General features: G+C 41.9%; 1 protein-coding gene across 1 annotated transcript; it reads right to left on the minus strand.

Moving 5' to 3' along the window:
• Positions 1 to 37,022: 37,022 nt before the first annotated feature.
• Positions 37,023 to 119,054, minus strand: hpgd (15-hydroxyprostaglandin dehydrogenase). Its single transcript, XM_060926568.1, has 7 exons — positions 118,918 to 119,054; positions 118,712 to 118,835; positions 112,689 to 112,795; positions 100,741 to 100,837; positions 51,111 to 51,187; positions 40,788 to 40,951; positions 37,023 to 37,722 (listed from the first exon to the last, which is right to left on the minus strand). The coding sequence occupies exons 1-7, from the start codon at positions 119,008 to 119,010 to the stop codon at positions 37,599 to 37,601; spliced, it is 786 nt and encodes a 261-aa protein (XP_060782551.1). The 5' UTR covers positions 119,011 to 119,054; the 3' UTR covers positions 37,023 to 37,598.
• Between the last annotated feature and the right edge of the window lie 25,125 nt (positions 119,055 to 144,179).

The following is a 144,179-nucleotide window of genomic DNA, read 5'->3' on the forward strand; positions in this document are numbered from 1 at the left end:
TGTTTCCTGCTTTATGGGTTGGTGGTGTGTGCGAGCAGTCCAGCTTCAAGGTTCAACATGGTGTGGCCAGTTCCTGCGAATGTCTCCAACCAGGATCAGAATGGTCCTTTTTCTGGAAATACAGAGAGCAGGGAGTCAGGCTCATTTAAGCAGGTGCCAGGAGGACTTGCGGGGAAAAGATGGAACATGATTCTAAGGGGTTAGGAAGGTTTCAAAATGGTGACAGCATGCAATTCAAATCAGGAAGTATGGCATGAGCAGGAAGACGTGATGATAAAACCTGTCCCTCTGCCTTGACCAGAAGTCTGGAAAAAGTGAAAGGTTTAGAGATTGCAGTGGGTGTGGACATGACTATGTACTCTTGGTTAATCCCTTGTGAAGGGAGAAACTCGAAGCGTAGGCTGGAATGAAGTCAGCTTTTTGCACAGCCTAAATGTCAGTTCCAGATCATTTCACAAACAAAGTATTCCACAGCTGTAGATATGGACAGATGGATTAGATGGGTGAGGCCACATTTGCATATCAAATGCTGTCTGTTGTGTTAAGAGGTGAGGACTAGAATATTATAAGATGATGGAAAAGATGCCAAACCTTCTCAAAGAAAGCTATGGTGGGGCATGGAGAATATCCAGAAACAAGAATCTAATCTGGAGAAAATATCAGGCTAGAGTATGGCTGACTCTCATTGAGCTAAACTAATATTAAAGGAAAAACAATGACCACAACACTAAACTGCAAAGCAGCTTAAGAATCAAATCTCATCTCTAGCCGCTTTATCCTTCTACAGGGTCGCAGGCAAGCTGGAGCCTATCCCAGCTGACTACAGGCGAAAGGCAGGGTACACCCTGGACAAGTCGCCAGGTCATCACAGGGCTGACACATAGACACAGACAACCATTCACACTCACATTCACACCTACGCTCAATTTAGAGTCACCAGTTAACCTAACCTGCATGTCTTTGGGGGAAACCGGAGCACCCGGAGGAAACCCACGTGGACACAGGGAGAACATGCAAACTCCGCACAGAAAGGCCCTCGCCGGCCACAGGGCTCGAACCTGGACCTTCTTACTGTGAGGCGACAGCGCTAACCACTACACCACCGTGCCACCCAAGAATCAAATCAAGCAGGAAATAAATATCCTTACAGAGTCTTTTGTATTGTCTACAACATGAGCATCAAACTCAAGATTGCTTACACTTGACTGATGCCAAATTCAACACAAAAGTACTTTAATAATCAGCAAAACAGTTCTGTCTTCTTAATGTTAAGGAATACTGCAGTAATATTTTTCACAATTGTAACATTAGTCATGTTTTAATGACTGATAGTGTCATGATGTGACCTTCACTGACATGTTCCCGGCACTCAAACCACAGTTCTCTGGTCACCAGTAATGTGTTACAGTGGATTTTCCCCTCCGTGTTGGTTTCTGCTTTCGGCTCAGTACACAATAATGTGACTGTTTTTCTCATCTTGGTGTTATCTTACACTAATTATACATTACACTCTGGTCAGACTGATGACTCTATATGTACACTATGTGAGTGATGAATAATTTCCTCCTAGCTAGTTCACCCTGATGAGAACAAGATGTTAGCCAGCTAATAGGATTACTTGTAAGGATGTGATTCAAACCCATCATTTAAAACACCTCATTAGTCGTGTCTTTACTAGTATTCGACAAAACTAGCCATACATTTCAGGCTTCAGAAAAAATACTGTCTGTGTTTAAGACTAGAGATGTATCTGACCAGATACTCAGTGCTAGTATCATGGGAAACTGTGGCCTAATGGTTAGAGACACAGCTTTGGGACCAAAAGGTTGCTGGTTTGATTCCCTGGACCAGTAGGAATGGCTGAAGTGCCCTTGAGCAAGGCACCTAATTCCCAGGCTGCTCTGGGTATGTTGCTTTGGATAAATACCTGTAATGTAATCAGCAAAAAATGGTGCACTGGATATCGGAGAAAACATTTGGAAAAGGAATTCTTTTTAGAACTGGAAATGTATATAATATATACACCAATCAGCCATAACATTATCTGATTAGAGTGGCAGCTGTCAAGGGTTGGGATATATTAGGCAGCAAGAGAACAGTCTCTTCTTGAAGTCAATGTGTTGGAAGCAGGAAAAATGGGCAAGCGTAAGGATCTGAGTGACTTTGACAAGGGCCAAATTGTGGCTAGATGACTTGGAGATGCTCAGACCCAAACTGTGGGTCTTGTAGGGTGTTCCTGGTATGCAGTGGTTAGTACCTACCAAAAGTGGTCCAAGGAAGGACAACCAGTGAAGCAGTAACAGGGACATAGGTGCCCAAGGCTTGCTGATGCACACGGGGAGCAAAGGCTAGCCCATCTGGTCTAACCCCACAGGAGAGCTACTTTTGCACAAACCGCTGAAAAAGTTAATGCTGGATATGATAGAAAGGAGTCAGCTCACACAGTGCATCACAGCTTGCTGTGTATGGGTCTGCATAGCTGCAAACCGGTCAGAGTGCCCATGCTGACCCCTGCCCACCACTGAAAGCAGCTACAATGGGTACATGAGCATCAGAACTGGACCATGGAGCAATGGAAAAATGTAGGCTGGTCTGACGGATCACATTTTCTTTTACATCATGTGGATGGCCGGGTGCATGTGAGTTACTTTCCTGGGGAAGAGACAGCACCAGGATGCACTGTGGGAAGAAGGCAAGCTGGCAGAGGCAGTGTGATGCTCTGGGCAATGCCCTGCTGGGAAACCTTGAGTCCTGGCATTCATGTGGATGTTATGTTATGTCAACATAACATCCACATGAATGCCAGGACTCAAGGTTTCCCAGCAGGGCATTGCCCAGAGCATCACACTGCCTCTGCCAGCTTGCCTTCTTCTCACAGTGCACCACCAACTTAAACATTGCTGCAGCACAAGTTCACCCCTTCATGGCAATGGTATTCCCTAATGGCACTGGCCACTTTCAGTAGGATAATGCTCCCTCACACACTGCAAAAATTCTTCAGGAACAAGACAAAGAGTTCAAGGTGTTTGACTCGGCCTCCAAATTCCCCAGACCTCAATCCGATTGAGTATCTGTGGAATGTGCTGGACAAACAAGTCTGATCCATGGAGGCCCCACCTCACAACTTACAGGACATAAAGGATCTGCTGCTAACATTTTGGTGCCAGATACCACAGCACACCTTCAGAGGGCTTGTGGGGTCCATGTTTCGATGGGTCAGAGCTGTTTTGGTGGCACAAGGAAGACTTGCACAATATTAGGCAGGCTTTAATGATATGAAGAAGAAGAAGAAGAGAAGTCTGTCACATGCACACAGTGAAATTCATCCTCTGCATTTAACCCATCTGAAGCAGTGAACACACGTGCACACACACCCAGAGCAGTGGGTAGCCATACTACAGTGCCCAGGGAGCAGTTGGGAATTAGGTACCTTACTCAAGGGCACTTCAGCCCAAGGCTGCCCCATGTTAATCTGACCACATGTCTTTGAACTGTGGGGGAAGCCGGAGCACCCAGAGGAAACCCACGCAGACATGGGGAGAACATGCAAATTCCACACAGAAAGGCCCCCATCAGCCACTGGGCTCGAACCCAGAACCTTCTTGCTGTGAGGCGACAGTGCTAACCACTACGTCACCATGCTGCTTGATATGGCTGATCAGTGTATATTATACTTTAAACAGTTGCTGCATCTTGACCTCCAACTGTTACAAAGTGCTGACACTGGACACTTAAAGGTTAAAAAGGTTAAATAAACATCTCCTTACAGAAAACTTCACCATATCAAGAATTACGCACATTTTCAACCCATTTACATGCATCATACAAGTTCCTGTGTAAGAATATAGAAATGATAATGTATAAGACCAAGTCCATTAATACTGTATAAGCCTGTCATTTGCAGCTGCATTACACTACTTTCAGAGCTGCTGTTCGAGAACATTAATCAACACTTTCTGTGTTGTGAGTTTAGAGTTTAAAGTGCACTTTACTGAGTGAATCTACAGCTGGACTGCAGATAGCAGATTAGGTGAAAGCAGTCGCTTATCTTTTAACAGAGGCATATGAGAGCCGGCAGCAGAACCTGCACATACTTATCATCTGTTCTCGCTCGGACACACCCACCCCACTACAACCTCGGCGTCCAAGTAAAAGCATGAAAGTTTTCTCTTCACATGTGTTTTCTGTAGATGAATGTACACAAATCTAGCTGTACTAGTCTGAAAGGTTTCAGCAAGTCATGTCGTCAGTTTATTTGTATAGCGCTTTTAACAACAGACATTGTCACAAAGCAGCTTTACAGAAACATGAAGACTTTAAACATTTATTTATCTCTGATGAGCAAGCTTGTGGCAAAGGTGGCAAGGAAAAACTTCCTCAGACAACATGAGGAAGAAACCTTGAGAGGAACCAGACTCAAAAGGGAACCCATCCTCATCTGGGTGATAACAGATAGCATGATTATAAATAACTTGCTTCTATAACTGTGTCCATATGTAGGAGTCACAATGTACAAATGTGTAACCAGTAAGTGCATGCATGAAGTATATTTTGTTGACATTATCATCTGTTCTGGGCGGCACGGTGGTGTAGTGGTTAGCGCTGTCGCTTCACAGCAAGAAGGTCCTGGGTTCGAGCCCCGGGGCCGGCGAGGGCCTTTCTGTGTGGAGTTTGCATGTTCTCCCCGTGTCCGCGTGGGTTTCCTCCAGGTGCTCCGGTTTCCCCCACAGTCCAAAGACATGCAGGTTAGGTTAACTGGTGACTCTAAATTGACCGTAGGTGTGAATGGTTGTCTGTGTCTATGTGTCAGCCCTGTGATGACCTGGCGACTTGTCCAGGGTGTACCCCGCCTTTCGCCCGTAGTCAGCTGGGATAGGCTCCAGCTTGCCTGCGACCCTGTAGAACAGGATAAAGCGGCTAGAGATAATGAGATGAGATGAGATCATCTGTTCTTTGATGGAGACTTGAGTGCAAAACTGTTCATGACAATTGCAGTCCTAAAGTTTTCATGGTGATTGTAGACGTAAATCATTGTACCAAAACTGTAAGTGTCCAGAGCCATCTTGCAAATGTATCTTTTGAGTGTCCATATGGGGCCATCCTCCACAGGAGGAATGTGATGAGACTCTAGCGACTCCAGCCAGAAGTAGGGCATCAGGATGGATCAGGTGGGTCTGAAGAGCAGGAAAGGTCAGCATCACTGGTGTCTCAGGATTGACATGTAACTTGATAGAGAGACAGACTGGGGGGACACATGTTGTTAGGTATGCCTGTTTACACCTAATGGTTAAGAACAGTATACAGTGCTGAGCATAAATGAGTACACCCCCTTTGAAAAGTAACATTTTAAACAATATCTCAATGAACACAAACAATTTCCAAAATGTTGACAAGACAAAGTTTAATATAACATCTGTTTAACTTATAACATGAAAGTAAGGTTAATAATATAACTTAGATTACACATTTTTCAGTTTTACTCAAATTAGGTGGTGCAAAAATGAGTACACCCCAAAACAAAAACTACTACATCTAGTACTTTGTATGGCCTCCATGATTTTTAATGACAGCACCAAGTCTTCTAGGCATGGAATGAACAAGTTGGCGACATTTTGCAACATCAATCTTTTTCCATTCTTCAACAACGACCTCTTTTAGTGACTGGATGCTGGATGGAGAGTGATGCTCAACTTGTCTCTTCAGAATTCCCCAAAGAAAATAATTTCTTTACACCACAAAGGTGAAGGCTACAAGAAGATCAGCAAAGCTTTACTTATCAGTCAGAATACTGAAGCAAAAGTGGTCCAAAAATTTAAGAAAGATGGAACTGCAACCATCTCACAGAGACGTCCAGGTCGTCCATGGAAGTTAGCACCTTGACAGGAGCGTTTTCTGATGAGAAAGTTGAAGAAAATTGGCATGCAAGTTCACTGCAGTTATCTAAAGAAGTAGAAAGCCAAACTGGGGTGACTATTTCCCGTGACACAATACGGCATACACTGCAGAGGAATGGCATGCATGGATGCCGTCCACGAAAGAAGCCTCTCCTAAAGCCCAGGCACAAAAAAGCCTGCCTAGAGTTTGCCAGGGCCCATGCTGACAAAGATGAAGACTACTGGGACTCTATACTCTGGAGTGATGAGACCAACATAAATGTTTTTGGAACTGATGGCTTCAAAACTGTATAGCATCGCAAAGGTGAGGAATACAAAGAAAAATGCCTGGTGCGTACAGTGAAACATGGTGGTGGCAGTGTCCTTATGTGGGGCTGCATGAGTGCTGCTGGTGTTGGGGAGCTGCATTTCATTGATGGCATCATGAATTCACAGACGTATTGCTCTATACTGAAAGAGAAGATGCTACCATCACTCCGTGCCCTTGGTCATCATGCACTTTTCCAACATGACTAAACACACATCTAAGGCCACTGTTGGATTTCTGAAGAAGAACAGGGTGAAAGTGATTCAGTGGCCAAGTACGTCTCCTGATCTGAACCCAATCGAACACCTATAGGGAATTCTGAAGAGACAAGTTGAGCATCACTCTCCATCCAGCATCCAGTCACTAAAAGAGGTCGTTGTTGAAGAATGAAAAAAGATTGATGTTGCAAAATGTCGCCAACTTGTTCATTCCATGCCTAGAAGACTTGGTGCTATCATTAAAAATCATGGAGGCCATACAAAGTACTAGATGCAGTAGTTTTTGTTGTGGGGTGCACTCATTTTTGCACCACCCTAATTTGAGTAAAACTGAAAAAAATGTGTAATCTAAGTTATATTATTAACCTTACTTTCACGTTATAAGTTAAACAGACATTATATTAAACTTTGTCTTAACATTTTGGAAATTATTTGTGTTCATTGAGATATTGTTTAAAATGTTACTTTTCAAAGGGGGTGCACTCATTTACGCTCAGCACTGTACATTGTGCACTGAGTGAAAGCAGGGACTCCGGCAAGACTGTACCAACATAACTAAAAGGGAGAGCCAGAAGGTAACACAGGTATGAGGGAGCCCTGGGACATAAAGCAACCAGCCACTCCACCATCAACAAACCTGAGTGAACATGTGGGGGGGTTGACAGCATCCAAACATCCCAGTTTACCAAAACACTCTATGCCTGAGGACCCTCCAGAGCTACCCCTTTACCTAATAAAAACCTATTAACAACAGGCTTTACTAAACAGATATGTTTTCCGCCTAGACTTCAACGCTGAGACTGTGTCTGATTCCCGAACATTACTTGGAAGGCTGTTCCATAACTGTGGGGCTTTGTAAGAAAAGGCTCCGCCCCCTGATGTAGCCTTCATGATACGAGGTGCCAGCAGGTAGCCTGCACCTTTTGATCTAAGTAGGTGTGGTGGGTCATAAAGTACCAGAAGTTCGCTCAGGTACTGTGGTGTGAGACCATTCAGTGCTTTATATGTCAATTGTAATATTTTATAATCAATGCAAAATTTGATTGGGACCCAATGCAGTGTGGGTAAGACAGGGGTGATGTGGTCATATCTTCTAGTTCTAGTGAGGACTCTTGCTGCTGCATTTTGGGCTTGCTGGAGCTTGTTTTTTCATCTACTGGAACATCGAGACAGTAAAGCATTACAATAATCCACCCTAGAGGTTTCAAAAGCATGAACTAGTTTTTCTGCATCATGTAGTGACATAAGAAATATTATCTTAGCAATATTTCTGAGATGAAAGAAAGCTATCCTCGTAATGTTATCGATATGCATTTCAAACGAAAGACTGGAGTACTGCTGCATGTGAAGAAACAGAAAGGCCATCCAGAGTTACTGTGTAATCAGAAAACCTACTTCTAGCTGCAAGGGGTCAGGAAAAATACTTGTCTTGTCAGAGTTAAGTAGAAGGAAGTTAATAAGCATCCAGTGTCTGTCATTTACACATTCCTCAATTTTATGAAGCTGGTGTTTCTCATCTGGCTTTGCAGAAACATACAACTGTATGTCATCAACATAACAGTGGAAGCTAATACCATGCTTATGAATGATATCACCCAGAGGTAACTTATATAAAGAAAAAAAGTATTGGGCTTAAGACAGAACCTTGTGAAACACCATACTTTACCTTAGTATGCATAGAAAGCACAGAGCTCACACCTAGTGTGCCATGTGAACCCTCTCATTACAGGTTTTCACACATAACAGAAGCAAATTCCACAGTCATGTCTTTATGCAATCAGATCTACACATTGTCTAAACCTGTATTGCAGAATGTTCCATGTTTCCATTCTTTTAGTAGTTTCCTGTTTGTCTGCATACCTGAGATGAACTGGGAGTGAACTGGGAAGGCACATCACATGACCAGAAGAAGTGCTTCAGCTTTATATAGACACTGAAAGTTGGATTTTGCAAAAAATGTTGTTTAAATTGATCCCGCTTTAAGAAAGCATAAGTATTAAAATGAGTAATGTGTGCCCTGAATGTGTGCCCTGAAAGATAAAGGAGGACTTGGATTACCAGATGTGAAAATGTATGACCTTTCTTTTGAAATGTCACAGCTTGCAAAACACTGGAGAAAGACTGACTCAGACCTGGACTGGGTCAGATTTGAACAGAGACTGGCCTCTCCATGTAATCCCTTGGACATTCTCTCACAACGCTCTGGACCGATACAGGAGCCAAACCCAGTGATTGAACACTCGCGATATGTTTGGTGTAAAATCCATAAACTACTCAAAATGTCACACTACAGACAATCTTATGCATCATTGTGGAATAACCCAGATATTCGCATTGGAAAGAAAATGGTGTTTTGGAAACAGTGGCTTCTTAAAGTATAACAACAGTGAAAGATTTATATATGGACGGACAATTTACAACCCCGTTTCCAAAAAAGTTGGGACAAAGTACAAATTGTGAATAAAAATGGAATGCAATGATGTGGAAGTTTCAAAATTCCATATTTTATTCAGAATAGAACATAGATGACATATCAAATGTTTAAACTGAGAAAATGTATCATTTAAAGAGAAAAATTAGGTGATTTTAAATTTCATGACAACAACACATCTCAAAAAAGTTGGGACAAGGCCATGTTTCCCACTGTGAGACATCCCCTTTTCTCTTTACAACAGTCTGTAAACGTCTGGGGACTGAGGAGACAAGTTGCTCAAGTTTAGGGATAGGAATGTTAACCCATTCTTGTCTAATGTAGGATTCTAGTTGCTCAACTGTCTTAGGTCTTTTTTGTCGTATCTTCCGTTTTATGATGCGCCAAATGTTTTCTATGGGTGAAAGATCTGGACTGCAGGCTGGCCAGTTCAGTACCCGGACCCTTCTTCTACGTAGCCATGATGCTGTAATTGATGCAGGATGTGGTTTGGCATTGTCATGTTGGAAAATGCAAGGTCTTCCCTGAAAGAGACGTTGTCTGGATGGGAGCATATGTTGCTCTAGAACCTGGATATACCTTTCAGCACTGATGGTGTCTTTCCAGATGTGTAAGCTGCCCATGCCACACGCACTAATGCAACCCCATACCATCAGAGATGCAGGCTTCTGAACTGAGCGCTGATAACAACTTGGGTCGTCCTTCTCCTCTTTAGTCCGAATGACACGGCGTCCCTGATTTCCATAAAGAACTTCAAATTTTGATTCGTCTGACCACAGAACAGTTTTCCACTTTGCCACAGTCCATTTTAAATGAGCCTTGGCCCAGAGAAGACGTCTGTGCTTCTGGATCATGTTTAGATATGGCTTCTTCTTTGAACTATAGAATTTTAGCTGGCAACGGTGGATGGCACGGTGAATTGTGTTCACAGATAATGTTCTCTGGAAATATTCCTGAGCCCATTTTGTGATTTCCAATACAGAAGCATGCCTGTATGTGATGCAGTGCCGTCTAAGGGCCCAAAGATCACGGGCACCCAGTATGGTTTTCCGGCCTTGACCCTTACGCACAGAGATTCTTCCAGATTCTCTGAATCTTTTGATGATATTATGCACTGTAGATGATGATATGTTCAAACTCTTTGCAATTTTACACTGTCGAACTCCTTTCTGATATTGCTCCACTATTTGTCGGCGCAGAATTAGGGGGATTGGTGATCCTCTTCCCATCTTTACCTCTGAGAGCCGCTGCCACTCCAAGATGCTCTTTTTATACCCAGTCATGTTAGGCAGCTGGGCCATAGAAGGTTCACGCTGCACGCTGCATGCTACACGCTACACGTTCACGTGAAGAACCGGACCCTGGGCCATTAAACTTCATGCTTGGATGTTCACGTGTTGCGTCTGTTCTACTTTGACCGAGTAACCAACAATATGGACTCTTCGGATGACGACGATTGCCTCATTCTGCTTTTACTGAGACAGAGGAAGAGAAAAAGGAACAGAATTTGGAGCCGAGAACACTTCCTTCTGAGAGAAACCCGTGGTGAATTTCACCGAACATTCTATAATCTGCTTGACAATCCCGATGAAGAACTATTTTTCAATTATACCATTCAATTATATTTTTTCTGAAGTTTTCCCCTGAAAGCATAGAGTTATCTCCCTAGACCCGTTCTGATTGGCTGGCGCGGCGGTGACCGCATGCATTGACTGGAATTTCCATCTTCACGCCTAGAAAAAAGTGTGCATGTTCATTTCTCGCTTCACGCGTGAAGTGTGCAGCGTGCAGCGTGCAACGTGAACGCCGTTCTATGGCCCAGAGCAAGTCATGCTACGTTTGTCCACTTTTCTTTACACGCGTGTAGCGTGCAGCATGCAGCGTGCAGCGTGAACCTTCTATGGCCCAGCTGCCTTAATGACCTATTGCCAATTGACCTAACGAGTTGCAGTTTGGTCCTCCAGCTGTTCCTTTTTTGTACCTTTAACTTTTCCAGCCTCTTATTGCCCCTGTCCCAACTTTTTTGAGATGTGTTGCTGTCATGAAATTTCAAATGAGCCAATATTTAGCATGAAATTTCAAAATGTCTCACTTTCGACATTTGATATGTTGTCTATGTTCTATTGTGAATACAATATCAGTTTTTGAGATTTGTAAATTATTGCATTCTGTTTTTATTTACAATTTGTACTTTGTCCCAACTTTTTTGGAATCGGGGTTGTATGTCATACTCCGACTTGGTGGGAAAATACAATATTGAAGGGAAAGGAAATTTTTGGAAATGCTTGCAAATCAGGCATTGTGTTGGAGACAAATTTAATTTCAATGAGAACCCTGTGCTTACTTACCTACAGCTACCACGTATAGCCCATACTGCCTCTGTGTGTTATAACTTAATGACTAATGTAACTGCAGATAATTGTAGTAGTTTGAAATTAATATGGCAGAGGGACTTAGGGATTAACTTTGATGAAGGTGAATGGTTGAAGATTCTTTCAAATGTGGGTAAAAACATCAGGGAAGCAAGAGGAAAATTTATTCACTATAAAGTAGTACATAGGTACTACCACACACCTTCTAGACTTCATACGATGGGTATTGCTGAAAATAGCTTATGTTGGAAGTGCAAGAAAAAGGATGGTACATATCTCCATATGCTTTGGGAGTGTTCTTATGTTCACCCATTTTGGTGCAAAATCCTAGGAATATTAGAAGAATGGTTGGGTTTCCCATTGCCTGCTGGACCCAGACTAATGCCGCTTTTCCACTACAAACGCGGCTGAGTTGGGCTGAGCCGTGCCGTGCTGAGTTGGGCTGAGCCGAGCTGAGTGGGGCTGTTGGAGTTGCATTTCGACTACAACTGCGCTGAACCGTGCTGGCTGGAAGTGGGCGGACACATTGGGTGGAGTTAGCGAAAGTGGGTGGACGTCACGTGATGTCGTTAAGCAGCACAAACAGTGACATCAGTGAGCTTTTAAGCGGTAGTTTCACGACCCGAATAGTAAACAATAAACATGGACATTGAGTCATTAGTGTTGCTGGTCTTGGTTCTGTGGCTTGTTGTCACCGACAACGCCAACAGATACTGGCAAGAGCATATAGATGAGGCAAGGCGCATAAGGCTTCAGAAATTCTCGTAATTCGTAATTCTTCTTCTTCCGGGTTTACGGTGTTTACAGATCCCAGCGTGCTCGCGGGGCGTGTGTGGGCAGGTGAGGACACTCCTCCTCACCAATCAGTGCACAGGGGAGTGTCTGCTCACGCCCCCAGCCTCACTCGGCTCACTTTGGCTCGCTTCAGCCCCACTCCAAAACCGTGCGAGTTTTAGGGGCTAAGCAGGGCTGAAGCGAGCTGAGTCGTGCTGTTTTTTGGTAGTCGAAACGCGAGCCGTGTCGGGCTGAAGTGAGCTGAAGCGAGCTGAAGTGAGCTGAAAAAGGGTAGTGGAAAAGGGCCATTTGCTTACTTGGAGACAAGTCAGTGGTACCAAGTATAACAAAACATGCATTCACTGTTGTAAAACTCTGCTGTATTACGGCGGCAAGAATTATTCTACGTAATTGGAAGTGTGTTAGAACTTTAGATTTAAAAGACTGGGTCAATGGAGTAATTGAAGCAGCTTCTTATGAGAGTATGCTGGAAAGGCTGAATGATGATAAACGAATGATTTGGGACGATTTCTGGGTACACATGAAAAGGATATAAGATGCATCTAATGACAGCTGTTGTATTTCCATGTATTGTTACTGTTATTTTCTTAAACATATTTTCTGCTGGAGATGTCAAGGTGGCGTATAGGGAAACTATGTATAATAGGACATTGTGATGTACTGTGTGGACCTTTTTGTGTGTGTTTAAGGTTTGAACAATAAAAAGTTGAATTACAAAAAAAAAAGAAAGAAAGCATAAGTATATTTTACCAAAATAACATGGAATATTTTATCTACGCTACTTTCTACACTGGGGCAGCACGGTGGTGTAGTGGTTAGCGCTGTTGCCTCACAGCAAGAAGATCCAGGTTCGAGCCCCGTGGCCGGCGAGGGCCTTTCTGTGCGGAGTTTGCATGTTGTCTGCGTGGGTTTCCTACGGGTGCTCCGGTTTCCCCCACAGTCCAAAGACATGCAGGTTAGGTTAACTGGTGACTCTAAATTGACCGTAGGTGTGAATGTGAGTGTGAATGGTTGTCTGTGTCTATGTGTCAGCCCTGTGATGACCTGGCGACTTGTCCAGGGTGTACCCCGCCTTTCGCCCATAGTCAGCTGGGATAGGCTCCAGCTTGCCTGCGACCCTGTAGAACAGGATAAAGCGGCTACAGATAATGAGATGAGATGAGATGAAACCATTTATCATGGCACACATTTAGTTTGTTGAGTGCAGAGTGTTTAGTCATTCTTCCTCCGCTGTTAGTGATAGCTTTATTTGTGATAAGTGTATATTAGTGAGCTCTCTGACGGAGAAGATTGCAGCATTAGAGGTGCACATCCAGACTTTAGAGAGGGTTAGTGAAAAGGAGAGCAATGTAGTTTCTACAGGGGAAAGTCTGGATGCCCAAGTGGAGTTAGCAATCTCCCCACTCCGGCATTAGGGCCCTCAAAGCGGGGTGAATGGGTGACAATTCGGCAGCATAATTGCAGAGCCAAAGCTACCACTTTGGATAAATGACAAAATTGAAAATATCAGACAAAAAATTCAAACAACTAATTTAAGGCCAGACAATTTAAGTAATGCTGTAGTCAACAATATAACTATCAGATCAGCAATTAAAATGTTTTACTCCCTTGAGAGAAATTGAACTGACTTCATTAATTTCCACATCAAAATTTTCAGCTTGTGTACTAGATTCCTTACCTACATGACTCTTCAAACAGATAATACCAAAAGCAATTGGACTGCTTCTAAAAATAATCAATCCTTCCCTTAGAATTGGCTGTGTACCCAAATCCTTTAAACTGGCAGTTATCAAACCCCTGATTAAAAAAACCTGACCGTGACCCCTGTCAGCTGTCCAATTACAGGCCAAAATCGAACCTCTCTTTTATCTCCAAGATCCTAGAAAAAAGTTGTGGCACAGCAGTTATGATCATATTTACAAGGGAATAACATCCATGAAATGTATCAGTCAGGATTTAGACCTAATCAGGGCACAGAGACAGCTCTGGTTAAAGTAGTAAATGACCTACTGTTGGCGTCTGATCAGGGCGGTGTCTCGCTGCTTGTATTGCTTGATCTTAGTGCAGCTTTAGACACCATTGATCATTCCATTCTCCTGGATAGAATAGAAAATGTTGTGGGAGTGAAGGGAACAGTCTATTCCTGGCTCAGGTCTTATTTAGCTGATCATTATCAGTTCTCATCTCATCTCATTATCTTTAGCTGCTTTATCCTGTTCTACAGGGTCGCAGGCAAGCTGGACCCTATCCCAGCTGACTACGGGTGAAAGGCAGGGTACACCCTGGACAAGTCGCCAGGTCATCACAGGGCTGACACATAGACACAGACAACCATTCACACTCACACCTACGGTCAATTTAGAGTCACCAGTTAACCTAACCTGCATGTCTTTGGACTATGGGGGAAACCGGAGCACCCGGAGGAAACCCACGCGGACACGGGGAGAACATGCAAACTCCGCACAGAAAGGCCCTCGCCGGCCACGGGGCTTGAACCCAGGGCCTTCTTGCTGTGAGGCGACAGCGCTAACCACTACACCACCGTGCCGCCAGCTCATATGTTTAAAGTCTTTAATTTTCTGTAAAGCTGCTTCGCGACAATATTTGTTGTTAAAAGCGCAATACAAATAAACTGTCTTGATACCTAGTGTGCCATGCGAACCCTCTCATTACAGGTTTTTACACCATAACAGAAGCAAATTCTACAGCCATGTCTTTATGCAATCATGTATCAAATCTACGCTTTGTTTCAACCTGTATTGCAGAACGTTCTCAAGTTTCCATTCTTTTACTACATTCCTGTTCTGCTGCATACCTGAGATGAACTGGGAACGGACTGACCAGAAAAAGTTCTTCGGCTTTATATAGACACTGAAAACTGGGTTTTGCAAAAAATGTTCTAAGAATTGATCCTGCTTTAAGAAAGCATAAGTATATTTTACCAAAATAACATGGAATACTTTTATCTATGCTACTTTCTACATTTGCCCTGTGATGACCTGGCGACTTGTCCAGGGTGTACCCCGCCTTTCGCCTGTAGTCAGCTGGGATAGGCTCCAGCTTGCCTGCGACCCTGTAGAAGGATAAAGCGGCTAGAGATAATGAGATGAGATGAGACTTTCTACATTTGTTTTGCAAAGATCATGTGTTCACCATGTTGTAAAGCACAAACTAGCCAAGTTAAGTCTGTGCTGTAATGCTACGTTCAACTTTCCTCGTAAGTCAGAGCTTGGAATTGCATCATTTTCGATTTTGGTGTTTTCAAGGTACAAAGTGGAGAAAAAAATGAGAATGCTCCATGTTTGTCATTTGTTAGCAACAAACTAGCTAACTAGCTGTAATGAGTGATGCATATTTCGTTCCTCGAAAGCGTGAACAGTGCAGTCAGTGTTATAGATTTAAAAAGTGAATACGTTGATTGATCTAAAGCTAATACTTGTGTATATACAGTATAACTCATTTAAAAGGTACTCTGTTTACCGAGCGGCCATGTTGATTTCAAATTACTTACTAAACTCGGGGTTGAGGAGGTGTTTTCTTTGCTTTTTTTCAGGTCAGTGGTCAGTAATTATGAGGTAATGAAACACAGCATTTCTCAGGACAACTGTATCATAGGCCTGCATTGCATTCTGGGACTTTGAGTCCAACATGTTCACTATTTCTACTCTGATCTTCTTATTAATATGACATTGATTGTCACTGGAAAATGATGCCTGAATAAAGGTTTTGATTTCTTTTGCTTTTTAGGAGCTAACAGCACAAACTTGACTGTTATGTTTAAGGTTGTAGATTTTTAGCTCATCCAACTGACAGGCGATGAGCTTATGCCATCATGTGTTGTCTGTCATCCGTCCATCGACTGTCGTCCATTCAGCGTCACCCACATTTCACGAAAATCGCTGCTTCTCTCTCAATACTTCACTGATTATTATTCTTTTTGGCAGGAAGGTAGGTCTGCGTGGGGTGCATATAGATAGCTTCTACCCAAATCTGCAGAATTGCAATTAATAATGAAGATATGGAGTAATTAATTGATCCCTAACGAGCAGTTTCCACACAAATCGCTTCTTCTCCCTGAATTCTTCACCGATTTTGAGTCTTTCTAGCATGAAGGTAGGGGTACCTAGGGTGCATAGAACTTCTACCCAGATTTGCTTAATTACAGTGATTAATGAAGTTATGGACTGATTAAGCCTTAATGAGCAGTTCAACAAAAATCGCTTCTTCTCAGTCAGTTCGTCGCCGTTTTGGATTCTTTCTTTCAAATAGGTCGGTATTCCTAGGGTGGATATCGCTTCTATGTATAGCTTGTATATAGTGTAATATTGATTGCGCAAGGTGGCCCAGTTTAGATCGTTCCTTCTGTACTAGACGGGGCCGGAGTGAGCTACGCCGTCACTGACAGTCTCGTTATCCTTCCTGTTAAACATCATCGTAAATGCTCCAGCAATAACAATGTCCCATTGTGACGTCTGTGTAGGACAGCTTCTCAAGGAGAAAATGAAAATATTACACCAGGCAGATAAATTAGCACCATCATCACTGTACATCATAAATATTTCAGTGGTGGTTTCATGATGGTTTTCTTTTAAACCAAAAGAAAAAATGCACTATTCTGGAAAAGTTTATTAACATTTCTACAACCTTAATCTTACCTGTGAACGTTCCTAGGACTGAAACTGTTAGGTTGACTTATAACGAAACCTAAAAATTCTTTTTGCTAGCTGTTCCTAATTTTATATTGTAGGCTAATCCCAAAAATAAAGGCACATGTGGCCTAAAATTGATCATTTACCACCCAGGAAGGATGTTTACAAGTAAAACCAGCTGTACTGCCTGAACCCAGTCAGTCAGCATGTTTATGGCTTTTTGTTTGCATCTCCAGCACATTAAGTATAATTATAAGGTCTTTAACTGCACTGAATCATCTGTGTGTATGTGTTCAGGCGGCTGAACTTTTAAACACAGGTGTGGGGTGAAAAACTTACAGGGCCCACGTGCATGTGTGAATCGGAGAGTTTAATCTCACATCATTTATGAAAGTGTGATTATCCACAGTTTACAATAGATGACTCTAATGTGCTAAATCCATGCCAGATTTTTGGATCATTTTCATCCCTGAGTAAAGGACGTGAAGGATCATATATATATATATATATATATATGTTTATCTTTGGGCGGCATGGTGGTGTAGTGGTTAGCGCTGTCGCCTCACAGCAAGAAGGTCCTGGGTTTGAGCCCCGGGGCCGGCGAGGGCCTTTCTGTGTGGAGTTTGCATGTTGTCCGTGTGGGTTTGCTCCGGTTTCCCCCACAGTCCAAAGACATGCAGGTTAGGTTAACTGGTGACTCTAAATTGACCGTAGGTGTGAATGGGTGTCTGTGTGTCAGCCCTGTGATGACCTGGCGACTTGTCCAGGGTGTACCCCGCCTTTTGCCCGTGGTCAGCTGGGATAGGCTCCAGCTTGCCTGCGACCCTGTAGAAGGATAAAGCGGCTAGAGATAATGAGATGAGATGTTTATCTTTCACATATTTGTGCTGCGTGTACTGTTTCACAAAGAGGAATTCATTCCTTTATCTTGCTGAACACCATGAAATATTCTTTTTTCCTTCCTGTTTTCTTATCTTACCAGGATATACAGTAAATGTTCTGTGTCATATACAGTTGTAATCAGAAGTTTGCATACAGTGACATGAATGTCATCTTGGATATGAATGTCATGGCAATATTTGGGCTTTCAGTAATTTCTTTGAACTGTTCTTTTTCTGTGGCAGAATGATTGTACAGCATACATCTTTAATTTAAAAAAAACACTAGAATTTTATGCACAAGTTTTAATTTTCTTTGGGTTTTCTGAAATCAACACAGGGTCAAAATTATACATACAGGGTCAAAAATTAATATATGCTCACTTAGATTATTAATTCAGAGGTGCTGAAATTTCCAAAATGTCTCTTATCTTGCCAAGGCCGAGGTCTCTTAACTTCCTGTTAGTGATCATGATTGACTACAGCTGGTAGCTTCTCTGTGCCTTCATAAAAAGGGTTTGTTTACAGCACTCATTGGATTGACCAACACACAGTAAAATGGGAAAGTCCAAGGAGCTCAGTGCAGATCTGAGAAAGAGGATTGCAGATATACACAACTTTGGAATGTCTCTTGGAGCCATTTCTAAACAACTGAAAATTCCAAGATCAGTTCAAACAATCGTATCCAAGTTATTGTGAGGTGTAGTCACTTTGCCAAGCCACTTTGCTTCAAGAAAACCCAAACTGTCACCCTCAGCTGAAAGGAAATTGATTTGGATGGTCAGGAACAACCTGGGAACCACCATGGCTCAGCCCTGCCATGAACTGGAAACTGATGGATCACTGTCTACAGTTCAGATCACCATGGACTAAGAGGCTGCTATCCAAGAAATAACCCCCTGCTCCAGAATTGACACCTTCAAGCTTAACTAAAGTTTGAAGCTGACCATACGGACAAAGAAAAAGCCTTGTGGAGCATAGCTGTATAGTCAGATGAGACAAAGATTGAGTTGTTTGGCCACAATGACCACCATGTACAGAGGAACACTGTACCAGCTGGTGGTGGTGGTAGGATCATCATGCTCTGGTGCTCTTTTGCTGCCAGTGGAACTGGTTCATTGCACAAAGTGGATGGAATAATGAAGAAGGAGCACTACCTCAGAATTCTTCAGCATAAACCATCAAACTTGAACACGACTTGGGACTCGGGAGTTACAACAGGACAATGAACCCAAACACGCATCAGAGCTGGTTGTGGAGGATAAAGCAGGCTAATATTAAGCTTAAAACAAGTCCTGACTTCAGTCCTGTTGAAAATATATGGACCGTGCTTATAAGTTGAGTCCATACCAAGAAAAAAACAAAACAAATTTAATTGAACTCTACCAATTCTACCATATAGAGTCATGAAATATCCAACCAGAATTCTGCCAGAAGCTTGTTCATGGTAAACAAAAATGTTTGGTTGAGGTGAATCTTGCAAAGAGACATTTTAGCCAAATATTAGGTGTGCTGTATGTATATTTTTGACCCTGTGTTGATTTCAGAAAACCCAAAGAAAATTAAAACTTGTGCACCAAATTCTAGTGTTTTTTTAAAGATGTACGCTGTACAATCATTCTGCCACAGAAAAAGAACAGTTCAAAGAAATTATTGAAAGCCCAAATATTGCCATGACATTCATATCCAAGATGACATTCATGTCCCTGTATGTAAACTTCTGACCACAACTGTATGTTTAAAGCCTATAAAGTCACCATCAACCTTGATTCAGTGGTTGTTCTACATTCTGAACCGAGTATCTCAGTAGAAAGACCCAGTTGGTCTTAAACACAACACGGCAAAGTACTATGGCATCATAAAATATAACAGCCAATCAGGTTCTGATATGCAAATGAGGGCACTACAGAAGTTTGCCAGAGGAAAAGTGACACAAATCTGGACTTCTGTGATTTTTTTCCCCCTGTGGCTTTAACCATTTCTTAAGTATTTATATCAATCACAGTGCTACTGGATTCTCATTGGCCAAAATTGATTGTGTTGATTACTTTTCTATAACAGCAGCTCATTCTAATCCATTGTTTCTATAGTAACAGCTCATTCATAGGGACTTTACATTAACATGTGTAATCAAACTTTTCTGTAAGATGTTTAATAGTTATGGAAGGATAACTTGAGAACAGAGGAGTTTATGCTTTGAGGTTTCTCTGAAACAAGCCCTTTTTTTTGTCTTATCTTCAAGAGAATGAAGTGAGGCCAATGAGGGACTGGACATTTATAGCGCCTATAATAAGTCAGACAAAAAAAGATCTGTACTTGTGCTTTATCAATGATTCAAAAGTGTTCGATAAAGTAAAGTGTGAGAATCTTTAAAACATCTTAAATTACCTTGATATTGATGGAAAAGATTTGAGAATTTTCAGAAATCTGTATTGGAAACAAGAAGCAGCAATCAGAATTGATAGAGAGTACAGTGAATTTAAACCAATTCAAAGAGGAGTTTGATAAGGTTGTGTCTTGACTCCTGATCTGTTCAGTATCGACAGTGAAATGATCCGACATGATATGGAAAATCAAAAAGGAGTAAAAATGGGAGGTCAGATTATAAACAACCAAAGATATGCGGATGACACCGTACTGATTGCTGATTCAGAACAAAATCTGCAAGACATCCTGAACATTGTGACAGCCAGCAGTGAAGCAAACGGTCTATCACTTAATGCCAGCAAACCAGAATGCATGGTGGTCACTAAGAAGCCTCAATCCTCCAAAGCTCCAGAGTGTAACATCCAATCTAAAAATGACAGAATCAAACAAGTAAACCAATTCAAATATCTTGGAGTCACCATAACATCAGATGGAAAATGTGGAAAGGAAATAAAGAAGAGAATCACTGGATCAAAAGGCACTTTCAACAAGATGAGTCCTATTTTTAAAAACAGAAACCTCATGCTACATACAAAACTTCAGATTCTCAAACCATGTGTGTGGTCAGTATTACTCTATGGTTGTGAAAGCTGGACACGAACTAACAACTTGACAAAGAAACTAGAAGCTGTTGAGATGTGGTTCCTGAGAAGAATTCTGTGAATATTATGGACAGAAAAGAAATAAAATGTGGATGTATTGAGGATGGCACAAATCCAAAGAACACTTATCAAGACAGTTAGGGAGTAACGATTGAAATTCTTCAGCCATGTCATTAGGAAAGAAAAACTGATGCTGTGTGGCAAAATTGAGGATAAGAAAAGCCAAGGAAGATGGCGAAGAACATTCACCAACAGTCAGAGAGAATACACAACCAACCACCTCAAGAACACAGAGTTCATACACTTAGCTGACAACACAGAGGACTGGAGGGCCATGATCATCAATGTCTGCTCTGGACCTGACACATGAAGAAGAAGTGAGAACAGGAACTAACCATTTTTAGAGATGTTCCACAGCATTACTTTTGAATAATAGATAGATTTAGGCACTGCCTAAAAGCAGAGCTGCCATCTTTTTCTGGATTATAGAATTTTCTTATATCATAGCCAGCTTCTTTTGTTTTATTTTTCTACCGTTATAGTTACCATACTGTTTCCTTATGTTGCACAAAATGTCGGGTGACAACAGTGACAAGTTACTCACTACTATACTGTCCCGACTACTACTCTACTTCATGAGTTGTTGGGTTTCTTGTGGTGGCAGGCACGTGCACACAGGACCGAAACCACCAGAAAACAGCTCGATGGGTTACTCACTACTCAGCTGTTGGGTTTCCTGGGGTGGCAGGCACACCCACACAGGACCGAAACCATCAGAAAACAACTCAATGGGTTACTCACTACTCAGCTATTGGGTTTCCTGGGGTAGCAGGCACACCCACACAGGACCGAAACCATCAGAAAAAACTCAATGGGTGTAGCAGCGGGGGCGTGGTCGAGCGTCAGTCTGTGAATGGAAGGCGGAGTCAGGGAAGGTGAGTGGTCGTATCGCTACACCTGTTGTCAATTAACATGTGTTTGTGTGTCTTTTACAGTGATGGCGCCCTATAAAAGGAGTGAGAGGAATAGAGGAGGGGAGATCGGGGACCAGAACACGATAGTAGTCTGAGTGTGTGTGTGTGTGTGTGTGTGTGTGTGTGTGTGTGTATATGAGTGTGTCCCCAATGGACAGAGTTGTGCTGAAAAGCAAAATAAAGAAAACTCACAAGCAAATAACAGCCTGCCATACTTCTGTGCTCCACCCACATCCAGGCCATTTCTACAGTGGTGCCGAAACCCAGGAGTGCAGAAGGGAACAGCCCCATGGAGTCCTCACCGTTTAAAGATCTTATCCCTCTGCTGATGGGCGAGGCGCAGCTTGCCGCGCTGCAGCTCCCCGCCAACAGCCGGCTTGTGCACGCGGACCTCCGAAGAGCCATCCTCCAGCGTGTCAGCCACTCCCCAGAGCAACAGTGGCAGCACTTCTGCTTGCTGCGCTTGGAGGAGGTTGGCCGACCATTCGCGTTCGGGCAACAACTCCGGGACGCCTGCCGGCGGTGGTTGAGGGCAGATTTCCACGACGCCGAGGGAATTATTGACCTGGTGACACTGGAACAGTTCATCACGCGACTTCCGGAAGGAACGGCAGAGTGGGTCCAGTGGCATCGCTTGGTGTCGCTGGATCAAGCTATCGAGCTGGCAGAGGACCACATGGCGGTAGTTCCGATGGCAGGAAGATGTGCTTCTCCTTCTCCTCTTTCCTCTCTCTTTCCCTCTGCTTCCCGTCCTCACCCCATTCCCCCACCGCAGAGGCAGGGGCCAGCTACCCCCCAGCCGGCCCGGCGCACCCATGGTGTCCTCTCGTTTTCCCTTTCCTTGTCTGTGTCTTCTCCCCCCCAGGTGAGTGATATCCGTAACACCAGTGCCGAGGGAGAGGCTGGGCCGGTGTGCTGGTGCTGTGGGGAGCTGGGACATCTCCAAAATCAGTGCTCTGCGATGGAGGTGGGTGCGGTGGTCCGGGTCCCCAGTGCACCAGAAACCGCCCTCGATTGGGCCGGAGCATATCATATACTGGTAAGTGTCCAAGGGGATACGTACGAGGCTTTGGTAGATTCCGGCTGTAACCAGACCTCAATCCACCTAATCCTGGTAGTGGGGCAGCATAGCTAACCTATTGTGCATTTTGTGATACAAGCACCAAATTTGGCACAAATGTACATTGACATATGGCGAACATTTTCAGATATTGAGCCACTTGGAATTCTCTCTTCATGTCTGCCATATTGGAATTCAAAATGGCCGCCATTTGAAATCTACATTTGCGCTTATCTGACCTAAACTTCACTTTCCTGTTGTTTCCATTCTGTGGACTGTTACATGAAGAATAGATATTTTTATATTCCAATTAAATTTAAGGTAATACTAGCACTGTGTTTGCCATCCAGACTGGTCCTATTGCAAGAGGATAGTGATGACCACATCAGTGGATTTTATACTTTCCCTCATTAAATAATATTTGGTGCAGGTGATGACCTAATCAATACCTCATTAAGTAAAATGAGATGTGTTGGAATCCCAGCACAGACACTGGAATGAAATGGCTGCCGTACACAGAGATGCTGATTTAAGAAAATATTTAAGTGGTCTCTTATTTCTTTTTTTTTCCAGAGCTGTATGTCATGTCTCTACACAAAATAGCCCATATTATTGAGAAATGGATTGATCAGTATAGTTTGCAAAATTATTTACAAATAAAAAAATTAATTTGTCAACTATTCACCCTCCATTGGTGTAAAACCCCTAAATTAGTTATGGTTAAATCAGCTGAAAGTTTCCAGAAAATATGAGGTGATTTCCATTCTAAAGACAGTGATTTGATTGTAGAAAGCTCCAGGGAGCACCCACAGAGCAATATTAAATCCATCATTTTAAAAAAAGGAAAGAATTTGGTACAATCATGAGGAAGTCATCCACCAAAAGTCAGTGACTGAGTAAGTAACCAAGAGGCAGAGGACGGAATAGATACTCATTCTTGTTCATCAGCATTATCTAGTTGTTCCAGTTAAACTTTCAGGAACACACACCTTCTCCTGCTTGACAATGCAGTCACCTTCACCCTTCCATCCATCCATCCATTATCTGTAGCCACTTATCCTCTCCAACAGGGTCACAGGCAAGCTGGAGCCTATCCCAGCTGACTACGGGCGAAAGGCGGGGTACACCCTGGACAAGTTGCCAGGTCATCACAGGGCTGACACATAGACACAGACAACCATTCACACCTACAGTCAATTTAGAGTCACCAGTTAGCCTAACCTGCATGCCTTTGGACTGTGGGGGAAACTGGAGCACCCGGAGGAAACCCATGTAGACATGAGGAGAACATGCAAACTCCACACAGAAAGGCCCTCGTCGGCCGCTGGGCTCGAACCCAGGACCTTCTTGCTGTGAGGTGACAGTGCTAACCACTACACCACCGTGCGGCCCGTCACCTTCACCTACTTTAGGATAATTAGCCTATTGCTTAACTGTTGGAACTCCTTCGGGTTCCATATCAAACCTAGAACAACACAGAATCTAATCAACAACTCAAACTTGTCAAAACAATTTTTACTTCACAGACTTTGAGTAAAATGTTGTCTTGTCAAAAATACATGATGATGAATATTCATCTCTCATGAATTAAGTGGAGTACTGTAATAAAGTATGTCATTTTGAAAAATGGATACCAGCAAATATTGTCATGTACTATAAAAATATTTGACACAGAGGTAATCGCACATGTAGAATTCAAGTGGCGGCCATTTTGAAATCCAATATGTTGGCTAATTTATAAAGATACACAATGCAGATTGTAACCATTGGATTCCTTTCCTCCCAAAACATACATTTGGACACCAGAATTGAGTCAATAGCAGCATTAGACCCAAAGATAATCGAAAATGTAGATTTCAAACAACGGCCATTTTGAAATCCAATATGGCGGCTCATTGGTACAAAATATGCGATGCAGATTGTTACCATTGGATTCCTTGCCCCCCAAAACATACATTTAGACACCAGAATCGAGTCAATAGCAGCATTAGACCCAAAGATAATCGAAAATGTAGATTTCAAATGGTGGCCATTTTGAATTCCAATATGGCGGACATGAAGGGAGAATTCCGAGTGGCTCAATATCTGAAAATGTTCGCCATATATCAATGTACATTTGTGCCAAATTTGATGCTTGTATCACAAAATGCACAATCCTTTTGAATATTCGAGCTAAACCGCCCCACTATGGTGCAAGGTGAGGCATTGGGGAGAGCACCAGTGGTGAAGGTGTTGTGTGTGCACAGGGATGTTCACAACTACCCTTTAGTGTCCATCTACATTCTATTTCGGGGAGAAAAGCATAGTGTGAAGGCAGCGGTTAACCATCGTCTCACCCACTCACTGATTTTGGGGACTGATTGGCCAAGATTTAAGGAGTTAATGACCCACATAGTAAGTAGTGGGTCCTGCAGTAATCTGTCTGGGGAAGACCCCAGACTAGCATTGGTGGGAGAAGCTGTCACAGAGCCATCTACGTCAGCACCGTGTCAGGGCGATACGCGGAGTGAGGAGCACCCCGCCCCTCCTCCCTCTTTCGGGGATTCCCTTGGGGATTTCCCATTAGATCAGTCGTGAGATGGGACTCTGCGGCATGCATTTGACCAAGTAAGAGTAATCGATGGTCAAATTCTCCAGGCAAATGTGACGCTGGCCTTCCCCTATTTTTCTATTATTAAGGATAGGTTACACTGAGTGACGCAGGACACTCAAACTGGCGAAAAGATAATAGTTATTAATCCCAAAGAGCCGTTGGGAACTCATATTCCAGGCCACTTACTTTAATCCCATGGCCGGACACTTAGGGCAGGATAAAACACTTGCCCGAATAATGGCCCGGTTCTATTGGCCAGGGATTTGTGGGGATGTCTGTTGGTAGTGTGTGGCGTGCTGTGAATGCCAATTAGTAAATCCCGTGGCCACTCCAAAAGTGCCTTTGCGCCCTCTCCCTTTAATTGAGACCCCTTTTGAAAGAATTGGGATGGATCTCGTCGGGCCATTAGATCGGTCAGCATGGGGATATCGCTTTATTTTAGTTCTGGTGGACTATGTAATGCGATATCCGGAAGCAGTGCCTCTCCGCAATATCTCAGCATACAGTATTGCGGAAGCGCTCTTCCGCTTTATCTCCCGGGTCAGGATTCCAAAAGAAATCCTGACAGACCAAGGCACTACATTTATGTCACACACACTGTATGAACTGTATGGGTTACTGGGGATTAAGTCTATCCACACAAGTGTCTATCACCCACAAACTGATGGCTTAGTGGAACGTTTTAATCGAACTCTCAAAAACATAATTCGGAAGTTCGTACACGAAGATGCACATAATTGGGATAAGTGGCTCGAGCCCCTGTTATTTGCAGTACGAGAGGTCCTGCAAGCCTCTACAGGTTTTTCACCATTTGAATTATTATATGGGCGTAAGCCGTGTGGCATTTTGGATGTGCTACGTGAAAATTGGGAGGAGAGACCTACATCTACTGTAGTAAGAACGAAATTCAATATGTTCTTGACCTGCGCGCCAAACTCCACACTCTCATGCACTTAACCCAGGATAATTTGTGGCAGGCGCAAGAACGTCAAATCCGACTGTACGACAGGGGCACGCTCCTTAGAGAGTTCACACCGGGAGACAAAGTGCTCGTATTATTGCCCACGTCGAGCTCAAAATTAATCGCCAAGTGGCAAGGGCCCTTCGAGGTCACACGGCGAGTCAGGGATGTCAACTATGAGGTGAGGCGAATGGACAGGGGTGGGGCATTGCAAATTTACCACCTCAATCTGTTAAAATGTTGGAATGAGAAGGTCCCCGTGGTGTTGATGTCAGTAATCCTGGAGAAGGCGTAGCTGGGGCCGGAGGTTCAAAAAAGAAAATTGACATCGCCAACCACTCCGGTCCCTTGTGGAGACCACATCTCCCTGGCCCAACTCACGGAGGTAGCCCAGTTGCAGAAGGAATTTTCCGACATGTTTTCGCCCCTGCCCAGCCGCACCCACCTCATAGAACACCACATTGAGACGCCCCTGGAGGTGGTAGTGCGCAGCCGACCTTACCGCCTGCCTGAACACAAGAAAAAGGTGGTCCGGGATGAACTTAAGGCCATGCTCGAAATGGGCATAATCGAGGAGTCCCACAGTGACTGGAGCAGCCCAGTGGTCCTGGTCCCCAAGACCGATGGGTCGGTCTGGTTCTGTGTGGACTATAGAAAAGTCGAAGCAGTGTCTAAATTTGACGATTACCCAATGCCTCGCATCGACGAGCTGCTCGATTGATTAGGCACTGCTGGTTTTTATTCGACACTGGATTTAACGAAGGGATACTGGCAGATCCCCTTGACTCCTCTATCCCAAGAGAAAACAGCCTTTTCCACGCCGTTTGGCTTACACCAACTCGTCACACTTCCTTTTGGGTTATTGGGGCTCCTGCGACATTCCAGCGGCTTATGGACAGGGTTCTCTGCCCCCACACCACCTACGCAGCTGTATATCTCCATGATATTATCATCTATAGCAGGGGTTTTCAAAGTGTGGGAGAGTCAGCCCCCCCCCCCCCCCCAGAGAGCAAATAAACAACAGCGCCCCCTTACAATTTTTGTTGTTGCTATACTTAATGTTCCATTCGTATTTTAAAAAATGGTTGTTGTATACATTTTTATTTTTTTCTTTTACACATTTAAAACATCTGTGCTTTTTTAAAACATCTTTTTCTTACACATTTTAAACATCTGTGCTTTTTTAAAAACATCGTTTTACACATTTTAAACATCTGTGCTTTTTAAAACTTTTTTTTTACACATTTTAAACATCTGTGCTTTTTTAAAACCTCTTTTTTACACATTTTAAACATGCGGTTTTTAAAACCTCTTCTGTACAGATTTTAAACATCTGTGCTTTTTAAAACCTCTTTTTTACACATTTTAAACATCTGTGCTTTTTAAAACCTCTTCTGTACAGATTTTAAACATCTGTGCTTTTTAAAACTGCTTTTTTACACATTTAAAACATCTGTGCTTTTTTAAAAACATCTTTTTTTACACATTTTAAACATCTCATAGCATCGTTAGCTAGCACCTCTTGGCAGACAACACACTGTGGCAGTGGAGCATCTTCAGATCCAGTCCATGAAAATCCAAACTTTAAATAATTGTGGTCATACTTCCTTCTATTTTTGCTTGGCCCAGACTCTGTCTCCTCACTCACTGTAGCTTTAGGTACTAAAAATCGATCCATTTTGTCTCTGGCAAAGGCTAGCTGAAGTTCGCTAAATGTCTGCAATAGTAACTTATTCTGGTTTACTTTTCCTCACTTTGCGCCCCCCCTGAAGAACTCTGGTGCCCCCTAGGGGAGGTGAACCCCACACTTTGAAAAGCCCTGATCTATAGCAATGACTGACCACTGCACCTCGAACACCTTAGGGCCATCCTAAAGTCGCTGAGGCATGCGGGTCTCACAGCTAACCCAAAGAAGTGTGCAATTGGGTGGGTGGAAGTACAGTATCTGGGTTTCCACTTGGGCCATGGGCAGGTGTATCCCCAAATTAATAAGACTGCAGTGCTAGGTACTCTTTCTCTATCATGCTGTACCTGCCTTCCCACACTGACAGCTTGTGGCTAAAGTACAGCACAAGATGTTCCTCCCCCTCCACCTTCTGGGACACAACAGCCCCCAGCCCTCTGTCCGATGCGTCCGTCTGTAAAATAAAGGGGAGAGAAAAGTCAGGGGAGTGTAACAGTGGCCCCCCACACAGTGCAGCCTTTACCCTAGAGAAAGCCTGTTGGCATTGCTCCGTCCACTGGACCGGATCTGGTGCTCTCTTTTTAGTGAGAGCAGTCAGCGGGCTGGTGACGTCCGAATAATCAGGTATGAACCTACAATAGTAGCCAGGAAGCCCCAGGAACTGTCTCACCCCCTTTTTGGTCTTGGACCTTGGGCAGGCCACAATTGCTGCAGTCATTAATTTGGGGATGCACCTGCCCATGACCCAAGTGGAAACCCAGATACCGTACTTCCACCCACCCAATTGCACACTTCTTTGGGTTAGCTGTGAGACCCGCACGCCTCAGCGACTTTATGACGGCCCTCAGGTGTTCGAAGTGCCACGGCCAGTCATTGCTATAGATGATAATATCATCGAGATACACAGCTGCGTAGGTGATGTGGGGGTGGAGAACCCTGTCCATGAGCCACTGGAACGTCGCGGGAGCCCCATATAACCCAAAAGGAAGTGTGATGAATTGGTGTAAGCCAAACGGCGTGGAAAAGGCCGTCTTCTCTCGGGATAGAGGAGTCAAGGGGATCTGCCAGTATCCCTTCGTTAAATCCAGTGTCGAATAAAAACCAGCAGTGCTTAATCGATCGAGCAGCTCGTCAATGCGAGGCATTGGGTAAGCGTCAAATTTAGACACCGCGTTGACTTTTCTATAGTCCACACAGAACCAGACCGACCCATCGGTCTTGGGGACTGGGACCACTGGGCTGCTCCAGTCACTGTGGGACTCCTTGATTATGCCCATTTCGAGCATGGCCTTGAGTTCATCCCGGACCACCTTTTTCTTCTGTTCGGGCAGGTGATAAGGGCGGCTGCGCACTACCACCCCCGGGGGCGTCTCAATGTGGTGTTCTATGAGGTGGGTGCGGCTGGGCAGGGGCGAAAACATGTCAGAAAATTCCTTCTGCAACTGGGCTACCTCCGTGAGTTGGACCAGGGAGAGGTGGTCTCCACAAGTGGTTGGCGATGTCAATTTTCTTTTTTGAACCTCCGGCCCCAGTTCCGCCTTCTCCGGGATTACTGACACCAATGCCACGGGGACCTTCTCATTCCAACGTTTTAACAAATTGAGGTGGTAAATTTGCAATGCCTCAACCCTGTCTGTTCGCCTCACCTCATAGTCAACGTCCCCGACTCGCCGTGTGACCTTGAAGGTCCCTTGCCACTTGGCGATTAATTTGGAGCTTGACGTGGGCAATAATACGAGTACTTTGTCTCCCAGTGTGAACTCTCTAAGGCGCACGCCCCTTTCGTACAGTTGGATTTGACGTTCTTGCACCTGCCGCAAATTATCCTGGGTTAAGTGCATTAGTGTGTGGAGTTTGGCGCACAGGTCAAGAACATATTGAATTTTGTTCTTACTAGATGAAGGTCTCTCCTCCCAATTTTCACATAGCACATCCAAAATGCCACGCGGCTTATGCCCATATAATAATTCAAATGGTGAAAAACCTGTAGAGGCTTGCAGGACCTCTCATACTGCAAATAACAGGGGCTTGAGCCACTTATCCCAATTATGTGCATCTTCGTTTACGAACTTCCGAATTATGTTTTTGAGAGTTCGATTAAAACGTTCCACTAAGCCATCAGTTTGTGGGTGATAGACACTTGTGCGGATAGACTTAATCCCCAGTAACCCATACAGTTTGCACAGTCACACACCAGGAAACAACTGGATGTTTTTTTTATGTATCCACACTCTATGCCTATGGGGCTCCACTCGCATGGGCCAAAGGAGGTCCACTAATATGAAGATTTAAAATGTAATTCCAGATAGGAGTGTGGTTCAGTTAAAGGTTAAACTGATTTCCATGGTGAGTAAATACTGATAGGGCTAGTTTTGGTGTGGGGATGTTCTAAAGCAGCCTGCAAAGCAGGTCATCTAGAGTGACGAATCTGCACGACTTGCAGTTGCTGCTCTCTAATAGCTCCAATACAGCTAGTCAGCCATTTGACACAGAACACGACACATGCTTTCGTCTAAATCGAGGAACAGGGGCACTGTGCCCTCTTACTCTCGGTGTGCGCCCTCTTACCGAAATGCCGATTGAACCCCAAGTCACACTTAGGCCATGCACTTACAGTATATGCTACTGCACAACATGCAATCTTTCTCAAAATGATCTTTTCCCTGTAAAAACATCTCAGCAACATCACGTGACAATGTGTATGATCATCAAATACGTTATAATTACTCCAAAAATATTCCAATCATAGTAGATACACCGTCAGACGGTGCAAAAAACGATCCGAATTGGCATTTTCCAGACCGAGGCGCCATGTTGTTTAGTTGTTTACTTGTCGCAGCTGCTCTCGCGAGATTTGACATAGGTTACATACAATGTCAGCTGACTTGTAGAGTGAGATTTCTCGAGACTGAATGACCTTTCACCCACTGGTGAAAGGTCATTCTTTTTACAGAAGAAGTTCGCGAGTTGTTTTTGTTGACACTTGGGCATTTAAAGATGTCATCCTGCGGCAGAAAACAGAAGAAAGCCAAAGACTGTCTGGGGCAGAAGAAGATGACATTTTTTTCTGTCACAAAGTGGATAAATATGTTTCCGATCGCGAGATTGCGACAATAGAGGGATCGGTCCGTGCCGCCGGTTCCAGGGCCTCATTGAAGGACGCGCCAACCGAGCACTGTGACATTGGAATGAAGACCAGATGTCTTGCTCTGATGAAGGCACCGAGTGTTCAGTGGAAAAGCAAAATGAGAAAAAGGCCGAGTTCCAGGAAAAGTTCAAGTATGTATTTTTTTTTTTTTTAGTGCGCTTACATTTTTTGCATGGTTTCAAATTTTATGTGATTTGGGTTGGATTCCAACTTTACAATGTTTACTTTTTTAGTTTCCTTTTGAGAAAATAATTTTGCTCTGGAATTTTTTTTTTTTTGTTTTGTACAACTAACTCTACCTTATTTCTAGTATAAGAAAACAACAGATTTCTCTGATGAATGTTTAATACTTTGTAAGTTTGATTCATTTGAATTAGAATTATAAATCTCAATTTGAATCATGAGGAATTAGTATTATGTGTAATTTGAATTATGAGGTATTAGAATTTGAATTAAGTGTTGTTTGTGACAAAGTTTTATTTTCTTTTTCAATGATGACAAATAAACAATTTGTTACAATTTCCCTCTCAGATAGCCTCAGAATGCCCCATTGTAGCCTCAATTTTTCAAAGGCTTCACTTCTGCACCATCCCCCCCCCCTCCCCCCCGTTTGGTCACGTCGCTCTCTCGCCATGGTGAGCTCCCGCATACTAAATTTTTCTAGAAAAACCCCTGCGACACATTGGGAGTTTGTCATTTTCATCTTCGGCACTGTGTCCATCTTCGAAAATCATTGCGCTCGCGAGATCATTTGCTCTCTGACATCATTTCTGTGGATTGAGTGGGACAGAAACCACCCCTCCCCCACCTAGTGTTTTCCTCTGCTCTACACCAAAATCATAGGGGACATACTTTCTTATTTTCAACACAGAATGGCAAATTTCACCGAAAAGTGAGGAAAAAATATCAAGTTTTCAAGGTCTTTGGTTGAAATTTTTACCCTCGTGGGCCAAGTTGCAACAGGAGCCAAACCATGCAGGCAATATTAAAGCTAAGCTAACGGAGCATGTGCAGTGCGCAGGCAGCCTTTTGCCACCACTTTACCATCAGCTGACCTGTCACTAGTGTATTGCTGTTTTCTTTCCTTGTCCAGACCGTTTGAATTGATCAGTATAACTGGTTTCATAAGCCATGCTCGGCATTAATCACTGTTTGCCATCACTTCATTTTCATGCATTTAACTGTGCTGTGGAGAGAGCGGGGAAAGGCCTAGCATTAACTGTGCTGTGGGGAGAGCGGGGAAAGGCCGAGCGCCATTTTTGGATCCCAAATGTTTGTCATGTCTTGTTCAAAATGCTCATTGTCATTTACATCTCTCATCTGTGTTCACTTTGTCTAATATCAAGAAATGCAAATGTACACACGGGCTGTGGAAAACACTCATTTATTGGGTAAAACTTTGTGATGACATTTCCGTATTCACTTTACTCACCGGCATTCAAACTCCGGCACTTCCAGGTTTATGTGGGGAAACCGAGGGACTGTACCACTTGGGTCAGATAGAGGGGTTTCGTCGGTGGATGGTAGGTTTTTGACAGGGGTGGGATTTATAGCAAAATGTTTTGAAAACAAAAGGTACACGATTAATGAAAACACTGACTGGATTCAGGTCAACTTGTCAAATCCCGAAGGATTTCGCAGTGATTTCAAAGTCAACATCACTATTTAGAATTAAATTCCTACAATCATGATTGGCTAGTGTTACTGTGATTGACAGAGGAGACAGAGAATGCCCCTCCCACTAAGAGTGGACAAACAATTTTGCTTCCTTGGTGCAGCCAAGATGATGGGATACCCTGTGAAGCTTTCTGGTTCAAGCTAAAAACAAAAGCATTTGTTTCTGTAATTTGTGTTTCCATAGCATTTGTTATGTCAGTTAATTATGAAAGCATTTGTTCAGTATGAATGCATGCTTATTCGTGGATCTTTTAGTAAAGTTTTCCCATGTTAGGTGACATTGTTGGGAATCAGCTGATGAAAAACACAGACTATACAGCATCTGGAAGGTTGTTGGTTAAAATTCCTTTGGTTTTTGTCCAGCCCTTTAAACAAGCCCCTTAATCATGTTGATGGTGTTCTGCCTTAAGGCCCCGTCACACTTATTCGGAATTAGCAGGAATCAAGCAGAACCAGCCCGAATGAAAATTTTTTTAAAATTCGTGCCACATTCGGGTGGGAATTTCAAACTGACCAACATTCTTACAGCTTTGTAAGAATGCCGTTCAAATACTTAGAATGTGCTTTGAACCCGCCTCGAATGATTCTTGCACATTCCGGTTTGTATTAGCTTTCGAATGCAGTTCAAATGTAGTTGGAACACAGTAGGAATACCTAGAATGTTGTTAGAATGCAGTGAAAATATTAAGAATGCATTTCGAATGCCGTATGAGCGCTGTTCAATTGCTGCCCGAATACCACCCGAAGTCTGGTCGGAACGTGCCTCGAATGCTGTATGAATTCACCTCAAATGCAGTCAGAATGCTCCCGGAATAGCCGCCGAATATGTTTCGAACTTCTAAGAATTCAAAGAGAATGCAGCTCGAATACTTCGAATACACTTTGAATATCCCGGAATATACAAAGAATTTGCATTCCGACGGCATTCCGGCTCATTCGAGGCACATTTGTGACATTCTGGCAGGATTTGAAGTGGCTTGCCATTTAGATTTTTCCCTCGAATGCGATCAGAATGTTTTGAATGCTGTTGGAATGCCGTAAGAATATTTAGAATGCAGTCAGTATACACTTCGAATGCCGTTCGATATTTCTCCTCTTCGAATGCACCTTGAATGTTTTGAGCATGAGCAAAAGATTCGGGCTGGCCACAAGAATGGGCCTGAATGTTTGGAATGCACTCAGAATGCAGTCAGAATTTTTAGAATGCACTTCGAATATCCCGGAATATACGAAGAATTTTCATTCCGACTGCATTCCGGCTCATTCCGCCTCTAGTGTGACTACCCTATAAGTATGGAGCTCCACTATAATGAGATAAAAATGTGTGATATGTTCTTAAATAAATAAAGATGCTGAGTTTGAGCACAATGTAGTATCAGAAGAGAAACACTTTGGGACATGCTGTTATTGGAAAATAACATTCACACCACTGTTGTATTCATGTGTAACAGTATCTTTACAAGGGTGCATAGAGTGAGGTTCAAAAATCTGTTTACTAGTGAAAATGCTTGCATGTTGCGTTCTTTTAATTTAATGCACATTTTATTGCAGATTATATGATTAGCAAAAGAACTTAACTGAAAAGTAAAAATCTTACATAGTGTCTTACAGAAGTATTCATCCCCCTTGGTGTTTGTCCTGTCTTGTTGCATTACAAGCTGGAATTAAAATTGATTTTTGGGGGGTTAGCACCATTTGATTTACACTATTTGATTTACACTTTAAAAGTGAAATTTGTTATTTTATTGTAACACAAACAATAATTAAGATTGAAAAAAACAAAAAACAAAAAAGAAATCCAGAGTGTATTCACTCCCCAAAAGTCAATACTTTATAGAGCCACCTTTTGCTGTAATTCCAGCTGCAAGTCTCTTGGAATATGTCTCTATTAGCTTAGCACATCTAGCCACTGGGATTTTTGCCCATTCCTTAAGGCAAAACTGCTCCAACTCCTTCAAGTTAGATGGGTTGCGTTGGTGTACAGCGATCTTCAAGTTATGCCACAGATTTTCAGTTGGATTGAGGTCTGGGCTTTGATTAGGCCATTCCAAGACATTTAAATGTTTCCCTTTAAACCACTCAAGTGTAGCTTTAGCAGTATGTTTAGGGTCATTGTCCTGCTGGAATGTGAACCTTTGTCCCAGTCTCAAACCTCTGACCGACTCAAACAGTTTTTCCTTCAGAATTGCCCTGTATTTAGTGCCATCCATCTTTCCTTCAGTCCTGACCAGCTTTTCTGTCCCTGCAGATGAAAAACATCCCCACAGCATGATGCTGCCACCACCATGCTTCACTGTAGGAATGGTGTTCTCAGGGTGTTAGGTTTGTGCCATACATGGTCTTTTCCATGATGGCCAAAAAGATCAATTTTAGTCTCATTTGACCAGAGAATCTTCTTCCATGTGTTTGGGGAGTCTTCCACATGCTATTAGGCAAACTCTAAACGTGTTTTCTTAAGCAATGACTCTTTTCTGGTAATAAAATAAATTGGGAAAAACAAAATAAAGAAACCTGGTCTAGATTCTCTTTCACTGTCCAATTACAGACCCATTTCAAATCTCCCTTTCCTAGCTAAAGTAATGGAGAGAGTTGTAGCCTTTCATCTTCATACTTTCCTTGCTCATAATTATCTCTATGAACCCTTTCAGTCAGGCTTTCGCAATATGCATAGCACTGAATCTGCTCTCTTAAGAGTTGTTAATGACCTCCTGCTCTCAACTGATGCTGGTCATCTCAATGTCCTTGTTCTCTTGGACCTCACAGCTGCCTTTGACACCGTACATCAGGGGTCTTCAATCCTATCCACAAAGGGCCAGTGTGGCTGCAGGCTTTCATTCCAACCAAGCAGGAGCTACACCTGATTTCACTTGTTTAATCATTTCACCCTCGTCTCCAGTCAACAATCAAGTGAGCCTCCAATTTGGCTGTAATGAAAGCCTGCAGCTACACCGGCCCTTTGCGGATAGGATTGAAGACCCCTGCCGTACATCATGAGAGACTCATTTCCAGACTATCTTCTTTTGGTATTACTGGCTTAGCTTTATCCTGGTTTCAGTCATATCTAGCAAACAGGCAACAGTTTATTTCTATTGGTGTTCATAAATCATCCACTGCTACTGTTGCTCAAGGTGTGCCTCAGGGTTCTGTCCTTGGTCCCCTTCTTTTTATATGTTTCTCCTATAGGCCAGATTATTCGTAACCATGGCCTTAACTTTCATTGTTATGCTGATGATATTCAAATCTACATCACTATCACCCCTTCCATAGCTTCTGTTCAGCTGCTAAGGACTTGCATCACTGACCTTAAGCAATGGCTGCATAAGAACCGCCTTAAACTTAATGCTGACAAAACGGAGGTTCTATTAGTAGGTACCAAAAGACAGGTTCAGAATTTCTCCAGTTTTACTATTGATGTTGATGGTGTGTCTATTCATCCTTCCCAAGTTATAAAAAACCTTGGAGTTCTCTTTGACTCCACCCTTACATTTGAACCCCATCTCAAACTAATTACTAAGAATGCTTTCTTTCACCTCCGCAATATTGCACGTCTCCGCCCTTTTCTCTTGGAAACTGATGCCAATATGTTGGTCAATGCATTTATTTTTTCTCGTCTTGACTATTGCAATTCTCTCTTTTATGGTCTCCCTGCCACATTGCTCAATCACCTGCAGTACATCCAAAACTCAGCAGCAAGAGTCCTCACACTCACCAAGCGCACTGCTCACATCACTCCTGTTTTACAGCAACTGCACTGGTTGCCAGTTATCTCTCGGATCAAATACAAAATCCTGCTTTTAACCTATAAAGCTCTTCATGGTTTCACTCCTTCCTATCTCTGTGAGCTAATTCATTTGTACTGTCCCTCCCGCTCCCTCAGATCTTCTGTCTGTGGACTTCTGACTGTTCCACGTTTTAAACTGGCATCTATGGGTGGCAGATCATTTAGTGTTGCTGCTCCTAAACTTTGGAACTCGTTACCACAATCACTTCGTGACTGTTCCACTCTCTCTTCCTTCAAAGCCAACTTGAAAACTTTTCTCTTTACCTCATACTATTCTTCCTAGTTTTTTTTTTTGGTGGTAATTCTTTTGTAAAGCGTCCTTGGGTTTGTGAAAGGCGCTACATAAATTGAACTTATTATTATTATTTGCATGCACTTGAGCTGGCATGGACTAGTTTTAATTGGAAAATTTAAAAAAGGGGGAGGGGAATCCCAGATATTGTGTGTGTAGTGTCAGACTTTGGGATTGTACTGTAATTTCAGGAAAAAAAAATGATAAAATAATTCTATATGCAATACAATGTGATGCAGATATAACAACCTAGCAAATTAATATGCCATGGCAACAAGACTTTTTAATATGCATTTATTCATTCAATCATTTTAGATTTTTATTTATTTACAAAATCTAAACACTATAATATATTAGCACCCCTTAACTTCTGCTGTAAATAGTAACATTGATTTAATACATACAATAAGAACAGGATTTCTGTTATCTGAAGTGATTATGGCAGGAAAAATCAGATAAATATAAGCAACAGTTTTTCCTAACGAGTCATTATAACATGGTTTCAATCACACTCGATACACAGCAGTCAAACATCAGCAAGGAAGACACACAAACCTGATACATTTTGCTGTAAATCTCAACATTTTGAACTTCAGATTATCCTGCTTCACTTTATTCTGTGTGTTAAACAGACAGGATTTTTCACATGATAAAGCTGCGACTCATTAGACAGTGTAAATTACTCTGCTTAATCACGTGAAACAAGAGGGACTTTCCTGTTAGACATGCGTCTTAACTCATTCTTTGTGTTTTCAGGAATCCCAGGCACATCCGGGCTGATCTCCGATTGTTTAGGAGACCGGTTTGGACAAGCTGCTGAATGAGAGCCCTGAGCTGAGTGGATTTAGTGCTGGTTCAGGCTGACAGAGGCTCATACACGTGGAAGTGAATCCCTTTCGAGCAGGTGATTTTCATCACAGCTCCATTAAGGCTCTCGTCTGTTATAAGGCGCATCATTCCTTCTGCGATCATGGATGGCCTAGAGAACACACACACATAAAAAGTACTGAAAGTTAGGGATGCTGATGTTAGAAATATAAAGCTGTGAAACACTTGGCACAAATAGTAAGCACCTCATGAGGTGAGCAGAGTGAAGGATAGATCTGATGTGGTGGAGAGATACAATGCAGCTAGGCTATATAGTAGCATTCATGAAAAAGGATCCGATTTCAGTGCATACGGTGGAGAGCTACATGAATACCGAGAGCACTCGTCTCAGTCAGCAAGTTTCCATTGCAAGTTTATGCAAAATAGAAACAAATTTTTTTTTAAAGTCGATTATGAAACCAGAATGTCAAGGCTGCAGTAGCTCATCTGGCCTGCCATCAAAACAAGCAGAACTGAAATGTGACAATGTGAGAGAGGACCAACCTCCATGACAAACTGTTTACAACAGGAAACTCAAGAAAGGACTAGATTTCGTTCCCTGAAGGAAGATCAACCCAAAACGTCAACCAAAACTGAAATCGGGTGAGAACTGCAAGAGGAGATAGAATTCTAATCAGAAGTCCCAAAACTCGCAAAGGTGACCTAATTAGCAGTTCGTTAGCAAAAAATTGACAATACAATGACCAAGTTTTGAGCAGAAGGTCTAGTTCTTTCAAATAAAACAATGAGAACTGAAATCCATTGAGAACTGAAGGAGGGAGGAGATACGCTTTAACTGAAAATAATCAAAGTTGTAAACAAATTGTTTACAGCAAGAAAATCAACAAACAACCAAGTTGGGAAGATCTACCCAAAACATTGATCAGAACTGGAATCGGATGAGAAATCTGAGAGAAGATATAATTCTAGTGAGAGGCCTGGAAAATTCGTTAATTTGGCCTAATTAGCAGAGTTGGACATCCATCCGTCCAGCCATCATCTATAGCTGCTTATTCTGTCCTACAGGGTCGCAGGCAAACTGGAGTTTATCCCAGCTGACTATGGGCGAGAGGCGGGGTACACCCTGGACAAGTCGCCAGGTCATCACAGGGCTGACACAGAGACAAACAACCATTCACACCTACAGTCAATTTAGAGCCACCAATTAGCCTAACCTGCATGTCTTTGGACTGTGGAAACCCACGCAGACACGGGGAGAACATGCAAACTCCACACAGAAAGGCCCTCGCCGGCCGCTGGGCTCGAACCCAGGACCTTCTTGCTGTGAAGCGACAGTGGTAACCGCTACACCATCGTGCCGCTCAGAGATGGGCAAAGTACCCAAATTCATTACTTAAATCAAAGTACAGATCCCGGGGCGGCACGGTGGTGTAGTGGTTAGCGCTGTTGCCTCACAGCAAGAAGGTTCTGGGTTTGAGCCCCATGGCCGGCGAGGGCCTTTCTGTGCGAAGTTTGCATGTTGTCCGCGTGGGTTTCCTCCGGGTGCTCCGGTTTCCCCCACAGTCCAAAGACATGCAGGTTAGGTTAACTGGTGACTCTAAATTGAGCATAGGTGTGAATGTGAGTGTGAATGGTTGTCTGTGTCTATGTGTCAGCCCTGTGATGACCTGGCGACTTGTCCAGGGTGTACCCCGCCTTTCGCCTGTAGTCAGCTGGGATAGGCTCCAGCTTGCCTGCGACCCTGTAGAACAGGATAAAGCAGCTAGAGATAATGAAAATGAATGAAAGTACAGATCCCATTGGTCAAATGTTACTCTGATACAAGTGAAAGTTGTACAGTCAAATTTTTACTTAAGTCAAATCTAATGCCTCTGAAACAACTGACTGGATTTACTGACTAACTTGTGGAACCTGTAGCACTGAAACTACAGGTTCTGAAGTAACAGGTTCTGCTACTGAGAAATCATTGATCTTGATTTTATCCAGTCTATGGACGTGACGTGACCCTAGTGATTACTGATCAGCTGTCTCAGTGTCACCTGTGAAAAAACCAATCATGTTTTAGAAAAGAAAAGAAAAAACATCCACTTTCAAAGCCGCTTCATAGTAACGAGTAACGAGGACCTTGACAGAAATGTAGTGGAGTGAAAAGTACGATATTTGTCTTTCGAATGTAGTGAAGTTAAAGTCATAAGTTTCCAAAAAAATAATTCTCAAGTAAAGTACAGATACTCAAAAAGTGTACTCAAGTACAGTACTCAAGTAAAAGTACTTCATTACTGTCCACCTCTGCTAATTAGTCACTCGTTAACAAAAAAATTTGACAAAACAACCACCAAGTTTTGCGTGGAGCAATGAGTTCTTTCAAACAAAACAATCAGAATGGAAATCCGTTTAGAATTGACGGAGGAGATATGATTTAACTGAATTGTGGACAACAGATGACCGACGCCATGCCATGGCAACAGCTCATCGACTTTACGGACAGATCAGCTAATGACTGGCGTTTCCACGAAGATGTTATGCAATTAAAGCAGGTTTTCTCGGATTTCAAGCAAGCCTTCTTTAGCACCTACGAATTTGTAATATATCCAGCATCCTGGTGCATGACTGGGTGGATGGTACTGTATGGTATGGTATGGTATGGCACGGCGTTTGCTCCGCCCACAAACACAAGGCTCTCAAGAGTGGTGAGAAATCACCAGGACTCCTCCATTGCCACTTGGTCCCTTTCCACCTTATTTTAGTGCAATTCTTGTCATACACCAAGTTTCAATCCCCCCTCCACTTACTGTACATATATTGGTATTGTATATTCTATTCTCTCTGCTCAGGATTTGTAACATTATATTTATCATTTTTACACTCATGCCCTGTCGGTGTTCTGGCGCTTTCTATGTTTTGCTACACAAGCAGTTAACCTGGGATTGTTCTTGCGGTTTGTAAAATGCCATGGGACGATGAACCATGGATAACTTTCACAAAAGTCTAGCTGAGGAGGCATGTGAATACAGCTGTTAGAATTAAGGTGTTTAGTTTCATGATGACTGTTTAATAATCACCATCACAATGAGTCACTTGGCAAAAACAAGAGCAGTTCACACGGAAATAATGCTAATGTTCAAAAATGAATAGTACTTAATGCTGGAGGAATGCATGTACTGTACCGTACAGTGTATCGTAAAGACAGTAAATGGATTTTAAATAAATACTCACTTAAGAATCCCGTATTTGTCCATCTTTTGCTTTACGTCATCTTTGTACTTCACAAACTTGCCCATGGTCTCTTCGCACTCAATGCTGAGGAGGAGCTGCGTGTCCACGAAGGCTGGACACAGGACGTTGATCCTCACACCGTACTTGCAAAGTTCTGACGCATCCTACCCATGACAACAACAAAAAAGTTCAGTCTGAGTGCACAGATCGCCCAAAGAATGAGTCCCCCTCCTCCCCCCGCTGCCTTTTTCCAGTCAGAACTCCTCTTAGATGTAATTAGTTATCAGATTTCCCAACTTCAAGGACTCCATTTTTCACCATGCTGTCTTGTTCTATGGTCAAAACTAATACATTACCAGTCACCTCATGTCACTTGAAGTTTTATTCCCCTCCCCCATTTTGATAAACTGTAGTAGCTATATAGCTAAAAGTAAATAATGCACCAATCAGTGTGAATATAGGTTGTTTGATTTAGGTTACATGCTTGGATCCGGACTAACCTTCATGCTAGCTATGTACCCTCACTAGAGCATTAAAGTGCTAGTCTTATGAAAACGACAATCACCCCAGAAATTATATATCTTATAAAACCAGACATGTTAAATAGTCTCATCTCATCTCATCATCTCTAGCCACTTTATCCTTCTACAGGGTCGCAGACAAGCTGGAGCCTATCTCAGCTGACTACGGGCGAAAGGCGGGGTACACCCTGGACAAGTCGCCAGGTCATCACAGGGCTGACACATAGACACAGACAACCATTCACACTCACATTCACACCTACGCTCAATTTAGAGTCACCAGTTAACCTAACCTGCATGTCTTTGGACTGTGGGGGAAACCGGAGCACCCGGAGGAAACCCACGCGGACACGGGGAGAACATGCAAACTCCACACAGAAAGGCCCTCGCCGGCCCCGGGGCTCGAACCCGGACCTTCTTGCTGTGAGGCGACAGCGCTAACCACTACATCACCGTGTCGCCCATGTTAAATAGTTTACTGTCTAAATTGTATTTTAATACAAGACCAGGAACATGTTCTCGGGAACATTTCATGACTAGAAACACTTCACTTGCCCTGTGTCCAAAGTCACTCACTTGTTCACTACTCCCTATATAGGGAATTACTATATAGAGGACTACAGTGGGGCAAAAAAGTATTTAGTCAGTCACCAATTGTGCAAGTTCTCCCACTTAAAAAGATGAGAGAGGCCTGTAATTTTCATCATAGGTACACTTCAACTATGAGAGACAGAATGAGAAAAAAAATCCAGAAAATCACATTGTCTGATTTTTAAAGAATTTATTTGCAAATTATGGTGGAAAATAAGTATTTGGTCAATAACAAAAGTTCATCTCAATACTTTGTTATATACCCTTTGTTGGCAATGACAGAGGTCAAACGTTTTCTGTAAGTCTTCACAAGGTTTTCACACACTGTTGCTGGTATTTTGGCCCATTCCTCCATGCAGATCTCCTCTAGAGCAGTGATGTTTTGGGGCTGTCGCTGGGCAACACGGACTTTCAACTCCCTCCAAAGATTTTCTATGGGGTTGAGATCTGGAGACTGGCTAGGCCACTCCAGGACCTTGAAATGCTTCTTACGAAGCCACTCCTTCGTTGCCCAGGCGGTGTGTTTGGGATCACTGTCATGGTGAAAGACCCAGCCACGTTTCATCTTCAATGCCCTTGCTGATGGAAGGAGGTTTTCACTCAAAATCTCACGATACATGGCCCCATTCATTCTTTCCTTTACACGGATCAGTCGTCCTGGTCCCTTTGCAGAAAAACAGCCCCAAAGCATGATGTTTCCACCTCCATGCTTCACAGTAGGTATGGTGTTCTTTGGATGCAACTCAGCATTCTTTCTCCTCCAAACAAGACAAGTTGAGTTTTTACCAAAAAGTTCTATTTTGGTTTCATCTGACCATATGATGTTCTCCCAGTCCTCTTCTGGATCATCCAAATGCTCTCTAGAAAACTTCAGATGGGCCCGGACATGTACTGGCTTAAGCAGGGGGACACGTCTGGCACTGCAGGATTTGAGTCCCTGGCAGCGTAGTGTGTTACTGATGGTAGCCTTTGTTACTTTGGTCCCAGCTCTCTGCAGGTCATTCACTAGGTCCCCCCGTGTGGTTCTGGGATTTTTGCTCACCGTTCTTGTGATCATTTTGACCCCACGGGGTGAGATCTTGTGTGGAGCCCCAGATCGAGGGAGATTATCAGTGGTCTTGTATGTCTTCCATTTTCTAATAATTGCTCCCACAGTTGATTTCTTCACACCAAGCTGCTTACCTATTGCAGATTCAGTCTTCCCAGCCTGGTGCAGGTCTACAATTTTGTTTCTGGTGTCCTTTGACAGCTCTTTGGTCTTGGCCATAGTGGAGTTGGGAGTGTGACTGTTTGAGGTTGTGGACAGGTGTCTTTTATACTGATAACGAGTTCAAACAGGTGCCATTAATACAGGTAACGAGTGGAGGACAGAGGAGCCTCTTAAAGAAGAAGTTACAGGTCTGTGAGAGCCAGAAATCTTGCTTGTTTGTAGGTGACCAAATACTTATTTTACCGAGGAATTTACCAATTAATTCATTAAAAATCCTACAATGTGATTTCCTGGATTCTTTACCCCCATTCTGTCTCTCATAGTTGAAGTGTACCTATGATGAAAATTACAGGCCTCTCATCTTTTTAAGTGGGAGAACTTGCACAATTGGTGGCTGACTAAAAACCTTTTTGCCTCACTGTACATATTGAGCTCACTGGTAAAATGAAAAAACAAAACAAAAACGCTTTTGGACACTAGTCTGTCGCGCTGGTATTTACATCGTTACTGTCGCACAATTAAAACGTGGCAGATCAGTTGGCTGATGGGTTTTCAAAATAATACAGTAAATACATGCATGTATTTTTGTAATAAATACATGGAGTTTGGTTCCAAAATGCAATAAATGCCAAATTTGAAAAATTGAAACTCCCGCCACCAAACCATCAGCAATTATCATATCTTACTTGTACCATATTCAGTTTTCGCCAAAACACGATATCTGCCATTGATTTACACACTGCATTATGGTCTTTCATTCCAAAACGCAACAAGCACTATCACTGATTTTTCTCAAAACCAGACATATCCATTTGGCCAATCAGAGGCCGCCGTTGGCGTGAAGTCTTCTAAGATGGCTGCACCCGTGAAGTGGCTTCATCACTTCTCACATTTATTGAACAATTTCATTCTGAGGGCGGCACGGTGGTGTAGTGGTTAGCGCTGTCGCCTCACAGCAAGAAGGTCCTGGGTTCGAGCCCCGGAGCCGGCGAGGGCCTTTCTGTGTGGAGTTTGCATGTTCTCCCCGTGTCCGCGTGGGTTTCCTCCGGGTGCTCCGGTTTCCCCCACAGTCCAAAGACATGCAGGTTAGGTTAACTGGTGACTCTAAATTGACCGTAGGTGTGAATGTGAGTGTGAATGGTTGTCTGTGTCTATGTGTCGGCCCTGTGATGACCTGGCGACTTGTCCAGGGTGTACCCCGCCTTTCGCCCGTAGTCAGCTGGGATAGGCTCCAGCTTGCCTGCGACCCTGTAGAAGGATAAAGCGGCTAGAGATAATGAATGAATGAATGAATTTCATTCTGAATTATGAATAATTTCGATAAAATAATCTAAAAAAATAAAATAATCTATTATGAAAGAACACGGTTAAATGCACTTTAAATAGAAAAGGATATGTAGCATTTGGGGGAAAAATGCCGTGGCGTGGATATGTAGCGACTTGACAAAAAAAAAAAATTACTTGGTTCAGTTAAAAGCTGCTAATTAGTTTTGGATTTCATTTTTGAAATTTATCATCAGGGAGTTAGTCAATAAGTTTTAAAACAGGATACAGTGGTTTTCCTTTTATCACTTCCCATAATCAGAAAAAGTGATTTCTCGAAACAATGGAATTGGATATATAGCGTTTTAGAACCAAACTCTTCACATATTATCCTGAGCGTATTTCCCACATTAATCAATACAAAGTCCCTGCATCTTTCAGTTCTTTTAAATCAAGGCTGAATACTTTCTTCTTTGCTGTTGCCTTTTATTAAATCAAATTTGAGACTTTTAATTTGATTTCTTTCAGCGTGACCGCAATGCATGATGGGATATATTGCTTTGGTTAGTGACCATCATTGTAAACTACTTTTCGTGATGCATTGTGGGATACTTTGCGTGCAGTATGCAGGGTGTAAATAATCCTCACTAAGTTTTCGGAGAGTACGACAAAATGGCGTCCTCACTATATAGCGAGTAGGGAGCGATTTCAGACACAGGGCTGTGTTTTCAGACCCTAAACAGGTTTTAAGTGTTGTGAGAAGAAACAGCAACATTATAAAGTGGTCAATACTTTACCATCCCAACTTGAAGTGTTACAAGAAAAAATTAATTTTATTTTCAAAAATGCACGAGATAAAACATTAGATAATAAATTTGACTTGTCAAGATACAGGGAAAGTTGTGACTAGGGAAGTAAAGAAATCGGCCACATATGGATAGTATGAGGAATCATTGGAGGTAGTTGTTGGGATTTGCCTCTTTATAGCATCATAAAGATTCTCAAGTCTATGCGAATTACATTTCAAATGTTGCTTGTTGGTAGCACGGTGGTGTAGTGGTTAGTGCTGTTGCCTCACAGCAAGAAGGTCCGGGCTTGAGCCCACGGCCGGATTAACCATTAGGGCAATTGGGCACTTGCCCAGGGCCCAAGACGTCTAAGGGGCCCAGGACACCATCAACTAAAATGTTAAAATATAGCGTTATGAACGCAATTCTTATTTTCCTTAAGGTGTGTTCAGTGTTTGTGTAGTAATCCCTGCCTGCACGCTTCCCAGCGCTACACGGACACTGCGAGAGGACACGAGTCACGTGACTTGACGTTCGGATGGACTGGAGAGAGCCCGATGGGTAAAAGCAGTGTAGGAAGATGGAGAAACACTTAAGCGGGAGTGTGAAAATTGAAAAGAGAAAGGGAATTGAAATTAGTGGACAGTTTGAAACATATACCTAAAATAGCCACGAGACCAGTTACGAGACCAGTTTGCAGATCTGGAAGAATCAGCGCGATCTGTCAGTGTTACACAGGACCAGGGCTTTGAACCGGTTCAAGGAACGAAAACGAAAACCGGGAACTTTTTCTATTTCACATGGAACAGAAACGAAACCAGAAACTTTATTATTTTTTATGTTCCGGAACAGAAACGCTTATTAAAAATAATGGTAACCGGTTAATACCGGTTTTTATTTCGTTCCTCAAAGTTTCTGTAGCCTACAAATAAAAAAGTCATTTCTTCTCCTGCGCAAGTTTCTATGACCCGCTGGGGTTCACTTCCTGTGTGACGTTCGCTGACTGAATGGAGAGAGCGGGAGGGTGGACTACTATCACGTCTCCATGTGATAATAAGTGCATTACTGAGTGTCTGAGCAAAGAAGAGCCTGAACGTTGCAACCTCCCTATTGGCTGTTTGTAAAAATGTATCAGTTGTTGCCCTTCCCACGGGAATCATCGCGGGCTTGAGAGACGAGACCTGACGAGTTAGTTCATTGGTAGCAGAACAAAATGTCTGGACACAAATCGGGTTTTCAGAAAAGGAAAGAAAATAAACGGAGGGTCGAAAATACAAAAAAGGAGGCAGAAAATGCAAAACGAGTTTTAAGGTAGGACAAATGGTTACTTTTTAAGGCAGCCCGCCGTGGCTGCAGGCTTTCAGTTGTGTCATTGAATGGTTACTTTTCTGAGGCAGCCCGCCGTGGCTGCCTGCAGGCTTATTTATTATAGCCCATTTAGTTAAAATAGTTGATATAAAATGTTTATAGTTATAGTTATGTGATGGTTGTCCTGATTTAGACTTTTTTTTGGGGGGGGGGTTGCGCGATGTTGCACCCGAGTCCAGATTAGGGCAGAACCGGCCCTGGCTACATTTCAGGTGTAGTTTGTTTTATGTATGTATGTATGTACTTGCATAGATGTGTACTTGGTCTTCCAATATGGCGCCTAACAAAATCTCGCGGCGCGGTGACGTCATGCGGTAGCCCTCTATAGGGCCTGACTAGCCTTTGGTAACACACTAAACGAATTCTCTTTCATTTTTGGCACTTTTTCTGTTTGTGTAGATGGGAAGACATACTGAGAATCCAAATCGCCAACATTTGAAATAATAATTGTTTTGAATTATTTCTTGTCTTATTTAATCAAGGTTGTAATAGAATTAGCCTACATTTGGCTTAAGCTGGATGAGACAGAGACATAATTTTATAGCCATTTGTTAAACAGCTGACAGGGAACGTAATTAACCGTTCCGGGAACGAAATTTTTGTGTTCTAACCGGTTCGGGAACGTCTATTTAATGGTGGAACCCCAAACCGGAAACGTTAAAATTCTGTTTCTGTTCGGAACGAACCAATAGAAAAAAAATTCTGGTTCAAAGCCCTGCACAGGACTATCAGTATGACATTTCACGGAGGAGAAAAAGGAAGAGATTTACTGACGAGAGTGACGGCAATGAGGAGGTCGTCTTTAATGATGGCAAGATTCAAAGTTGAAACATATTATGTGATTACTGACAAACTCACTTCTTGCCTATCAAAACGGATCGATGCTTACACAGACGTCTGTGAGCTCTTTGGCATTTTATTTGACAGGGACTGTGATGAGCGTGAAGTGCGCGAACGAGCTGCGAGGTTGACATCCATGTATCCTACAGACCTAGATGCGTCCCTAGCAGACGAGCTCATGCAGTTCACGCACTTTGTGTCGAGTGACACTTGCACTTCGCCTGTTAAAATTTTGCAGATTCTTAAAACAAATGGCCTTAAGACAACATTCCCAAATGTATATGTTGGGCTTAGAATGTTTTTAACTCTGCCCGTCTCAAACTGTGAGGGCGAGAGATCATTTTCTGTGTTAAAAAGAGTCAAAAATGCCCTAAGGACCACTATGACACAGAGACGACTTTCTGCTCTGTCATTACTTTCCATAGAAAATGAAGTCGTTGAGGGAATAGATTTTGAAGATATTGTCCACCAGTTTGCATATTCAAAGTCAAGAAGGAAGGCCACAGAGTAGACTAATCTGCTCATCTCATCTCATTATCTCTAGCCGCTTTATCCTGTTCTACAGGGTCGCAGGCAAGCTGGAGCCTATCCCAGCTGACTACGGGCAAAAGGCGGGGTACACCCTGGACAAGTCGCCAGGTCATCACAGGGCTGACACATAGACAACCATTCACACCTACGGTCAATTTAGAGTCACCAGTTAACCTAACCTACATGTCTTTGGACTGTGGGGGAAACCGGAGCACCCGGAGGAAACCCACGCGGACACGGGGAGAACATGCAAACTCCACACAGAAAGGCCCTCGCCGGCCACGGGGCTCGAACCCGGACCTTCTTGCTGTGAGGCGACAGCGCTAACCACTACACCACCGTGCCGCCCGGCTAATCTGCTATTTCTTAAAATAATGAATGTGGCGGTTTGTTTAAGTTGATATGTGGGAAAATAATTAAAATAATTGATGTATGTATATGGCTTCATTTGGATAAAAAGTTATGTTTAACATTTGTGCATCTGTCTTGTGTTTTGATTACATGCACTTTATGCTGAGACTATAAAGGTACACATATACATCTTTCCTGAGCCATGCAGAAGCCTGATATTATGCTCTTGATGATGCCGATTTTATGATAGTTTTTTTGGGACAGCGGTGAGAGGGTCCTTGAGCCTTGTTGCCCAGGGCCCAGGAAATTATTAATCCGGCTCTGCTTGAGCCCTGTGGCTGGCGAGGGCCTTTCTTTGTGAAGTTTGTATGTTCTGTCGGGAGTTAGTATGTTCTGTCCGTGTGGGTTTCCCCCACAGTCCAAAGACATGCAGGTTAGGTTAACTGGTGACTCTAAATTGACCGTAGGTGTGAATGTGAGTGTGAATGGTTGTCTGTGTCTATGTGTCAGCCCTGTGATGACCTGGCGACTTGTCCAGGGTGTACCCCGCCTTTCACCTGTAGTCAGCTGGGATAGGCTTCAGCTCGCCTGCGACCCTGTAGAACAGGATAAAGCGGCTAGAGATAATGAGATGAGACATCTGAATTGACTGTCTCTTTAGTGAGATTTTGTACAGCAGTGAGGGTTAATGTAGATGCTTGGGGCGACCAGTTTAGCCTCGGATAGCAATACCTTGGCTGAGTGATTATATTTGGTGGCTGGGGAAAACCATTGTGACACAGCCAGTTACATTTACATACATCCTGTTTCAATGTTCTTTCAAACCCTGGACTTCCCCTCACAACTCATAAGGAAGAAATGTTTATGTCAAACAGGTGGCTACGTGCAGAACAAGAGAGGGTGGGGACAAGTGGAATTTTAACAACACACACACACACACACACATACATACATACATACATACATACAACCGAAGTGGTGACAAATTAGATTAAAAAAAAAAAGCTTAATTGACAACATAATCCTTTAATCTTAAAACTAATGGGGCAAATCAAATTTTAAAGCCTCAATTATTTCAAGTTTTAAACCCAACTGGCTTCAGCTCATTTTCTTTTAAGAACTAGAAAAGAATTTGCAGATTTCTATGACTTCGTGAAGTCTCTCTCTTTATACTGACTCATTCCCCCACTCCTTCAAGACCTCACCGAACAAACCTTGCAGTAACGGGACAGTCCTTGAAGAGAATCCCTGACATCTTAAGAGGAAAGACCATCGTGAGGGTCAAGTCACCAAGGATGTGTTATGAGCAGTGTTGTTCAAGTTACTCAGGAAGAGTAATTAGTTACTTTTACAAAGTAATCAAAGTACTTTACTGATTACTTGGTATCAAAAGTAGTTAGCTACATGGCCTAATGGTTAGAGAAGCAGCTTTGGGACCAAAAGGTTGCTAGTTTGATTCCCTGGACCAGCAGGAATGGCTGAAGTGCCACTGAGCAAAGCACCTAATCTCCAATTGCTCCCCAGGCTGTTCTGGTATGTTGTACATTGCTCTGGATAAGTGTGTCTACTAAACACCATTAATGTACATTACTTTTGCTAACCCCCTTCTGAAAAAGTGAAAGCTTTTGTTGTTTGCGGTCTACGTGTTGGGCAGCAAGGTGGTGTAGTGGTTAGCACTGTCGCCTCACAGCAAGAAGGTTCTGGGTTCGAGCCCAGTGGACGATAGGGGCCTTTCTGTGCGGAGTTTGCATGTTCTGCATGGGTTTCCTCCGGGTGCTCCAGTTTCCTCTACAGTCCAAAGACATGCAGGTTAGGCTAATTGGTGGCTCTAAATTGACTGGGAGTGTGAATGAGTGTTTGTCTCTATGTGTCAGCCTTGCGATGACCTGGCGACTTGTCCAGGGTGTACCCTGCCTCTCGCCCATAGTCAGCTGGGATAGGCTCCAGCTTGCCTGTGACGCTGCACAGGATAAGCAGCTACAGATAATGGATGGATGTCCAGATGTCAGCTGTGGTACATCTGTTTCCCTCTCTGATTGTGGCCTTCAAATTAGATTCCGTCAGCGCATATTCGCTCTAGAGGTCGTCAGCAAACGTCTTTCTCTGTAGCAGCTTAGCATTGCTCTTCCTCGGTTATTTTCTCTATAACACATCGAAATGTAGGTGAGTCAACAGTGGAAACAGGTCACATTTCTTCTACGATATAGTCAGCAACGAGCTTATTCACATCCTTTCCACTTCACTTCTCTCTGAAGTCCAGTTGTTGTTTAGCCGGAGTGCATGCATCTTTACCAGCACTTGCGTTTTTCTCCACAAGTTTCACATTTCTGTGTTGCCACGTCAGATGCTTCAATAACCTCGATGTAGCTATTTTTCGCAGTTGAAAGTATTTCGTTGCTCGACTGACAGAGTTTACAACGGACGACAATGTTCTTTGCACCTCTAGTTGTCACAAATTCAAAATAATGGTACAGTAGTGTTTCCAACTTTGGGAAGCAAATTTCTCTTCCACAAGCTTATCTTCCATCATTGTTTGCCTGACCTGCTGTGCATTCACGTCATAGTACTGTAAGATAGCCAGCCTAGGACAAAATTCAAATCGCGTTCAGGTAACGGCATCATACTTGGATTTGTAGTTGCAATATAATTACCCTTTTAGAAACTAATCCGTTACATTGCTCATTACTGCGGAAAGTATTCAAATTACAGTTACACGTTACTGCCCAACACTGGTTATGAGTAGAAACTGAACAACAGTTTACACATAGCTGATTTACAGCGTCATTTGGCTTTGGAGTTTGTTCCAAGCAATGTATGAAAACAGGATATTGAGCTGGTGAAAGTGGGTGGATTTACTCACCGCCATCGATCTGGAGAAGCCGATTACACCATGTTTGGTGGCCGTGTACACCGGCTGAAAAGGGGAATGAAGGAATGCTGTAGAAAAACAATGGAAACATGGTAAATATTCCTAGATAAACAACTAGGGACAGAGTACAGAACCAACAACCATGCCTAAGTTTTATGTGCAGTAGAAGAATACTTTGCATGATCAAATCAAAGTCATGCCCATGCCATGTGGCGCACAGGGCGGCGCTGATCTCCGTAGCCGTCGGCCTCTCACCTATTACATAGCTAGAGTTACAGTGGGGAGCTAGTCCTCTGGTAACCATGAGAGTTTGACTCCCCAATCGCATCTGTATTGCAGCGTGCCTTGCCAGACGGTACCATTTTTATGATGGTCTTTGGTATGACCCGATCGTGAGTAGAACTCCCGATCTCCCAATCAAGAGGCAGATACACTAACCACTAGGCCAACTCGTGGTCACGTTACATGATGTACACTACCGTTCAAAAGTTTGGGGTCACCCAGACAAGTTTGTGTTTTCCATGAAAAGTCACACTTTTATTTCCCACCATAAGTTATAAAATGAATAGAAAATATAGTCAAGACACTTTTCTGGCCATTTTGAGCATTTAATCGACCCCACAAATGTGATGCTCCAGAAACTCAATCTGCTCAAAGGAAGGTCAGTTTTATAGCTTCTCTAAAGAGCTCAACTGTTTTCAGCTGTGCTAACATGATTGTACAAGGGTTTTCTAATCATCCATTAGCCTTCTGAGGCAATGAGCAAACACATTGTACCATTAGAACACTGGAGTGAGAGTTGCTGGAAATGGGCCTCTATACACCTATGGAGATATTGCACCAAAAACCAGACATTTGCAGCTAGAATAGTCATTTACCACATTAGCAATGCATAGAGTGTATTTCTAATAAGTTTAAAGTGATCTTCATTGAAAAGAACAGTGCTTTTCTTTCAAAAATAAGGACATTTCAAAGTGACCCCAAACTTTTGAACGGTAGTGTATGGAACAACATACCATGTCATGCTGTTACAGGAAAATAATCCATAACAGTATTGTGATGGAGTTACTGTTACCATCTTGAAGCTGATTTCTAATAAGTAATTTGCCAATGATTACAATTTTCTTAAAAACAAGGTCACTTTTTATCCATTTATAGTTACATTTATGTTGGTCAAACCAAGTTAGTCAGTTACTCAGTTCCCATTATTAGCTCATCCGGCTGACAGGTGATGAGTTTATGCCTTCATGTGTTGTCCGTCGTCATCCACATTTCATGAAAATCGCTTCTTCTCTCTCTCTCTCTCTCTCAATTCTTCACAGATTTTTATTCTTTTTGGCAGGAAGGTAGGTCTGCCTGGGCTGCATATAGCTTCTACCCAAATTTGCATATATTGCAATTATTAATTTAGATATGGAGTAATTAATCAATCCCTAACGAGCAGTTTCCACACAAAATCATGTCTTGTCCCTCAATTCTTCATCGATTTTGATTCTTTCCGGCATGAAGGTAGGGGTACCTAGGGTGCATAGAACTTTGATCCAGATTTGCATAAATTACATTATTAATGAAGTTATGGACTAATTAAGTCTTAATGAGCAGTTCAACAAAAATCACTTCTTCTCGGTCAATTCCTCACTGTTTTGGATTCTTTCTGGCAAATAGGTCGGTATTCCGGTGGATTAGGTATTAGGGTGGATATCACTTCTATATATAGCTTGTATATTGTGTATATAGCTTGCAACATTTATTGCGCAAGGGCCCACTTTAAATTGTTCCTTCTGGACTAGACGGGGCCGGAATGAGTGACGCCGTTATTGACGGGCTTGTTAACAAGATTCTAAAAGTTTGTTGATAGAACAAGAGGAAAATGAAAGAGATCCTTCAGCAAAGGAAAACATCTGTAGGACTGGGATCTATCAAACAATACACACTGACAGGACCTCTAGCTTTGATATCTTGTTAGACTTTGCAGTTTCATTACACGGTAAGGTGTAAAAATAATACACGCCTAGGAAGCGTGGGACACGGAGATGTAAAAGTTTCATGTGATCTTGCAAAAGTTTTTCATGTATTGCGCAAGGTGGCCCACTTTAGATTGTTCCTTCTGGACTAGATGGGGCTGGAGTGAGTGACACAGTCATTGATGGTCTCTTTCCATTTTTCTTTTAAAGTTAATACCGTAATTGGGGAGTATAGGGGGAAAAAACCCACCCCACCACACTCCACACCAGGTTATCATGCTACCACAAAGTAACAAGTCCTGTAACCTATACTGTCCCATACCTGAAGACATACTGATACTGGAAACTCCTTTCTCGTTGCATAAACATTAAATAAGGAGGCATTTATCCATCACATCAATTGTTTTACTAATGTTTAGATTACATAGAGTGACTGGCATACAATACCCTGTAATGACAGCCTTCTGACCAATCAGAATCAAGAATTCAGCAGCACTGTGCCTTATTTTACCCCCTGCAGGTCAAATCCTTTCAGCGCATCCCTACACATCATCTGGCCCTTACGTGACATGTTGAAATGTCCTTAAACTAATTCCTCTGCAGTCTTCCACACAACACATGGCTTGTTGTGATATGCTCCAGGACGTACAATAGTTTACTTCTTGGATCGACGCAAAAGCAGCGACAACTCGACAAGTACTGAATGATTCCCAGTGTCTTCGTCATGGAAAAAAACTAGCGCTTCCAAGCCTGGAGGATTGCTTTCATCCTTCCCTTTTAAATCAGAGTGTTAAAAAATCCTGCCAGATGCCAAGTGTGCTTAAACAAAAAGATGTGCTCCAGAAACATAAATTGGCCAAGGATCATTTCCTGCGCTAAATAAATCATGCTCAGTCCCACTTTATAGATCCACATAAACCCGACCATCAGCTTTTTTCCCCCTCTACACTAATACATTTCAGCTGTCTGCTGGCTGTTTCTTTGTCGTTATCATGGTGCAGTTGTGTTCTTAATCCATCACATCGAACCTTGAGGCTCTGACATGATAAACAACTTTACAACCAGCACCAACCCTTCAATTACCGAGCAGGACGTGCAAAGACAGAGCGTAATTGTAAACAGCTTCCTGTGTGTTCTGGATGAGTGAATTTAAACACTGCTGACAAGACTAATCCACGTGGGCACAATGGGAGCCTCTGTTTCACATGTGACTACAAGCTCTCCATTGGGTTACGATAGAGGTAACTAAAGAATGAGTTAAATACCACAGAGGTGTTACAGGGTTGTTGTGGAAATGCAGAAAGAAGAACTCACACTACAAGGACCTTAACATGCCATTTCTGTTGGTCCAGGGAATCAAACCATCAACTTTCAGGTCCTAAAGCTGCTTGTCTAACCATTAAGCCATAGTTCTGCACTAGCGCTACGACACTGAGGTCCTGGGTTATATTCTGGACACCCTCAGCAATAATAATATCAGAGTAAAGTGAATGTAATGAAATTTGTTTTTATTTAAATTAAAGTGCAAACACAACCTTACAAAAAACTATTTTCAGAGTCTTCAAACCTTGTAAAAAAAAACAAACACTATAAATATATCTGCACAAGACTTTTGAAGTCTGAACCTTGTAAACATAGGTGTTGGCTACATAAAAGTAAGAACGGCATTCAGAAACGTTCTGTAGTTTCAATACTAATTGTAGAAACTTCAGACTACCTTTGTTTTCTCCAAAGTCAGTTGCCCTTTCAAATGAATATTGATGAGGTAGGTGTAATTCACCTGTAATCCCACCTCCTCCCTGTCACTGTCAACGTGACATATTTTTTCGTTTCCGTTTCCGGTTGAGAGTACGTCGTGCGCATTCTGGCTGCCGCTTCTCACCAGAACTTTTTTTAATTTTATTTTCTTTCTTTTTCAATTTTCATTTTATTTGTTGTTTTTTTTTGTGTGTGTTTGTATAGTTTGATGTTTGTTTGAGTGTTTTGTCCGCGGGTTGTGGTGTAGCTCCGGACCCAGTTTGGGCGTCGGTTCCCTCCAGGCCTTGGTTCGCCATAGGTGATGCCTGCGCTCCCGGCTGTGGACTGCAGTGAGCTCGCTGCTCATTTTACATCGTGGTTGTCCAGCGCTCTGCGCTTTGATGCTTGGCGTGATGTTCCGAGCGATGTTGCTCGGTGGTGTCGCGGCGGCTGTGCAGGCGGTCTGGGACACACCAGCGCTCTGCGTGGCGGAGCTTCTCTGCTCGCTTTGTGGATCCACGGCGTGGTGTTTGAGCGATGTGGCTGACGGCGTCACGGCGGCTGTGCTGGAGATGTGGGACTCGTTTTCATGCGCCTTTTGGTGGGACTGTGGCTGCTACACCACGGGAATTACATCTTGACCCCTACTTGGTGGACTTTTTACTTTTATTTTTTATTATTCAATTATTTATTTATTTTTTTTCTTTGTCTATAATTGTAAAGCGTCCTTGGGTTTTTTGAAAGGCGCTATATAAATTTAACTTATTATTATTATTATTAATAGTCCATTTGTCAAAGACCCTGGCCCCTGTACCTCCCTGCCCCTGGCCCCTGTACCTCTCTGCACCTGGCCCTTGTACCTCCCTGCCCCTGGCCCCTGCACCTCCCTGCCCCCACACCTTTCTGCTTGGAAAGTTACTGCAAAGAAAAGAAGCCCTAAAAGCCAAAGCTACATTTCACAATCTTATGCATAGACTTATGCACGGACTATAATAAATCTAAAGTTAGCAATGAAGATAAACTATGACTATGCAGGGCATAGGTGACTTAGGTAACTAATTACTGTAAATCATTAATCAGTAAATCAGTGAAACATAGTTTGGCAACAGAAAAATGTTTTCAAAACTTGACGAAAATAACAGCACGTTTTGATCAACTAGTTCTTTCTCTTCAAAGAGCACCTCCTATCCTAACAACCCACTAACCATCTAACATGCACTCTCTTCTTCTTACTCTATGATTTCCTATGTTTTACTGTAGCTTGATTGTTTTTCTCAAATGTAAGTCACTTTGGATAAAAGCATCCGCTAAATGTACTGTAATGTAGTTCTCCCTATACGCTAACCGAAAAAGCATTACAACAACCGCTAGTGAGACAGATATCAGCCTACTTACTCATCAAAAATATCCCCGGCGGGATCAAGACGAAGTTCAAAATGCATTCATTCATCATCGCTGTCTTCACTGGATACATCTGACATCGCATCATCTGACTCACTCTCCAGAGCAAGTTGATCCTGGATCAGCAGTGAAGCTTCGGCAGGCGACATCTTCCTTGCATTGGCCATTCCTCAAAGTTTCTCGGTTGGTATGGAAACAAGTGAACATGTGCACTTGTTTATACCGGTGAAATGGGGAGTGTTCTCATCTCCCCTTGCTACACAATGAGCGAATGACGACACTGATGTTCCATGCGCTTAACATGTGAATAGCTGATGGGTGTGTCGTTAAGAGGCTGCTGCTGGCTGAAGTACTGAAATTCGTAAGATTTGTTTTTATTCTCTTTACAAAGTGCAAAAGATAATGTTTGTTTTATATATATTTGAAAACTAGAAGATTCAAGGTTTCTAGTGGTATTACTTGAATGTTTCGAGCACAAAAACTCGCAGAGCTTTAGATGTGTGTTTACTAACAGTTCTAAAAGTCCCTTGTGGGGGGTCGGCGACCTGAGAGTTGTTCAAAGTTTGGGAACCCTGATTGATACTTTTCCTCATGTCTTATGACCTGCTTGGATCTTCATGAAGTTGTTTAGGTTTTTCAGGAACTCCAGGTTCTTCCAGGAACAGTATTCATGCTCAGATTACGTAACACTAATTGCACAAAATGACAGTGAATAATTATACAATCACATTCTCATCTGCTTCAAAATTACAGAAGTCATGTGTAGATTTATGACGATCCATTTTAAGTTTCAGTTTGCAGCCATTAAAAAAAAAGTGAGAAGATTCAAGGGCAAATACTTATGCACACTATTGCAGAATACATCCATTACAAACCAACAGTGTCTTGCAATAGTATTTATCCCGCTTGGTGTTGAATCTCCCCAGCGACCTCTGACACAGAAGTGAGCACTCAAAAGCCAGCGGTATTTACTTGGCTTGTCTGCCGTGTATTTTCCTGCTCTTTTCTGGCACATTTTGCCTCTGATAATGTCAGATATGTCCTTAAATCATTGGGGGGCTTTTGTCTCAATTTAGGAGTCTTTGTTCGATCTGGGCGATCTGCCATATTTGATGTGGCTCCGCGGTCGCGACCTCTGATCCACGCATGACCTCACGTGACTTTTCCGAACTGGTTACTGAGCAAGCGGTTTGTAAACAGACTAATGCCGCTTTTCCACTACAAACGCGGCTGAGTCGGGCTGAGCCGTGCCGTGCTGAGTCGAGCTGAGCGGGGCTATTGGAGTTGCATTTCGACTACAACCGCGCTGAACCGTGCTGGCTGGAAGTGGGTGGACACATTGGGTGGAGTTAGCGAAAGTGGGTGGACGTCACGTGATGTCGTTAAGCGGCGCAAACAGTGACATCAGTGATCTTTTAAGCGGTAGTCTCACGATCCGGATAGTAAACAATAAACATGGAGGACATGGAGTGTTGCTGAGTGTTAGTGTTGCTGGTCTTGGTGCTGTGGCTTGTTGTCACCGACAACGCCAACAGATACTGGCAAGAGCGTATAGATGAGACGAGGCGCATAAGGCTTCAGAAATTCTCGTAATTCGTAATTATTATTCTTCCGGGTTTGCGGTGTTTACAGATCCTAGCGTGCTCGCGGGGCGTGTGTGGGCATGTGAGGACACTCCTCCTCACCAATCAGTGCACAGGGGAGTGTCTGCTCACGCCCCCAGCCTCACTCGGCTCGGTTTGGCTCGCTTCAGCCCCACTCCAAAACCGTGCGAGTTTTGGGTGCTGAGCAGGGCTGAAGCGAGCTGAGTCGTGCTGCTCTGAGGTAGTCGAAACGCGAGCCGTGTCGGGCTGAAGTGAGCTGAAGCGAGCTGAAGTGAGCTGAAAAAGGGTAGTGGAAAAGGGCCATAACATGTGGTTACGACACCCCGCATTAGGAAATGAAATGTATTGAAACAAGATGATGCATACCAGCTGTGGAGATGGGTATCAGCTCAAACAATTCAGGAAGGGGAGTGGATTAAAATGATTCCTGAACCAGCACATCGACCTGGGATAAATGATATACGATCCTTCTGAAGACGTGATAAACAACTTTGTTTTACCAGACATGCCGGGGGAGGGGAAGTGTTAAAGCCACCTTTTTCCAGAATATTTCCATGATGGTAACTCATTTTGATGCTGTTTTAAAAGTTATGGCACCCCGTCATGGATGGATCTAAAACTAAGCCAATGCCATCAATCTCATGATCAGACTTGAAGCCATAAGGAAATTGTTTCAGTATGAATGCAACTGTTTTAAGGGCTTTCCACAGTGCTGTTCTGAGTGTTGTTACATCATGCCTGTGTGGTAACTTGCACAGATTGTGTACAGATTGTGAGATGTGGGTTTTAATGTGATTGTGCCGGTTAAATAAAAGGTCATATGAATAAATTAAAACTAGGGAGATCAGATAGCCAAGAACACATGCACAGATGTGGGGAGAACATGACACACCATACAGTCAGTAACCCGAGCTCAAGAGCAAATCAGAGACTCTGGAGCTCGTGCTAAAAAAAAAAGGAATGTATTTTTAGATTACAGGCATGTCGCAGATGCTCTAGAGCGATGTATAAGGGGGTACATGACCATGCTCCTGGAGCAGAGGGTTAAGGGCCTAGCTCAAGGGCCCCAACAGTAGCAGCTTGTCAGTGCTAGGGCTTGAACCCAGAGCTTTAACTGTTGAACCACCTCTGGAAAAAAGTTCTAGCTACAAGGTGATTGGACCATGGCTGGAAAAGAGTCGCCATGCTGAAAGTGATGACTTCACCAACACGTGTATAAACCACATTTATTTTGATCTGTACAGTTGTCTGACTTTTTCAAATCCCTCATTATACATGCAGTCATAACATGGTCAAGGTGCACAGTGTAGCATGCAAGTGTAGACTAGAGTGTTTGCAAACTGATTCATCCATTTTGCCTATCATCGGCTTTCATCACAGCACATACTCTGGCCCGTGAGCAGTATCGCCCTCAGCCATCTGAAGGCCATCTGCTCGTGTTTGAACGTGCCAGAAGTGTGTTTAGAGGGAATGCTGTGCTTTGTTTAACTGACTCATGTTCCTCTGCCAGAGGAGAAACATGTGAAAAGTCCAGAGAATAAGTTCAACATTGATGGAATGCATGGTTTTATTGCATAGCCGTGTTTACAATCCCCCAGCATGTATACCACATGTATGAACATCTGAAGTTCACATGAGCTTTATCGTCGCACAAATCACACTTTGTTTTTGTTTGGAAACGCAACACTTTAGTGCAACACAAGCTGTTCACCCGAGCACCCATTTTATTCTTGTTACAGATCTTAATCACATACATGCATCCATTCCAGCTGAGCACATGCTCATCTGTCACCAGAACACATTCCACACATTTCCTTGTACAGCATCCAACATACCCAGCTGCTGGATGTAACTGAAGTGTGCACACTCTTTTTAGGAAGAGTGCTTCTTCCAGCTTGGAGCTGCTGCCAAACTAAAACGTGTCGAACGAAAGCAGTCCAATTTGCTTTCGTTTCTTTCCAAGCCGACTCCAACAATTCTCTTTACATGGAATTCAGTCAGTCGACCTTGTAACATCACTGCTGTTACAAAAAGCAGCTGTAAGAGCTTACATAATGCCAAAATAAGGCAAAGTGTCATCCCTTTCACTGGCTACCAGTGAGAAAGAATGAAGTTTAAAGTACACTGGAAGAAGGCAAAAATAATATGGCTAAAGAGTTAATTATATTAGATTATCCTGACCAGGTCAAAATTGGTGCTCAAATCACCTTTGAAATAAATAAACAAGTGAGTACCACCATAGAAAACTGCTTAGGGCTCAGTTAGTGATATCAAAATGCCTTTGGACCAAATTGCATCGAGTATGCAAATCATTACGGGATGCCAATGTGAGTGATAATGTATTCTTGCAGGCCAAAGGTCTAGCATTCCCTAGAAAGTCTGGTACATTTTTACCAATAATGTGGAAAAGAACAAACTATATTCTTCAAAAGAAAGCCAGATTGCAACCTTCGAGATTCTGAAGCTTGTGTCCAGAAAAGTACACTAAGGACATCAAACGCTGGCCTGTGGACAGCTGCTGGAACCAGTAAGTTTTAGCTACACAGTGATGAACTACAGTGGTACTTGAAAGTTTGTGAATCCTTTAGAATTTTCTATATTTCTGCATAAATGTGACCTAAAACATCATCAGATTTTCACACAAGTCCTAAAAGTAGATAAAGAGAACCCAGTTAAACAAATGAGACAAAAATATTATACTTGGTCATTTATTTATTGAGGAAAATGATCCAATATTACATATCTGTGAGTGGCAAAAGTATGTGAACCTCTAGGATTAGCAGTTAATTTGAAGGTGAAATTAGAGTCAGGTGTTTTCAATCAATGGGATGACAATCAGGTGTGAGTGGGCACCCTGTTTTATTTAAAGAACAGGGATCTATCAAAGTCTCTGATCTTCACAACACATGTTTGTGGAAGTGTATCACAACACAAACAAAGGAGATTTCTGAGGACCTCAGAAAAAGCGTTGTTGATGCTCATCAGGCTGGAAAAGGTTACAAAACCATCTCTAAAGAGCTTGGACTCCACCAATCTACAGTCAGACAGATTGTGTACAAATGGAGGAAATTCAAGACCATTGTTACCCTCCCCAGGAGTGGTTAACCAACAAAGATCACTCCAAGAGCAAGGCGTGTAATAGTCAGCGAGGTCACAAAGGACCCCAGGGTAACTTCTAAGCAACTGAAGGCCTCGCTCATATTGGTTAATGTTAATGTTCATGAGTTCACCATCAGGAGAACACTGAACAATGGTGTGCATGGCAGGGTTGCAAAGAGAAAGCCACTGCTCTCCAAAAGAACATTGCTGCTTGTCTGCAGTTTGCTAAAGATCACGTGGACAAGCCAGAAGGCTATTGGAAAAATGTTTTGTGGACGGATGAGGGGACTCCCTAAAGTGAATGACGCATGAAATGGAATGACAAATGACAGCTAGTGATTTGAACAATAAATGGTCCCTTGTCATTCAGATTCTTATAAATGGAATAACGATTGAAATGTAGGTAGAATGACATGCTTTCAGCTCATGAAATGGAATGACATTGTTTCTAAGTGGAATGACATACTTTTAGGTTATGTTATCAGTGATATCACCTTTTACAAATGGAATGACAGCATTTCCAGGTGGAATGACATACTTTAAGCTAATGTTATCAGTGATATCCCCTTTTACAAATGGAATGACTGTTTTTAGGTGGAATGACATACTTTGAGGCAATGTTATCAGTGATATCACCTATAACCTAACCCTAGAAACAATGTCATTCCATTTGTTAATTTGATATCACTGATAACATTGCCTCAAAGTATGTCATTCCACCTAGAAACCTTATCATTCCATTTGTAAAAGGTGATATCACTGACAACATTAGCTCAAAGTAAGTCAATACATATAGAAACCCTGTCATTCCATTTGTAAAAGCTGATATCCCACCAAGCACCCACTTATCTTATCCTAGGGAGGTCTAAAACTAAAGATTTCAATCGTTATTCCATTTGTAAGAATCTGAATGACAAGGGACCATTTATTGTTCAAATTTACTACCTGTCATTCGTCATTCCATTTCATGCGTCATTCACTTTAGGGAGTCCTATGGATGAGACCAAAATAGAACTTTTTGGTTTAAATAAGAAGCATTATGTTTGGAGAAAGGAAAACACTGCATTCCATTATAAGAACCTTATCCCATCTGTGAAGCATGGTGGTGGTAATATCATGGTTTGGGCCTGTTTTGCTGCATCTGGGCCAGGATGGCTTGCCATCATTGATGGAACAATGAATTCTGAATTATATCAGCAAATTCTAAAGGAAAAAATGTCAGGACAGCTGTCCATGAACTGAATCTCAACAGAAGGTGGGTCATGCAGCAAGACAACAACCCTAAGCACACGAGTCGTTCTACCAAAGAATGGTTAAAGAAGAATAAAGTTAATGTTTTGGAATGGCCAAGTCAAAGTCCTGACCTTAATCCAATGGAAATGTTGTGGAAGGACCTGAAGCGAGCAGTTCATGTAAGGAAACCCACCAACATCCCAGAGTTGAAGCTGTTCTGTATGGAGGAACGGGCTAAAATTCCTCCAAGCCGGTGTGCAGGACTGATCAACAGTTACCGGAAATATTTAGTTGCAGTTATTGCTGCACGGGGGGGGGGGGGGGGGGGGGGGGGGTCGTCAGACCAGGTACTGAAAGCAAAGGTTCACATACTTTTGCCACTCAGATATGTAATATTGGATCATTTTCCTCAATAAATAAATAAATAAATAAATAACCAAGTATAATATTTTTGTCTCATTTCTTTAACTGGGTTCTCTTTATCTACTTTTAGGACTTGTGTGAAAATCTGATGTTTTAGGTCATCTTTATGCAGAAATATAGAAAATTCCAAAGGGTTCACAAACTTTCAAGCACCATTGTAGCTAGCTAACTTGGGTAGAAGGTAGCTACCTTTTAGCTGTATACCAGATCCCCTCAGCTGAAAAGCTAATGCATGAAAGTGCAAAGGCTGGGGATATGAAAGACATTTGCTTCTGGCAGCAATTATGTTTGCTTTGATCAGATGATACACAAGTGAACAGGACTGATTTCTGGTTAGTTAAAAGTGGAGGAGCTGGCATATCTGTGAAGGTTCTCAGTCATCCAGGTCATCATAAACCGTAGATACTAAAAAAGACAACTGGACTTGCTTGAAATCTTTGAAGACGTTTCACCTCTCATCCGAAAGGCTTCTTCAGTTCTGTCTGACTAGTGGGGAATTCCAGGCATTTATCCTCTAGTGGATCAAAAGCAACCCTAAGGAGAGTCATTGAGATCACATTTCAGGACTGCCATGTATGCATTTTAGTCAGAGAAGACCGGTGGTCTGAAAGAGGAGTAAAAGAAGCCATCTTTGTCAACCTGGTATGACCATCACTGAACAGAGGAGGTGGTCTGAGACACCACTTATCAGCCACCTACAATGCAGTCCTTGGCACACTTCCCAGAAAACTAAACACACATCCACACCAAAACTCAGTTGACTTTAATGACTCATGATGGCAGAGACAGCCAACGACCCACAGATCACCCTAATGACCCTCTCGGCTGCCAACACTGTTCATACCCGGCCTCCAGTGACCCTAACAACTTACAGGATGACTGAGGCCCTGTCCACACGGCAACGGATTCAGGTGAATCCGATACAATTGTTTATCGTTTAGGCCTGGCGTCCACACGGCACCGGCGTTTTGGGTGCCCCAAAACGCAATCTTTTGAGAATGGGTTCCAGAGTAGAAAGATCTGGCAACGTTGCCGTTGCGAAGTCATCTGGATGAGTAGAACGGATTTGTTTATGATGACGTCACAACCACATGTGCTTCACGCCGGGTAGAAGTGTAACGAACTCGATGCGAGTTGTCAACAAATCCTATAACTTGGTTCATGAAACGCGCTTACAAAATATTTTCACTGTGAATATTTGTGTAATGGTGCAAAGTGAGAGAGAGAAAATAGCCCTTAGGGCAGAGTCAATCCCGCCAGCAAAAATAGGGAAAAAAAGGAGCGATCTCACCTCTTCAGATGTTGGTTTAAGTCCTACAATACATTCCTCAAAAAGGACGTAGAAGAACAAATTAATCCATCAACATGTAGCATTCAATTTATTCCGGACCATTAAAGACGCCACCTTCCGTGTAGAATCATACGTCATCCTCGCCGCCATATTGGATAGGTCAAAGCGGAGAATAAAGACGCCTCATTCATGTGCTGCGTTTAACTGTACCAACAGGTTTACCGTCCAAACGAGATCACATGGGATTACCTTTCACAGGTGAGACTGGAAAAATACTTTTCATTGTATTTGGTCATTATAACGTAATTTTACGAACAGATTTTCCTGACTTTGTGGCTAATATGAAGTCTCGCGCATAATAGTTTATGCGCATGCATCCTTACTTCTTCTATTGTTCTGGTGTCTCCGAAGGGACCGTCTTACAGCGCCCCTAGAGGTGTGGCATGTGTATTGCATCGTTTTCAGCAAGCGTTGCATTGCCATATGGACCTGATATCTTACTGATCGTTGCCCATGTGGACGCGATATTTTTTAAATAACATCTCGTTGCCATGTGGATGTAGCCTGAGAGGATCAATGACCCATGTGACCTCAACGACTCTCCTTCGGCTTGCTTTTGGTCCATTAGAGGATAAATACCTGGAACTCCCCACTAGTCAGACAGAATTGAAGAAATCTTTTGGTTGAGTGGTAAAATGTCTTCAAGGATTTCAAGCAAGTCCAGTTGCCATTTTTAGGACCTATGGTGGAGGAGCTGGTCATTTCTTCCTGTTGCATGCTGTAAATCTTGTCAGTTAATATGCTTGGGGCTTTAGGGTAAAATTATTCCCCTACCTAGTAGGATTTTTGTTTGAAATGTTGAGCTCAGTCAATTTGTTCAGTCAGATTGCAACCTTCATGATTCTGAAGCTTGTGGCTAGAAAAGTGCACAGAAGGTTTTGTGGTCTGTGAAAGGACCAGCTTCAGGGGCTCATTCTTTGTATTTCAGTAGCCCAAGAACCAATTCTCAGCCAGGAAAACTGGTTCAAGAATAACACCAACACTTTCCTGGTCTAGAATCAAGAACTGCTTACATTAGGGGCTGGGGATGAGATAATTGGCACCAACAAATCCAACCCAAGTTGTTTGGATGGCAGGGTAGGCTTGAAAAGCCAGGGGCAACACTTGCAAAGAGACAACGTAGTCCACCATTGTGTTGGCGCTAGCATTGCTGGAAAAGTGGAGACATATACAGATGTCTACACAGTGATGTAATGATTGGTGGCTCTCTAGCCCATGGAAAAGAACCAGTTCTTAGAAGGTTCACAAGTTGAACCAAATCAGAACTGGTACTAGCACCTAGTTCATGTTGGTGGAAAAAGGAGATGAGTGCTGGGGCTACACAACCGTTAACTACAAAGGTCTGTGCTGAATGAGGTAGCCAACTTGTAGATGAACAAGATTGTTATGCAACATTACATTTGGATCGACTGCGAGTTGGCCTAGTGGTTAGCATGCCCGTCTCTCGATTGGGAGAGTGAGAGTTCTACTCGTGGTTGGGTCATACCAAAGACCATCATAAAAATGGTACCTACTGCCATCTGGCAAGGCATGTTGCAATACAGATGCGAGTGGGGAGTCAAACCCTTGCAGTTACCAGAGGACCAGCCCCCCACTGTAACCCTAGCTATGTGAGAGGCCGAGGGCTACAGAAACAGACTGGTGCGGGAAGGACTCCAGACATTTGGATCGGCTTGACTGCTTTTAAATAAACAGACAGTGATAGTGTTTTAGTAGTCATCAAATTTAAAATGCTAATCATACATATTATTGCTTGGTTAATTTTTTCCTGCCCCAGGATGTAGACATTTTTATATGAATAAAACGTGACAATGTTTTAAATCTGTTTAGTCATAAATGGAGTATTAAATGAGGCTATAGTGCAGCACTGATTTGTCAGAAGTTGTTGATTCACTTTCTATAACCACAGCTCTGACAGTAGTGTAGCTGCAATTCACAGGTTGACATTAACACACTCATTCATCTCTTTAGCACCGACCTCATTCACAAGGACTTCCTGTGAAACTATTAAAAAACATGCAGTGTGGGAAATAAGGCTGGACATTGAACAGTAATTTTCGTATTTGTCCATCTGTATTTCAAAAGTACGACGGAGCATTAGGGCCATTCATGAAGGAGAAGATATTTTTTGATATGACGAGATTAAAGTCAACATGTCGACATTAAACTCGAAATTCCGAGAATAAAGTTGAAATTGGATGTCGACTTTAATCTTGATGGGTCAACTTTAAACTCGACATCAACTTTATTCTCGACATTTCCAAGTTTAATGTCGACATGTCGAGTTTAAAGTCGACCCATCAAGATTAAAGTCGACATCCAATTTCAACTTTATTCTCGGAATTTCGAGTTTAATGTCGACATGTTGACTTTAATCTCGTCATATCAAAAAATATCTTCTCCTTCATGAATGGCCCTAATGCTCTGTTGTACAAAAGCATCTGACCAGATGGCCAATAAAAAAATAATTTGAATATGTCTGTCTGTATTTCAAAAGCATCAAACCGGATGGCCCATGAAAACATTGTAAAGATTTTCTTCCAAATGTTACATGGGGTGAATACATTATTTCGTAACACGGCCTGTGAAATGGGGGCCCCAGTGGGCACGATTTAAAAAATTCATAACTCGGACAATGAAGGTCCTAGCCCCACCAAGGTTTACAGGCATATCCTCTCCCTGGCAGCGTTCTAACCAGCACAGGCACGACCTGCTAAGACCCCACCTTGGCCTGTTATTCACCCCCAAAACCCCTGCACCAGCGCTCCTCGCCGACAGCTCTAATATGAGCCCTGGCTCGAACCAGCTTTTAAAAATTCATAACTCAGCCACCAATGGTCCTAGCCCTGCCAAACTTTACAGGCATCTCCGTCTCCCCAAGCCCTTTCGAACCAGTCCAGGCTTGGCCCGATCCGACATCAGAAGTAAGCGTGGATCATGGAAAGCTTTAACACGAACCCTTGCTCCAGCTGCTCCTGCGTGTGGGGATTTAAATTCATAACTTGGCCACCGAAGGTCCTAGCCAAGCCAAACTTTACAGGCCCCTTCCTCTCTCTGAGCCCTTTCGAAACAACCGAGGCACAGCCCAATACAACCCCGCCTCAGCCCATTATTCACCCCTGAAACCCGTGCATGAGCGCTGCTCGCTGAAAACTTTAATATGAGCCATGGCTCGAGCCAGCCTTTAAAAATTCATAACTCAGCCACCGAAGGTCCTAGCCTTGCCAAACTCTACAGGCACCTCCGTCTCTGAGTGGCACACTAAATAAGACAATAATAATACACTCAGTATTCACTGTTTTTATTGCATGATGCAGCTGAACTAGTGTTTTAGGGTTGACAGTTTCTGATTGATCCAGTCAGTTGATTAAGAGTTCAGTTTACATGAAACTTTGCAGTACAGTCTTATGTTCTGTGCCAAACTGTCAATCAATGATTTTGTTATTATTGTGCATTTTTTCATTCATAATAAGAATGACAGTCAGTCATATGCTTCGTAGGATGTAAATTTATATTTTAATACAGTTTTTATTTTCTTCTCTTTTCTAAGCTCTAGTGCAGCAGATTTGAGTCTGAATGCCAAATGATATGACCATGTCTAGTTTTGAGTCATTTTAAAAGTCATTTTGTGACAAAGTTACTTGGAATCTCGGACTCAAAATTTTAACTCTTATGTAAGAATAGTTGTATTGTTAATTACTAGATTTCTTATAGATTTATTAAAACAGAGTATAAAAAATAGTCATTGCTGACAATGTTTCATGAGTATTATTATAGTACCTACAGTGGGGTAAAAAAGTATTTAGTCAGTCACCAATTGTGCAAGTTCTCCCACTTAAAAAGATGAGAGAGGCCTGTAATTTTCATCATAGGTACACTTCAACTATGAGCGACAAAATGAGAAAAAAAAAATCCAGAAAATCACATTGTCTGATTTTTAAAGAATTTATTTGCAAATTATGGTGGAAAATAAGTATTTGGTCAATAACAAAAGTTCATCTCAATACTTTGTTATATACCCTTTGATGGCAATGACAGAGGTCAAACGTTTTCTGGAAGTCTTCACAAGGTTTTCACACACTGTTGCTGGTATTTTGGCCCATTCCTCCATGCAGATCTCCTCTAGAGCAGTGATGTTTTGGGGCTGTCGCTGGGCAACACGGACTTTCAACTCCCTCCAAAGATTTTCTATGGGGTTGAGATCTGGAGACTGGCTAGGCCACTCCAGGACCTTGAAATGCTTCTTACAAAGCCACTCCTTCATTGCCTGGGCGGTGTGTTTGGGATCACTGTCATGCTGAAAGACCCAGCCACGTTTCATCTTCAATGCCCTTGCTGATGGAAGGAGGTTTTCACTCAAAATCTCACGATACATGGCCCCATTCATTCTTTCCTTTACACGGATCAGTCGTCCTGGTCCCTTTGCAGAAAAACAGCCCCAAAGCATGATGTTTCCACCCCCATGCTTCACAGTAGGTATGGTGTTCTTTGGATGCAACTCAGTATTCCTTCTCCTCCAAACACGACAAGTTGAGTTTTTACCAAAAAGTTCTATTTTGGTTTCATCTGACCATATGACATTCTCCCAATCCTCTTCTGGATCATCCAAATGCTCTCTAGCAAACTTCAGACGGGCCTGGACATGTACTGGCTTAAGCAGGGGGACACGTCTGGCGCTGCAGGATTTGAGTCCCTGGCGGCGTAGTGTGTTACTGATGGTAGCCTTTGTTACTTTGGTCCCAGCTCTCTGCAAGTCATTCACTAGGTCCCCCCGTGTGGTTCTGGGATTTTTGCTCACCGTTCTTGTGATCATTTTGACCCCACGGGGTGAGATCTTGCGTGGAGCCCCAGATCAAGGGAGATTATCAGTGGTCTTGTATGTCTTCCATTTTCTAATAATTGCTCCCAAAGTTGATTTCTTCACACCAAGCTGCTTACCTATTGCAGATTCAGTCTTCCCAGCCTGGTGCAGGTCTACAATTTTGTTTCTGGTGTCCTTTGACAGCTCTTTGGTCTTGGCCATAGTGGAGTTTGGAGTGTGCCTGTTTGAACCAACTGCCAGAGGACATCAAAAATGCTCCTGCTGTTGGCAGCTTCAAATCTAGGTTAAAGACCAAGCTGTTTTCAGATGCTTTCTGCTAAATTATTAATATTGTCATGTCTACATGTTTTAAACTCTTTACTTTTACAGTCTCTGCATGTTTTAAATTTTACTTAACTTTTATTCTATTTTATTCTGCTGGTTTTTTTAAATTGAACTTTTACTTCATTTTATTATTTTATTTCTACTATTGTTTAATTCTTATTATTTTTCTTCCCCATTTATTTTATGTAATTTTATTTTCTATTGCTTACTGTTTTGCTTTTACTTCTGTAAAGCACATTGAACTGCCACTGTGTATAAAATGTGCTATATAAATAAACTTGCCTTGCCTTGAGGTTATGGACAGGTGTCTTTTATACCGATAACGAGTTCAAACAGGTGCCATTAATACAGGTAACGAGTGGAGGACAGAGGAGCCTCTTAAAGAAGTTGTTACAGGTCTGTGAGAGCCAGAAATCTTGCTTGTTTGCAGGTGACCAAATACTTATTTTACCGAGGAATTTACCAATTAATTCATTAAAAATCCTACAATGTGATTTCCTGGACTCTTTCCCCCTATTCTGTCTCTCATAGTTGAAGTGTACCTATGATGAAAATTACAGGCCTCTCTCATCTTTTTAAGTGGGAGAACTTGCACAATTGGTGGCTGACTAAATACTTTTTTGCCCCACTGTTTATATGAGGACCAGTAAGTTGTAACCAACTGGAACATCCTTGGCCCCTCATACTTTTTTCTAGACATGTGTGTGACTTTTCTTGGGTAGAACTTTAAGCAGGTTTTTCTTGAATCTTCTGACATCTCATCTCATCTCATTATCTCTAGCCGCTTTATCCTGTTCTACAGGGTCGCAGGCAAGCTGGAGCCTATCCCAGCTGACTACGGGCGAAAGGTGGGGTACACCCTGGACAAGTCGCCAGGTCATCACAGGGCTGACACATAGACACAGACAACAATTCACACTCACATTCACACCTACAGTCAATTTAGAGCCACCAGTTAACCTAACCTGCATGTCTTTGGACTGTGGGGGAAACCAGAGCACCCGGAGGAAACCCACGGGGAGAACATGCAAACTCCGCACAGAAAGGCCTTCGCCGGCCACGGGGCTCGAACCCGGACCTTCTTGCTGTGAGGCGACAGCGCTAACCACTACACCACCGTGCCGCCATCTTCTGACATTTTCTTGTAAATTATATTCAATTTGTAGTGTAATGAGCAACTAATGTGTAGTGTTAATTGGCCTCTGAAAATCACAAAAATGTGCCTGGAAATAGTTGAGAAGCCATCTCCAGGCATCTAAAGCTCTTCAACTTCCCAGTCCCTAAGGCGGGCCCCGGACCCTCAGCTGCATTGTTGCGGGCCTTTGGCCCGTCATTCGGACAGGCTGAAATTTGGACGGACAGAAAACATTTCAGACTTCTCTGTCCTGTAACAATCTGCTTAAAATTCCTTATTTCCCCACACTGAACATGTATAATCTGATTTTATTTAGCATTTTTGGGAGGATTCTCCTGTGTCAGCAATAAAGCAGTAATTTTAAGTTTTCACACAGGATGGGTTGATGCTTTGTGGTTTCTCTGTATAGCTTATCTTAACTTCAAGCAAGTGTTGCTGTTGAAGGAACAACTGTTTATAGCTGCTATAACGCAAGTGAGAACAGGAAATAAAGTTCAACATTAAAGGGATAAAAAACATCAAGCGATCTTTAATATTAATTAAAAAAATAAGACGAATAACGATTCAGGATGTGCAGTTATAGGAAAATGATCAACACCAGAGTGTTAACAGTAACGGCTACATTACGCTCAGTGTTGCCAGATTGGGAGGTTTCCCGCCCAAGTTGGGCGGTTTCAAGTGCATTTTGGCGGGTTTTGAACATATTTTGGGCTGGAAAACGTCAGCAGTATCTGGCAACACTGATTACGCTGTACTATTGATTATTTTCTACAACAGCATGAGACCAGATGTTAGGACCCAATGTTTAGTTTAGTAATGCTAATGTTATTCACACTTGTGTAAGAAAGCCGACAATGAATGTTTACTTTAAAAGAAATCAATTTAGTGAACATTTGATATTAAAATTTAGATATTACTGTAAGACAGGCATCTAGCCTTCATGATTTCAAATAGTTTCTAAGATGAACTTAATTTATTCTTATATTTTATATTTTTTCAGAAATATTTTGCTCTTCGTTTTTATTTGTATACTTCTTGTTCATATTATTTGTTTATATGAGATAAATATGATTATATATGTGCAAGACCTCTCTGAAAAACACCATGGTGACAAGAGCATCCTGTATGAACATTTTTATGAATAAATAAACAAATAAATAAATGTGTTGCCAGGCAAAACCAACCTCACCTGGTAGCACTTATTTTAGTGTTTTACAACTGATTCAATCTCACAAGTGTGGTCTGTTCTTTCAAGGTCACTAAGACTAATGAGAACATTTTGTTTCATAACTGAAGTGTAAAAGACTCTAAATATCTGCCAAAAAGCTAAAAAAAAACAACAAAAAAAACCCCTACAAAACTTATGACTTCTCAGAAGGACCAAACAAAAGCTGTGATAACCAAAAGGTAAATTTTCTTAAAATAAACACCACTTACTTGATATCGAATCTTCCGATACTATGAAGTTATAACGAGGTTTCTCTTATTTTGTTTTTGGTTCTGATTGGTTCCGAAGTTTATCAAGAAATAGAACAGGTAATCGAACTTGATCAGGATAAGTGCTGATTGGTTACAAACGCTGTGTCCTAAAATCACTCACTCGTTCACTATGCCCTACTCACTATATGGGAAATTACTATATATGCCCCTTTTCCACCAATGCAGTTCCAGGGCTGGTTCGGGGCCAGTGCTTAGTTTGGAACCGGGTTTTCTGTTTCCACTGACAAAGAACTGGCTCTGGGGCCAGAAAAAACGTTTCCAGACTAGCACCAACTCTCTGCTGGGCCAGCGGGGGGGGCGGAGTTGTTAAGACCAACAACAATAACAAGATTGCAAAAGATCGCCATTTTTAAGCGATGAGAAGCAGCAGCTGTACAAACGCGAAGTCAGCCATTATTATTATTGTTGTTGTTGCTGCTGCTGCTTCTTCCGTGTTGTTTTTGCTTCGATATTCGCGCCAAAGTTTATGCAAATGTAGCGACGTAACTGACGCATCAGCGACGTAATGACGTTTACAGCGACATAACTGACGTATAGAGCGACGTAATGACGCGTCTCCGCTTAGCACCGCGAGCTATGGAAAAGCAAACTGGTTCTCAGCTGGCTCGCAAGTTGAACGAGTTGTGAACCAGCACCAGCACTGGCCCTGAACCAGCCCTGGAACTGATTTGGTGGAAAAGGGGTAATAGAGGACTATATAGTGAGCTCATTGATTAAATGATAAAACTTCTTCTTTGCTGTGTCCTTTTTTTTTTCTTCTTTGCCACGGCACTACTTTCTGTGATGCACTGTGAGATACTCTGAGTGCACTATATAGGGTGTAATAATGCTCACTATACATTCGGACAGCACTAAAAAATGGTGACCTGACTATATAGTCCACTATGTAGCGAGTAGGGAGTGATTTGGGACACATTCGGGACATTGAGTTTAACATTGACAAGGAAATCAACGTTAGGATCGGCAAAGCGTCGGGCGCGTTCAACTCTCTAAATAACATCTGGAGAAACCGCGGGATTACCCTTACCACAAAGGTAAAGATCCTTGACAGTGGTGTGCTCTCGCTGCTGTTGTACAGCTCCCCCACTTGGGCTCTGAAAAACCGGCATGTACGTCGCCTTGAAAGCTTTCAGCATTCCTGTTTGTGGAGAATCCTTAAAGTACACTGGCAGGATCGTGTCACTAATAGGGAACTTCATGCTCGGACTGCCTGTTGTAAGCTTGGTATGCTTATCCAGGTGAACAGACTGCGCTACTTCGGACATGTCACTCGGATGGAGACTGCATGACTCCCTAAATATCTACGGGGCTGGACTCCCTCCCATGGTCACCACAGCATCGGCCGCCCACGTCTTAGCATTCTGCAAACTATTGCTGCTGATGTCAGGCAACTGTTCGGTGACTACTACGACATCTCCACGGCCATTCGTGCTGCTATGGACAGGAGTTCTTGGAGACGCCTCCTAAGTTCATTAAAGCTAGATTGCGAGCAGGTAGACTAAATGTGAAGACCTTACCAAGTACAAGCACAAGTATATTGAGGCACCATTTGCACCAAAAACAAATTTGACCTTTTTGGTGACCTTGACCGGATGACCCTCAAAATGTTGGAGGTTCTGTTTGAGACCAATGCCCATCTATCCTGAAAGTTTCATGAAGGTTGGTCCAGCTGTTTTCCTATAATGTTGCTAACAAAAAAACCCCACCGAAAACAATACCTCGCCCCCTGGTGGACTCCATCCCGGGCGAGGTAATAAATAAATAAACAAACCTCTTGATCAAATGGCCCTGTACATTTGCATAGATACTGAAAATTACTCGACATAAATAAGAACCTGACCTGTAATCACAAACGAGTCTGCCTCTGAATCAGACTAATTTCTGTAATTCACCCCAATGATTGAGTTTAATTGCACAAGCTCCGTCTAGCCTGAGACAAAGAAAACAAAGGAATGGAATAATTAAGACAGAGCAACATGGCCTGACATGACCATCTCGGGTTAATCATCTTCCGAGAATTAATTAATGGAGGTGGAAGGGAAGACAAGTGAACTGCACTTCACCATCAGAGTCTGTCTTCTCTACTGCCGTTTATCTACAGTATGGGAATCCTGCAGCTGTCACAACTCAAATAAACTAAAAACGCTGAGGAACCAGCCAGTGGGTTCAACCCCACACACACTCAGTAAGTTAAAGTCCAAGCTGTGCCTGCATTCCAGGATCCTCAGACCTACATGGAGCTTTTCCAGCTAAAACTCAGCGAGCCAGAGGATTCAGAGCCAAACAGCGATTTCATGCACTCATGAGGTTTCAACGCTTCTATGAACCAATCACGTGTAATATTCATCCATAGCACTCCATTACAAACAAACATCTCTGATTTGAGTCTTAAAGTTCATCTCATCTCATCTCATTATCTGTAGCCGCTTTATCCTGTTCTACAGGGTCGCAGGCAAGCTGGAGCCTATCCCAGCTGACTACGGGCAAAAGGTGGGGTACACCCTGGACAAGTCGCCAGGTCATCACAGGGCTGACACATAGACAACCATTCACACTCACATTCACACCTACGGTCAATTTAGAGTCACCAGTTAACCTAACCTGCATGTCTTTGGACTGTGGGGGAAACCGGAGCACCCGGAGGAAACCCACGCGGACACGGGGAGAACATGCAAACTCCACACAGAAAGGCCCTCGCCGGCCACGGGGCTCGAACCCGGACCTTCTTGCTGTGAGGCGACAGCGCTAACCACTACACCACCGTGCCACCCTGTACAAATATCATATCCTTGAAATATTCATGATTAGGGGTGGGATTAAATACGTTTTTACTTCAGCCCACTCCTTTTCGGACATGGAAACTCAAAACTGCTTAGTGCATCCTTGTTTGTATTTTTGTCTTGTTTTCTTTTGTTTTGATATTATATTACACTAAGTAACTTTAAAAACGCACATTGATAAAACTTGCTGAATTCGTGCTGAGTTTATCTCAAGAAGAAAAGAAATACATCACAATGGAAAAATAACTTCGTTCCGCCCGAATAAGTTCCAAATCTGTGCTCAAATCAGAATTTAAGGGAGTTGTACTCAATAACGTACAATATGACTCGGGTAGTCAATGACATGGACAGGCTTTAATTTTCAAACAAATTTTGCATACACTGTACACACACAATCTTGCCTATAAATACCCAGGGGAAATGATGGGAAAATTGTCATTATTGAAGATGCCACGCCTAAGCCAAAATCAACGTGAACAGGCCATCGGGATGTTGCGTGCCGGAAGTACACAGACAGAGGTCGCCCGGCACTTCGGTGTTCATCATTCTACCATTTCCCGTTTGAGTCAGCGTTACAGACAGACAGGGAGCACCAGGGATCGTCCACGCCCTGGTCAGCCTCGAGTCACGACGCCAGTTCAGGATCAGCACATCAGGCTAGCTCACCTCCGTGACAGATTCCTGACACCCTCAGTCACTGCTGCTGAGACCCCTGGACGACACAGACCCAGAATCTCCAGCATGACGGTCCGAACATGGACCAACTGTCACTTTGAATTTTTTTATTGTGAATTAATTCTTGAGTTTGACAATAAATGTCCTTTATCGACGTTTCAAGATGTGTGTGCATTACATACAATATCATAAATTTCAAATATATGCATGGATCTAAAGTGATATCGTGTTAAATTCCATTGTGCGTTTTTAAAGTTACTTAGTATATTATTACCTATATTATTTAAGGTTTATTTTCTAATTTAGTGGCTTTTTACGTGTTTTTGTTGCAAATGCTGTTTTGTTTTTCTTGTTATCTGCTTATTTATTCATTGTTTGTTTACATGTTTGAAAAAAAAAATGTGTTTAGTGATTCGGGTGATTGTTGGTTGGTGCTGCATTTGTTATTCCTGTGAGAAATTAGCATTCGTGTTTCATGCTGAGATTATTGTTGTTACAACAGGAGACAATTTCAAATGGTCAAATTTCACGGCTAGAAACCAAGAAACAAGAATCTCACCCGCAATTTTTCCAGATCACTTTAAAGCCTTTCAGATTTTTCAAGTGTAGGTCATAAAAAGAATTTTCCCCACACCCAATTATTTTTGTTTCGTGACTGAAAGCTACTGAATTCGAATCACAGACTTCCAATTTTATTAATTTTTTTAACGGAACAATTAATGAATCTCTACGTGGCCCAAAATTCTCGGCTATTTTTTCCTGCTTCACCATGACCCAATACAAGATACTACGTCATGCATCACATCACGTGGTGGGCTTTCCCCGTTCATGCAAGGCATTGTGGGATACAAATTTGAAACAGGAGAGAAAAATGGAGGATCTGAGTGTGCGAATGAAACATGAAAGACCGACTACAGTGACGGAAAGAAAGCGAGAAGAATACATGTTATGTTCTATACGAAGGAAAGGAAACGCAGGACCAAACTAATAAATATCGGCGCTCAGCGAGCACCTCGGTGTGATCAGCTGTTTGTTTAGCGACAGAATGATGGAACTGTCAGTTTATGGTCAAAGGTAAACCTGCACACACACACGGACTTCCTCTGTCTGCTTGACTGCGCGAAGCGAACGATTTCATGCACATTATTTGCTTTAATCCCCTCAAATTAAATAACTTCCCAGCCACAGAATGGCCTGATATTTTGTGAGATATTACAGAAATAAACATATATCACAATGACCACATTTCAGACAGAACTAAATTTCACCGATTTTATAAAATCGAAAGGCCGTCTAGCTTTAAAGTGAAATCCAGTGTAGTCGCAGTGGAGACATTGGTGCAAGTGCAGGAATCAAGTCCCAGAATGCAATGCAATTAGAAAGAGCGTTACAGTGGCATCTTGGCTAGTCAGCGATCTATGCGATGACCATGAAGGTGGAGCTTTGAAAGCCGATCTGTTTGAGCAGAGAGTGCAGATGAGGAAGTGACAGAGCTGGGCAAGAAGCAAGGACTAAAAGCACTGCTGCATCTGTTCATATACTGTAGAGATGAAGCAAAGGCTAAACTTCACTGCAGTACTATCAGCAGGTCGTCGAATGGCATTGTGGGTAATGTAGGAAACTGCTTCTCAAAGTGAAGAGATTAACATGATTAAAGTCAGAATTTCATTACAAAATAAGTCTTGGATGCTATTGAAGATCACATGTCAATTATAATGAGTAATATGCAAGGGATGAACAAGAGGCTAATGAAAGCTTCAATGTGCTTGCCTGGAATAATTGAGGCATGTAATTTAACTCAAAATAACGAGACGGCGTAGCTCACTCCGGCCCTGTCTAGTCCAGAAGGAACGATCTAAAGTGGGCCACCTTGCGCAATCAATGTTCCAAGCTATATACACTATATACAAGCTATATATAGAAGCTATATCCACCCTAGGAGTTTTGACCTATTCATGGATTAAAGCAAAAAAAAAATTTGACTGAAAATTTACGGGGGGTAATGGGTGGATTTCGAAGAAATTCTGAGAATGGTTAACTTAGAACTGATAACTTTATTATCAATTAATTAATGGATTAATATATTCAATTTATTGCACTTTCTTTCCATTGCTTCCGTATATTATTTCTTTGTGGCAAACCACACAAATGCAAGCGCCTGGAATGTTTAGTTTTTTGCACCATGAACTAAATGGCTTTCCGTTTTCACCTATTTCGTACAGCCAAGCCCACCTCCACTTGTTTTTTACACCTTTATCGATGGCAGACACATCAGTGCCTTCTTTCATGTAAAGCGCATCCATGCTGCCGAAACCGAAAGCAGAATGACATGCTCCTCTGTGCTCGACGTCAATATAGAAAAAAGTTTGGATCTTCACCTAAATTAAAATTAAAATTTGACCTTACTTTGTGTTGAATACGACTTCAAAAACAATTCAAGATTTTAAGAGAAATATTGTGGCTAACACGAGTGTTAAGTTACCTAAAAGATCGCGTGAAGTTGGCTGCTATCTACTTTGCGTTCGTTCTCATTTTCCTCCATCATTTCATAGGCCAGAAACAGATGTTTTGACGTAATTTAACTTAGTAGGCTATGATTATTATTTAACCGTAGTTTTCTAGACATTTTGACTGTTTGGGGCATTGAACGCTGGTGTATGATTTTCAGGGAACAAAGTTTAGCGCATGTCGGAACATCATTGCGCTCGCAGCCTCGAACTCCTCAAACGTCCTTTAAATTGTGATATAACGTAGGCTATAAGGCACGGTTCTAACATGCCTTACACATTGGCCTAATGAAAATAATAATTGTTGGGGCGTCTGCTGATTTGTTAGCTATAAATTTAGGTCTAATTACTTCTGACAGTCTGCAAGCATTGCACCGTCGGGTCTTCAAGTCTGGCTGAAGCAGAGGAGCGGGCTTTCCGGGGTTTATTTTTTCGTTTTTTTTAACATGCTCTATTGCTATATGTCCAAGTTTGAACTAAGTCATTTTGGCAAGATTTAATTTAATACAAAACAGAAATGGTCAGACACAAGCACGCCAAGCACATGGGAATGTATTTTGCCAATTTTGACAGCGCATGTTTTTTTAATGCCGCACCGTAGACAGCGAACGTTTAAACATGATCAAACATAGGAAATGAACGACACAAAGCACGGCTCAAAAACAAAAAAGTTAAATAAACCCTGCTGATAGCTGATGGTGTTGCAACACATCAGTGTTATAACTCAATCTCTACCCAACCACCCGTCATTTTAATTCTCCTCGGATCAGCACCGACCTCACATTTGGCCTTGGGAGAGTTCAGTTGACGGAAATCTGTCACACGACGGAAAACTTTAATCCATGCCTATTTACCAGAAAGAATCCAAAATGGCGAGAATTGACCGAGAAGAAGCGATTTTTGTTGAACTGCTCATTAAGGCTTAATTAGTCCATAACTTCATTAATAATTGTAATTAAGCAAATCTGGGTAGAAGTTCTATGCACCCTAGGTACCCCTACCTTCATACCAGAAAGAATCAAAATCGGTGAAAAATTGAGAAAGAAGTGATTTTTGTGTAATGTGGATGACGATGGACAACACATGATGGCACAAACTCATCACCTGTCGGCCGGATGAGCTAATAAGGGGAGTTAATGAAGTACATTAAAGGAGAACTGAAGGCAAATTTTTTTATTATCAAAATTCAATTTCTCATTTTATTAAATATAGAAATGCATTTCTGATAGCTATTTTGTCGCTGCTATAGCAAGTTATGAGTGTTTGAAATATGCTCTGTAATATATCAGTCCATATGTCAAAGCGACGGCCGTAAACGAGATTCATTGAGACCTGTGCGAGACATCGTAGGACGGAAGTAAAATGTACAGCGGAAATCAAAGTCACCGACATCCGCCAACATTGTCAAAAGCCGCACGCGCCCTCTTTCGAATGCTGATGTAATCAAGCCGGAAGTTTTGTTTGTTTTGATAGCAATCAGGAAAGTTTGAAAAAAGTCGGCAGTAATCGTCATTTAAACTTGTTTTTGTGCAATATTTCATTTAGAAAACAGTTTTCAAAATGGCGGCACTGACACCTGGCTGACACTTCTTCACGTTTCGAAGTCTCGCACAAGTCTCGTGAAGATCGCGCGGATAAGCGACGCCTGCCGTGGACCAAACGAACTAAATTCAACACGGCTAAAAACCGAATAGGCCGATAAGTATAATATTTAATTGCAATTAGTTGCCAATACGAGTCACGATATAAGGTTACTAAAACCGAATACGTAATTGAATAACACACTAATTAAGAAATAAAGCAAGTTTAAAAATGACTTCAGTTCTCCTTTAATACACTGGAAAATGAGCGAGTATTTGAATCCAAGTGAGTGGCAACTTTGTGTAGCTATAGTTAGCATCCTTTCCTGATAACGCAGTCAACAAAAAGGCCAAGTCTTTTGGTTATGAGCCCCTTATTGTACAATGATGTGTCAAGTCAATTGATTTGAGTGTCACCATGCATCATACTCTCATTAGAGTTACGGTGTTTGCGCTGCACCGTCCTGCATTTCCCTTTATGTTCATAATCTGGAAAGATTAGCTTGACTGGATGCTAGGTAACGAATACAGTTCGTAAAGAGTTCCTGCTAACAGCCAGACTGCATCCAGCACTGGTGCTTAGCATTACAATTGCTACAACCTTGCTAACTTTACCACACCTGCACTGAACAGCAATCACAGTCACCGACTCGGCACAAATACATGACCGATTATACAATTGTACTAACCGTTACAGATCCTCCTGCAACGCATGTGCTAGATCAGCTTCTCTCCATCCTAACAGTGCCGATCCGTCACAGCAGAGTCCAAGTTCAGAGACCTTCAGATCACATTTCAGTTCTGACTCACCACCTCAGGAGACTGATTTTTGGCACGAGTCCTGCTGAAATAGAAAACTGCTTGATTTATTTAAAATTTTTTTTACTGGAGGTCTAAAGGAGAATGTTGGACTTGGCCAAGTCAGGCTGTGGAAAGGAAAACGCTATAGCTGGAGAGATACAGTATCAGCACTGAATTTTGATTCAAGGAGTGGATTTATAAAAACAAATTAATTGTGAGAAAGTCTGAGCTAAACGGAAGTCAGGATTAACTTTAACTTATCAGAATTAAAAAGTCTGCTAAAGATACCAACAGCGACTTCGGCTGAGCAGAGAACGAAGTTGTTGAAGGATTAAAACATCACAATACTCAAGCTTCCATATGGGTTCAGCATGAAGAAAATATTAAGGTAATGATTTAACTCTGTCATTGTGAAACCCCAGACTGGACGGTAGGCATGTAATGATGCATCATGCAACGATATCACGATACAAATTTGACAATGACTTTACGAACTAAAACAATGCATCACTATCGTCAGGCTGTGTAAGCTTAGTTTTTCCTCCCTGTTTATAATAGGAGCATTGTTTATAATTGCAGGAATATACACGACTTCACTATAGGTGGAAGTAACATAGCTCTAATGCCACATAAAGAAACCCAGATCCAAAATCCTGTTGGAAATAGCTGTTCCGTGATGGACTGTACAAATAGATTTGATAAGAAACCAGAGCTTTTACAGACAGCTGAAAACTAAAGAAAAAAGAAAGAAGAAGAAGAAGAAGAAGCAGCATGTGTTCATGAAAAAAGTTAACAAGATCAACTGTGAGCTACTGCTCACTTACGTATCTCCCCGCTCTCGCTTATATCAGAATGCAAGCAATCAAAGGAATAGGACACTTATTATGAATGTTGACTTCAACAAATAATTAACCCTGAAACAAGTAAGTAAAGAGCTGTGTCTCTCCCCAGGGATTTCAAACAGCATCCTGGTAAACTCATTTTGAAATAGCATTTTTGCTTCTTGAAATAGCGTAAAAATCCACGCTATATGTTCCGTAAATACATTCAGTCGGTAAACAGGAAGTCGATGTGTGACAGACCTGAAAATGGTATACATGGTATAGAACCCCAAGCTGAAGCTCGGTACCAAGTGGCTATGATTTGTGGTTGCTGAGAAGGGTGTTTCGGACGGACAGATGTAAATCATTCCCCCCCACCCCCCTTGGAGCGGGGGTATAAAAAGACTGTTATTCCTTTGATTAAAGATGAAAGGAAATATTTTAATTAATAAACCATTTTATTTTTTTTGCAGTCCGGTTGCCATCAAATCCCGCGCTCTGATTGGCTGGCGAGCGGGTCCGTATCCTACGATATGGACCCCAGTTACGGATCCTGGTTATGGACCTCTGGCGACTCGCTCGTTCACAACAACAAACATAGTAGCAATTTTTGTCAACATTTATTTTCGCATTTCTCAGGAGAATAGCATTAATTTTACATCATGGATAGAGATAACGACAGTGTTCACAGGGAAAGCGAGTTTTACTACCCTGAAGAAGAAGAAATAAAAGAAAACATTTCAGGAGAAAGCTAAAAACCTGTAACTGTTGCTAATGCTGAGCAAAAACATGGCTGAATCCTGAATGACTCAATTTTGTATAAATAGGGGACTACATAGGCAGCAAAATGTAGTTGTTTTCCTGCCATGGAAGTGCACTTGCATACCGAGGAGGAAGCCATTTGCATTACAGCCGTGAATGAGGATTCAAAATGGCGGCTCGGTTCGGTTTTCCCTTTCGGGCGCTCTCGTTTTCTGTTAGAATTTGGTAAAGAAAAAAATAAATATATTATTTACCAGCTTAAGGTCGGTCCGTATGGTGAAATACCGTGACCTCGGCCTTGAATACTGACCTCGGCCCAGAGGGCCTCGCTCAGTACTTTCAAGACCTCGGTCATGGTATTTCACCATACGGACCTCCCAGCTGATCTTATAGCCTTCACCTTTGTGGTGTAAAGAAATGATTTTCTTTGGGGAATTCTGAAGAGACAAGTTGAGCATCACTCTCCATCCAGCATCCAGTCACTAAAAGAGGTCGTTGTTGAAGAATGGAAAAAGATTGATGTTGCAAAATGTCGCCAACTTGTTCATTCCATGCCTAGAAGACTTGGTGCTGTCATTAAAAATCATGGAGGCCATACAAAGTACTAGATGTAGTAGTTTTTGTTGTGGGGTGTACTCATTTTTGCACCACCCTAATTTGAGTAAAACTGAAAAAAGTGTAATCTAAGTTATATTATTAACCTTATTTTCTTGTTATAAGTTAAACAGATGTTATATTAAACTTTGTCTTGTCAACATTTTGGAAATTGTGTTCATTGAGATATTGTTTAAAATGTTACTTTTCAAAGGGGGTGTACTCATTTACGCTCAGCACTGTATATATTTTACTCCATCTTTTACAAGTGTGGGTAAAGGACTGTTGGTTATTTTTTTTTTTTGATTAAAGACTTTTTATTTTCCAATTATAAATGGAACAAGCAATACAAATCTATATCAAAACAAACAAACCCAACTCAACCCACCCCATCCCCAAAATACTGGCCCAGTTAGTCGGGATACACATAGCCAGACATCAAGAAAGAAAGAAAGAAAGAAAGAAAGAAAGAACTAACTACAGTGGTGCTTGAAAGTTTGTGAACCCTTCAGAATTTTCTATATTTCTGCATAAATATGACTTAAAACATCATCAGATTTTCACACAGGTCCTAAAAGTAGATAAAGAGAACCCAGTTAAACAAATGAGACAAAAATATTATACTTGGTCATTTATTTATTGAGGAAAATGATCCAATATTACATATTTGTGAGTGGCAAAAGTATGTGAGCCTTTGCTTTCAGTATCTGGTGTGACTCCCTTGTGCAGCAATAACTGCAACTAAACGTTTGCGGTAACTGTTGATCAGTCCTGCACACCAGCTTGGAGGAATTTTAGCCCGTTCCCCCGTACAGAACAGCTTCAACTCTGGGATGTTGGTGGGGTTCCTCACATGAACTGCTCGCTTCAGGTCCTTCCACAACATCTCCATTGGATTAAGGTCAGGACTTTGACTTGGCCATTCCAAAACATTCACTTTATTCTTCTTTAACCATTCTTTGGTAGAATGACTTGTGTGCTTAGGGTCATTGTCTTGCTGCATGACCCACCTTCTCTTGAGATTCAGTTCATGGACAGATGTCCTGACATTTTCCTTTAGAATTCGCTGGTATAATTCAGAATTCATTGTTCCATCAATGATGGCAAGCCGTCCTGGCCCAGATGCAGCAAAACAGGCCCAAATCATGATAGTACCATCACCATGCTTCACAGATGGGATAAGGTTCTTATGCTGGAATGCAGTGTTTTCCTTTCTCCATACATAACACTTCTCATTTAAACCAAAAAGTTCTATTTTGGTCTCATCCGTCCACAAAACATTTTTCCAATAGCCTTCTGGCTTGTCCATGTGATCTTTAGCAAACTGCAGATGAGCAATGTTGTTTTTGGAGAGCAGTGACTTTCTCCTTACAACCCTGCCATGCACACCATTGTTGTTTAGTGTTCTCCTGATGGTGTACTCATGAACATTAACATTAACCAATGTGAGAGAGGCCTTCAGTTGCTTAGAAGTTACCCTGGGGTCCTTTGTGACCTCGCCAACTATTACACGCCTTGCTCTTGGAGTGATCTTTGTTGGTCGACCACTTCTGGGGAGGGTAACAATGGTCTTGAATTTCTTCCATTTGTACACAGTCTGTCTGACTGTGGATTGGTGGAGTCCAAACTCTTTAGAGATGGTTTTGTAACCTTTTCCAGCCTGATGAGCATCAACAACATTTTTTCTGAGGTCCTCAGAAATCTCCTTTGTTCGTGCCATGATACACTTCCACAAACATGTGTTGTGAAGATCAGACTTTGATAGATCCCTGTTCTTTAAATAAAACAGGGTGCCCACTCACACCTGATTGTCATCCCATTGATTGAAAACACCTGACTCTAATTTCACCTTCAAATTAACTGCTAATCCTAGAGGTTCACATACTTTTGCCACTCACAGATATGTAATATTGGATCATTTTCCTCAATAAATAAATGACCAAGTATAATATTTTTGTCTCATTTGTTTAACTGGGTTGTCTTTATCTACTTTTAGGACTTGTGTGAAAATCTGATGATGTTTTAGGTCACATTTATGCAGAAATATAGAAAATTCAAAAGGGTTCACAAACTTTCAAGCACCACTGTAAGTGGATTAGCTCATTCCTGTCAACAGTTTCACAGGGCCACATACCTATAGAACACAGCCATAATAGTCCAATAATTATGTTACGTTATGTTGGTAGCTGCCATACTTTCAGTAAAGGATATGAATGGTTGCCAGATAGCATAGAATCTCCCAACAGATCCTCTAATGGTGTATCTGATTTTTTCTAGATGAATACAACACATAACTTCTCTAATCCAGTGATCCAGTGATGGAGGGAGAGCATCCTTCCATTTGGAAAGAATAAACCTTCTGGCTAACAAAGAGCCGAAAGCAATCATAATGGTATTGCACTTACTAAGAGAAGCGTCTACTGGGACCATCCCAAATATTGAAATTAAAGCTAGACCACCTTTCAGATTTTTCAAGTGTAGGTCATAAAAAGAATTCTCCCCGACACCCAATTATTTTTGTTTAGTGGACCAAAAGCTACTGAATTCGAATCACAGACTTCCAATTTTATTTTACTATTATTTTTTTATGTGGCCCAAAACTCTCCGCTATTTTTTCCTGTTTCACCATGACCCAATTCAAGATACTACGTCATGCATCATGTGGTGGGCTTTCCCCATTCACGCAAGGCATTGTGGGATACAAATTTGAAACCGGAGAGAAAAATGGAGGACATGAGTGTGTGAATGAAACATGAAAGACCAACTAGAGTAACGTAAAGTGAGAAGAAAAGATGTTATTATCCCCTGCCCAAATGATGTCTGGCGGGGGATATAGAAACAGGTTCCGTCCATCCGTCCAGTCATGTTTTCATTTCCAGGCCATATCTTTAAAACCACTGCAGATATCTTCATGAAACTTTGTATACATGTCAAGCAACATGTGAAATGGTGCCTTTTACTATTTTGGATTTTTGAAAAAAAAAAATTTACATAAAAAATAGATTTTGACTTAGTTTCTAAGAGCAATGTTGGTTTCCGGAGCATATATCCAAAACTATTCATGATATGGATTTGAAACTCGGTATACATGTTAACAAGGTGATGTAGATGTGCCTTTTAATGCTAAGAAATATGATAAATTTTAATTTTTCATGTTTCCATGGAAACAATTTCAGACAGGTTAGTCTTAGGGGTAGGTTTTGTTTCCGGAGCAGAACTTGAAAACTATGAGTGGTATGGTCTTGAAAGTTGGTATATGTGTTGATTAATTAATGTACATGTGCCTTTTGATACTAAGAAATGTGAGAAATTTTAATTTTTAGCTCCCCTGGACCAAAGGTCTGGTGGGTTTATGCCATGGGCTGCTGAGGTCAGTGTAAAGAGGTCGGGTTGGTTTCCTGCAGCACAACTTGAAAACTGTGACAAATAATATCTTGAAACCTGGTATATAGTTGGTATATAGGGCGTGGGATATAGATAACTCTGTTTTCTTGTGTTATATACGAAGGAAAGGAAACGCAGGACCAAACTAATAAATATCGGCGCTCAGCGAGCACTTCGGTGTGATCAGCTGTTCATTTAGTGACAGAATGATGGTCAGTGCACGCTCAAAGGTCAACCTGCGCATGCGCACACACACACGGACTTCCTCTGTCTGCTTGACTGCGCGAAGCGAGCGATTTCATGCACATTATTTGCTTTAATCCCCTCAAATTAAATAACTTCCCAGCCGCAGAATGGCCTGATATTTTGTGAGATATTACAGAAATAAACATATCACAATGACCACATTTCAGACGGAACTAAATTTCACTGATTTTATGAAATCGAAAGGCCATCTAGCTTTAAAGGAGGAAATGGGTGTACTGGTTTTCCGCATATTCTAGAGAAGGTCTTAAAAATAGATTGCCAAATTCTATACAGCTTTGGAGACATCCAAAACACTGTGGCCGGGGCTTGTTTGCATCGTTCACATGTAGGAGCCACATGTGTCTTGATCTTAGATAATCTATCCTTGGACCAATGAAGATGGTGTACAACTTTAAACTGTACTCCTCTTGTTGGAAACACGCCACATCACGTCAAAAACTCCCAAGATTTTGCTACTAAAGTTGCAGACCTCAAACTAGACTCAGATGAAACCATGGTTTCCTACGATGTCACTTCTCTTTTCACCTGCATTCCCACCACAGAAGCAGTTGAATCTGTTAGAAAACAACTCCTTCAAGACAGCACCTTACTGGATAGAACGAACCTCACCACGGACCAGATTTGCACCCTGCTTGACCTCTGCCTGACCACCACCTATTTCCAGTTTAATGAAAGTTTCTACAGACAGAAGCATGGATGCGCCATGGGCTCACCAGTGTCCCCTATTGTGGCCAATCTATACATGGAGGAAGTGGAACATAAAGCTTTGACCACTTTTTCAGGAGTTGCTCCCAGCCACTGGTTCAGATATGTGGATGACACCTGGGTTAAAATCAAAACCCATGAGGTGGAAGCCTTCTCTAAGCACATCAATGCAGTGGATATCAACATCAATTTCACTCGGGAGGATGTCAGTGGGAATAATCTAGCCTTCTTGGACTGTGATGTACACATTAGACAAGACAGAAGCCTTAGCATCGAGGTCTACCGGAAACCCCCACACACAGACCAGTACCTACTTTTTGACTCACACCACCCACTGGAACACCAATTGGGGGTCATTAGGACCTTGCAACACAGGGCTCAGAACATTCCTACAATGGTAGAGAGATAAGAGAAGGAGCAGAATCACATCAAGAGAGCACTTCAGAATTGCAGTTATCCCAATTGGGCTTTCTTCAAGAGCAGAAAAAGAAACATAACGGACAAGGAGGAGAACAGGAACAAACGCAAGAACATTGTCATTCCCTACATTTCTGGTCTATCTGAGAAACTCAGGAAGATCTTCTACAAACAACATTCCGGTACATTTCAGACCCAGTAACACCCTGAAGCAGAAACTGGTCCACCCTAAGGATAGAATAGCTGGACACAAACAGGACAACGTAGTGTATGCAATTCAGTGCAGTGAGGAATGCATGGACTCGAATATTGGGGAAACAAAACAGCCGCTTCACAGGCGCATGGCTCAACACAGGAGAGCCAGTTCCTCAGGCCAGGACTCTGCTGTCTATCTTCATCTTAACAACAAAGGACACTCATTTCAGGATTGCAACATATGCATTTTAGCCAGAGAGGATCGTTGGTATGAGCCAGGAGTTAAAGAAGCCATTTTTGTCAACCTGGAACGGCCATCACTGAACAGAGGTTGGGGTCTAAGACATCATTTATCAGCCACCTACAATGCAGTCCTTGGCACACTTCCCAGACAACTGAATGCACACCAAAACCCAGCTGTTTTCAGTGACTCACAGGAGGACAGGTAGAACCAACAACCCATTGATCACCCCAGTGACTCTCTAGGCCATTCACACCCAGCCTCCAGTGACCCACACCAACAGGATGACTCAATGAAACCTTAGGATTGCTTTTCATCCATGAGAGGATAAATACCTGATACTCCCTATTAGTCAGACAGAACTGAAGAAGCCTTTCGGATGAGAGGCGAAACGTCTTCAAGAATCTTCAAGCAAGTCCAGTTGCTCTCTTTTACCACCCACAGTTTACTATGACCTAAGCTGTAAATACCTGAAAAAATTGGGATGGGACCATTGAATATTAACATTTTGAGATAATTGTTCAAAGGAGGCAAATCTGTTTTCTACGTCTGTAAAGATCATAAATAGACATCTCATCTCATTATCTCTAGCCGCTTTATCCTTCTACAGGGTCGCAGGCAAGCTGGAGCCTATCCCAGCTGACTACGGGCGAAAGGCGGGGTACACCCTGGACAAGTCGCCAGGTCATCACAGGGCTGACACATAGACACAGACAACCATTCACACTCACATTCACACCTACGCTCAATTTAGAGTCACCAGTTAACCTAACCTGCATGTCTTTGGACTGTGGGGGAAACCGGAGCACCCGGAGGAAACCCACGCGGACACGGGGAGAACATGCAAACTCCACACAGAAAGGCCCTCGCCGGCCACGGGGCTCGAACCCAGGACCTTCTTGCTGTGAGGCGACAGCGCTAACCACTACACCACCATAAATAGACATTATTCCAGTTTTTGCAGAGGTGGACAAAGTACCCAACTTCATTACTTAAGTCAAAGTACAGGTCCCACTGGTCAAACATTACTCCGATACAAGCGAAAGTTGTCCAGTCAAATTTTTACTTACGTTAAAGTACTGAAGTACTTGCTTTTAAAAATACTGAAGTATTAAAAGTACATTTTCTGTCAACGCATCGTTGTATTATTGACAACACTTACAAAACCTAATGCCGTTACCAAGGAGAGAAATGTGAATTCACAAAATGAAAGCATGCTGTGCCATCATGGTGGTTTAACGTTAAGCTAGCTAGTCAGTGAAACTCCACCTGACATGCTAACAAACTCTTTTCAAACTTGAAATCATATTGGGTAGCTAATGCAATTAGAAAAGAAAGATTGCTACATTGTTTATTTGGCAAGATTATGCTGAAACATAATATTTCATACTTCAGGACTTCAGATAAATTAACATTATTCATGTTAGTGTAACTCCGTGTTACTAACAGCTAACTAACAGTGTCGAAGTTAACTAGCTATGTGTTAATGTTAGCAGTGGACAAGGCTATGGCAACTTGGCAGGTAAATCCATAGAAAGTCATTTGACTAACCAGACTGTATAGCTATGTTTGTAGCATTATCGCTAGCTCTAAAAGCACAGACAACTTCATTGTAAGCTTTCTCTTGGAATAAAACGTTTATATACCTCAATATGCTTCCGCAGGTTGGACGGCGAGTTTTTGTAGGCTGTGATGTGATTCGTTTTCGGCAAACAAAGCAAACATTTAAAACGAAATGTATCTTTAATCCTTTCAGAAAACTGAAACATGGGTTCTAGGTAAAGCCATGAGTGCGTGCGTTCTCCAGAAGAACCGCCTGCTTCCATTCTGCCATCAACTGATCGTGTTAAATAATGCTGCAGAGAAATCACTGAACTTGATTTTATCCAGTCTATGGACGTGACGTGACCCTAGTGATTACTGATCGGCTCTCAGTGTCACCTGAGAAAAAAAAAAAAAAAAGAAAAAACATGCTTTCTTTCCGCTTCACTGTAATGAGCAACGAGGACCTTGATAGAAATGTAGTGGAGTGAAAAGTACGATATTTGTCTTTCAAATGTAGTGAAGTTAAAGTCATAAGTTTCCATCTCATTCATCTCATCATCTGTAGCCGCTTTATTCTGTTCTACAGGGTCGCAGGCGAGCTGGAGCCTATCCCAGCTGACTACGGGCGAAAGGCGGGGTACACCCTGGACAAGTCGCCAGGTCATCACAGGGCTGACACATAGACACAGACAACCATTCACACTCACATTCACACCTACGCTCAATTTAGAGTCACCAGTTAACCTAACCTGCATGTCTTTGGACTGTGGGGGAAACCGGAGCACCCGGAGGAAACCCACATGGACACGGGAAGAACATGCAAACTCCGCACAGAAAGGCCCTCGCCGGCCACGGGGCTCGAACCCGGACCTTCTTGCTGTGAGGCGACAGCGCTAACCACTACACCACCATGCCGCCCCTAGACGGCCTTTCGATTTCATAAACTTGGTGAAATTTAGTTCTGTCTGAAATGTGGTCATTGTGAGATATGTTTATTTCTGCAATATCTCACAAAATATCAGGCCATTCTGTGGCTGGGAAGTTATTTAATTTGAGGGGATTAAAGCAAATAATGTGCATGAAATTGCTTGCTTCGTGCTGAAACTGACAGTTCCATCATTCTGTCGCTAAACGAACAGTTGATCACACCGAGGTGCTCGCTGAGCGCCGATATTTATTAATTTGGTCCTGCGTTTCCTTTCCTTCGTATAGAACATAACGTCTTTCCTTCTCGCTTTCTTTCTGTTACTGTAGTCGGTCTTTCACGTTTCATTCGCACACTCACGTCCTCCATTTTTCTCTCCTGTTTCAAATTTGTATCCCACAATACATTGTGCGTACGGGGAAAGCCCACCACGTGATGCATGATATAGTATCGAAGCAGTAAAAATAGTGGAGAATTTAGAACCACGTAGAGATAAATTCATTAATTGTTCTGTTAAAAAAAAACTAATAAAATTGGAAGCCTGTGATTCGAATTCGGTAGCTTTTGGCCACTAAACAAAAATAATTAGGTGTTGGGGAAAATTCTTTTTATGACCTACACTTAATCTGAAAGGCGGTCTAGCTTTAAACATTTTAATTTAAGAAAATGAATATGCCAATTAAATCAAGTTGAGAAGAAAAACAAAAAGTCTTGCATTTTGGTAATAAAATTTAATTTTTCAAAAAAAAAAAATCAAAGGAAAGTCTAATCAAATCATGAACTGGGTGAATCATTACATGCCTAGTGGACAAGATTAGAACTAAACACATTTTTAGTTCTAATCATGTTACCCAAACAGTGCAGGGATGTTATTGATCTTCTCAGATGTTCATTAGCTTTTTGAACCACGATCAGCGAAGGAAGGAGGGAGAGATCAACTCTAGATATAAAATAAATCTTCACACGATCTCTGACACATGCAGTGCAGAACTCTGCATTCTCTTCAAGTAGATTTTTTTTACCTTCCGTCTTTCTGTACCGTAGTTTTCAAATGCCCCGATTTAAATCTGCATTAAAGCTCTTTGTACACCCTCCATGTCCCTTGTTTCCAGATCAGTTTTTGTGTTAGATAAAATACCTGTACATACACTACCGTTCAAAAGTTTGGGGTCACCCAGACAATTTTGTGTTTTCCATGAAAAGTCACACTTTTATTTCCCACCATAAGTTGTAAAATGAATAGAAAATATATAGTCGAGACATTTTTCTGGCCATTTTGAGCATTTAATCGACCCCACAAATGTGATGCTCCAGAAACTCAATCTGCTCAAAGGAAGGTCAGTTTTATAGCTTCTCTAAAGAGCTCAACTGTTTTCAGCTGTGCTAACATGATTGTACAGTTGTGTTCAAAATAATAGCAGGGTGTTTAAAAATGTGAGTAAAGCTCAAAATCCTTATAATAGTTTTTATTTCCATGCATTGGGAACACTGCACATTATATTCTACATCAAAACATGAAGAAAAATGTATCAATATTTTAATTACTTTACAGAAAATGAAGAAAAATGAACATTGGGCTGTTCAAAAAAAAAATAGCAGCGTCTGCATTTTTCATTACAAACTCCAAATATTTACTGTATAAACTGAAAAAATCTTAAGGATTTAGTATTCCTGTGAATCACTAAACTAATATTTAGTTGTATAACCACGGTTTCTGAGAACTTCTGGCACCCGTGAACAGGTATTCCAGCCCAGGATGATTTGACAACATTCCACAATTCCTCTGCATTTCTTGGTTTTGCCTCAGAAACAGCATTTTTGATGTCACCCCACACGTTTATCGGATTAAGGTCCGGGGATTGGGCTGGCCACTCCATAACTTTCATTTTGTTGGTCTTGAACCCTGATGCTGCTCGCTTACTGGTGTGTTTGGGCTCGTTGTCTTGCTGAAACACCCATTTCAAGGGCATTTCCTCTTCAGCATAAGGCAACATGACCTCCTCAAGTATTTTGATATATGCAAACTGATCCATGATCCCTGGTATGCGATAAATGGGCCCAACACCATAGTAAGAGAAACATCCCCATATCATGATGCTTGCACCACCATGCTTCACTGTCTTCAGAGTGCACTGTGGCTTGAATTCAGTGTTTGGGGGTCGTCTGAAAAACCGTCTGCGGCTCTTGGACCCAAAAAGAACAATTTTACTTTCATCAGTCCACAAAATGTTTCTCCATTTCTCTTTAGGCCAGTCGATGTGTTCTTTGGCAAATTGTATCCTCTTCAGCACGTCTTTTTTTTTTTTTAACAGTGGAACTTTGCGGGGGCTTCTTGCCGATAGATTAGCTTCACACAGGCGTCTTCTAATTGTCACAGTACTCACAGGTAACTTCAGACCGTCTTTGATCACCCTGGAGCTGATCATTGGCTGAGTCTTTGCCATTCTGGCTATTCTTCGATCCATTCGAATGGTAGTCTTCTGTTTTCTTCCACGTCTCTCTGGCTTTGCTGTCCATTTTAAAGCACTGGAGATCATTTTAGCTGAGCAGCCCATCATTTTCTGCACTTCTTTACAGTATACGTTTTACCTCTCCAATCAACGTTTTAATCAAAGCACGCTGTTCTTCTGAACAATGTCTGGAACGACCCATGTTTCTCAGGTTTTCAGAGAGAAATGGATGTACAACATGTGCTGGCTTCATCCTTAAATTAGCGCTACCTGACTGACATCTGTTTTTTCACAGAATGAATGATCTCACTAATTAAACTCCACACTGCTATTATTTTGAACACGTCCCTTTCACTTAATTATTCGATTACACAGACTCAGGAGCATGCATATCATCAATGTTGGGTCTGTTGGTTTTCTATGACTCTACTACACCTACTGGTAAATTATTTGCCATGTAGTAATAGAATTTCCACCAAAAACAGTGATTGATCTGGTTAGTCGTGTTGGACTGCTATTATTTTGAACACAAGTGTACAAGGGTTTTCTAATCATCCATTAGCCTTCTGAGGCAATGAGCAAACACATTGTACCATTAGAACACTGGAGTGAGAGTTGCTGGAAATGGGCCTCTATACACCTATGGAGATATTGCACCAAAAACCAGACATTTGCAGCTAGAATAGTCATTTACCACATTAGCAATGTATAGAGTGGATTTCTGATTAGTTTAAAGTGATCTTCATTGAAAAGAACAGTGCTTTTCTTTCAAAAATGAGGAAATTTCAAAGTGACTCCAAACTTTTGAACGGTAGTGTAATGTACCACATTATCCTTGATAAGATCAAAAGCACGTTTTATTTGCTTAGGCGTCACCACAGTAAGCAAACACGTTCGGCGTGTATGAGTCATGCTAAAGGCCAAAGTGAGTATATGCAAAAAGTAAAGTGCAAAGTCAACATCTTTGTCTTCCGTTAGTGAAAATATTTGCCTGATCGTCTGTCATTACATTCAGAGCTGATGCTTGACGAGCCTGAGGGAATATTTCCTGTGTTTGTCTGTGCAGATAAAGTACAGCTGATACTCTGATACTAGAATCGGGAAATGGAGTGTATGGGACAAAGTCTAATGTTGTGAGTTCAGGGGAAAATAAAATGTCAAGTGACTTCACATCTCTGGACTTTAGTCAATAGTTTGGCATTTTGACCTCCCACTTATCTATGTACACACTTTCAGAGGAACTGAAGTGAAAAATCCACCCTGAACAACATGCGCGTTAGTCTTTATAACTCACACGTGATTGAATTTCAAATTCAAAGACCTATTTTGCAGAGGTGGACAAAGTACCCAACAGTACTGAAGTACTCGCTTTTAAAAATACTTAAGTATTAAAAGTACATTTCCTGTCAACACATCGTTGTATTATTGCCACAGCACTTACAAAACCTAATGCCGATACCGAGGACAGAAATGTGAATTCACAAAATGAACGCATGCTGTGCCATCATGGTGGTTTAAGATTAAGCTAGCTAGTCAGTGAAGCGTCACCTGACATGCTAACAAACGTTTCAAACTCGAAATCATATTGTGTAGCTAACGCTACTAGAAAAGAAACATTTCTACATTGTTTATTTGGCAAGATGATGCTGAAACATTTCTGAAAGCACTTCAGATAAGTTAATGCTATTCATCTCGCATAACTCCGTTTTTACATGCTAACTAACAGTGTCCAAGTTAACTAGCTATGTGTTAACGTTAGCCATGGACAAGGTGATGGCAACTTGGCGGGCAAATCCATAGAAAGTCATTTGACTAACCAGACTGCATAGCTACGTTTGCAACGTTATCGCTAGCTCTAAAAGCACAGACAACTTTGTTGCAAGCTTTCTCTTGGAATAAAACGTTTATATGCTTCAATATGCTCCCGCAGGTTGGACGGCGAGTTTTTGTAGGCTGTGATGTGGTTCGTTTTCGGCAAACAAATCAAACATTTAAAACGAAACGAATCTTTATTCCTTTCAGAAAACTGAAACATGGGTTCATGGGCCATGAGTGCGTTCATTCCACAGAAGAACCGCCTGCTTCCATTCTGTCATCAACTGATCGTGTTAAATAACGCTGCTGAGAAATCACTGATCTTGATTTTATCCAGTCTACGGACGAGATGTGACCCTAGTGATTACTGATCGGCTGTCTCAGTGTCACCTGCGAAAAAACCATCACGTTTTAGAAAAGAAAAGAAAAAACATCCACTTTCAAATCTGCTTCATAGTAACGAGTAACGAGGAGCTTGATAGAAATGTAGTGGAGTGAAAAGTACGATATTTGCCTTTCAAATGTAGTGAAGTTAAAGTCATTAGTTTCTGAAAAACTTCAGGGGTTTAAGGGGTGATTAAGGGGTAACTCCACTTTCCTTAATACTCAAGTCCTCCTGGACCTGAGACTCACCACCGGTTGCAGTTTAAAGTCACACCCAGGACTAAAGTCACACCCTAGTAACTTGATAGCAAAACTACATCGTGTGCAAAATGCAGCTGCTCAGGTTTTATACCATGTGCCTTGGTTTGGCCATAATACATGACTTCTTTATGATTTGCACTGGCTTCCAGTTAAGTTTAGGATAGATTTTAAGATTATTATCACTTTTAAGTGCATTCATACTATGGCCCTAGAGTCTCTCGCTTGCTAAGGCCAAAAAAAAAAAAAAAGTGTGTGTTTTTCCGGTTACCCGACCGACCCTAATCCGTACCGACCGACCCTAAACTTTTTTTTCGTTTTTTCCCAGTCGCGACTTTTACATATAACCCAACCACGTGAACCGGAAGTTTTTGTCACTCACTGGGAAAATCAGGGCTTTCCACAAGCGCCGGCTGCCGGCCATACAGCCGACTACACAATTAAGTCCAGCCGGCTACTTTAATGACTTATTTTTGTAGCCCACAGGCTCTAAATATTAATTTTCGATTTTAATAAAATTAAATGTTTATCTAACGGACTGACAATAATGTCAAACTGAACCGCACTCATTTAAGTTGTGATTCGTGCTGTTTGTACCGATAATAACCACAAATTCCCCGCCGACTTCGTTGATCAGGGGAGAGTAACTCATCCGCGGCCCCGACATGCGGTGTGTGTGCGCACTCGGCGGAGGCAGTAGTGTGTCGGGGCCGGCGGAGGGAACAGAAGCAGAGATAACGCTTATTTTGTCTTTCACCTAGAGACATGATTCAAACTTTAAAACGGAGACAAAATTCTCCTGTGTGGATCTGGCATTCAACTTTTTTGCTAGGTTCTATACTTTTTGATCAGTCACAGATCAAACACCATGAGCACATCTGGAGAAATTCAGGCTTTATAATGGGTGTCTATTGCGTTACACACCAGTGGAGCTCAGGAGTTTAGAGTGTAGGCAGCTTGAAAAAAAAGCTCTAACTTTCTCATTTAAACTGTTTTCTCAGCCACAATTTTCACTCTAGACACACAATTTTCTCAAAAGTTGTAGTCACACATTGTGTGAATCAAGACAAGTGTCTCCCTGAGCGATAGGATTTACAGTTTTTGAATGAGAAGCCTGAAAGTAAGGAGAGGACAGCCGCGCTCTCCCATAGACTCACATTATAAACCTGGCAGCGCTTTTACTGCAAAATCAGAAAAGTCACTTGTTTTTAACTCGCTCTAATGTCCACATTTTTTACACTAGGGACAAAAAAAATTACATTAATGTGTTCATGGGAGCCTTGTAGCACTCAATGTGAAAGAATTTTGTGAATAGCTCCTTTCGTTTCCGTGTAAATCAGCGTTGTTCGAGGAGAGGGAACTCTGAGAAAAAGCGCTCTTTGCTTGTTATATTGTGTCTTTTCCCTGCATCGTTACCAAGGCGACGAGCTCCACTCAGGGAGCAGAGAGGGGCGGGGCTGCTCTCTCTCTCTCATGGTGTATTGAGCTGTTATATTTACAGAAAAATTCATGTAAAAGGTGTCTCATGCTGCATCAGATTCATCAGAAGGTGGTAACTCAGGTGACCTGCAAAGAAATTCATTATATTTTGTGAAATTATTCCTGTCTAAATATAGGTTATGGCAGCCATCTTGAAAAAAAATTTCAAAAAAAAAAAAAAATGCCTGCCTACCGACCCTAGTTTTGAAATCTACGTAACCGGAAACACACGCTTTTTTTTTTTTTGGCCTAACTTTCAAGTCGAACTCAGTTTGTAGTCTTAGATCCAACAGTAAGCTCCTCCTGTCAGCACTGAACTTTAGAACTCAGCCTCTTCTTGGCAGCGGAGCCTTTGTGGCTGCTGTAACGAAACTACGGAACTCTTTGCCATATGACCCCAGATGCACCACTGATTTTAATGTTTTCAAGAGTAAGCTAAAAACAGTGCTCTTCTGGCAGGCATTTGGATGAATGAACTCATTTTTCTATCATTTTTTTGTCGGTACATTTAACAGTTATTCCACGAAATTGAGTCATTATTGAGCCAATAGCCGACAAGGCACGTAGCACCGAGTTGTCTATAATCCATGTACGACAAGATTGAGTGGAATAACTTTATTCTATCCACATTCACCAGATTTTGAGAAACGGAGCATTTTTATTTTTTGCAAATTCGATAAATAAAAGCTTTCTACAAAACGTCCAACAAAATCAATCATTTCTGCTTAGAATGTAAACAAACCAGCGAAATGACAGGAGCAATTTGTGAAAAATGCGATGATAATTCTTGAAAAAAAAAAGATACATTCTTACCATCAAATACTTTCATTCCATATTTTGTTGCTTTTTTGTATTTTTTTTCGGGTTTTGTTTTCGAGTAGTTTTTATTTCGTCCTTGGTTGGTTCAGTAACATGCTCCGCCATTTTGTTTTTCTCTACTCACGGTATATGAGCTGATATCTGAGTAGTAGAGTAACCAATCACAGTACACGATTGCTCATATCCAGTGAATGTGGATAGAATAATTACTTTTATACATTATTAATTAGGGCGGCACGGTGGTGTAGTGGTTAGCACTGTCGCCTCACAGCAAGAAGGTCCGGGTTCGAGCCCCGTGGCTGGCGAGGGCCTTTCTGTGCGGAGTTTGCATGTTGTCCCCGTGGGTTTCCTCCGGGTGCTCCGGTTTCCCCCACAGTCCAAAGACATGCAGGTTAGGTTAACTGGTGACTCTAAATTGAGCGTAGGTGTGAATGTGAGTGTGAATGGTTGTCTGTGTCTATGTGTCAGCCCTGTGATGACCTGGCGACTTGTCCAGGGTGTACCCCGCCTTTCGCCCGTAGTCAGCTGGGATAGGCTCCAGCTTGCCTGCGACCCTGTAGAAGGATAAAGCGGCTACAGATAATGAGATGAGAGACATTATTAATTATATTTAGTTAGCTGTTTTAGCTGTTTAGAACGTCAAGGACGTAGTAGCTCATCTGGCCTGCCATCAAAACAACCATAACGACCAAAACATCCAACAGAACTGAAATGTGACGATGTGAGAGAGGACCAACCTCCACGACAAACTGTTTACAACAGGAAAGTCAACAAAGGACTAAATTTTGTTCCTCGAGGGAAGATCGACCCAAAACATCGATCAGAACTGAAATCGGATGATAAATAAAAGAGGAGATAAAAGTCTAGTGAGAGGCCTGGAAAATTAATTAATTTGGCCTAATTAGTAACTTGTTAGCAAAAAAAAATTGACAAAACAATGACCAATTTTTGTATGGCGTGAGGAGTTACTGTATTTCAAACAAAACAATCAGAACAGAAATCCGTTTAGAACTGATGGAGGAGATACGATTTAACTGAATTGTGGATGACAGACGGATGACGGACACCACGCCATGGCAACAGCTCATTGGCCTTATGGACAGATGAGCTAACGAGGAGGCGAAGTGTCTAATTTTTCAATTTGCATATCTGTTGAATCTAGATTTTTGAATGAGGATAAACATACAGGTGCTTCTGTGAGGTATTGGTAGAAAAACAAATAAAACTGTCTTAAAGTCCATCAGATCAGTTCAAACAAGCTCAAGTTTCTGGACAGAAAAAAAAAAAATCACATCAATATCAGCATTGTGATATACTTTTAAATATAACATGTTACGTTTTGATCATTTAATACAGTATTCAGACACATGTTTAGTACACAAGATTATCCATAATGCTGCTCCTCCACCTTTGAGAAGATTTGTTCAACTCTGCTCTTGAGCAAATGCACATGAGAAGCCTATGGTTAGAGAAACAGCTTTGGGACCAAAACATCACCGGTTTGATTCCCTGGACCAACAGGAATGGCTAAAAGAATGAGCCTTAACCTAACCCCAGGCTGCTCTGGGTATGTTGCAGGCTTGTAGTACTCAAGTCCAGGACTCGTGCCCTAATTTTAAGGACTCGTGACTTGACTTGGACTTGAGCACTGATGACTCGCGCTCGTGCATTAACTGCATTCAGACTCATAAATTGGAGACGAGGACTTGGATCTGTTCTTTATTTTTTTGTAACATGCCATAATAATTTGGCATAAGATATTTCTACATTATTTTTATACTAATTTTGTGCAAGAGAACGCACATTTACCTGTCCATACATCATGTTCAGGAACAAACTAACGTTAATAATGCTAAAATGCCTGGAGAGAACGCCCCAGGATTGTCCGCTTTGCTTATACAGACTTCTCACGCAGTGGGAAAAAATGCACTACTGTGTTTAAGAGAGAGAGAGAGAATATGATAGATAGATAGATAGATAGATAGATAGATAGATAGATAGATAGATAGATAGATAGATAGATAGATAGATAGGTAGTGTGTGTGTGTGTGTGTGAGTGAGTGTGAGAGAGAGAGAGAGAGAGAGAGAGAGAGCTGTGTCATTTGTGTCGAACGTGACTCCATTCAATAATGGACTCGACTCGAATCAGTGGTGGACTCGACTCAGATCAATGGTGGACATGACTCGGACTCGACCTGGATCAATAGTGGACTCGACTCGGATCAGTAGTGGACTCGACTCAGATCGGTAGTGGACTCGACTCAGACTCGACTCAGATCAATGATGGACTCGACTTGGATCAGTGGTGGACTCGACTCGGACTTGACCTGGATCAATAGTGGACTCGACTCAGATCAGTAGTGGACTCGACTCGGCTCAATAGTGGACACGACTCGGACTCAACTCGGATCAATGATGGACTCGACTCGGATCAGTGGTGGACTCGACTCGGACTCGACCTGGATCAATAGTGGACTCGACTCGGATCAGTAGTGGACTCGACTCGGACTCAACTCAGTTCAATTATGGACTCGATTCGGCTCAGTGGTGGACCCGACTCGGACTCAACTCAGTTCAATTATGGACTCGGCTCGGCTCAATGGTGGACTCGACTCAGATCAATAGTGGACTCGACTCGGATCAGTAGTGGACTCGACTTAATTTTCTTTAATGACTCAGACTTGAACAGTGGGGACTCGAGACTTGACTCGGACTCGAGGTTTAGTGACTCGACTACAGCAGTGCTATGTTGTATGTCGCTCTGGATAAGAGCATCTGCTAAATGCGTGTAATGTAAGTGAGTATAGTGATGAGGTCCACTACAAGCGGAGACGTCTCTCGTGCCTAAGACAGGCTCTGCTTTTTACACAATCAGCCTTCTCCTTTAGAGCAATTAAAACATGGGATATGTTCTCAAAGAATCTGAAAACCTACAGATTTCCAAATTTTCTTTCATGATGTGAAAAAAATGGATTGAGCCCCCAGTCCTGTCAGCATTCATTTCATTCGGATAATGTACAATTCTGTACACATGTACAGAACAGTGATATTTTTGCTGTTCTGTTTTTGTCTGTGTGATTTCAGCTGCGTCTCATTGTCCATGTGCCCAGGGACTGCAGATGGAAATAAGTTTCATTGCTAAATCTGGAACAAAGCATCTTTTTCCCCCTTTATGTGATTAATGCATTTTGTACATGGTCCTTGTAAGAAATAAATTTAACAAAAACCCATCAAGGAAAATGACAGATTCTCAAATCTGATTGGTCAGAAGGTGACGAGTTCTCTGGCAGTAATTCAAATCACAGGTTTATACTATCGTGAATTTAATGTGCTTGTTGTGATGTTATTTCTATCATAACAAATTGCACAGGATTTATGTTATTTAAGAAGTTTTCTGTAAGGTCACATTTAGATGCTGGTGAAGGAACGGCCGTTTATAGCTACTATAACGCAAGTAAGAACAGGAACCACCTGTTTCAATTTAACTATGAATGGATAAAAAGTACAAAGTGTTACTCTTAACAAAAGAGATCAAATTGCTGTCATACAAGTGGAACAAAAAAAAAAGCATGCTGTTCTTGGAAATATCATCACTTCAGGGTGATAACAGTGCGAGGACGTTACCTGCCATAGAGGCGACGTTAATGATGACCCCGCCCTCCTTGCCGTACTCCTTACTCATGTGCTCCAGAGCTAAATATGTGCCTTTAATAAGAGAGGTCTGGAAAAGAGTAAACACAAATCACATGGTCTTTTCACTCCATGAACTTTAATATTAAAAACAGATGAAAAACTTGTAGTGCACACTGGCTGAAGAAATCATTAACTCTATGGAGGTAAATCTATGGAGTTAGAGTTCACCACACTGTTAAAAGATAACATCCAGTGAACAGCGATGCCAAGTCAAATACCGCTTGCTACCAAAGTCCAGTTCAGCTCAACAGCGCATCACAAACATTCTGTTCTGATGAAAAGCACAAATACCTTCCCAGTGGATTTATTTTTATTTGTATAGTACTTTTAACAATAGACATTGTCCCAAAGCAGCTTTACAGAATCTGAATGACCCAAGACATGAGCCAGTTTTATCCCTAATCTATCCCCAATTTAAAATAAAAAAATCGATTTCCATGAATTAAGGAATTTTCATTTCAAACCTGCTCCACCATGAAGCACTGACAAGCTCATGTCAACTCAATGTTGTGCAGTTATAGGAAAATAATCAACAATGGAGTGGTGTGATGGGTGGTGCTGTGGTTAGCACTGCCGCATCACAGCAAGAAGGTTCTGGGTTTCAGCCTCAGAGCAAGAAGGTTTCAGGTTCTTCCCGTGTCTGTGTGGGTTTCCTCCAGGTGCTCCGGTTTCCTCCCACAGTTCAAAGACATGCAGATTAGATAAAATACCCAGCCACTGGGGTTCCACAAGCCAGTGCGTACTTAGGGCCTCTGCATGCTCTTGCGACAAGGCTTTCGCAGATAGCTTTTCGCAGACAGTTGTAATTTATCGTTGAGCGGGGAGTAATAGGCGTGCGCGATGTTATTCACCGCCACAACGCAAGGGGGCGCGAAGTCGCGAAATCGCTAGGAGTAGTTGGTGGGTGTGGTTAGTGGAGTGTTTATCCTCTGGTTACTTATAATGACTAGAACTGGAGTCGTATAGATGTCCGTACTTCCTCGATCAACCGCTCTTCGTGCTGCTCCATCTTCGCTCGTGTTTTTAAAAATGGCGGTCGTGAAAACAAAACAAACCGGGAAAGTAGGGAAGCGGAAGTGCGTGTACAGCGGATGTAGAGTGGACCAATCAGAGCCCTCTTGTCTGCGACGCTGTCTGCGAGGCTTCTGCGGTGGTCACAATTTTTGGGAGGTGTGTGCAGAGCGTCTGCGAAGATGGGGGAGCTACGCAGACGCTGTCTGCGACGCTATCTGCGAGGACTGGGTTGTCAGCATAAATTGGCCTTTAGTCAACCAATCAACAACTTTATTAAAGGAGAACTGAAGGCAAAGTTTTTATCATCAAAATTATATTTCTCATTTTATTAAATATCGGAATGCATTTTTGATCGCCATTTTGTCGCTGCTATAGCAAGTTATGAGTGTTTGAAATATGCTCTGTAATAGATCAGTCCATATGTCAAAGCAACGGCTGTAAACGAGATTCGTCGAGACCTGTGCGAGACATCGTAGGACGGAAGTAAAACGTACAGCGGAAATCAAAGTGACCGACATCTGCCAACGTTGTCAAAAGACGCGCGTGCCCTCTTTCGAATGCTGATGTAATCAAGCCGGAAGTTTTGCTTGTTTTGATAGCAATCAGGAAAGTTTGAAAAGAGTTGGCAGTAATCGTCATTTAAACTCGTTTTGGAAAACAGTTTTCAAAATGGCGGCGCTGACACCTGGCTGACACTTCTTCACATTTTGAAGTCTCGCACAAGTCTCGTGAAGATCGCGCGGATAAGCGACGCCTGCCGTGGACCAAACGAACTAAATTCAACACGGCTAAAAACCGAATAGGCCGATAAGTATAATATTTAATTGCAATTAGTTGCCAATACTGTACGAGTCATGATATATGGTTACTAAAACTGAAAACGTAATTGAATAACACGTTAATTAAGAAATAAAGCAAGTTTAAAAATGACTTCAGTTCTCCTTTAAAGTGTCAAACTTGTAGCTGGCCACAAGTATCCTACTAACTGGGGACACTTGCTATAAATAACGAACTATGAATAAAATCTGAAATATATACTATCTATAACCTTAAATATAAACAATAAATCTTAAATGTATACGATAAAACTTAGAAAGAAACTCTGAACTGTTCTCAGAAAAAAAAGATCCTTGATGAGAATGAAATATAAATAGATATGAAGGAAATGAATGAATGAATGAATGAATGAATGAATTTATTTATTTCGAACATGTATAAAAATGTATGTAACTATTTATACATACAAAAGAAAGAAAATGAAAAAAGTGACAAAAAAAGAATAAATAAAATAATATAAAGAGCTAATACATTACAATACACCGCACATTGTTCGAAAAAGGAGTGGGAAGAAGTACAATACTTTTTTTAATTTCCCACCCCTTTTTAACTACCCCGAAATCCAAACTACATTAATACACTTATAAAAATATATACTATATATACACTTCATGATTATCTATATAAATATATAATTACAAAAATAAATATATACTACATACCATATCCATATACATATATATATACATATACACATAACTATCTATATAAATATATAATTACAAAAAAAAAATATCTACTACATACTTATCCCTGTAAATATGAAGATATCTATCCCCATAAATAAATATATACCATATACTAAGCTAGTTCTAATATAACAATCAACCCTATTCTATTTATCCCTCATCATCCTCCATTAACATATTTCCTCTGCAATATACTTGTTTAAAAATATTTTTTTGTACCTTTTTTTAAACAGATTTATATTTGCACTTTGTTTTATTTCTGTCTCCAGTCTGTTCCATAAAGTCACCCCACAGCTCGATACGCACATGCTTTTCATATTTGTTCGAACCTTTGGTTTTTTAAAATTTAGGTCTCCCCTTAGATTATATCCCCCCTCTCTCTCACTGAACATTCCTTGTATATTTTTTGGCAATAGATTATTTCTTGCTTTGTACATTATTTGTGCTGTTCTGAATTTGACCAGATCCATAAATTTCAACATGTGTGATTTTATGAATAGTGGGTTTGTGTGATCTCTGTATCCTGTTTTGTTTATTGTCCTTATTGCTCTTTTCTGTATTGTACATATCGGCTGCAGAGTGGTTTTGTAGGTGTTTCCCCAGACTTCGACACAATAAGTCAGATATGGCAAAAATAATGAGTAATATAGAGTATGCAAAGATTTACAATCAAGAATATATTTTGTTTTCCACAGAATTGCCGAGCACTTTGCCAGTTTTGCTCGTACGTATCCTACATGAGGTTTCCAGCAGACTTTAGGATCCAAAATCACACCAAGAAATTTAATTTCCTGTACCATTTCTATCTTAGTATTGTCTATTATCAATTCTACATTACAATCTATTTTATGTCTCCCAAACAACATAATCTTTGTTTTGCTTAGATTTAATGATAATTTATTTTTGTCAAACCATAGTTTTAGTTTATTTATTTCAGTTGTGATTATCTCTAAAGTCTGCTGCAAATTCTCACCGGAACAAAAAATATTGAAATAAATATATACTCAACTCTATAATCTTAAAGCTATCCTGCCTTTCTGATTTTTCAAGTGTAGGTCATAAAAAGAATTTTCCCCAACACTTTTGCTTACTGGACCGAAAGCTACTGAATTCAAATCACAGACTTCCAATTTTATTAGTTTTTTAATAGAACAATTAATGAATATTTATTTCCACGTGGCCCTAAATTCTCTGCTATTTTTTCCTGCTTCACCATGACCCAATACAAGATATTACGTCATGCATCACGTGGTGGGCTTTCCCCGTTCATGCAAGGCATTGTGGGATACAAATTTGAAACAGGAGAGAAAAATGGAGGGCGTGAGTGTGCGAATGAAACGTGAAAGACCGACTACAGTAACAGAAAGAAAGCGAGAAGAAAAGACGTTATGTTCTATACGAAGGAAAGGAAACGCAGGACCAAACTAATAAATATCAGCGCTCAGCGAGCACCTTGGTGTGATCAGCTGTTCGTTTAGCGACAGAATGATGGAACTGTCAGTGCACGCTCAAAGGTAAACCTGCGCATGCGCACACACACGGACTTCCTCTGTCTGCTTGACTGTGCGAAGCGAGTAATTTCATGCACATTATTTGCTTTAATCCCTTCAAATTAAATAACTTCCCAGCCGCAGAATGGCCTGATATTTTGTGAGATATTACAGAAATAAACATATATCACAATGACCACATTTCAGACGGAACTAAATTTCACAGATTGTATGAAATCGAAAGGCCGTCTAGCTTTAATATACATATTCTCGGGAAAACTCATCAAATCTTCAAATCAAAATCTCAGTATTAAATTCTACATTAACATACCATTTCTTATATATTCGCAGTTGTGGGATCTTAACTTTGACATGCAGAGCGTGAGGCACAGCTGCCTTGTGCTATAGATCCAAGATCCTTCTTTCTTTTGCATGACTTCAAGGAAGATACAGAATTTGCTTTTATATCATTACTATCTACAACCCCAATTCCAAAAAAGTTGAGACAAAGTACAAATTGTAAATAAAAATGGAATGCAATGATGTGAAAGTTTCAAAATTCCATATTTTATTCAGAATAGAACATAGATGACATATCAAATGTTTAAACTGAGGAGAAAATGTATCATTTAAAGAGAAAAATTAGGTGATTTTAAATTTCAGACAACAACACATCTCAAAAAAGTTGGGACAAGGCCATGTTTCCCACTGTGAGACATCCCCTTTTCTCTTTACAACAGTCTGTAAACGTCTGGGGACTGAGGAGACAAGTTGCTCAAGTTTAGGGATAGGAATGTTAACCCATTCTTGTCTAATGTAGGATTCTAGTTGCTCAACTGTCTTAGGTCTTTTTTGTCGTATCTTCCGTTTTATGATGCGCCAAATGTTTTCTATGGGTGAAAGATCTGGACTGCAGGCTGGCCAGTTCAGTACCCGGACCCTTCTTCTACGCAGCCATGATGCTGTAATTGATGCAGTATGTGGTTTGGCATTGTCATGGTGGAAAATGCAAGGTCTTCCCTGAAAGAGACGTCGTCTGGATGGAAGCATATGTTGCTCTAGAACCTGGATATACCTTTCAGCATTGATGGTGTCTTTCCAGATGTGTAAGCTGCCCATGCCACACGCACTAATGCAACCCCATACCATCAGAGATGCAGGCTTCTGAACTGAGCGCTGATGACAACTTGGGTCGTCCTTCTCCTCTTTAGTCCTAATGACACGGCGTCCCTGATTTCCATAAAGAACTTCAAATTTTGATTTGTCTGACCACAGAACAGTTTTCCACTTTGCCACAGTCCATTTTAAATGAGCCTTGGCCCAGAGAAGACGTCTGCGCTTCTGGATCATGTTTAGATACGGCTTCTTCTTTGAACTATAGAGTTTTAGCTGGCAACGGCGGATGGCACGGTGAATTGTGTTCACAGATAATGTTCTCTGGAAATATTCCTGAGCCTATTTTGTGATTTCCAATACAGAAGCATGCCTGTATGTGATGCAGTGCCGTCTAAGGGCCCGAAGATCACGGGCACCCAGTATGGTTTTCCGGCCTTGACCCTTACACACAGAGATTCTTCCAGATTCTCTGAATCTTTTGATGAGATTATGCACTGTAGATGATGATATGTTCAAACTCTTTGCAATTTTACACTGTCGAACTCCTTTCTGATATTGCTCCACTATTTGTTGGGGCAGAATTAGGGGGATTGGTGATCCTCTTCCCATCTTTACTTCTGAGAGCCGCTGCCACTCCAAGATGCTCTTTTTATACCCAGTCATGTTAATGACCTATTGCCAATTGACCTAATGAGTTGCAATTTGGTCCTCCAGCTGTTCCTTTTTTGTACCTTTAGCTTTTCCAGCCTCTTATTGCTCCTGTCCCAACTTTTTTGAGATGTGTTGCTATCATGAAATTTCAAATGAGCCAATATTTGGCATGAAATTTCAAAATGTCTCACTTTCGACATTTGATATGTTGTCTATGTTCTATTGTGAATACAATATCAGTTTTTGAGATTTGTGAATTATTGCATTCCGTTTTTATTTACAATTTGTACTTTGTCCCAACTTTTTTGGAATCGGGGTTGTAGTTTTGATCACAAATGTGGGCCAAAGTATCTAAGTGCCAGTCCCAAGCCCGGATAAACTGAGGAGGGTTGGATCAGGAAGGGCATCCGGTGTAAATCCTATGCCAAATCAGATATGCGGAACAGATCTGCTGTGGTGGCCCCTAACGGGAGCAGATGAAAGGAGGGGTGTGATGTGAACTTGGTTACCTGCCTGAAGTGCATCATTGTGCTATAAACAGCAAAAAAGTGTTTTGTTACAAGGATCTTATACCTCCATCAAGGATTCCTATTTTTCCTTTACATTTGATGCATCATACTTTTTATCCATTTATAGTTACATTTAAAATGAGACGGCCTTTCGATTTCATAAAATCGGTGAAATGTGGTCATTGTGATATATGTTTATTTCTGTAACATTTCACAAAATATCAGGCCATTCTGTGGCTGGGAAGTTATTTAATTTGAGGGGATTAAAGCAAATAATGTGCATGAAATAGCTCAATTTGCGCAGTCAAGCAGACAGAGGAAGTCCGTGTGTGTGTGTGTGTGTGTGCGCGCGCATGCGCAGGTTTACCTTTGAGCGTGCACTGACAGTTCCATCATTCTGTCGCTAAACGAACAGCTGATCACACCGAGGTGCTCGCTGAGCGCCGATATTTATTAGTTTGGTCCTGCGTTTCCTTTCCTTCGTATATAGCATAACGTCTTTTCTTCTCGCTTTCTTTCCGTTACTGTAGTCGGCCTTTCACGTTTCATTCGCACACTCACGCACTCCATTTTTCTCTCCTGTTTCAAATTTGTATCCCACAATGAACGGGGAAAGCCCACCATGTGATAATTCATTAATTGTTCGATTAAAAAAAAAACCTAATAAAACTGGAAGTCTGTGATTCAAATTCAGTAGCTTTCGATCACTAAACAAAAATAATTGTGTGTCGGGGAAAATTCTTTTTATGACCGAAACTTGAAAAATCTGAAAGGCGGTCTCGCTTTAATGTTGTGGAACAGCCATGAAAGAAGGTGTCACTCATGTAATTGCAGCTGAAAACAGTCGTTCCTTCATCAGCTTTAGCACGGAAACTGGAGACTCATCCATAAATCCACAATTAGTTCCTGTCCTCTAATCTGATTGGTCGAGCAGTGTTCACTGTGTGCATCGTGCCACTCGTCCATGTTCACCAGGTAAAACTCCACTTCCTAGTTCGGAGTAGTTACTCTGGTCATGTTTGTGACATCATCAGACAGGCAGATGCTACTTTTCAGGAGTATAACCAACATAAATTATGAACACGCGTCAGATGATGATAAAATGTTACCAGAAGCACCTTTAACAGGAATGTATGAATTAGTCCGAGCTAGTTAGCCTGTTAGCTGACATGCTGTAACGTGAGTGTGGCTTCTCCTGGATTCATTTCCACTAACCAGAGCAAAAAAAACAAAACAAAAAGGTTATATCGTGTCTGAAATCTCATCTCATTTCATTATCTCTAGCCGCTTTATCCTGTTCTACAGGGTCGCAGGCGAGCTGGAGCCTATCCCAGCTGACTACAGGCGAAAGGCGGGGTACACCCTGGACAAGTCGCCAGGTCATCACAGGGCTGACACAGACACAGACAACCATTCACACCTACGGTCAATTTAGAGACATTCAGCCAAAGTCTTTCTTGAAGAGTTTGGTGAACTGTTGTCAGTCATTTGCTTAGAGTTCTCATCTCATCTCATTATCTCTAGCCGCTTTATCCTTCTACAGGGTCGCAGGCAAGCTGGATCCTATCCCAGCTGACTACGGGTGAAAGGCGGGGTACACCCTGGACAAGTCGCCAGGTCATCACAGGGCTGACACATAGACACAGACAACCATTCACACTCACATTCACACCTACGCTCAATTTAGAGTCACCAGTTAACCTAACCTGCATGTCTTTGGACTGTGGGGGAAACCGGAGCACCCGGAGGAAACCCACGTGGACACGGGGAGAACATGCAAACTCCGCACAGAAAGGCCCTCGCCGGCCACGGGGCTCGAACCCGGACCTTCTTGCGGTGAGGCGACAGTGCTAACCACTACACCACCGTGCTGCCCCATGTCTGAAATGTCACTCAATATTATTTCTTGTTTATAAAACTTCTATAAAAGCACACATTCAAAGTCATGTGAACATAAAACACCTCCTTATCAGAAAAAAAAAATCAAGAATGTTTGTTGAGCAGCCACTGTCCAATTTCAATGACCAAAACTATATGGACACCTGACCATCCCACCCATGTGGTTCTTCCTCAAAGTATGAACCACACAACTGTCGAGAATGCCTTTGTATGCTGTAGTATTATAATTTCTCTTCACTTGAACAAACCTGTTCCGGTATGACAATGCACCCATGCACAAAGCTCCATGAAGACATGGTGTGTAAAGCTTAGAGTGGAAGAACTTGATTGTCCAGCACTGAGCCCTGACTAAGCACATTTGGGATGAACTGGAACTGAAGCTTCCTCACCAGTGCCTGATCTTACTAATGCTCTTGTAGCTGAATGAACAAGTCCCCAGAGCCACGCCCCAAAATCAAATGGAAAGCCTGAGCAGAAGAGTGGAGCTTATTGAAACAGCTAGATAAGAACTATATCTGGAATAACATGTTCAACAAGGACATATGGGTGTGATATAGAGTGTATACTGCAGTGGCAGTTATAGAAAATTAAACACCTTCTGACCAATCAGAAAGGTAATAGCTGTGGTATAAAGGGTTAAAGGGGAACTCATCTCATCTCATTATCTCTAGCTGCTTTATCCTGTTCTACAGGGTCGCAGGCAAGCTGGAGCCTATCCCAGGTGACTACGGGCGAAAGGCGGGGTACACCCTGGACAAGTCGCCAGGTCATCACAGGGCTGACACATAGACACAGACAACCATTCACACTCACATTCACACCTACGCTCAATTTAGAGTCACCAGTTAACCTAACCTGCATGTCTTTGGACTGTGGGGGAAACCGGAGCACCCGGAGGAAACCCACGCGGACACGGGGAGAACGTGCAAACTCCGCACAGAAAGGCCCTCGCCGGCCACGGGGCTCGAACCCAGACCTTCTTGCTGTGAGGCGACAGCGCTAACCACTGCACCACCGTGCCGCCCCTATACAGTGAGCTCATTGGTAAAATGAAAAAAAAAATGCTTTTGGACACTAGTCTGTCGCGCTGGTATTTACGTCATTACTGTCGCACAATTAAAACATGCGAGATCAGTCGGCTGGTGAGTTTCAAAATAATAAATACACGCATGTGTTTTTGTGATAAATCCATATTATACTGAGCGTATTTCCTACATTAATCAATACAAAGTCCCTGCGTCTTTCAGTTCTTTTAAATCCAAATACATGCATGTGTTTTTGTGATAAATCCATATTATACTGAGCGCATTTCCTACATTAATCAATACAAAGTCCCCGCAGCTTTCAGTTCTTTTAAATCAAGGCTGAACACTTTCTTTCTTCTTTGCCGCCCGCTGCCTTTTATTAAATCACATTTGAGACTTTTAATTTGATTTCTTTCAGCGCATCCGCAATGCATGATGGGATATATTGCTTTGGTTAGTGACCATCGTTGTACACTACTTTTCGTGATGCATTGTGGGATACTTTGAGTGCACTATATAAGGTGTAAATAATCCTCACTAAGGTTTCGGACAGCACTACAAAATGGCGTCCTCGCTATATAGTGCCCGATATAGTGAGTGATTTCGGACACAGGGGTTGTCAAAAGACGCGTGTGCCCTCTTTCGAATGCTGACGTAATCAAGCCGGAAGTTTTGTTTGTTTTGATAGCAATCAGGAAAGTTTGAAAAAAGTAGGCAGTAATCGTCATTTAAACTCGTTTTTGTGCAATATTTAGTTTGGAAAACAGTTTTCAAAATGGCGGCACTGACACCTGGCTGACACTTCTTCACGTTTCGAAGTCTCGCACAAGTCTTGTGAAGATCGCGCGGATAAGCGAAGCCTGCCGTGGACCAAACGAACTAAATTCAACATGGCTACAAACCGAATAGGCCGATAAGTATAATATTTAATTGCAGTTAGTTGCCAATACGAGTCACGATATAAGGTTACTAAAACTAGACCCCGAAGCCGCCGCCAGGCGCCGCTAAAACCGCCATTTAGAATTTGAGCCGCCGCCAGCCAATAATTTTGTAAGCCAATTTGAGCCGCTATCTAATAAAATTTGGCTGAGCCACTAAGAATTGTGTACATCAAATAATGGGTTTATCCACATCATGAGCTACAAGAAAAGTGACACAAACATGATCAACTGTACACACTAGTAGTAACACAATAGAGACGTATAGGCATACACTGTAGAGATTTAGAACTGATATCACAGCACAGAGAGCCACCACAAGCTTGCCGTTGTGACTACCTGTCTGGCTTTCCGCCCCTCGCACCGTTACCACGATGCACTGGGGAACCCGGGAACCCACCCAGAGCATCAATCGACTCCGATATCGACGAGATGGCTGCATTCTTTGCCGCTGCTGAGGGAAAGTGTAAAGGTATTTTTGTTTGTTTGTTTGTTTCACATACTTCGAGATTGATAAAAACAAAGTACTCCACCACTCTACTTTCATCATAGTAAGATAGCTGCCAGTCCTTCACTGGTCATTGCTAGTGAGAGTAGATAGCTAGATGCCTTCCTCGAACAATCCAGATTAGCTTATTATTAGCATTGAACTACAATCTTGCTAGATTTATATTTACAATGAAGTAAGAGACCAGGGGACCTGTGGTAATTTGCTATTTATTCCCCCCATTTGTTTGATCCGTTCGCCCGGATATATGCCACACAGTGACGTCCAGTATCAGCCATTTGTAGCCATAAACATTTTGGTGGCTGCAGCAGCCATTAAGGTTTTGGCTGAGTCAGCTAGCCAGCCAATAATTTCATCAGCCAGCCATTATCCTGAAAACAAACGGCTTCGGGGTCTAACTAAAACCGAAAACGTAATTGAACAACACGTTAATTAAGAAATAAAGCAAGTTTAAAAATGACTACAGTTCTCTTTTAATATATTATTTAGTTCACAATAGTTCTGTTGTGTACTACTGCCTGTTGAAAACAGATTGAAGAGATTATGTAAGGAATAAAACCCTTGCTGTTCTAGGAAAATAATCAGTGACGTACCATAGCATTAGCTGAGTACTACTTTTTAAAGAAAGAAACCTCACTTTTTATCTGGATAATTAAGTATGGACACTGGAGACTCCTTCCATGGATGGAAGACACCTCCTTATAGAAAAGGTCGATGAAGCACGACATCAATCTGTTCATGATGACTGACATTACACACAGGTGTATACTGTACAGTGCCTTGCAAAAGTATTCATCCCCCTTGGTGTTTGTCCTGTTTTGTCGCATTACAAGCCGGAATTAAAATGGATTTTAGGAGGGTTAGCACCATTTGATTTACACAAGATGCCTACAACTTTAAAAGGTTCAAATTATTATTATTTTTATTGTGATACAAGCAATAATTAAGATGAAAAAACAGAAATCTGGAGTGTGCATCTCGGGTTTCACAACACGTGCGATCGTGCTATGAAACCCGAGCGTGGCTGCACAGGCGTGTTCTGTTTGCTATGTGACACTGCAATTCATCTACAATCCTACATGGCAGGTGCCAGCTTTTGTGCCCTGCAGCAGGGTGCGTGCGTGCGTACGTGGTGATCAGCACAGTGCTGTGTAAACTGTGGATCAGCCAAAATCAAAATAAAGCTAAATGTCATGTCCTCACCAGGTTCACCTGGATGGTCTTCTCCCAGTTCTTCTCGTTATTGATTCCAGCATTGTTGATGACGATGTCTAGTTTTCCAAAACACTCCACCGTGCTGTTAAATGCCTCTAGAGCAATAAATACACAAAATAAGTCAAACCAAACAAGTTACTGAGGGGGACTATACAGTAGGTGTCATGGCAGGATTCCATCCCGATGACTATTCTTCAGGAAGGTGAGCAAAAGTTTCTGAACAGCCTTCAAGCATTTGAAGGCGTTTTTGTTTTTAAATAACAGCTTAATTTAATATGACGTGGACATCCTTTAATATTTTAGCATGTTTTTTTTAATTTTCTTTTAACGTAATACGCAATTCAGTATAGATAAACGAATGCTATGGTTTATTCATACACCACTTGAGGCAAATCTCATAGGGCTACAAAGTAAAGATGTTGCAGAAGAAAGAACTTAAAAATTAAAACCAAGATCAAGATTATATTTGGAAAGTCAAACACTGAAAAACAAGATGCTAAAAAATTAAAAATAAATTTCTGCCAAGCCCCCCACCCCCACCCCCACCCCACCCCACCCCACCCCACCCCACCCACACGAGGGCTTGAGATTTTATGACACTCATTAGCAATTCAAGTAGTTTTACTCCACCAGTTTTAGCATCTCCATATTCTTTTATATTCTATCCACATTCACTGGATATGAGCAATCATGCACTCTGATTGGCTACTCTACTACGAGGATATCAGCTCATATACAGTGGTGCTTGAAAGTTTGTGAACCCTTTAGAATTTTCTATATTTCTGCATAAATATGACCTAAAACATCATCAGATTTTCACACAAGTCCTAAAAGTAGATAAAGAGAACCCAGTTAAACAAACGAGACAAAAATATTATACTTGGTCATTTATTTAATGAGGAAAATGATCCAATATTACATATCTGTGAGTGCCAAAAGTATGTGAACCTTTGCTTTCAGTATCTGGTGTGACCCCCTTGTGCAGCAATAACTGCAACTAAACGTTTGCGGTAACTGTTGATCAGTCCTGCACACCGGCTTGGAGGAATTTTAGCCCGTTCCTCCGTACAGAACAGCTTCAACTCTGGGATGTTGGTGGGTTTCCTCACACAAACTGCTCGCTTCAGGTCCTTCCACAACATCTCCATTGGATTAAGGTCAGGACTTTGACTTGGCCATTCCAAAACATTAACTTTATTCTTCTTTAACCATTCTTTGGTAGAACGACTTGTGTGCTTAGGGTCGTTGTCTTGCTGCATGACCCACCTTCTCTTGAGATTCAGTTCATGGACAGATGTCCTGACATTTTCCTTTAGAATTCACTGGTATAATTCAGAATTCATTGTTCTATCAATGATGGCAAGCCGTCCTGGCCCAGATGCATCAAAACAGGCCCAAACCATGATACTACCACCACCATGTTTCACAGATGGGATAAGGTTCTTATGCTGGAATGCAGTGTTTTCCTTTCTCCAAACATAACGCTTCTCATTTAAAGCAAAAAGTTCTATTTTGGTCTCATCTGTCCACAAAACATTTTTCCAATAGCCTTCTGGCTTGTCCACGTGATCTTTAGCAAACTGCAGATGAGCAGCAATGTTCTTTTTGGACAGCAGTGGCTTTCTCTTTACAACCCTGCCATGCACACCATTGTTGTTCAGTGTTCTCCTGATGGTGGACTCATGAACATTAACATTAGCCAATGTGAGAAAGGCCTTCAGTTGCTTAGAAGTTACCCTGGGGTCCTTTGTGACCTCGCCGACTATTACACGCCTTGCTCTTGGAGTGATCTTGGTTGGTTGACCACTCCTGGGGAGGGTAACAATGGTCTTGAGTTTCCTCCATTTGTACACAATCTGTCTGACTGTAGATTGGTGGAGTCCAAACTCTTTAGAGATGGTTTTGTAATCTTTTCCAGCCTGATGAGCATCAACAACACTTTTTCTGAGGTCCTCAGAAATTTCCTTTGTTCATGCCATGATACACTTCCACAAACGTGTTGTGAAGATCAGACTTTGATAGATCCCTGTTCTTTAAATAAAACAGGGTGCCCACTCACACCTGATTGTCATCCCATTGATTGAAAACACCTGACTCTAATTTCACCTTCAAATTAACTGCTAATCCTAGAGGTTTACATACTTTTGCCACTCACAGATATGTAATATTGGATCATTTTCCTCAATAAATAAATGAGCAAGTATAATATTTTTGTCTCATTTGTTTAACTGGGTTCTCTTTATCTCCTTTTAGGACTTGTGTGAAAATCTGATGATGTTTTAGGTCATGTTTATGCAGAAATATAGAAAATTCTAAAGGGTTCACAAACCTTCAAACACCACTGTACCATGAGTAGAGAAAAACAAAATGGCAGCGGAGCGTGTTGCTGAAGCAACCAAGTATGAAATAAAAACTCTACTCGAAAACAAAACCCCAAAAAATATTTAAAAAAAAGCAACAAAATATGGAATAAAAGTGTTTCATGGCAAGAAGGTATCATTTTTGTTTTTCAAGCATTATTATCTCATCTCATCTCATTATCTGTAGCCGCTTTATCCTTCTACAGGGTCGCAGGCGAGCTGGAGCCTATCCCAGCTGACTACGGGCGAAAGGCGGGGTACACCCTGGACAAGTCGCCAGGTCATCACAGGGCTGACACATAGACACAGACAACCATTCACACTCACATTCACACCTACGCTCAATTTAGAGTCACCAGTTAACCTAACCTGCATGTCTTTGGACTGTGGGGGAAACCGGAGCACCCGGAGGAAACCCACGCGGACACGGGGAGAACATGCAAACTCCACACAGAAAGGCCCTCGCCGGCCCCGGGGCTCGAACCCAGGACCTTCTTGCTGTGAGGCGACAGCGCTAACCACTACACCACCGTGCCGCCCAGCATTATTATTATTATTATTATTACCATTATTATCGCATTTTTCACAAATTCCTTCTGTCATTTCATCGGTTTGTTTACATTCTAAGCGGAAATGATTTTGTCGGACGTTTTGGATAAAGTTTTTATCTATTGAATTTGCAAAAAATAATAATAAAAAATGCTCTGTTTCTCAAAATCCAGTGAATGTGGATAATAAAACATTATCTCCACATTCAATCCAGTCGTACATGACTTATAGCGCTATTGGCTCATGTACGACTCGATTTCGTGGAGGAACTTATTTATTATATGGATGGGAGTGTTTTACTGGGAAACACACCACTCATATTTTTCATATGAGCTCCATCCGGGACATGGAGAACCAAAACTGGGACATAAATGTCTGTCACTCGTGAGGAAATCGATGATAAATTGTATTTTGATAAATTTGGGGACTTTCTTTGTGAACGTGTCGATATAATGAAAAGAAAATCACACATTGGCTTGAAGATATAAAGTTTATCTTCTCGTGTTGAAAAACTCACATTTTTTTATACGAAATGCATCACTGATCTGAGTGACATATTTAAATAATATTGGCTGGTGTTGAGTGGTCTATCAGATACAGAGGTGGACAAAGTACCCAACTTCATTACTTAAGTCAAAGTAGAGATCCCGCTGGTCAAATGTTACTCCGATACAAGCGAAAGTTGTCCAGTCAAATTTTTACTTAAGTACTGAAGTACTTGCTTTTAAAAATACTAAGTATTAAAAGTAAATTTTCTGTCAACGCATCGTTGTATTATTGCCACAACGCTTACAAAACCTAATGCCGTTACCAAAGACAGAAATGTGAACTGACAAAATGAACGCATACTGTGCCATCATGATGGTTTAACATTAAGCTAGCTAGTCAGTGAAGCTCCACCTGACATGCTAACAAACTCTTTTCAAACTTGAAATCATATTGTGTAGCTAACGCTACTAGAAAAGAAACATTTCTACATTGTTTATTTGGCAAGATTATGCTAAAACATATTTCTGAAAGGACTTCAGATAAGTTAACGTTATTCATGTTAGCGTAACTCGGTTTTTACATGCTAACTAACAGTGTCCACGTTAACTAGCTATGTGTAAATGTTAGCAGTGGACAAGGTGATGGCAACTTGGCGGGCAAATCCATAGAAAGTCGTTTGACTAACCAGACTGCATAGCGATTGCAACGTTATCGCTAGCTCTAAAAGCACAGACAATTCGTTGCAAGCTTTCTCTTGGAATAAATCGTTTATATCCCTCAATATGCTTCTGCAGGTTGGACGGCGAGTTTTTGTAGGCTGTGATGTGGTTTGTTTTTGGCAAACAAAGCAAACATTTAAAACGAAACTACTCTCTTCCTTTCAGAAAACTGAAACATGGGTTCATGGGCCATGAGTGCGTTCATTCCACAGAAGAACCGCCTCCTTCCATTCTGCCATCAACTGATCGTGTTAAATAACGCTGCTGAGAAATCACTGATCTTGATTTTATCCAGTCTATGGACGTGACCCTAGTGATTACTGATCGGCTCTCAGTGTCACCTGCGAACAAACCATCACGTTTTCGAAAAGAAAAGAAAAAAACATCCACTTTCAAAGCTGCTTCATAGTAACAAGTAACGAGGAGCTTGACAGAAATGTAGTGGAGTGAAAAGTACGATATTTGTCTTTCAAATGTAGTGAAGTTAAAGTCATAAGTTTCCAAAAAAAAAATACTCAAGTAAAGTACAGATACTCAAAGTGTACTTAAGTACAGGACTCAAGTAAATGGACTTCGTTACTGTCCACCTCTGATCAGATTATATTCCATTCAGCTTGCCTGATACTGAACAAGTCGAAGATGAGTAGCTGAATGGAACATATATGATATAACACAAAAAAAGCCAGCCAATATTATTATTATTATTATTATTATTATTATTATTATTATTATTATTATCCATACACATTCCTTTCAGGTGTTCAACATGTCTTTCTCTTTCAAAATTCTCTCAAAATCGTCTGTATTTTTTGTAACGAAGCGAACCTGGAGGCCATGTTTGTTTACAAATTGTCACAGTCGCTCACTAGCGTGGAAGCTTTACATTTCTGACGTGTGACGTCATGTTGTCTTGACAACCATGCAATATCATAAACCATATTCAACACTCATTCTCCATTGGGTAGAGTGACGTAATACACGTAGGATAAGCGATATGCTAACAATATTGCATGCCGTCAAAGCAAATGAATGAAACCTGCTCAAAGAGAATAGAACATATGTTTTTATTCCATCGAAAAAGTGTCCTGTATGTCTAATAATTCCTGATATTTCACTCCGATGATGTCACTCCCAGTGTTTTCCTGCTGACTAGATACGCGCTATCAAAATGGCGAACCGGTTCGAAATTAAAATTCTTTTGGTTAAGTTGCACATTTTGCTTGCGGATGTGTCCATATAATATAAAGAACATTACACAGTGGAGCAAAGATATGACGTTGATCTTCGTGTTGAAAAATGCATCGCTCACGATATATACATCCACCGCTCGAAGATAAACTTCATATCTTTACACAACAGCGTAAGATCCTCCATGTACTGTATTTTCAGGAGATTTTTACGTCTCGAGTTATAGATAAAGCTTCAGGATTAGAGTTTGTCTTGTCTGTCATTTTACTTTGCAGCACTGAGATTTGACTGCGCTCATGAGAAGTTGTTCATTTCATAAAAGAGCATTTATTTATGCAAGAATAATACATTCCAGGTTTAGTCCAAGCCGTGTTTATCATTTGATCGATCATGTCTGCAACACACTCACACACACACACACACACACACACACACAGAGAAGAAAGAAGGAAAGAAGGCTCAGGATGACTTGACAGCTCACATCTTTCTTATACAATAGAGAAACACTGCAGGGATTTGACCTGAGGTGCCCTGGAGGTTTGTTCAAGCAGATTCATTTCAGCAGAACAATCACACCTTGTGACAGTGAGAAAAGGGCACACACACACACACACACACACACACACCCTAAAGAGGAGAGCACGCCAGAGAAAAAGAAAGAAAGAAAGAAAAGATACAATGCACACAGTGTTCCTGTTTAAGTTACCTTGTAGCTTTCCTCCGTCTGTGACGTCACACTGAATGAAAAGAGAGTTGTCTTGTCCATACTGTTCATCCAACTCTTCTTTACACTTCTCTCCAACCGACTGGTTCAGATCTACAAGTGCAACCTGAACACACACACACACACACAGAGGAGATCAGAGACAGACAGACAGACAGAGAGAGACAGAGATCTGAAGCTGTTAGAACCTTGGCATGGTTCTTCAGCAGGCTCTCGGCTACAGCCCTCCCGATCCCCTGCACTCCCCCAGTCACCAGAGCCACTCTCCCACGCAGCGCCATTTACCGCCGCGGACTCCGAGCCGCCGCACCGCTGCGCTTTAAGTAGCAGCCGGAACCCGATTCCTGATTCGATTCCCTCTGAAGAATCGGTTCTTTTCTGAACAGACTCGCTTAAATTGAATCGCCTGGAGAATCGATTCGCAAACATGAACAGAGGCAAGATCACTTCTGCACAGGCTGCACACACACCACTGAAAACACTGATTGTCAGATTGCTTCACACTCAACCCAAAACAACTTCTTAGGTTAATATAGGTTAGGTTAATATGGGACGGCCTTGGGCTGAGGTGCCCTTGAGCGAGGCCCCTAACTCCCAACTGCTCCCCGGGCGCTGTTAGCATGGCTGCCCAGTGCTCTGGGTATGTGTGTGCGCTCATTGCTCATGTGTGTGTTCACTGCTTCAGAGAGGAATTTCACAAGTGTGTGATGAATAAAGTTGTGCTTTCTTTCTTTCTTCTAGCCAGCAAGGCCCATAGAGGCACCACTGATGACATTTTATAGGTTAGGTTAATATGGGGGACGGCACGGTGGTGTAGTGGTTAGTGCCGTCGCCTCACAGCAAGAAGGTCCGGGTTCGAGCCCCGTGGCCGGCGAGGGCCTTTCTGTGTGGAGTTTGCATGTTCTCCCCGTGTCCGCGTGGGTTTCCTCCGGGTGCTCCGGTTTCCCCCACAGTCCAAAGACATGCAGGTTAGGTTAACTGGTGACTCTAAATTGAGCGTAGGTGTGAATGTGAGTGTGAATGGTTGTCTGTGTCTATGTGTCAGCCCTGTGATGACCTGGCGACTTGTCCAGGGTGTACCCCGCCTTTCGCCCGTAGTCAGCTGGGATAGGCTCCAGCTTGCCTGTGACCCTGTAGAACAGGATAAAGCGGCTACAGATAATGAGATGAGATGAGATGAGATGAGATGAGATGAGATGAGGTTAATATGGGACGGCCTTGGGCTGAGGTGCCCTTGAGCGAGGCCCCTAACTCCCAACTGCTCCCCGGGTGCGGTTAGTGTGGCTGCCCACTGCTCTGGGTATGTGTGCGTGCTCATTGCTCACGTGTGTGTTCACTGCTTCAGATGGGTTAAATGCAGAGAGGAATTTCACAAGCGTGTGATGAATAAAGTTGTTCTTTCTTTCTTTCTTTCTTTCTTTCTTTCTTTCTTTCTTTCTTTCTTTCTTTCTTTCTTTCTTTCTTTCTTTCTTCTTGTTCTAGTCAGCAAGGGCCATAGAGAGACACCACTGATGACATTTTAGCAGTCCATCACTGGTGTGTCCAAGGCATTTAAACTTGGCGGAGAACCCTAAACTACTGACTGCAAAAATATAGTCATGTGTGTTTAGAAGACAGATAGACAGACAGACAGACAGAAAGACAGATAAATAGATTTACCTTATTGGTTCCAAGCTGGGAAATTATTATGTTACAGCAGCAAGTTTTCAGCCATAAAAAAAACCAACAAAAAGAAAAACAACAACAACAACAACAACAGTACAACATAAAGAAAATATGTCCCAGAACTAGCCAAATATACAATAATGTAATCTCTCTCATATATATATATATATATATATATATATATATATATATATATATATATATATATATATATACACAGTGGCATGCAAAAGTTTGGGCACCCTTCCTGAAAATGTCTGTTACTGTGAATAGTTAAGTGAGCAGAAGATGAACTGATCACCAAAAGGCATAAAGGTAAAGATGACACATTTCTTTTCAGCATTTTCTGCAAGATGTGTGTATTATTTTTGTTTTGTACAATTGGAGAGTGAAAAAAGAAAAGGAACACCATGCGAAAGTTTGGGCACCCCAATACATTTGAGTTCTCAGGTAACTTTTACCAAGCTTCCAGACCTTAATTAGCTTATTGAGCTGTGGCTTGTTCAAATTCTTCATTGGGAAAGGTCAGATGATGCAGATTTCAAAGCTGTATACATTCTCTGACTCCTCAAACTTGTCCCTAAAATCAACAGCCATGGGCTCCTCTAAGCAACTCCCTCGCATTCTGAGTAATAAAATAATTGATGCTCACAAAGCAGGAGAAGGCTACAAGAACGTAGCAAAGTGTTTTCAGGTAGCTGTTTCATCAGATTGTAATGTGATTAAGAAATGGCAGTTAACAGAAACAGTGGAGATCAAGGTGAGGTCTGGAAGATGAAGAAAACTTTCTGAAAGAACTGCTTGTTGGATTGCTAGAAAGGCAAATAAAAAACCCGGTTTGACTGCAAAAGACCTTCAGAAAGATTTAGCAGACCCTGGAGTGGTGGTGCACTCTTCTACTATACAGCGACACCTGAACAAATATGACCTTCATGGGAGAGTCATCAGAAGAAAACCTTTCCTGTGTCCTAGCCACAAAATTCAGCGTCTGAAGTTTGCAAATGAACATCTAAATAAGCCTGATGCATTTTGGAAACAAGTCCTGTGGACTGATGAAATCAAAATAGAACTTTTTGGCCACAATGTGCAAAGGTATGTTTGGAGAAAAAAGGGGGCCAAATTCCAGGAAAAGAACACCTCTCCAACTCTGAAGCATGGGTGTGGATCGATCATGCGTTGGGGTTGTGTTGCAGCCAGTGGCACAGGGCACATTTCATTGGTCGAGGGAAGCATGGATTTGAATAAACACCAGCAAATTCTGGAAGCAAACATCACACCATCTGTAAAAAAGTCATCTCATCTCATTATCTATAGCCGCTTTATCCTTCTACAGGGTCGCAGGCAAGCTGGAGCCTATCCCAGCTGACTACGGGCGAAAAGCGGGGTACACCCTGGACAAGTCGCCAGGTCATCACAGGGCTGACACATAGACACAGACAACCATTCACACTCACATTCACACCTACGCTCAATTTAGAGTCACCAGTTAACCTAACCTGCATGTCTTTGGACTGTGGGGGAAACCGGAGCACCCGGAGGAAACCCACGCGGACACGGGGAGAACATGCAAACTCCGCACAGAAAGGCCCTCGCCGGCCATGGGGCTCGAACCCAGGACCTTCTTGCTGTGAGGTGACAGCGCTAACCACTACACCACCATGCCACCCCTCTGTAAAAAAGTTGAAGTTAAAAAGAGGATGGGTCCTACAATAAGACAATGATCCAAAACACATCTCAAAATCTACAATGGAATACCTCAAGAGGCACAAGCTGAAGGTTTTGCCCTGGCCCTCACAGTCCCCTGACCTAAACACCAGTGAAAATCTGTGGATAGATCTCAAAAGAGCAGTGCATGCAAGACAGCCCAAGAAACTTGTAGAACTGGAAGCCTTTTGCAAGGACGAATGCGTGAAAATCCCCCAGGTAAGAACTGAAAGATTATTAGCTGGCTACAAAAAGCGTTTGCAAGCTGTGATACTTGCCAAAGGGGGTGTTACTAGGTACTAACCATGCAGGGTGCCCAAACTTTTGCTTCGGGCCCTTTTCCTTTTTTGTCATTTAGAAAATGTAAAAGATGAAAATAAACAAAATTGTTTTTGCTTAAAATATTAAGAGAATGAGTTATCTTTAACTTTATGCCTTTTGGAGATCATCTTCAACTTGCTAAACTGTTCATAGTAACAGCAATTTTGACCAGGGGTGCCCAAACTTTTGCATACCACTGTATCTCTCTGTGTGTGTGTATATATATATATATATATATATATATATATATATATATATATATATATATATATATATATATATATATATACACACTAGGGATGGGACATGATTTTCGAATAGTCGAATATTCGTGACGAGTTCGAATAATGAATAGTAATTTCGAATGCCGTTTTGGCTTACGTTACATTCCACTAAAAAAAAAATGAGCGCGGAAAGGCGTTTCCTTGTTCCTAACATACTCTGTTGCATTAATTCAGCCAGAGGGCGCCGCTATCGTACAGTAAAGGTAGTCAAATGCCAGCAGCGCACGCAAGGTCGCATACATTGCCTAATTTTTGGATCCCAGACACAAACACCTGAGGTTCGCAACTGACGAGGTGAGAAACACAGTGCAGGCCGAGGTGAGAAACCTTCTGTCCATGGCAGATGATGAAGAGGCCGGAGAGGCGGCGGAATCGCATGAAGGGCCCAGCGAACCGAAACATTCCCGAAAGGATGGCCCATTAACAGCAGCAATTGCCGTCATATTTGGTGAGGATTACAGCACAGAGAGGGCAACATGCGTGACTGAATTGACTCAGTACTGCCAGGATACATGCCCACCGCTCCACACTGACCCGATGACATGGTGGAAAGACAATCAACAGAAATACCCTCGCCTGGCAAAGTTGGCCAGCGCCTACCTGTGTGTGCCTGCAACGTCCATGCCATCGGAGCGTGTGTTCTCCGCAGCCGGTCTAATTGTCAATAGGCTGCGTACCCGTCTCCATCCCGACCACGTCGACATGTTAATTTTTTTGAACAAAAATATGTCTTAAGTTTATTCTGCTCTGACTGTTCGAATGCTTTCATTATCGTTTCCTAAACGGGCAGTTTCACCCGCGGTTCCTTCCAACAGACGAAAATAGTCGTGGCTGCATAGAAATGTACAATAAAATTGGAAGCCTATATTATTGTTTGATACTGTAGGCTATGTGAGGTGAATGGAAGTTTGTTTTTGATGACTCATTAAACCGTTACCACTTTCACCCTGTCTGTCATGTGTGCGCGTGTTTGGGTGGGGCGGGCGGGGTTCTGTCGATTTTCGAATCGAATTTCGAATATCTTTTAGCGAATTTCGAATAGTGTTTTTGATCAAAAGTCACATCCCTAATACACACACACACACACACACACACAGTGGTGCTTGAAAGTTTGTGAACCCTTTAGAATTTTCTATATTTCTGCATAAATGTGACCTAAACATCATCAGATTTTCACACAAGTCCTAAAAGTAGATAAAGAGAACCCAGTTAATCAAATGAGACAAAAATATTATACTTGGTCATTGATTTATTGAGGAAAATGATACAATATTACATATCTGTGAGTGGCAAAAGTATGTGAACCTTTGCTTTCAGTATCTGGTGTGACCCCCTTGTGCAGCAATAACTGCAACTAAACGTTTCCGGTAACTGTTGATCAGTCCTGCACACTGGCTTGGAGGAATTTTAGCCTATTCCTCCGTACAAAACAGTTTCAACTCTGGGATGTTGGCGGGTTTCCTCACATGAACTGCTCGCTTCAGGTCCTTCCACAACATTTCGATTGGATTAAGGTCAGGACTTTGACTTGGCCATTCCAAAACATTAACTTTATTCTTCTTTAACCATTCTTTAGTAGAACGACTTGTGTGCTTAGGGTCGTTGTCTTGCTGCATGACCCACCTTCTCTTGAGATTCAGTTCATGGACAGATGTCCTGACATTTTCCATTAGAATTAGCTGGTATAATTCAGAATTCATTGTTCCATCAATGATGGCAAGCTGTCCTGGCCCAGATGCAGCAAAACAGGCCCAAACCATGATACTACCACCACCATGTTTCACAGATGGGATAAGGTTCTTATGCTGGAATGCAGTGTTTTCCTTTCTCCCAACATAACGCTTCTCATTTAAACCAAAAAGGTCTATTTTGCTCTCATCCATCCACAAAACATTTTTCCAATAGCCTTCTGGCTTGTCCATGTGACCTTTAGCAAACTGCAGATGAGCAGCAATGTTTTTTTTTTTGAGAGCAGTGGCTTTCTCCTTGCAACCATGGCATGCACACCATTGTTGTTCAGTGTTCTCCTGATGGTGGACTCATGAACATTAACATTAGCCAATGTGAGAGAGGCCTTCAGTTGCTTAGAAGTTACCCCGGGGTCCTTTGTGACCTTGCCGACTATTACACGGCTTGCTCTTGGAGTGATCTTTGTTGGTCGACCACTCCTGGGGAGGGTAACAATGGTCTTGAATTTCCTCCATTTGTACACAATCTATCTGACTGGGGATTGGTGGAGTCCAAACTCTTTAGAGATGGTTTTGTAACCTTTTCCAGCCTGATGAGCATCAACAACGCTTTTTCTGAGGTCCTCAGAAACCTCCTTTGTTCGTGCCATGATACACTTCCACAAACATGTGTTGTGAAGATCAGACTTTGATAGATCCCTGTTCTTTAAATAAAACAGGGTGCCCACTCACACCTGATTGTCATCCCATTGATTGAAAACACCTGACTCTAACTTCACCTTCAAATTAACTGAGTATGAGGAGAGCTCTCAGGATGACAAATTCACGAAAAGCCCCGGGTCCTGATAACATTCCTGGTCGTGTCCTGAGAGACTGTGCCGAGGAGCTCACAGATGTCTTTACAGACATCTTCAACATCTTGTTGAGCCAGGCTGTTGTCCCCACGTGCCTCAAAGCCACTACCATCATCCTGGTCCTGAAGAAGCCGTCTCCCTCCTGCTTCAATGACTACCGCCCTGTCGCACTCACTCCCATCTTCATAAAGTGCTTCGAGCGGCTAGTCATGCGGCATATCAAGTCTGCCCTCCCCCCCACCCTGGACCCTTTCCAGTTTGCATATCAGTCCAACCGTTCGACCAATGTTGCCATCTCCACTGCCCTCCACTCAGCCCTCACCCACCTGGAGACAAAAGACTCGTATGTCAGAATGCTGTTCATAGACTTTAGCTCAGCATTCAACACAATCATTCCTCAGTAGCTCATTCATAAACTAGACCAGCTGGGACTCAACACCTCCCTGTGCAACTGGCTGCTGGACTTCCTGACGGGGAGACCACAGACTGTATGGGTTGGCAGCAACTCCTCCAGCACCATCACATTGAACACGGGGGCCCCTAAGGATGTGTGCTAAGCCCCCTCCTCTTCACTCTGCTGACCCACGACTGCACACCAACATCCAACTCTAATCTCTTCATTAAGTTTACGGATGACACGACTGTGGTGGGTCTCATCAACAATGGCGATGAGACAATCTACAGGAGTGAGGTGAGCCGCTTGGCCATGTGCAAGGACAACAATCTCCGCCTGAATGTGGAGAAGACAAAGGAGATTGTTGTGGACTTCAGGAGAGCGCACACCCAACATGCTCCACTATCTACTGTATCAATGGTGCTGCAGTGGAGAGGGTGAGCAGCACCAAGTTTCTTGGTGTGCACATCTCTGAAGACCTGTCCTGGAGAAACAACACTGCATCACTGGCCAAAAAAGCCCAACAGCGTCTGTACTTCCTCTGCAAACTGAGGAGAGCTAGAGTCCCGGCCCCCATCATGCACACATCGAGAACATCCTTTTTTTTTTTTTTTTTAAAGATATTTTTTTGGGCTTTTTGCACCTTTATTGGATAGGACAGTGTAGAGACAGGAAATGAGCGGGAGAGAGAGACGGGAAGGGATCGGGAAATGACCTCGGGCCGGAATCGAACCCGGGTCGCCCGCATTCATGGTATGGCGCCTTAACCACCTGAGCCACGACGCCCCCACATTGAGAACATCCTGACCAGCTGCATCACCGTGTGGTACGGCGCCTGCACCGTGTCCTGCTGCAAGACTCTGCAGCGCATTGTGAGAGCAGTTGAGAGGATCATTGGTGTCTCTCTCCCTTCTCTAATGGATATTTATAACTCCCGCCTCACCTGCAAAGCCATCAGGATTGCAGGTGACCCCACCCACCCATCTCATAGCCTCTTCAGTCTGCTGCCGTCGGGGAGTAGACTGCAGAGTCTCCGGGCCAAAACCAGCAGGCTCAAGAACAGTTTCTTTCACCAGGTGGTCAGGAGGCTCAACTCCCTCCCTGTTCTGCCCCTCCTCCCCCCTCTGCCCCCTGCCACAGATTCTGCTCGCACTCCCCCCTGCCCCCCTTCAGCATCTGACATGTCACCCTCACAGTTTCTCCCCCCAACACACACACACACACACACACACACACACACACACACACACACACACACACACATACATACAACCCCGATTCCAAAAAAGTTGGTACAAAGTACAAATTGTAAATAAAAACAAAATGCAATAATATACAAATCTCAAAAACTGATACTGTATTCACAATAGAACATAGACAACATATCAAATGTTGAAAGTGAGACATTTTGAAATTTCATGCCAAATATTGGCTCATTTGAAATTTCATGACAGCAACACATCTCAAAAAAGTTGGGACAGGGGCAATAAGAGGCTGGAAAAGTTAAAGGTACAAAAAAGGAACAGCTGGAGGACCAAATTGCAACTCATTAGGTCAATTGGCAATAGGTCATTAACATGACTGGGTATAAAAAGAGCATCTTGGAGTGGCAGCGGCTCTCAGAAGTAAAGATGGGAAGAGGATCACCAATCCCCCTAATTCTGCGCCAACAAATAGTGGAGCAATATCAGAAAGGAGTTCGACAGTGTAAAATTGCAAAGAGTTTGAACATATCATCATCTACAGTGCATAATATCATCAAAAGATTCAGAGAATCTGGAAGAATCTCTGTGCGTAAGGGTCAAGGCCGGAAAACCATACTGGGTGCCCGTGATCTTCGGGCCCTTAGACGCCACTGCATCACATACAGGCATGCTTCTGTATTGGAAATCACAAAATGGGCTCAGGAATATTTCCAGAGAACATTATCTGTGAACACAATTCACCATGCCATCCGCCGTTGCCAGCTAAAACTCTATAGTTCAAAGAAGAAGCCATATCTAAACATGATCCAGAAGCGCAGATGTCTTCTCTGGGCCAAGGCTCATTTAAAATGGACTGTGGCAAAGTGGAAAACTGTTCTGTGGTCAGACGAATCAAAATTTGAAGTTCTTTATGGAAATCAGGGACGCCGTGTCATTCGGACTAAAGAGGAGAAGGACGACCCAAGTTGTTATCAGTGCTCAGTTCAGAAGCCTGCATCTCTGATGGTACGGGGTTGGATTAGTGCGTGTGGCATGGGCAGTTTACACATCTGGAAAGACACCATCAATGCTGAAAGGTATATCCAGGTTCTAGAGCAACATATGCTCCCATCCAGATGACGTCTCTTTCAGGGAAGACCTTGCATTTTCCAACATGACAATGCCAAACCACATACTGCATCAATTACAGCATCATGGCTGCGTAGAAGAAGGGTCCGGGTACTGAACTGGCCAGCCTGCAGTCCAGATCTTTCACCCATAGAAAACATTTGGCGCATCATAAAACGGAAGATACGACAAAAAAGTCCTAAGACAGTTGAGCAACTAGAATCCTACATTCAGGGGCGGTCCTGGGGACAGTCCGACCGGGTGGGACGGCATGGCGGGGGGGGGGGGGGCGGCACGAGCGCGGGTGCGAAAAAAAAAAATGGTCCCAAAAAAAAAGGTCCCCCAAAAAACCCCCCCGAAAAAAACCAAGACGGGGGGGGGTGAACATTTTGGATGGGGAAGCCCAATACCAAAGTTGCGCAGGTGACGTCATCATAACAAGAGGCGTCAATACCTGAAGTTGGTCAGTTCTTGTAGCTCAATTGTAATTAAGGGTTTGCAGCAGTGTTACACACACACAAGTGTAACATGCAGCTGTGGGCACAAAACCCCGTATAATTTAAATAACAAACCAAATATAGTGCCGCACTGTATAGGACACAAACTCAAGACGACTCTCAAATGTGCAGACCACATTACATTACATTGAGCAAACGCTTTTGTGTGTGCGTGTGCGCGCGAGAAAGAGGAGAGAACAGAAAAGCAGAACAATCCAAACAACTTCAAAACAGCTGTACGTTTGATTGTGTGTATGAACCGAATGAATTCCCAAGATTATTGTGGTCGTGGTGGTCAATAGAGATCTTGCAGTCACGTGACCGGAAAGTACACAACCGCCATCGTGTCGGTCAAAAACACAGCTGAATACTGCTGCACTCGTGTACAGAATGGATCAATTTCAACCGACGGACTACACGGCTCATTTTTCTAATGAACAGATAACTAGATATATGTCTAAAATAAACGATCTACAGATTAGTGACCCTTATGGCTTTCCGGACGGAGTTTTCACGACCGGATTTTGAACTGCCAGCGGAATACCCGGACGTGTATGATTACCTCATCAACTTTCCCTCGCTGTTCAGTGGTGAAGCACTGCGTGCTTATAAATCTCTGGACAGTTATCTTTACAGAAATTCAGGATTTGTCAGCGACTCAGATGTGGCATCTTGTAAACAAAAAAATGATCCTAACTGGATGGGTAAGTCACTTAAGTATTGAGTATAGCACTGACCAGCCGATTATAGAATAAGGTAATTCCAAATCGTCCGTGTTGTTTACATGGATCTGGCGTTGGAGAGGTAGAGGCTTGGCAGTGGAGATTTGAGTGGCTGTTTTCTGAGCTTAGTCAACAGGCCGGCTCTGCCTGCAGCCTCGCTTTTGCTTCGGCTCCCGGCGCCGCCTCCTTCGCTTTGCTTCCGATAACAATCCACGGAGACACCGCTGGTCTCGCAATCTGGTCTCGTCCGGAATGTGTTTTTTTTTTTTCTCGTCCGGAATGTTGTGCATGCGATGGAAATCGCTACAAACCGTCATTTTCTGCTGGAAACCAATGTCCAGTAAGTCCATACGGTTGTAGTGGATGTTGAAGTCCGGTACAGACGAACAACACGCAAAAATACACACAAAAAACATAAAAACCGTGCACAGGTAGGGAGAGCTTGTAGCCGCAGCCGTTGTAGTAGAATTGTATATAGTAGGGTTTTCCAGAAGAAAAGGTAGAAGTAAAAGCAGAAGTAGAACCAGAAGTAGAAGTAGAAGGCGGAATATGGCGTTTGACCTACAAGATGGCGTCTGTCACAATCTGGATCGGCTGTGACGTCACATGCAAGATCTCTATTGGTCAAGTTGAAATGGTTCAGTCTCACCTCTCGCGTTAGGTGATCACCACTACACACTGACGGTGAGTTTGTGTTGGGGGAAGGCAGGGAGAATCATTCAGGAGGAGGTCGAATGACAAATAAACGGAGTCATACTCGGAGATAGATCTAATGGATAGGAAAAGGTCAAAGCCATCAGGTGCCCAATTCTGGAAGAAAAGGAAAGAAGAGGAGGAGAAACGAGCAAAAGAAAAATGTATGCTTTATGAATCAATTTCAGTGAGTGACATGAATTAGTGCCCTAATTAGCCTTATATTATTGATGCTTGCTAAGTCAGACGACCTGGCCTGGCCTGCCCCCCAGCACCAAATTAATTTCAGCATAACGATTAGGCTTTGCAACAAAACGTTTAAAGTTATTGCTGTCATTGCCTTGGGTTAACGTTGGGCTCTGTATTAGCCAACAGAATGTTAACAGCTTTACATGGTCGTTTAAACATTTCTCGTCGTGTGTTGTACGTTGCGGACACGGCCCGTTATAAATTTGCTGTTACCAGAATGGCAATGATCAAGTCGTAATGTATTACTTAAGACTCTGTGTAATGTCATAGTAGTGTAGTACTATGGTAGTAAAGTATTTTTGATGACTAGTACAACGTTCCGCTGGCGGGATTTTGCATATTATGGGGCTACGACAAGTTAGGCACACACACACACACGCACACACACACACACACACACACACACACACACACACACACACACACAGAAACACTAATGCCTATATCCCAATGTTTATTTCAAATTAAGCAGTTGTGCTTAATTAAATAGCTGTGGATAACTATAATGCGAAGTCATTGAGTCTTTTTGTTTATTGTTTATCTTTTATTGTTTATCTTTGTATTTTTTATTGCACTAGTCATTAAAACTGGAAATTTTTTCTTGAAAATAGCTGTTGTGAGTTTGTGTATGGGGTCGTGTGTGTTCTGGACGAAGTTAGTGTTTTCTTAGGTAGTGGGTGGGAGGTGGTTGTCGGGTTGGGCTGGGGGGGGGGGGGGGGGGGGCAGCAGGGGGTTTCGCCCGGGGAGTAAATCACTCTAGGATCGCCACTGCCTACATTAGACAAGAATGGGTTAACATTCCTATCCCTAAACTTGAGCAACTTGTTTCCTCAGTCCCCAGACATTTACAGACTGTTGTAAAGAGAAAAGGGGATGTCTCACAGTGGGAAACATGGCCTTGTCCCAACTTTTTTGAGATGTGGTGTTGTCATGAAATTTAAAATCACCTAATTTTTCTCTTTAAATGATCCATTTTCTCAGTTTAAACATTTGATATGTCATCTATGTTCTATTCTGAATAACATGGAATTTTGAAACTTCCACTTCATTGCATTCCGTTTTTATTTACAATTTGTACTTTGTCCCAACTTTTTTGGAATCGGGGTTGTACATACTCTCAACGTTCATTAACACACTGAACTCAGGGACTGCACGTTTCACTTTACCTCGCTCATTTGCACTATTCCGCACTACCTCACCTTAACGGCCATTTGTTTATTGTTTATACTGCTTATTTCATGTTTACCTGCTATACCTCAAGTGCCCTTGACTGTTTATTTGCACCAATTTATGTGTGTGTGTGTGTGTGTGTGTGTGTGTGTGTGTGTTTAGTCTGTGTCTTGTTCTTATCTAGAGTGTTGATACTGTTTATATCATTTGTTTATGAGTGTTTAGTCTATGTCTAGTTCTTATCTAGAGTGGTTATACTGTTTATATTGTTTGTTTTTTCAATTATTCTATTTTTATTTATTGCATTGCCTGTTTGCACCGTGGGTCAGAGAGGACTGAAATTTCATCTGTGCTGTATGTCGAGCATGTATAGCATATTTGACAATAAAGTTGACTTGACTAACTGCTCATCTTAGAGGTTCACATACTTTTGCCACTCACAGATATGTAATATTGTATCATTTTCCTCAATAAATAAATGACCAAGTATAATATTTTTGTCTCTTTTGTTTAACTGGGTTCTCTTTATCTACTTTTAGGACTTGTGTAAAAATCTGACGATGTTTTCAGTCGTATTTATGCAGAAATATAGAAAATTCTAAAGGGTTCACAAACTTTCAAGCACCACTGTATATATATATATATATATATATATATATATATATATATATATATATATATAAAATGTGTGTGTGTGTGTGTGTGTGTGTGTATATATATATTTATATGTGCCAGAATATGAAGCTTGGTCTTGCTTATGCTTTCATCATTGTATGTTGACTGCTATCAATTAAAAGCTCAAAGTATGCAATATCTGGCTCCTGATCATCGCATGTTTGTGGAGTAGCGTCTTGAATTGTTCAGATGTTTGTCTTGTGGTCATTGGGTGTGAGCATTTTTGCTTGCTTGTGTGTCATCAGAGTGAAATGCTTGCCTTAAGTGACTTTGAGTTGACTGTTTGCCTGTTGGGCTGAAAGCCTGGGATTTGAACAGATAATTGAGATGTTGTACTGTGTTTAAAATTTTAAGAAAATGATGGCACATTGAGGAACAACTAATAATAAATAAATTCAGGTTCATCGGAAAGAACTGCTGTTAAAATGGAGCCTTCATCAATGTGCAAGTCGCCCATGCCACAGCTGCTGGCTTTTGAACTTCATGCTGGTAACAATCTGGATGGTCCTTTTTCCTCTTTCTTTAGCCTGCATTCTCAGAAAATAAAGCACATTGCTGTACCTTTAGGGGTTCAACAGCTTGTCATTGGATCAGTATCCTCTAAGGCACTTGTTTGTACCCTTTATATCCTGCTTGGGAACATATGTGTACCATTTTGGCCCTGAAAAGATACCCATAGTTACCCTGAGGTCCAATAATGAGCCCCAGCAGGTACATTAGTGTAGATTGTACCTTGGGGGACAAAAATGGACCTCTACTGTTTCCCTATTTCTGACCATGTGGAGGACTTGACATCCATGATTTCCAAAAACAACTCGAAGTGTGGACTCATCAGACCACAGCCCACTTTCACACTTTGCATCAGTCCATCTCAGATAAGCTCAGACCTGGAGAATTCAGCAACGTTTCTGGATGTTGTTGATCTTTGGCTTTCACTTTGCCTTTGTAGATGCAGTGATGAACTGAGTTTTCTGACAATGATTTTCCAAAGTGTTCCCGAGCCCATGTACTAATGTCCTTTAAATAATCATGTCAGTTTGTAATGCAGTGCCACCTGAGGGATCGAAGGTCACAGGTGTTCAGTGTTGGTTTTCAGCCTTGCCTCCTATGAGCAGATATTTCTCTGGCTTCTCTGAATATTTTGATGATGTTCTGGATTAAGTCTTTGCAGTTGTATATTTAAGAAATGTTGTTCTTAAACTGTTGGACTGTTTGCCAACACAGTTTTTCACAAAGTGTTGAATCTCACCCCATCCTTGCTTATGAACAACTGAGAGCCTTTCCAATGAACCTGTTTACCTGTAGAATGTTCCAGACAGGTGTATTCTGAGCATCTCACAACCTTCCCAGTCATATGTTACTCCTGCCCCAACATTTTTGGAATGTAGCTGTTGCAGGCATCAAATTCACAATGAGTGCATATTTACAAAATATTACTACTACTACTACTACTACTACTAATAATAATAATAATAAAGCTGTCAAAATATAAAGACCTGGAGATAGAGATCAATCGGATGCGGGGGATGGCAACTGAGACCTTGCCAGTTGTAATAGCAGCCCTACGGCTTGTGAAAAAGGGTCTGGAGAAATACATCACCAAAATCCCCGGAAGAAACGACATTCAAGAAGTCCAGAAAATTGTCTTACTAGGATCAGCTCATATCCTGAGTTGAGTGCTTTCCATTTAACTCCAGCCCTTCAAGGGAAGGCACGGTGGTGTAGTGGTTAGCATGGTCGCCTCACAGCAAGAAGGTTCCGGGTTTGAACACAGAGGCCTGTCTGCATGGGTTTCCTCCGGGTGCTCCAGTTTCCCCCAAAGACATGCAGTTAGGTAAACGTGGGGCAGCCTTGGGCTGAAGTGCCCTTGAGCAAGGTACCTGACCCCTGACTGCTCCCTGGGCGCTCTAGTGTGGCTGCCCATTGCTCTGGGTGTGTGTTCACTGCTTCAGATGGGTTAAATGCAGAGGATGAATTTCACTGTGCTTGAAGTGTGCATGTGACAAATAAAGTTTTTTTTTCTTCTTCTGGGTTGGACCCTGAGGTAAAATAACAGAACAGATGAAGGAAAAAAATTATTATTAATAATAATAATAATAATTATTATTATTATTATTATTATACATAGGTACTTTAATAATCTAAAATTTGGCTGACTATATTACATACAATAAAATTTTATAAAAATACAAAATTGTGTTAAGAAAAAAAAGAAATCTGAATATGTAAATATAAAACATTTTTAAAAAATCAAAACCTATCCTAATTTGGGCTTTAAAAGTAAAAAATATAATAATAATAATAATAATAATAATAATAATAATAATAATTGAATTTATTTTTTATTTTGAACATGTATAAAAAATGTATGTAACTATTTGTACATACAAAAGAAAGAAAACGAGAAATAAAAAAAACCCATAAAGAGCTAAGACATTACAAAACACTGCACATTGTTCGAAAAAGGAGTGGGAAGAAGTACAATACTTTTTTAATTTCCCACCCCTTTTTAACTACCCCGAAATCCAAACTACATTAATAATCAAATCAAATCAAGTTTATTTGTATAGCGCTTTTAACAATAAACATTGTCGCAAAGCAGCTTTACAGAATTTGAACGACTTAAAACATGAGCTAATTTTATCCCTAATCTATCCCCAATGAGCAAGCCTGTGGCGACGGTGGCAAGGAAAAACTCCCTCAGACAACATGAGGAAGAAACCTCGAGAGGAACCAGACTCAAAAGGGAACCCATCCTCATTTGGGCAACAACAGACAGCCTGACTATAATATTAACAGTTTTAACAGGTATAACCCTCAATTGTCCTCATGGGGCCGTCCTTCACAGGAGCGGTGCGATAAAACTCCGACCAGACACAGGGCACCAGGATGGATCAAGCAGGTCCGAGGGGCAGAAGAGGCCAGCATCTCAATCCCAGGATCAACATGTAACTCAGAGGGACAGATTGGGGGGGGGGGAGAGAGAGAGAAAGAAAACACGTTGTTAGGTATGCCCTAAAAATGACAAGTATTAAATCTGTGTGGTAGGCTCGCAGAGACGAGAGTCTTTACATCAGGCATAACACACAACAATGGCATGTTAATATGGTAAAATATATCATGACCTGCTCTGGCTGGATGCTTGATTGGGTGATGGGAGCACACTCCTCAGCAATGATGAGATGCAGATGGGACCCTTAGGGCTGGCCAAGACAATTCAGTTACATTTCACCGGGTCTGGGACATGCGACAGAATGTCTGACGGCCGATTCCCTGCAGGCTACGATAGCCAGTTGAGGTCTCCACTCTCGCCACCAAAAGATTTCCTGTTGACTCCATGTAACTCAGAGGGACAGATTTGGGGTGGGGGCGGAGGGAAAGAAAACACAGGTGGTTAGGTATGCCCAATGTCACCTGAATAAGTAGGAACAGTATACATATTGCACTGAGTACAAGCAGGGACTCCGGCAACTAACTATGACAGCATAACTAAAAGGAGAGAGCCAGAAGGTAACACAGGCATGAGGGAGCCCCGGGACATAAAGCAGCAGCCACTACACCGTCAACAAACTTGAGTGAGCAAGCGAGTGGGGACTGACAGCATCCATACATCCCAGTTTACCAAAACACTCTATGTCTGAGGACCCTCCAGATCTACTCCTTTACCTCATAAACACCATTAACAAAAGGCTTGACTAAACAGATATGTTTTCAGCCTAGACTTAAATGCTGAGACTGTGTCTGATTCCCGAACATTACTTGGAAGGCTGTTCCATAACAGTGGGGCTTTGTAAGAAAAGGCTCTGCCCCCTGATGTAGCCTTCACTATACGAGGTACCAGCAGATAGCCTGCACCTTTTGATCTAAGTAGTTAATTATACACATTATATACATTAATAATAATATAATTATATACATTAATACAGGCGGCACGGTGGTGTAGTGGTTAGCGCTGTCGCCTCACAGCAAGAAGGTCCTGGGTTCGAGCCCCGGGGCCGGCGAGGGCCTTTCTGTGCGGAGTTTGCATGTTCTCCCTGTGTCCGCGTGGGTTTCCTCCGGGTGCTCCGGTTTCCCCCACAGTCCAAAGACATGCAGGTTAGGCTAACTGGTGACTCTAAATTGACCGTAGGTGTGAATGTGAGTGTGAATGGTTGTCTGTGTCTATGTGTCAGCCCTGTGATGACCTGGCGACTTGTCCAGGGTGTACCCCGCCTTTCGCCCGTAGTCAGCTGGGATAGGCTCCAGCTTGCCTGCGACCCTGTAGAACAGGATAAAGCGGCTAGAGATAATGAGATGAGATGAATATATTATTACAAAAAAAAAAAAAAAATATATATATATATATATATATATATATATATATATGTATACACTATATACCATATATACACTTCATAAATATAATTATATAATTACAAAAATAAATATACTACATACTACTACTACTACTACATACTACTACTACATACCTATCCCTGTAAATATGAATATATAAACTATCCCCATAAATAAATATATACCATATACTAAGTTAGTTCTAATATAACAATCCTCATCATCCTCCGTTAACACACTTCCTCTTCTATATACTTGTTTAAAAATATTTTTGTACCTTTTTTTAAACAGATTTATATTTGCACTTTGTTTTATTTCTGTCTCCAGTCTGTTCCATAAAGTCACCCCACAGCTCGATATGCACATGCTTTTCATATTTGTTCGAACCTTTGGTTTTTTTAAATTTAGGTCTCCCCTTAGATTATATCCCCCCTCTCTCTCACTAAATAATAATAATAATAATAATAATAATAATAATTAACTTGGGGTGGCACGGTGGTGTAGTGGTTAGCGCTGTCGCCTCACAGCGAAGGTCCGGGTTCGAGCCCCGTGGCCGGCGAGGGCCTTTCTGTGCGGAGTTTGCATGTTCTCCCCGTGTCCGTGTGGGTTTCCTCCGGGTGCTCCGGTTTCCCCCACAGTCCAAAGACATGCAGGTTAGGTTAACTGGTGACTCTAAATTGAGCGTAGGTGTGAATGTGAGTGTGAATGGTTGTCTGTGTCTATGTGTCAGCCCTGTGATGACCTGGCGACTTGTCCAGGGTGTACCCCGCCTTTCACCCGTAGTCAGCTGGGATAGGCTCCAGCTCGCCTGCGACCCTGTAAAACAGGATAAAGCGGCTACAGATAATGAGATGAGATAATAAACTTTATTATTATTATTATTATTATTATTATTATTATTATCAGTTTGAACATTAAATATCTTGTCCTTGTATCGTCTTCAGTTGAATACAGGTCAAAAAGGATTTGCAAATCATTATTATTACATTCTGTTTTTATTTTATTATATATTTTTTTAAAATGTATGTTTTCCACAGCCTCCCAACTTTTTTTGGAATCGGGATTGTAATAACGATTGAAGATCACTGTTGTGGTAGTAAAATTGCTTCACTTAAAAGAGTATAAACATCACCATTCTGACTTTATCACACGTTAAAGCAGGTACACAGGCAATTCCGCCCGTCTCTCTGGGCGGCGAATCAAATGAATCAAAACACGCGCAGTTCGATTCACTTAAAGATTCGATTCTGTTGTTTCGTTAGCGGAGCGTCCGAAATCTTGTGCGTAAAACACACACACACACACACACACGGTTCTCAGCTCAACGTTTTATTTATTTTTTTTTTAATAAATATTTCGGGTTGAGTTTATGTTCAAAATTTGCACATTTTGTAAGTTCTGGTGATTCACTGGTTTTAATGCTGGACCAGTTAAGGTTCAGTGAGTTTGCAGAAACCACGCGGCTGAGCTGGAAAAGTTGTGGTGAAAAAGACCTTGTGATCTGCTGTCATCTGACATCAGTTTTGGAAGCTATAATTCAGCATTCTTAACTTGTGCATCTGATCAGGGGTGGGTTTCCCAAAAGCCTCTTAACACTAAGAGCATCTTAAGTCGGAGAGAGAGTGTTCACTGTGATGCTCGCTCTACCACTTAACGATGATCTTTGTGCTACAATGCTTTTAGGAAACCCTGCACAGTATTGACTGGTGGTTGGGAACAAAAATGATCAGTTATTGATTGCTGGGAACAAGGGTGATTAGTGGCTGGTCTTTCAGAAAAATTGTGATTTGCTACTATTTTTTGGGAACAGTGGTGATCCGTGATTGGCCATGGGGAACAGTGTTATCAGTGACTAGTCTTTAGGAACAATGGTGATCAGTGATTAGTATTTGGGAGCCGTTGTGATAAGTGATTAGTAATTATACACAATGTTGATCAGTGATTAGTGTTTGGAAATAATGACCAGTGATAGGCTCTTATGAACAGTTGTTGTATGTGATTAGTATCAAATAATAATTGTTGTCAGTGATTAGTATTTGGTGACTATGAGGATTAGTGATTAATATTTGAGAACAGTGGTGGTCCGTGATTGGCCATTAGGAAATGTTATCAGTGACTAGTCATTAGGAACAATGGTGATCAGTTATTAGTATTTGGGAACAGTGGTCATCAATGATTAGTATTTGGGAACAATTGTGATCCATGATTAGTGTTCGAGAATGATTGCTATCAGTGATTAGTATTTGGTGACTGTGATTATGTGACTATTCATTAGGATAAATGCTAATCAGTGATTAGTATTTGAAAACAGTGTCCATCCATGATTAGTATTTGGGAACACTGCTGATCAGTGATTAGTATTTGGTAACAGCAATGATCAGTAATTAGTATTTGGGAGTAATGATGATTGGTGATTTGTCATTGGGAACAATGGTCCATGATTAGTATTTGGTGACTGTGGAGGTTGGTGATTACTATTTGGAAACAGTGGTGTTCCGTGACTGGCCATTAGGAAAATGTGATCAGTGATTAGTCATTAGGAACAATGGTAACCAATGATTAGTATTTGGGAACAGTGGTCATTGATGATTAGTATTTGGGAACAATGGTTATCAGTGATTGCTCATTATGAAAAATGATTGCTCATTATGAAAAAAATATCATTAGTGATTAGTATTTGGTGATTGTGCTGATCCATGACTAGTCATTAGGAACAATGATGATCAGTGATTAGTATTTGAGAACAATGGTCATCAATGATAAGTATTTGGGAACAATGCTGATCAGTGATTAGTATTTGGCAACAGCGATGGTCAGTAATTAGTATTTGGGAGTAATGATGATCAGTGATTGGTCATTGGGAACAAGTGTGATCCATGATTAGTATTTGGTGACTGTGGAGGTTGGTGATTACTATTTGGAAACAGTGATGTTCCGTGATTGGCCATTAGGAAAATGTGAACGATGATTAGTCATTAGGAACAATGGTAACCAGTGATTAGTATCTGAGAACAGTGGTCATTAATGATTAGTAGTTGGGAACAATGGTGATCAGTGATTGCTCATTATGAAAAATTATGATTAGTGATTAGCGTTTGGGAACAATGATGATCGGTGATTAGGAACAACAGTAATCCATGATTAGTATTTGGGAACAGTTGTTATCAGTGATTCATATTTGGGAACTGTAGTGATTGGTGATTACTATTTGGGAACAGTGGTGATCCATGATTGGCCATGGGGAACAATGGTGATCAGTGATTGGTCATTAGGAACAATGATAATGCATGATTAGTATTTGGGAACTGTGGTGATCAGTGAATGGTCATTAGGAACATTATCAGTGACTAGTCATTAGGAACAGTGTTGCTCAGTGATTAGTATTTGGGAACATTTGTGATAAGTGATTAGTATTTGGGAATAATCATGATTGATTATTTCTCATTAAGACCAATGGTGATTCATGATTAGTACTGGGGATGACTGTGATCAGTGATTAATATCTGGTGGCTATGGTGATTGGTTATTACTATTAGGGAACATCTGTGATCAAGGATTGGTCACAGGGAACAATGGTGATTAGTATTTGGAAACTATGACTATCAATGATTAGGTTGTGGGGACACTAGTAACAAGTGATTAGTTTTTGGGAACTTTGGTGATAAGTGAATAGTTTTTGGGAACAGTAGTGATCAGTGAATGGTTGTGATCAGTCATTGCCTGGTAGGAAGAATAATGATCAGTGTTTTGTTGTTTGCTTTACACACTGCTGAGTTGAGTGAAGTTGCTCTTTCAGCCCATGAGGTGAGTTGACCATAACGAGTTGCTAATATAGACTCAAAAAGCCAACTGTACTGAATGGACTGGACTTATAAGGGGGATTTTCATGCATAATACTTTTCACTCTAACTTGAGCACGTTTATGATTTTAAAAAATGTACTTAATCTCCATTACATTAGACAGCACACTTCTCACTACTTTGATTTAATTTATTAAATTATTTTATTTATGTGCACACAGCTTCTACGAAATAGACATCAGCATGGAAGTGTGTTGGGTCAAATTCCCGAACCCATTGAGAAGAGTGTGACTGCAGAGCCACAAAGCTACAGTTTTATAACAGCAGTTTCAGCCCAGTGGCATTGAACGTGTGCACAGTAGAACATCATGGGAACCTGTTAATGGTGCAATTGTGCCACTATACAAGAAGTGATATTGTCACCCTAACCTAACCCTAACTTTAATCTAACCCAAACCCTAAGCCTAAAACGACTGAAATGTCGATTAGCCTAAGAGTCGTTAAGATAAACCAAAGAGAGCATCAATGCATGAGCTGAAAGCCACTGGCATGAAACTGTGGGGATGTGAAACTGCAGTTCTGCAGTCAGAAAAAAAGAGTTGTGAATAGCATGAAGCTATTTTAGAAGATTGATGAAACTAGCCTGTTGCAAAATTGCCTTAATTTCTGTTATTTGGTAAATATGTAATTTATTATTTTTATTTATTTTTTTTAATTATGAGTATACAATTTAGTACATAAATTAGCACATATTATAATGTGTTTATTTGAAAAGCACTTTACATTTTTATTTGAGACATAACTGATATTCTGTTACACATGAATGTAATACATTATAGATGTAATAAATTATCATATACAGTTGTGGTCAAAAGTTTACATACAGTGACATGAATGTCATCTTGGATATGAATGTCATGGCACAATTTGGGCTTTCAGTAATTTCTTTGAACTGTTCTTTTTCTGTGGCAGAATGATTGCAAAGCATACAGCTTTAATAAAAAAAAAATACTAGAATTTGGTACACAAGTTTTAATTTTCTTTGGGTTTTCTGAAATCAACACAGGGTCAAAATTATTAGATTAGATTAGATTAGAGAATCTAATCTAATATCTAATCTAATATAATCTGAAATCAACACAGGGTCAAAATTATACATACAGGGTCAAAAATTTACATACTTAGATTATTAATTCAGAGGTACTGAAACTTCCAAAATGTCTCTTATCTTGCCAAGGCCGAGGTCTCTTAACTTCCTATTAGTGATCATGATTGACTACAGCTGGTAACTTCTCTGTGCCTTCATAAAATGTGTTTGCTTACAGCACTCATTGGATTGACCAATGCACAGTAAAATGGGGATCTAAGGGCCTCTGCATGCTCTTGCGACAAGGCTTTCGCAGATAGCTTTTCGCAGACAGTTGTAATTTATCGTTGAGCGGGGAGTAATAGGCGTGCACGATGTTATTCACCGCCACAACACAAGGGGGCGTGAAGTCGCGAAATCGCTAGGAGTAGTTCGTGGGTGTGGTTAGTGGAGTGTTTATCCTCCAGTTACTTATAATGACTAGAAATGGAGTCGTATAGATGTACGTACTTCCTCACTTCCTTGATCAACCGCTCTTCGTGCTGCTCCATCTTCGCTCGTGTTTTTAAAAATGGCGGTCGTGAAAACAAACCAAACCGGGAAAGTAGGGAAGCGGAAGTGCGTGTACAGCGGATGTAGAGTGGACCAACCAGAGCCCTCTTGTCTGTGACGCTGTCTGCGAGGCTTCTGCGGTGGTCACAATTTTTGGGAGGTGTGCGCAGAGCGTCTGCGAAGGGGGGGGCTACGCAGACGCCATCTGCGACGCCATCTGCGAGGACTGCATTGTCAGCATAAATTGGCCTTAAGTGCAGATCTAAGAAAGAGGATTGCAGATATACACAACTTTGGAATGTCTCTTGGAGCCATTTCTAAACAACTGCAAATTCCAAGATCAGTTCAAACAATTGTATGCAAGTTGTTGTGAGGTGTAGTCACTTTGCCAAGCCACTTTGCTTCAAGAAAACCCTCAGAGCTGTAAGGAAATTGATTTGGATGGTCAGGAACAACCTGGGAACCACCATGGCGACCACAGCCCTGCCATGAACTGGAAGCTGATGGATAATTGTCTACAGTTCAGTGAGTTTTACATCACCATGAACTAAGAGGCTGCTATCCAAGAAATAACCTCCTGATCCAAAATTGACACCTTCAAGCTTAACTAAAGTTTGAAGCAGACCACACAGACAAAGACAAAGCCTTCTGGAGGAAAGCTGTGTGGTCAGATAAGACAAAGATTGAGTTGTTTGGCCACAATGACCACCGTGTACAGAGGAACACTGTACCAGCTGGTGTTGGTGGTAGGATCATCATGCTCTGGGGCTGTTTTGCTGCCAGTGGAACTGGTTCATTGCACAAAGTGGATGGAATAATGAAGGAGGACTAGCTCAGAATTCTTCAGCATAAACCATTAGAAACTTGAACACGACTTGGGACTTACAACAGGACAATGAACCCAAACACACATCAGAGCTGGTCATGGAGGATAAAGCAGGCTAACATTTAACTTAAAACAAGTCCTGACTTCAACCCTATTGAAAATATATGGACCGTGGTTATAAGTCGAGTCGAGCCAAGGAAAAAAAACAAACTAATTTAATTGAACTCTACCAATTCTACCATGAAGAGTTGTGAAATATCCAACCAGAATTCTGCCAGAAGCTTGTTCATGGTAAACAAAAATGTTTGGTCAAGGTGAATCTTGCAAAGAGACATTTTACCCAAATATTAGGTGTGCTGTATGTATATTTTTGACACTGTATTGATTTCAGAAAACCCAAAGAAAATTAAAACTTGTGCACCAAATTCTAGTGTTTTTTTTAATTAATGTATGCTGTACAATCATTCTGTCACAGAAAAAGAACAGTTCAAAGAAATTACTGAAAACCCAAATATTGCCATAACATTCATATCCAAATTGACATGTCACTGTATGTAAACTTCTGAACACAACTGTATAATGACTTACTATTTGAGTACTCAACACTCGATCCACTTCAGTTTGCATACTGTCCTACCTGCTCCACTGATGACTCCATATTGGCTGCACCTGAGCCTGGCACATCTGGAGAATAAATTGTGTGGATGCTCTTCACTGACTTTAGTCCTGCCTTCGATACAGTTATCCCCAACACCTGGTTAGAAAACTTGGTCCACTGGGTCTCAACACCCCACTGTGTAAAACTCTGGATAAATGACTTCCTCATAGACAGACCCCGGACAGTACAAGTTGGAAAAAACACTTCTGAAACCATCATCCTAAACATATGGTTCCCCAGGGCTGTGTTCTGAGTCCTCTACTGTTCACCCTGATGAGTGTTGTGCCCAATATAACTTGAACTACATCATTAAGTTTGCGGCTGACACAACAGTTATAGGCCTCATCAGCAATGATGATGACTCAGCCTGTAGGGAGGAAGTGAACTGTGAGGGAAATTTAGTGAATGAACATTCCTATTCTCTGTGTTTCTATGTGTTGAGCTCAAGTGGCCTAGTGTACTCAGAAAAGTTGTTTTTCCAATGCTGTAATCGCCTTTCTGTGGCCTTGGCTGGTGATAAGCAGGGTGTCTGAGTTCTCCCGAACTACGCATCCGCCTGCACATACCACAGCATGCCAGGTGTACGCTTTAACAAAGCTTCATAGAAAATCTTGAGCCAATCACGTGAAGACGCGAGCAGTAAGCGAATGCCTTTAGAGTATAATAGATAACAGCCACTAAAACACAACTCAGAGGGCGCGTACTCTCAGCATAATCGGAAGTGGTGTCTTCTCTTTTTCTTCTTCTTTTTTCCTTTCCTATTTTATATATCTGTTTTTATATGATCTACTATAATAAATAACTGAAAAGACAACTGCTAAGCGTTCTGAGGTGTTTATTAGAAGTTTCCATTACAATTTGGTGTCCCTGGTTGGGCCCTATGCATCCAATCCTCTGATGACGGGACACTCCCAAGGCCACGGTGCGGAGCTGAGAGCTTGGACAAGAGACCAGACCATCAGGG

This window comes from Neoarius graeffei, chromosome 7, assembly GCF_027579695.1.
Source record: "Neoarius graeffei isolate fNeoGra1 chromosome 7, fNeoGra1.pri, whole genome shotgun sequence".
In the NCBI taxonomy this organism is placed as follows: domain Eukaryota; kingdom Metazoa; phylum Chordata; class Actinopteri; order Siluriformes; family Ariidae; genus Neoarius; species Neoarius graeffei.

Coding starts and splice junctions, on each gene's coding strand:
- hpgd (XM_060926568.1), bottom strand. CDS start 119,010: ATGGCGCTGCGTGGGAGAGTGGCTCTGGTGACTGGGGGAGTGCAGGGG. Junction 51,188..100,740: donor TAACGTCGCCTCTATGGCAG/GTAACGTCCTCG, acceptor GTTTTTCTACAG/CATTCCTTCATTCCCCTTTT. Junction 40,952..51,110: donor GCTTCTCCAGATCGATGGCG/GTGAGTAAATCC, acceptor TGTCATGGGTAG/GATGCGTCAGAACTTTGCAA.